The 118,997-nt window shown below is 37.3% G+C and overlaps 6 protein-coding genes and 4 pseudogenes across 6 annotated transcripts; 2 read left to right on the top strand and 8 right to left on the bottom strand.

The window, feature by feature from the left end:
* Positions 1-6,443: 6,443 nt before the first annotated feature.
* Positions 6,444-17,305, bottom strand: LOC113113278 (uncharacterized; annotated as a pseudogene).
* A 3,004-nt stretch (positions 17,306-20,309) lies between these two features.
* On the top strand, positions 20,310-27,548 carry LOC113112925 (sideroflexin-1-like). Its single transcript, XM_026278862.1, has 11 exons — positions 20,310-20,486; positions 21,361-21,536; positions 22,813-22,983; positions 23,562-23,660; positions 24,200-24,275; positions 24,416-24,501; positions 24,593-24,720; positions 24,867-24,916; positions 25,010-25,059; positions 25,144-25,191; positions 25,283-27,548. The coding sequence occupies exons 2-11, from the start codon at positions 21,373-21,375 to the stop codon at positions 25,377-25,379; spliced, it is 969 nt and encodes a 322-aa protein (XP_026134647.1). The 5' UTR covers positions 20,310-20,486; positions 21,361-21,372; the 3' UTR covers positions 25,380-27,548.
* Positions 27,549-28,597: 1,049 nt separating this feature from the next.
* LOC113112926 (redox-regulatory protein FAM213A-like) lies at positions 28,598-32,079 on the bottom strand (annotated as a pseudogene).
* A 6,669-nt stretch (positions 32,080-38,748) lies between these two features.
* On the top strand, positions 38,749-46,526 carry LOC113112927 (S-adenosylmethionine synthase-like). The gene is made up of 9 exons (XM_026278863.1): positions 38,749-39,090; positions 40,319-40,396; positions 40,706-40,828; positions 40,939-41,051; positions 41,138-41,281; positions 41,795-42,013; positions 42,213-42,395; positions 42,529-42,662; positions 45,306-46,526. Exons 1-9 carry the CDS (start codon positions 39,015-39,017, stop codon positions 45,406-45,408), a joined length of 1,173 nt encoding a protein of 390 aa, XP_026134648.1. The 5' UTR covers positions 38,749-39,014; the 3' UTR covers positions 45,409-46,526.
* A 287-nt stretch (positions 46,527-46,813) lies between these two features.
* On the bottom strand, positions 46,814-74,316 carry LOC113112928 (transmembrane protein 150A-like). Its single transcript, XM_026278864.1, has 8 exons — positions 74,044-74,316; positions 73,407-73,607; positions 66,616-66,663; positions 64,339-64,425; positions 62,286-62,353; positions 57,033-57,160; positions 50,168-50,345; positions 46,814-49,298 (listed from the first exon to the last, which is right to left on the bottom strand). The coding sequence occupies exons 2-8, from the start codon at positions 73,469-73,471 to the stop codon at positions 49,054-49,056; spliced, it is 819 nt and encodes a 272-aa protein (XP_026134649.1). The 5' UTR covers positions 73,472-73,607; positions 74,044-74,316; the 3' UTR covers positions 46,814-49,053.
* A 2,044-nt stretch (positions 74,317-76,360) lies between these two features.
* LOC113113279 (tripartite motif-containing protein 16-like protein) lies at positions 76,361-79,696 on the bottom strand (annotated as a pseudogene).
* LOC113112929 (toll-like receptor 4) lies at positions 79,555-83,525 on the bottom strand. The gene is made up of 3 exons (XM_026278865.1): positions 83,425-83,525; positions 82,899-83,065; positions 79,555-82,822 (listed from the first exon to the last, which is right to left on the bottom strand). Exons 1-3 carry the CDS (start codon positions 83,509-83,511, stop codon positions 80,614-80,616), a joined length of 2,463 nt encoding a protein of 820 aa, XP_026134650.1. The 5' UTR covers positions 83,512-83,525; the 3' UTR covers positions 79,555-80,613.
* A 119-nt stretch (positions 83,526-83,644) lies between these two features.
* On the bottom strand, positions 83,645-85,471 carry LOC113112931 (toll-like receptor 4; annotated as a pseudogene).
* Positions 85,472-86,156: 685 nt separating this feature from the next.
* On the bottom strand, positions 86,157-91,427 carry LOC113112930 (zinc finger protein 501-like). The gene is made up of 2 exons (XM_026278866.1): positions 91,259-91,427; positions 86,157-89,493 (listed from the first exon to the last, which is right to left on the bottom strand). Exon 2 carries the CDS (start codon positions 89,385-89,387, stop codon positions 87,828-87,830), a length of 1,560 nt encoding a protein of 519 aa, XP_026134651.1. The 5' UTR covers positions 89,388-89,493; positions 91,259-91,427; the 3' UTR covers positions 86,157-87,827.
* A 4,294-nt stretch (positions 91,428-95,721) lies between these two features.
* Positions 95,722-110,889, bottom strand: LOC113112933 (storkhead-box protein 1-like). The gene is made up of 4 exons (XM_026278867.1): positions 110,418-110,889; positions 98,826-98,978; positions 96,421-98,701; positions 95,722-96,192 (listed from the first exon to the last, which is right to left on the bottom strand). Exons 1-4 carry the CDS (start codon positions 110,728-110,730, stop codon positions 96,045-96,047), a joined length of 2,895 nt encoding a protein of 964 aa, XP_026134652.1. The 5' UTR covers positions 110,731-110,889; the 3' UTR covers positions 95,722-96,044.
* Positions 110,890-118,997: the final 8,108 nt, after the last annotated feature.

Genomic DNA, 118,997 nt, shown 5'->3' on the forward strand with positions numbered 1-118,997 from the left:
GTAATACCACCCACATGAGCAAACACTTCTGTTTGTTTTTCATTTACTCTTTTTGTGAATTATGCCGTTTTGTCACAATGTGCTTTTTCATATTCAAATACAACAAACAAAAGACTAAAGAACAGAACAAGAAAGAAGGAATTTGGATTTTATCATTTGAGGTAAGAATTAGAGTCGAAAGAGCTAACACAATAGAAACGGGCAATATTTAACCTTTTTATTTATAATCACACGATGACTTTTGTAATTAAACAAATTGCAAAAATGCACACTAGATGCTTTTTAAATGCTTTCTTTAAATGCATACAGAGGAAAAAAAAGTTTAGTATATAACACTGATCCTATAATCATCACAAATTTAGATTTTAATTGCACGGTTCAAATGTACAGTTTTAAGGCACAAATATAAAAAATGGTAAGTATAAGCATAAGTTGCCAAAAATAGAAATTCACTTAAAGCACAGGATGTAAAGTGAGACAGGGATCCTCGTTGGTAAAAATCCACCAGACATTCACTAAACCAAACCAGCAATTTAAAAGAAAAACAGACCTGGTCTCAATCCATGCTGTGTCTGTGTGTAATCTCTCTCAGGCGTAACTGTGGAGACTGTAGGATGGATGGGTAGTGTTATGACTTAAATAAGATTATCAGCATGTCATGTCAGTGCATTCTTATAGCTCCAGGCTCAAGCCAACCACAAATAGAAACCCACAATATATTGTGTTTATACAGGGTGTCAGTTCCTTTAACATCGGAAGTGACGAGTCATGACTGTTTTATTAGATTTCATAGAATAGATTCAAATTAGACAAGAGATAGATTCAAAAGCAAATAACTTTCAACAGAAAAGGGAAAAGGTCAGCATCTTTGAATGGCCAATAACACTCTCTGGAAACCCATTTTTTTATTCTTGCTCAGGGGTTTGCCAGTCATGATGGCATGATCAAACCAACAACTGTCTTCCGTTTATACCCTGCCGCACTAAGGCCCGATATACTTCAAGCAAAATTCAAGTACTAACTGGTGTGATGTATATTTCAACAAAACCCAGCCAAAAGTTAGTTTGGAGTTGGAAGGTTTATGAGATGAGTAAAAAATTAGTTCAACACATGAGATTTCAGGATGGAAACATGACAAATGTCTTGAAATAAACCATCTTAATGTCTCGATGTGAGATTGTGACTCCAGGCTGTTAATATTATTAGAGCGATAATGCATCTTGAAGTGGTTATGTGGCCCATGCTGCGCCTATTAATGGAATGGTCTTTCTCAGTTCTCAAGCGAATTAAGAACTACATTCGACTTTTATTGATTCAACGCAAGCTCTTATTGCGATAGAAAACACTGTAATGGTTTCCACTGATTAAGAAATATTTTTGTTTGCTTGGGTGGTAGCTAATGCTAGGCCTATAATATTAATAGGGAAGTGGGGCCCAAAAATTAGTTTTGCCTATGTCACTCAAAACTCATTGACATTCGGTCTGTTTCAGTCAGTTTCTCAGGTTCTTGGGAATTTTGATGATAAACTCCATGGGGTCTTTGGCCTTGTTGCTGAAAGCCCTCCGAATGGCATCCACTGCATGCTGATGTGTAATACCTTGGAGGGACTTTCCGTCTACAGACACCAGCTTGAATCCAGCCTACACACACACACACACACACACACACACACATACACACACATAAAGAGAGATTTCTAGAAAAGTTCAGGTGAAGGACTTGATCATTAATGCAGATGTCTGTTTTCCTGACACATCCCTGAGTATTTCTGGCAGAGCACAGACAGGCATGCACTGTCTGAATGGCAGGAAAAAGCGAATGCTGCAGCCACAAGATGCCAATCGTTTCCTTTGCTCTCCTGTGTATGATCTCATCTGGCCTTCTCCAGACTGTGTGTCAAAGCTCTGCCAGTGGATGACATCAGCTTATTCTACTTCAGAAATTGATGTTTTTTTCTCTCTGATTGTAACCTTTGGCAGACCAGAAGCACAGATGTTTGGGTCTTTCAGGTCAAAAACATGACTAATCCATCAGCTCTCATCTAAACTCATCATCCTATCTCTGACAAAACTAACAGCATAAAGCTCAATTAAATATAAGAGGAAAACAGTCAAATCAGAGTGAGCTGGACCAAATTATGTACACCAGTCTCTAGGTGTACATAAACCAAAAGTTAAATACTCACACAGATGCAGGAGCGTGTCTTTGGAATTATGTCTTTCCTGCCAGGAAAAAAGTACAGAGTACAGCTGAGCTCACAAGTGCACTTTAATTCAAAGTAGACATATTTACCCAGTCAGGATCTCTTACCAGGATGCACCTGTTTAGTCAACTCTCTACACCTATCTGTAGAGTTTGGGGTCTGTTTTCATGCTCTTCATTGGTCAAAACAAACACTGCTGTCCTCTTATAGAGACATTCTATTTCTCTTTTCATTCTAATATAAATTAAACTGGCTTATTTTGGCTTATTATTTTCAGCTTAGAGTGTAATTTCCTGTTTGAAACACGAAAGAATTTTTTTTGAAGAATATCGGTGACAAAAAAATAAAAATCCACATTTCTTAAATGTGGCATTTCCCATATTTTCTTTTGTAATTGACAGAAGAAAGAAAGTCATATAGGTTTGGAATGACGTGAAGGTGAGTAGATGATAACAGAACTTTCACATTTGGATGAACTATCCCAGTTTAAGAGTTAGTTCACCCATAAATGAAACACTGCAGTGATGCTATTAAAACCAGCAGTGTCACTGCAGTGTTGTAAACGCACTCACAACAGACCCAAAAGAGAAGACAATGCTGAATAAAGTCTGATTTTTTTTTATTTTTGGACCAAAATGTATTTTCAATGATTCAACAAATTCCAACTGACCCTCTGATGTCACATGGACTACTTTGATGATGTTTTTATTACCTTTCTGGACATGGACAGTATACCGTGAACAGTTTCAATGGAGGGACAGAGAGCTCTCGGACTAAATCTAAAATATCTTAAACTGTGATCCGAAGATAAACGGAGGTCTTACGGGTTTGGAACGAATTAATTTTCATTTCTTGGTGAACTAACCCTTTAAGCACTGCATTTAGTTCTATATAATGCCCAGTTATATTTCATGTTTAATTTTTCACTCAGAAATGTCACGTTAAGGATATAAAATGGGATGAGGACAGCAATTCACATTGACATTTATGTTATTCTTTCAAGTAGGCTTATAATTTAGCCCACAACTTTACACTGAGACTATTCCAGTCATAGTGAGTGAACCCAAGAGTAGAACACAAGAACTACTTAAGAGCACAGCTTCAAAACATTATACTTAATGCAACACACTTTTTTTGTGTGTCCCTTAATGGTCATTTAAAGACCTAAGATTTGTTTAAGCTGACATCCCCTTACATTAAACAGCACTTACATTAAGGAGACCACAGGGACATCATCAGTCTTTTTTGCATGCCATCCGCCTTTTTGACTAGAAACAAATCACCAAAGCATTTTATGGTTTCATAGGACAAGTGAAGTAATTTATCAGCGGATAGCAGAGTACATCACTGTGTGCGTGAAGAAAAAGAGAGAAGGAGAAAGAAGATGACTCAGAGAAGAGGAGAAATCAATGTGTTTAGTGCTCATATAGCTGAATAGAAACATATTTTCAGATTTTGCACCTTCTGAACTTCAAACCCAAATCCACAAATTTGGGTCAGACAGTGCTTTTCAAAAGTTGCAACTATATTAATTTATTTATTTATATATCTTTTTGCATGAAAAAAATAATAATAATTAGGAATTGTCATCAACCATTACTCTAGCATCTACACAGTAAAAAACACGACCACAAGCATCATCCTACCACCACTCACAACACTTGAGGTGGCCAGTTTTTCATAGACAAAAGCCCCCTGAAATGTTTTCCAGAAAATGTCTAAATATAGTTTAAACTGAAGCCCTCTGTATTTATAAGCTGAAGAATGGCTATCAAAATCAGCACAGCAGACTATAATCAAAATGGAAAAGAGCGTGCTAGACTCTATGGAGCCCCAACACATACACAACACCTGACCGCCGTCTGCCATGTGAGTCAACAACATATGATAAGAGGGATGTGACCGCAGACAATGTGTGACAGAAACATGAGCTCCAAGCTGCTGGAGCATACTTGCCGCTCAGATAATACAGTTATCAGTTAGACAACAGGAAGCATGTCAACAGGGCGCTCCATACTTTCCCTCTTCAGGCATGTTAATCTGCAGAGCTCAGTGAAGATAGCCGCTCTGAAGAGCCCTTTACAGCTTCAGTGTGAGACATCAAGTGAATTGAGTGGAATGTAAATTAGTCGGCCTTTGGTATGAATGGAAAACCCACTAGTCTTTCACTCCATGTCCATGTGGAGGCCAGAGATGAGTGGATGTTCTTGGCAACTGAAGGGTTTTGAGCCTGACACCAGATCTCCTGAGAGTGGCAAGTGTTGTTACATGATAGGCTGTAATAGACAAGGATGTGGCTTCTCTTGAAAACCACAAACAAAAGTGCACATACACACATGGGACTCCAGGGTTTTAACCTTTTATGTGGGGTCACAGAGGTGCTGTTGGTATCGTGCCATCACCTGCTTTGACCTTTAGCCCTTAATCTGGCTCACTTCATACAGGTGCCTGGATATTGTCAAGACACGGTGGCACATGATGTAATTCATCAATGATGAATGAGGTGTGCCATTTAAGCATATAAAAATGCATCTGCACTCAGTGAACGTAACTGAGTGCTTGCTATAATCAAAACAGAAATCAAAAGGCCTACAGCTGTTGCTCATTTCCAGACCCTCATAATAATGATTGGGAGTCAAACACACTAGTCTAACCAGGATGAATCCTACCAGCAATATCCTTATGAATTATTTGCAGCAATGGTATAAAATCTGTTAAAAGAGTTTGTAGGTGATACTTAGTTGCAAGCAGACACTCCTCTTGAGAACATATTCCACTTTGTGTTGTTTGATTTCAGATTCAAAAAGCAAAACTATGTGTCCCTCCTCTAACACCTGATTCAACTCATCAGCCCGTTACAGACAGCAAGACCTAAGTTGGGTGTGTCTAATAAGGGACAGGGAGATATACAAAATTTGCAGGGCTGGGGGTCCTCCAGAACAAGGTTGAAAACCCCTGGTCTTGACTACAACACTGCAGCAAAAACCACGTCTGAGATGTCCTTGAGCAAGGCACTGAACCCCCAACTGCTCCCGGGCGCCGCAGCATAGGTCCAGGTGTGTGCGTGTTCAATGCTGTGTGTGCACTTTGGATGGGTTAAATGCAGAGCATGAATTCTGAGTATGGGTCACCATACTTGGCTGAATGTAACATCACGGTCATCATCATCTTGGTACTTTGGTGTCATACAATGATCGGTGTGCAGCGGCGCTTCAAGTTGAATGAACAAACAAACACCTAACATTGGTTTCATTTTAACATGTATTTTCATTGCTTTGTTCTCACACTCCACGATTGGTTGATTATGTACCATACCTGCATGTTATTGGTTAAACTACTTTGGATGTTTTAGGCAATATGGAAATCCTGGCAAGGACGCGTCCAGGGAAAATGGCTCATATGGTCATCCTAATATTGTTGTAGGCCGTTTACTTGAATGCTGAGAAAACACTGAGCTTTTGATTGTGCCATAAAAGCAACAGATGCTGATTCCAGTCCAGATTAAACATATTAAAGGTGTCACCAGATGTCCACCAGTTGAGCAACTGTCATTAAGACAATAATAATAATAATAATGTAAAATAATAATGTTTAGCTTTCTCCCGGTCCATTATAGACCTTCTTAAATGGGACAGCACTCTATTTCTGCTGGGTTACTTCAGGCACTGGGCAATTCACTGCCATCTTCTGGTGAGGAAAGAAGAAGAACTGAAGGGGAAACTCTTCTTTAATACTACTCTATCAGTACTCTATCAGTACTTCTATAGTCTTTTTCCCAAAAGTTCTTATTTCTTGTTCTGTGAGTGTACACTACATTCTCAGAAAAAAAAAAAAATCTTTTCAAGGGGTACATTTTGATACCTTATTTTACCTCTAAAAGGTGCATATTAGTAACTTAAAGGTACATATTAATTTTGAAATACACATTGATTATTATTGATTTTACACATACCTTTTAAAAAGGTAACCACCCCAGTGACAGCATTTATACATTTATATTTTTGAGAGTGTATGGCATTGTGGTTCCAGAATAAATCGAATGCTCTGCACATCTACTATATTAATAGGCTTTAGTCATAGCATTATACTCAGAAACAGAGATCTGAATAACTCCCTAACCCTTAATATTAGACAATGAAGTAGGAACCTAAACCATGTCTATGGATCAAATTATAATAGAGATATGAGTGTGGTAACTTGGGCTAGAAACCCAGAACACCCTAGCATTGTGGAGGAAAGTGTTGCATAGGCAAGCTGTATTAACATTTCATAAATTTATAATCAAGTTATATTAGTCAGACATAAATGGGATGTCTGTCATTTGAGAAACATTTCCACATAAAGTCGGGACTCAGTGACTCCAAGTAACTCACCAAGGGACTGTTTGGTCTTCGAGATACAAACCTTGGTTAATTCAGATTCTTGCTCTGGTGGGGTTTCTTGGCTGTCTGAGTGTCCATTGACTGGTTCTTTCCAGTCCTGATCTGAGCTGGGCACAAACACCTGGGTCACTGGGGTCCTACTCCGGCGGTGTGCACTCATTACAGTATCCTTTACCTCTTTACCATTCTGGGATTTGTCTGTTTTTATTCTATGTCCATTCCTATAAGGGGATCTCCCTCGCTCTGGGACAGAATCACCCCTGCTGGATAAAGAGTCATGGTGTGATGTCCTGGGGAAACCGTTGTCTCTTCTCTGGGGGGAGCGTGCGATGTGTTCCGTGCCATGAGGAGACTCTGAGTGTGGCCAGCAGGGTGAGCAGGACTCAGTGAATGAAAACGAAGCGAGTCTGTGATGTAAGTGTCCACTGGTACATCCAAGAGAGGTGTGAAAGCTCGAGGAGGAGGAAGTCGTCCGGTCGGTAAACCTGCCAAACGCAGCCGTTCCAGATCTTCAATGAGCTGCTGTCTCTCTCTCCAGATCTTGCACTGGCTGAAGGTGGAATGCACCACGGTAATCTGTGATACAAGAGGATATTAAAACCATTTCTCACACTCTTTTCACACTGAGTTTAACTCCAGGTTATTTTCCATTTAAACCCTGCTTTTATTTTTGATTATTGATTTAGATGCCGTTTGACCAATGTTGGCCTGCAAGAAGGCCTAAAGAGAAAGGTCAAAATAGATAATGCAAAATAGATGGCTGCATTAGGATTGGGGTTCCACGGGATGCCCAATGCAAATTTTGCGATTTTACCTTTGTTGTGGGAGGGACTGGGTGCACAAAAATATACAGTAGTGTGGGTCCCGCTATTCCTAGACTTACATATTTTACAGTCACTGTTATGAACATTGATCATAAACACAGCTAAAAGTCTTCCTACCAGTGGCCATGCTTCACAAAACCTAACAGTTTTAGGTATGAAAAATGTTTCAATACAGCATTTCAGTCAAATGCAATTCTGGCAATATTTCAAGCCTTTAACCTACAGGGAAAATCAACCCATGGCAACAGTTTTTATTTTAGCAATTTAGATATGCAGTTTTTAATGGCCAAAAAAAGAGGACATGTGCGTGAAAAAGGGGACACATGGTCACCCTACCTTATATGAAACCTTCTCCAGAGGAGTGTTTGCACTGGTTTTGCACTGTTATCCCTGCATCACCATACAGAACTTGCGCAGTGTGAAACATTGTGGTTTTACAATATTACGGTTAGATGTTTAGCAACAGTCATCTAATTACATGCCTCATATTTGAGTTAAGAGACAGTTTTGAGTAAGTTTTTTTCTTACCTTTATAGTCTGAAAAGTCCATTCAGGGCAATCTATAGGATTCTGTTTACCCAAGGTTAAAACTGACCCCGGTAAACTATTTCAAGTTTGAAAAGCCGTTTTTTAATTTGGGGCTGCTGGATGTCACCGGACAGTACAAGTCATTACCATTTGATATCATTATTGTACCACAGTACCACTAGACACAGGTGAATTTATAGATGCTATATAATAATACAACTGAGAATTCAGAATCAAAGTATTTCTCATATAAATAGTTTAAAAGCTTAATTAGTTTACATCTCCTTAAATCAGTGCAGATGTTGCGAAACCTCACACACACTTTCCCTTTCATCCAGAAACGTGAGCGACAATCACACATTCATATCCAATGAGTAAGCAGCGGTGTGGTGTTGCATACACACATCTTGCTCAGATTTCAGAGGCCTCTAGCACAGAGAGTTTTGAATTACTCCTCTGTGGACATCACAAAGGAGCTGCATTAAGCCTCAGACCTGCGTGGGTGGATGCTTGAAGGTTAAACAATGCAAGGCGCCTTTCTTGCATTTCAGAAACAACTTCCATTCAAAAGTCAGAGGCACATTGCAGCCCAACAGTGTGGACAATGACAGTGGGCACTGTGCACTCCAAGGTTAGGGGTTAAGAGGTCATGCAGTGTCAGCAGCAGAAAGAAACAGGCAGGCTATAAAGCAAAATAGGGAGATTATCTTTTTTTGGCAGTGATGCATGTTTGGTATCCTTGCTGTTCACAGAGCTCTGTGTCCAAGCACTTTAATAGAGAGGCGAATGGAAGGATAAGATGTGGTAGAAAAAAAGTGTAGAAGCAATAGGGATAACCGCATCCTTACATAATGTGGGGGAGATTCACCAAGAGTGGACTGCAGCTGGAGTCAGTGCTTCAAGAACCACTACGCACAGACGTATTCAAGACATGGGCTTCAGCTGTCGCATTCTTTGAGTCAAGCCACTCTTGAACAACAGACAGCATCAGAAGCGTCTCACTTCAAAAAGGACTGGACTGCTGCTGAGTGGTCCAAAGTTATGTTCTCTGATGAAAGTAAATTTTGCACTTCCTTTGGAAATCAGGGTGCCAGAGTCTGGAAGAAGAGAGGAGAGGCACACAATCCACGTTGCTTGAGGTCCAGTGTAAAGTTTCCACAGTCAGTGATGGTTTGAGGTGCCATGTCTTCTGCTGGTGTTGGTCCACTGTGTTTTCTGAGAAAATCTATGGGGTATTCTGAAGAGGAAGATGCAATATGCCAGACCCAACAATGCAGAAGAGCTGAAGGCCACTATCAGATCAACCTGGGCTCTCATAACACCTGAGCAGTGCCACAGACTGATCGACTCCATGCCACGCCGCATTGCTGCAGTAATTCAGACAAAAGGAGCCCCAACTAAGTATTGAGTGCTGTACATGCTCATACTTTATGTTTATACTTTTCAGTTGGCCAAAATTTCTAAAAACCCTTTCTTTGTATTGGTCTTAAGTAATATTCTAATTTTCTGAGATACTGAATTTGGGATTTTCCTAAGTTGTCATTTATAATCATCAAAATTAAAAGAAATAAACATTTAAAATATATATGTGTGTAATGAATGAATATAATATAAGTTTTACTTTTTGAATGGAATTGGTGAAATAAATCAACTTTTTGATGATATTCTAATTATATGACCAGCACCTGTATTACCAAAAAGTGATGGTAGTGTACAGTAACAAGGGTTTTACAATGAGAGGGATTGTGTGTGTGGATTAAATATCAGCAACAGGAAATTTGTAGTGTGTGTATGTGTGTATACAGTCAGACATTCATTTCAGAATAGGAAATTGTTGGTTTAGAAGAGAGTTTGTGTCTTCTGGTTATATAATTTCCTACAGGGATCAGAAGGATGTTACCTGGTATGGGAGTTATTTGATGGCGACGGGGTGTTCCACCGTGACGAGGAGAACGCAGGATAGGAGACCTTACCGGGGACCCACAAAAATACTTGATAAATAGTTCACATTAACGACACTGGATTCAGATAAAAATCCAGATTTTTCTTATGAATTTCTTTAAAAAAAACTACAGTTTTATTTATTTATTTGTATATGATTTATATCAAGGAAAACCACCAAGTGATCAACATACAGTATAAATGCATTTTTTCAATACTGTTAAAATTATCCCAGGATGCTGTTTGACAGAAGCTCAGCTGAAGTATTGTTGTCATTTTTTTTTCTTTTTTCGGTCACTATATATTTCCCATTCATTTACTTGAGTTGTCTTATTACTCTAAATTATGGAAAACATTAATAATAAAAATTGAGGAGCTATCTAAACATCTGACTGTTAGTGTATACTTTAAAAAACATGGCAGCTAAAATTTAAAAAGCTTTAATTTCAAGTGAAACGTTTTCTTACCATTGTTTTTTTAGTATGTCATAGGCTTGAAGCTCAATGGGCAAAACCATACTGTCAAAACGGCCCGGATCTGTGGGAGGGATGAACATTCTTCATAAAATAAAGTGAATGTTAAATTAAAAAATTCCACGCAAAGTAAAGTAAGTGACTGCATGAGTAGTGCAAACTACATAATGTATGTGACATATATATGTATTTCAGAGGGTGATATTGAACACTCCTTACCTAGGCTTCTCCAAGATGCCCAGCAGGGGGCGCACCAGATCCTCAACCACACGTTCAACTAGAAACTAAAGAAAGGTGAAATAAAAAAGTCATTGACATACAGACAGGTATGGTGTCCCATACTCAGAATTTGTGCTATGCATATAACCCATCCAAAGTGCACACACCCAGAGCAGTGGGCAGCCATTTATGCTGCGGCACCCATGGAGCATTTGGGGGTTCAGAGCCTTGCTCAAGGGAACCTCAGTCGTGATATTGCTGGCCCAAGATTCAAACCCTCAAATTTATGGTTAGGAGTCAAACTCTCTAACCATTAGGCAGAGACCTCCCCCACCATGACTTCCCCAAACAACAGGAGGAGATGCCCTAGTTCATCGATTTATTCCTGATAACTAGACATCAGCACTGGGAGTAGACAGTCTAAATGTCACCAAATTTGTCTAAAGCACAAAAAATTCTTGCAATTTAGAGCTCACAAACTTTCAATAAAGGACAGTACTACACAACTTTGAGGTAAATGAAGTTATATGGTCTGCTAGTACTTCAAGAGCTTAAATATAACTGTAGCATTGCCTACATTTAAAAATTTTTGGTGTAGAAACTATTTTCATTCAGAAATTACTTGTAAATTTCACAAACAATTACAAAGAATCTGTAAGTATGCATTAAATGTGAATCAAACGTTACATTTTAAATGAATTACTCCCTTGTAAAACATGCTCCAGTAATCTTTGTTTTAATTACAGCTATTTTTTTTTCAGTGTACTGTAGAACACAGATGCCTTTTCTAGTTATCCACATAAACATCTGAAAAAACAACAACAAACCTGTACATGTATAAAGTCATAAATGAGACATTTTTCTAACCCAGGAGAATTTTAGATGACTCACCCTTTCACAGTGTCTCATGACAGCCGCTACCTCATCTGCGTTGAGCAGCTTGCAGGCCATATCCTCCAACATGGCCATGGTCTCTCGGCTGGGGATGGGGCTGTGCTCCCTCATTCCAGCACGAGTCTCTCTGGGAGAACTCAACAGGTTAATTATGGGTCGACCCAGCTCTTTACCTGAGGACACAAAACAAGTGAGTTTTCAGAAGAGATTTAAAAACTGATAAAGATGGAGCAGCTCTAAGGGGTGTTGGCAAGCTGTTCCACAATCTAGGGCCCATCACCGAGAAATAGCAGGAGTGTCTAAGATGTGTGTAGGTTTTAGCTCTAACCAGCTTCAACACACTTGCCTAGACGTTTCTAGTGAGTCTGAAGACCTTCCCTGTGTTTGATATTGCCTCTATACTCTGAAACCTTAGTGTACATTATCAAGCTCACTCATTTAATCCCACAATGCACAGCAATAACGAGTGTACAATTAATGCATGCTAAACAGCTAGAGAATACCCATAATGCACTGTGAGAATCACACAGCAAATTAATTGTTGGTGTTTTGCCAGAAGACAAATTTTTCAATGATATTGATATTAACGGAAAACAATTTTAGTGACGTCAGGCATTTCTGGCATTAATTTCATACTAATTACAAAAAATATAAATTTCACACTTAAACACACACCATAAAAGCAATCTTCCCAACAGTACAATAAATCAAATTTGTCAAATTTAACACAGCCTGTCTAAAACATTTTTATCACTCCTTTACTAAAACCCTCATAATATGTCTTAACCTATGATTTAAATACAATGCAAGAGCAAATTAAATAAACTTGGTAAATATTTGATAAGTTGTGGTACCAAATTCTTAATTTGTGGCCATCGTATTTATTTTTCTTCTGCATGTTCTTTTCTTTCTATTTTTGATTTAGGGTGATATACGACCTGGACATGTTTCTGTGAGATTCATCCAAGAAGAATCTATGTTAAGTTGTGATTGAATGTATTTGTTAAAGGCCACAAACTCTCCGGTCATTTATCTCCAGTGTGAGGTATGAAGCCTGGCAAATAAAACAGGATGATATACACTTTGCTGTGTGGATTTTTTGAGCAGACATTTCTCAAGGCATCAGATTCTCCAGTCTGAACCATTAATCTTTCATGGGGACATCCCATGCAGTAATGCTGATGTGTTATGCATTCAACCAAGTTCATTTAAATGTAGAGATGCAATGGCAGCACAACCGCTATATATTTGACAAACAGACGTAGTTTGATTCTTAATTGTCCATTTCTGGTTTTTAATTTCGACAACACATTTTCTATACTAAGTGGAGCTTCCATAACATGGTATGTGTATCAAATAACCAAGTTCCTCATCACTGATCTGGTTGGGCCCCAACACTACAACTGGGTTATGATTTACATCAGTGACACAATGGCCTTGTTCAGCTGTGATTCACAGCCTTTTGAAAGACTGTTTTTATCTCTTTAAACCAGCCTTACTGTACCTGACACAGTGATGTGAATCTGGGATCGGCGGATGGGCTTCCGAGGCTTGCTGAGAGCCACCAGGACTGCCATTTTAAGGGAGTCCAGAGTATTTTTATCCCCAGCAGAGAAGGTCCTTGTCTGAGATTTGGAGGTCCCACTGCGGATCACTGTGTCTTTTAACAGGACAGTTTCACCAACCGTTGGGCTGGTTTCTGTGGTTATGACCCTGCTAGATCTTGATGTGGCATCAGGTTCTGGCGGGTTAGTCTGCATGGCCGTCTCTCTCCGTTCAGAGCTGGGCCGGCGTGAGCGGTCCTCAGTGGAGATACAGACATCCACCATCTCTGAGCCGAATACAGAAGGGAACATGACCATCAAAATCACTGGGTCCACCTTAATACATTCATTTATACAAACAAAATTATTTTTATGTATTAAATCAGATAGAAATAGCTTTTTTTATATAACAAATGCAATTTGTAAAATAAAAACATAACATAACTAATATAGCAACAGACATGGCAGCCAAAAGCCTCATAAATATCAAAGAAAGTCCTGATGTACTTTTTACGTCTGAATGAACAATATATCAATGTCACTAGTGTTAAATACGGAGCAGAAATATATGAGCTTCTGTCCTGAAACCTAAATACTCCTGAATCACCATGATGTTACAAACATGAACAATCCCGGATGATTTATCTGCATGTGAACATTAAGATCTAATCTGTGGCTATTTTCAGACACTGCCATCCATATTAAATGGAAAACAGAGAATCAGAGAGCAATTAAATAAATCTGGCATGACGTAGCCGGTTGGCATTCAGCTTTAATCTGGAGATGGACCGCTCCTGTGCACACCATCAATTTAATAATGAAAATTGTGTTTTTATAAGATATAAGTGCATAAAAAGTGGGTTGCACTAAACAAGCAATCTATCCATTAATACTTAACAGATATGATGATCAATAGTGAGGTTTGCAGGCATCGTTTACATACATTTATTAAGCCAGCTGTACACCGCCAAGCAGGATACCGGCCAGCCTCCTAGGACATTATATTACAAATAACACAATCGCAGAAAAAAATGTTAGAAAAAAATTAATTGTACAAATGAAGTCTAAAAGCTTAAAAATGACTTGACAGGAGGATATGACCTCAATTCTGATGCGCTAGGTGTACACTGACCTCACTGAAGGCTCTCATGAAGTCACAGTTAGTTTGTTACTTCATAAAAACAAAACATCATTAAGCTTGAACATCAAGATGATGGTTGGAGGCAGTCTGAACTGCCTTGCAGGAAAGTAAGTCACTGTGAGACAACATCATTCAGGAGCTGGATTCGAACAGAGTGGAGCACAGTTCAAAAAAATCCCTTTCTCCTTTTGTTTTGATCCTTGTCTGACATTTTCTCACATTGTCATGTCACTCATCACCAATAGAGCTCATACTTAGCACCACAAAGTGGCATCAACAGCTAACAAAACAGGCATTTAGCAGCCCTATATACTAATAGCACAACTGCAGGCTGATATATCCTTGACATGGGGGCAATGAGAAAAGGCCATAAAACGAGGCTTTCTGTTGATTATAACTTGATCCCCAAGGCCTGGTGAATAATCCACACCTGTTGGCTGTTCATCACAGGTGGAACCTGAGCTCTGCCTTAGAAAAGCGAGCAACCAGGAATGTGACGGCTAAATGCCATCTGTCTGCTTTGCTATGCTTTCTCACTTCCAGACAAAATAAGAGGCGGTGTTGTTTAACATGCTGTAGTGGCAATTAATATCCCAAAGCACTTTGGAAATGATTTGTCTTGCTAAACTAAAAACTCAAATTTAAATGTACACACTGATTTTACATTTTGAATTTTGTCATCAACAAATTATTTGTAAAACTGGAGGAGGGGGTCAAATGTCAGGTCTATTGCTAATATTTTGGTTATTCTCACCTTGATAGTTAGCATCACGTGAATGTGACTCTTCAGCACTTCTACTGCATTGCTGTGTGTGATGTCATCAAAACTCACTCCATTGGTTGCCAGAATCCAATCCCCCATTTTAATTCCATTTTGCTCCGCCAGGCCACCAGGGTCCAGCCTCATCACAAAATTAAACAAATCATCACATTAAAAAAGTTCAACAATTGATCACAGAATCTAGCCATGGCAACAGCTGTCATAAAGTTGTCAGACATGGAAATGTATCCCTCAAAATCCCCGGGCATTATGTCTTACTTTGAGACGTAGATGCCCAGGCCAAACTCTTTGCCACCGCGGATGTTGAAGCCCAGGCAATAGTCATCTGAGGTTGTGTAAAGGTGCACTATTCTGTGCAGGGCTCCATCTGAACTGGCCTCTGAAGGTGTGCGACCACTTTCTTCCACTACCATCCTTCGGTGGATCAGATCTACCCTTCATTCATGTTGTTATATTTTACAAGCAATAAACAAGTAATTGACAAATCTGGGGTCAGTAAGATGTTAATTTATTAATTATTTTATTTAGTGAGGATGCATTAAATTATATAAAGTGACAGAATAGACTTTTAAATTAATAAAATTTAAATAAATGTTAATTTTATTTCAAATAAATGCTGTTCTTTAACTTTCTATTGACCAAAGATTTCTGATAAAAACATCATGGTTTCTATAAAATCATAACTGTTTTCAACATTGATCATAAAAAGAACTGTTTCCTGAGCAGCAAATCAGCATATTAGAATAAATTACATTTAAATTACAAATGACGTTTATTTTTTATTTAATTGTTTTATGTCATTTATAATTTAAATGTAATTTATTCCTGTGATGGCAAAGCTGAATTTTCAGCATCTTGTATATATATAGTTATTTTAAATTGTTCAAATAAATGCATCCTTGGTGAGCATAAGAAACTTCTTTCAAAACAATTTAAAAATCTTTTGAACACCAAACTAATTTCTGCACTACAGCTTGGTCAAGCAAAACTGTCCCAATCTTTCATTGGTCAGACAAACAGATAACCAGCCCCAAAACAAACAGAGCCATGTGTTGAATATGACACGGAACAACAGTGTTTCCACTTCATCCTACAAATGGTTTATAATTGTCCAGATTAAGTTAAGATAGGAAATATATTTCACCTTTAAGTAAAAATCCGGTGTTATACACAAGCAGACACAAACTTCCAGGAGGACACAAATATACTTGCTCACTCTACTATCAGTTAATGAATTATTAAAAAAGTTGTGGCCTAATGGTTAGAGAGTTTGACTCCTAACCCTAAGGTTGTGGGTTTGAGCCTCGGGCTGGCAATACCATAACTGAGGTGTCCTCGAGCAAGGCCCTGAACCCCAACTGCTCCCCGGGCACCGCAGCATAAATGATGCCCAATTGCTCCGGGTGTGTGTTCACAGTGTGTATGTGTGTTCACTGCTGTGTGTGTGCACTTTGGATGGGTTAAATGCAGAGCACGATGTATATCACGTCACTTTCACTTATGTAAGAATTTCTTTAAAAAACTAAACATACATTTTTTATTACGTGTTTTTACATATTTTTAAAGGGAAGGGAAGTCAGCCAACAATTATATGGGATTCAGCAACCCCTTCAAAAGCATCACGGGATCCTGTTTGTCATTTCATTATTTGATGACACTGTACTGTTATTGTCCTAGGGAAATTTATAGATATGGATCTGGTTGATAAAGTCAAGAAGATCATTTTCCTGCTATAGTCTGATAACAAATACTATATAGTTTATAAATGTTTTTTTTTAATTATTATTATTTAATCTAAGAAATAAATAAAACACTAAGAACTAAAGTTAACCATTTCATAATACCCAATTTCAACTGTTACTACTTATTTTTTTAAAGTGAAATATTTGCCAATAACCAATACAGTACCATTATATTTTGATCCTTAAATTGAATAAATATACTTTAGAATATATATCAGCCCGATCTCATACAATTCTTTTTTTTTTCAAAGTTAGCAAATTTGTATGAATTTATATCATTTGATTCATCTGACAAATTGCTTTGTTCCTCTTTTGTATGTCTCTTTGGATAAAAGTGTCTGCTAAATGCATGTATTTAAATTCATGAAAACATATAATGTTTCGAAAAAAAGTAAAACACGAAGCATTCATGTTCACCCCTAAACCTAAAGTGACCTAGGCAGATTGTACAAAAATGTACAAATGAGAGTGTACAAAATTATTAATATTCCCCACCAATTTGCCAAAAACCTAAAACAGCACTGAACTGCCAGGAGAATGTGTTGGTTACCTGCATGTAGATCATGTCAAGGTGCAACTATTGTAGAAGACTCACCATCGACAGGTGCATTACTGAGGATGACTCTCCCCATAGAAGAGGAAGATCTCACTCCTCTCTGGCGCTGCTGCTTCTTGAACTGCCCGAGGGCCCTGGCTGGGCACTGGGATGAGCCCCATCCGTCATGTCTTTGTGTGCCGTGTCAAACGAATGAGCCATGGCAAAGTGCCGACATCCCCTCTAACCCTCATCCAGGGCCTGAGCTTCTAAAGGGAAGGAAGGTGGATTGGGAAAACTAGAGGTCTGGTAGGTCAATACCAGTCACAAGGATTACAATGCAGCAGTGGAGCCGGAAGAAGCAGCTATGGATCCAGCTTTATTCATTTTAGATTACAAGCCATATTGTGACTTGATTTCACAAGTGAACTGATCCAAAGGACACCGACATAATTATAATCATTGCATGAAAGAGCTTATAAATACAAATCCAATTATCAAAGAAGTGGAAGAGAAAAATGTATCCTTATGTGCATTGTTCGGAAAAGAGCCTCACAAAAAACAAAGGATGTATAATAGTGCCTCAGGTCTTTTTGTTGAGTTGAAAGTCTGCTGGTTTGAATGATTCATTGCGCTGGAGTCCCTCCTCACTGCCAGTGGAGCTTTGATTGGCAGAAGTCAGTCATTGGTCCTCCCAGACCTCAAAGTCTCAACTTTACCTGCCAGTGATCCAAGACGACAGAGAAAGATCTGTGAGAACCCAGACGCGCAATGACTAATTTCCCATGTGAGGTAAAGTGATATCAGCAATTATTGCTTTCTGCAAAGCTAATGGTTGCACTGTTTCAACAGCAAGAGATACTTAGCAGATGTAATGTGTAAATGTCTACTTTTTAAACCTTTGAATGGAAAAGGGTGTTGCCTCAGCAATGACATTGACATATATTAGATAATTGGTTCAGAAAAAAAAACTACAACTTTTTCTTAATGGATTAATCAAAAGAATTACATTAAATTTAGTTTGTGATTCTTTTATTTTAACTTTCAATTTAATGTTTACATTTAGTTTTGAAAAAAAAAAACATTTCTATGTGACTAAAAGTGTGTTCCATCACATAGAGCATATTTCATGTGTTACCAATACAAGTACCATGTTTATTAATAGTGATAATAAAGAGTCAGTAGATGTGTCCAAGTGACCAGTATGAAAATCTCTTCGCTCAGAAGAAAGCAGTAGAGATTCTCATATGAATGTGATCTGCTGGTTCTGTCTACCAGGATCATAGTTACATAATCTGAAAATAATTGCCAGCACATTGAAATTTCTCATGTAAACAGATAAATTGTAGTTACCAATAAACATTTCTACTGTATTCGTACATGTAAACAAACCAATACAACTATAAAAAAAAACGTATATAATCAATTCTTAGATTATTCCTTTACCCTTAAAATGACGACAGAAACAGGATCCGTTTTCATTAAATAAATTCAATGAATCCAGTACGCGTCATCTTGACCCCTTATGTGTTCGTCAAGTGTTTTGGGTCAGAGAAGAAAATAAACTGGTGTTATCCGGACGTTAGTCTAAACAGGAAGTTGTCGCTGCCTCATCCTCAGCACCTCGGACAGCGCCCAAGCAACAGGTTGCGTAAAGCGCATTGAAACGCTTCAGTTAACAATATAACAAGACAGCATTCTCAGATATGAACTACTGTCTCCCTTCTACAGAATAAATATCCCAGTTTAAATTAATCAGGGCGAGAAGATCTTAAAACTATACAAATATCATCCTCTGTGAGATCCTTAAGGCACAGATGCAATTAACAATTTAGTTTGAAATCACTTGCATAACCAGTAATTTTTTTTTATTCATCCTGAATAAAAGCTAATTCACCTTACTTATTTATCCCACTTAGGCTGCTGTTAATGTTATGTATAAATGCAAGAAAAACTAAATCTTATGAAGTAAAATGCCTTTACCTGTCTCCATGTTGTCGCGCCTGCCTTCACCTGAGGCAAAGGCAATATTAGCCTCCTTTTAAGCCTGACTCTCAATGCATGTGATTGGATTATGTGGAGCAGCTCAGAAGGACACTGCACAAACTTATTTACTCCAGTGGTTGACAATCGTCACTCATATCATAAGAGTATTATATGAACAGTGGTCTTGTGGAAAAAGTCTCACGTTGGTCTGCAGTAAGCGTCCGACGCCATCAAACACTAAATAAAGCGCATTAGCCTACAACAAGATGCAGCATGTTTCGTTTCTCATTTGGGCTTAAATGTCTATCCAGAATAAATGATTGCAATTAGAAGTGAGTGAGAATTTATTTTGATCAAATGGTGAATGTTCATACAGTGGATCCCCTTCGTGACACTTTACTGCCATTCAGTGGTCATTCAACGACGTTTCTTTTCTGTGAATTTGTTTTTTAAGTGTACTAAAATTATAAACCGAATTTGCCACTCAAAATGTATAATTAACAACCTTTACTGTATCTATTGTGCATGTAAATTTCAGCTTTAGTAGTTTTTTCACGATATTAATAGGCTACTCCTTTATTACAAATGCAAATAAAACCAACAATTGTCTATATCATCCCAGATTGCAGCTATATATTTAATTTTGCTCATCTTAAAGGTCAAAAGTGCTAAAAGAGTTTATTTTGATACTATAGGTAAATATTTGATACAACTGAACTAGGTTTTTTTCACATATTGCACCTGTCTGTGATAATCATATATTTTGTAAATATATTTAAAAAGAGAGTTAGCAGAGCTGCCCGCCCTTGTTTACCCAATCAGAAACGTTTTTAGGCGGGATTTTGGAGCAAGTACAGTAGCTAAATCAGTGGATAACTGGCTGGAGTTTCGCAAAATGGCTGATATCGACTTTGAACACATTTAAAACCTTTACTAAAAGCTAAAACCCCCCATTAGAGCAACTCGGGGAGGTCAGTGTGAAAATCACGAATCAAACAGCCAATCATAATGCAGCTCTCATCCAGGCCACGCCCTCAAAACAGCCACCAATCACAGCGCCGCTTTCGTCCACGCCCAGTCTCACGAGCCAACTGTGGATCTGTGTACTCTAAACACCGCCTTTTCGCACAAAAAGTGCCCGTTCATCATTTCAGCCCTCTTCACGCTGATTTTGAAGGCACGACCGGAAGTACGTTCAATCCTGTCATCAAACAGAGGAAGGCAGTCATCACTGAGGTCATCTGCTTCAAGGAGTACCTGCACGCTAACGTTACCTGTGGTGTTTTAGCAAGGTCTGTGTCAGATATTTTACTGAATGACCCTTAAAACACTAATGCACGTTTGTTTGTTTTTATATTGTTGTTGTGTTCATGTACGCGAGATTAAGTTGAAGCTACAGGGTATTTTACCCAGTTGAAGGAGATTTGAGTTTGCTTGTAATTAAATAGTATACTTTATATGTGAAAATAGCACAAACAACTCCGTTTAACAAAGTGACAGATTCGGTCAATTGAAATTAAATGAAAAATGTTGGTATTTTGCATGTCCTTGTTAGTTTACATCGCACCAGCAGAGAAGTTAGCTTTAGCTATAGCAGTAAAATTACGGTTTGTAGTCGCTCGCTTTCCATGGTAACGTTAGATAAACAATACAATTTTCGTTGGTTAATAAACAGTTCAGTTACGTTACATACTGTCTGCAGTAAACAAATATTGCAAACCCAACAGCCCCGGCTAGTTCTTCCTCTTTTTATATGCAATGCTAATCTCACATGTTCATCTGTCAGACATTATTGTTTACAGGCGTGCATTGCAGTTAACAAATTAATAAGCATGAACATAAAGTAAATATGGTTTAACAACGGTTACTTTTAACGATCCCTTTCGTTAAGTTTCTTAGTTTTACTTTCACCTTTAAAACCATTTAAACTATTATGCCACCCTCAGCAATGTTGGCATAGATGCAGTTTAACATTCTTCATGACCGATTTAACATTCTTCATGACAGATTTAACATTCTTCATGACAAGAGATGATCTGAGAGATGATCATTGGTTTTTAAGTCCACCAATTACCTTTGTTTCCACAAATCGGGTTTAAACCGCTACTAAACCATCTTATGTTTTTCAGTCTCGCTATAACCCAGACGTATTTATGATCCCCACAGAAATCAAATAGGATGTCTGGAGATTTGCCTCTGAATATCAACATTAAAGAACCACGATGGGACCAGGGCACGTTTATGGGCCGAGCTCAGCACTTCTTCATGGTGACGGACCCCAGAACCGTGCTGCTGTCCAGTGAGGTTTTAGAGGATGCCAGAGTTACTGTGGAGAACTACAGGTCTGTGATCCCTCTGGACTGTTTTTAATGCTGTATCTGTAAACTTAAGGGGTGGAATACTGTACTTTAATATAATGAAGAAACCACTAGCCATACCAATCACAGCATTGCTGGGAAAGGTTTTAGAGTGTGAAATGTAGAATGTTTATTTTCCTTTCTAAACTGACTTTGAACACTTTGTCTTTAAACACTGTGGCATGGATATTGTTTTCCTTTCTAAAGTACCCACAAGGACAGTTAAACAGACTGTGTGTGTGTGTGTGTGTGTGTGTGTGTGTGTGTGTGTGTTTGATTTTACCACCTCTCACACCCTGTGAAGTCTTATTAATGGCTGTTTTCAAACACTCCCCCATCTCCCATTGGTCAGTCAAACAGATACCAGTCCCACCCCAAATGCCATTGGTCAGTGTTTGCTGGTTGAGACACTCAAACAAAAATAGCAATGTTTTGATAGTGCCACAGAGCTTTTTCAGAGGAATCAACCTACTGGCTTACTTATGTCTGTCCAAATTAAGCTGGCATAGGAAAACTATTTTAAAATCCCAAAATTACACCCTTCACCTAGGGCTGGGTGATATGGCCAAAAACTTGGTATACACACACACACACACACACACACACACACACACACACACACACACACACACACACACACACACACACACACACATATATATATATATATATATATATATATATATATATATATATATATATATATATATATATATATATATATATATATTTATATATATATGTGTGTGTGTATGTCCAATAAAACAATGTTTATATTATTATATTATTATTATTACTTTAATATTATATTAAAGGCAAAGAAAACAAATATGGTGGAAGTAGGCTATGCTATCTGTCTGTGCAAAAAAGGGTCTAAAATCACATTAAATTCTAACATTGATTGTAACATTACAATCTAATAATAAATAAAGCTTTTTAAGGCAGAAGTTCAGTTCATTAAACTAAAAATTTAAGTAACTAAACACAAGAATATAGATTAATTGCATTTCATTTTCAATGACCCAATTACTGCTATATGCTATTATAAAATACACTTTAAAATTGTACATATGACACAATTAATGAGCTCTTATTCTATTTTACTCCATCTGTTTGGTGTGCATACACAATTCAAAATACCACCCATCCTTAACTTCACCTTTAAATACTATTTCAGCTCTCCATGCTGTTGTCAGTTTATCATAGGATCAGTCTATAATGGTTTTGATGAGTTACTGTACTGCTGTGCCCTCCTTTACAGGTTGGGAATCATGAAGCCTGGGCTAACAGAAGATCAACTATGGAGGGCCAAATACATTTATGACTCTGCTTTCCACCCAGACACAGGAGAGAAAATGCTGCTAATTGGACGCATGTCTGCACAAGTGCCCATGAACATGACCATTACGGGTTGCATGCTTACCTTTTACAGGTAAGCACACTCCCAAACTGGATCACTCATTGTTCTGGACACCATATGGCCAGGACGTATATATAGGACCTGAAAATGTCTTATATTAAAGCCAGAAAAGGAAACGGAGTAAATCTTTCCATGGCTTGGGATAAATATCCCCTCTCAGTTCTATGAATATTTCCTAAATGAGTCATGGAAAAGACAGCACTTCTATTGAATCGCTTAGTTTAGAAGTTTGAATCAGGGTTAGGAGGTTTATTTTGTGCTCTCTCAGAACATTGACAGAGTAAAAGAACATTGATTGTTAAAAAAAAAAAATTAAATGTATATATATATATATATATATATATATATATATATATATATAATTTTTAATATATATAATTTTTTTTATTTTATTTTTTACTTGAATCAGTGAGTCATCTGCAAATGAGTCATTTTGAGCAAGACCAACATGTAACTCAAATGACAGCCTTGTTTGGGAGATTCTTATGACTACAGCTTTGTTCATGAAACGGTTTTTAATTAGAAATAGTCTGAAATAGTCAGATTCTTTTTTATTATTATTGAATTTAAGTCTCTCTCATTTTAACCAGGACAACCCCAGCAGTGGTGTTTTGGCAGTGGGTAAACCAGTCCTTCAACGCCATCGTCAACTACACTAACCGCAGCGGAGATGCGCCAATCACAGTGAAGTATGAAGGCTAAGATCACTACTAGAAACAATCTGGATGCATGTTTCTGTATGGAGGTCATCATTTCTTAATGGTGTGGTGTGTTTTGCCCACACTATGTTGGTATATTACACAGTTTAGCTTCCTGAAAGCAGATGCATGAGCCAAATTGCCATGATGATACAAATGTTGGACTCTGTTTCATGGAGCAGAGATGTCAGTGTTTCATGATCACTACACATTCTGAATACAGGCATATTCTGACTGCATGCTCATTTATGTATGTTTCCATTCTGATCATTTATTTATTGACAGTTTATCATCTAGCACCTAATTGTCTGTATACAGGTTATGCAGTGAGGCTTGTATTTTTCTTCAAAATGACACATGCTTTAGGGATGAATACACTACTTCGACATCATAGCTATTTCTAAACCCAAGTCTTGAAAAAGGAGAGTTGTGCATTCTGTAATATCAGTAATTATGAGCTCCATTAGAAATATTAATGGTATTGATCTGCTCAGTAATAAGACATATGTATTTTATTTGAACTTTTGCAGTCAGCTTGGAGCAGCTTATGTTAGTGCTACCACTGGAGCTGTAATAACAGCCCTTGGACTGAAGGCCCTGACCAAGGTCTGTCCTTTCACCAAACTACTCAATATTTATTGTTAATTACAGAGTGACTTTAAGCAAACAAAACATTTTACCATTAAGAAATCGGTTTACTACTCACTATTGTTTTAATGTAATTGTTTTAATGAATGTTTTCTCAGAGCTTGCCAGCTATTATGGGGCGTTTTGTTCCATTTGCTGCAGTGGCAGCTGCAAACTGTATCAACATACCCTTCATGAGACAAAGGTAAGTGAGAAAACTGGTCTTCAACATTTAAATGACTAAAATGAGCATATGTTGGTGTTGAATCATCCATTGAATGAATTTTCTTCTACAGAGAGCTGAAGTGTGGTATTCCTGTCACTGATGCAGAGGGAAACCGTCTCGGAGAATCAAGTAAAGCTGCTCAGCAAGCCATCGTACAGGTGGTGGTGTCTCGTATCGGCATGGCAGTGCCAGCCATGGGTAAGCTTTTCTAGATGTTTTTCATCTAAATATTGGAGTTCCTCTATATTTTGCTAAAAAGTATTCAACCACTAAATATTTTATTCACAGCCAAATAAAGTAGTCAAAATGAATTTTAGAGAATGTTGTGAATTTTCCTCAAACAGCTATTCCTCCAGTCATCATGAATGCCTTAGAAAAGAAGGCCTTCATGAAGGTAAGGAATCCAAATGACAGACTCCTTTCTGAATCTGTGTGATGTGATGGATGTGTTTTAAACTGCTTTGTAAAATTTCTGTTTATTTCTCAGCGGTTCCCGGTGCTCAATGCCCCTGTACAAGTTGGACTTGTTGGACTCTGGTGAGATTTTAAGGCAGTGTTTATTTGCTATACAATGCAATCGTTGTTCAAAACAATGACTGAATCCCTTCTCCATCTTCACAGTCTGGTGTTTGCCACTCCACTGTGCTGTGCTCTGTTCCCACAGAAGAGGTGAGTGCTCCTAATTTAGAAACGCTTTTGCCATGGTTTGCCATGCTGATTTAGGTTGGTGTTGTTCTGTTTTGTTTTTGTCTTTGTGAAGTTCTATGAAGGTGAGCAGCCTGGAGCCGGAGCTTCAAGAGAGGATACGACAAAACAATCCTCACATCACCAGTGTTTATTTTAACAAGGGTCTGTAATCAGGTCTAGGTTGATGCCCTCCACTGCACTGGAGGTTAGTGGGCACAACTTGAAGAGTAGAACATATTTATTGTTGTTTTGCTGTTCTGAGTTATATATTTTTTGTCAGTTATACCCATGTTATCGTACTATCCAAAATGATTATATGTACAGTGAAGGTCAGAACTTGCTGCTGGATTTAGTTTAAGATGCTTGAACGTTAACTGCTGCATTGCTTTACGCCTCCATCTAGTGTTGACTGCACACGCATAGACTTATTTCCCAGTATATTAATTTACAGGTTTGTGGCTCAAACGTCTGACTAACTTCACACTACCATGTGCGTTATTACTAAAGACAGTTACAGAAATTAGGTTTTTTAAACTTTATTCTGCTAGAAGGAGTATTTCCACCTTTCTCCACTCCACTATGTGCCCATTAAGTGCACTTATGCAGTGAATGCAGTGTGCATTCACCTGTATGTATTTACAAAAGAAACCCTAAGATGTGCAAACACTCCTTCATGAGCGCATCAAAATGCTAATTATTGGGACTTTCATGGATATCACTTCCTGTAGGTCACACTTCATTATTTCTGTTTAAGCCTCATAGGCGTGTGGTTTGAATTAGTCACAAATGTCTCCGAGATATTTGGTTGTGTGGATTGTAGTTTGTGTACTGAATGGTCAAAATAATATTTATTGAAATATTTAATACTTATTACCATTTGTGATTGTATGAATAATTTCCCCAAATAGGACAGAATGTGTCTGGGCTAAAAGAAAGAAGCACAACATATGTCAGACTGCAAGAGCAAATTATAAGATCAGAGTTTGCTCATGTTTGATAGATGAAAAATGCTTGTCATGGGGTAATCTATTATGTGTTTATATATATATATATGATGATGATGATGTCAGTCGTAGTATCTGTAGTATATGATATAACGATTATAAGTTCACTAGCCTCTGGTCCTGAAACCTGAGCACATAAGATCAAACTTGTTTTCCCTGACGTATTGTGCTACTGTTATGGTGTGTATTTTTTGTTGTTTGGTTCCTGTTGTTTTTGTGGATTAAGTTAACAAACCTTTACAGTGTTTTTGCCATCAGACTTCAACAACACTGTCGTTATTCACATCATGTCCTCTAAGAGGCAGTAGAGATCTGTTGTTTTCTCCATTGAAGGCAAATCATTTAGCCTAATACCTAAGCACATTGTTATGTAAGCATATCGTTGAAAAAGGAAGCCCAGTTGAAAGCAGTCAGTGACTGATGCTTGCTTTATTTAATGCACAAATTCCCTGTTACTATGATGATAGTACAAAAAAAATGTCTAGATTTGATATAGAAGTGTTGCATATGTTATACGGATATGACTATTTGATTGTGATTTATACAGAACTGTCTGATTTCTTCCGGGAATGTCCTGTTACAAAAAGTGTCACAGACTAGTGTCAAGACTCGTTCTTCTTTTGAAAATGCACAGTGCACCAGCACACAAAGTTCAGTTGGTTGTGTAATGCTCACCAGTGTCACAATGCTTTATAGTGATGCTCAACATAATAAACACAGAATTACAAACTTAAATCGACAGACATTATACTGTCGGTACTGCCATAGCATCCTCAAACCACACTGACCCAGCTTACTGTCTGTAATATCAGCAATACAACAAATTATTTAGCAAAGGTGGCGTTTCAAGATCTTACAGATATTTTATGATTGTAAATTGCACTAGACCACTGACAATGTTTATTGGATGTACCCACAATGTTAAAATTAACAATATTATGATAATGAATGGTCATATATAATTTTCTTTATAATTATAAAATGATTGTTGTCCATCAATTAATCATATATAGATGGTAATAGATTAAATAAAACATTTTGTCACACCAAATGCATTTGGCAATTTACAAAAATCAGACCACGCCAAAGAAAATGAAGAATGACTGCATATATGCTTGATGCTAAGAGCACATCTTAATAAGTCTTCTATAGTGTGGAAAGTGCAGTAAAAGGTGTGATGTAACTTGCATGTAAATGTTGCACCAGGAAGACCCACTTCAGCACAATTATTATGGTTATTATTGGTGCTTGTTTTATTTTTCCAGCATTTTTTATTGTTTTGTTAAATCCTTGTGTATTTGATCTGGTACAGTGTAATAAAGATATTAAACTATGTCTGAGACTATATTTTGTTTGTTAGCATTTGCTATAGAAGAACATCATACTTAGAAAAACCAAGAAAAAAATTGACCTAAGAAAGTCCATTTGAAAGCATAGTAACATTTGCTTAAAATCTACTTACCCTCAGGTCATCCAAGGTGTGGATGAGTTTTATTTATTTTTTGGAACAGATTTGGAGAATTTTAGCATTATATCTTGCTCACTAATGCATCCTTTGCAGTAAATGGGTGCCGTCAGAATGAGAATTGAAGCAGCTGATAAAAACACAAGTACTCCACATGCCTCTAGTCCATCAGTTTGTCTTGTGAAGATAGAAGCTGCGTTTTATAACAAATTAATTGACATTTTTAATTTCAAAAGTTTTTTTCCAGCTGACATACAATCCTTTTCTGAATCAGGAGAGAAATATGCACAGATTAAGCAGCATTTAGGAGCATAGAGTTTTAAACATGTCAGTGGGTTTTGACGTGAGGAGAACAAGGGATGGACTTCCACCAGATTAAAAGATATGGATTATTGATTCATTTTGGCCAGAACCAGTACCTTTAAAGTTAAAACGCCTTGATGATTTTCTTACAAACATAGGTTTTCATTTCACAAGATGTTAATTGATGGACTGGACTATCATGATGCTTTTATCAGCTGCTTCAATTCTCATTCTGAAGGCACCCATTCACTGCAGAGGATCCATTGGTGAACAATTTATTGAAGGGGAGTACATTTTTATTTTTGGATGAAAATTCCTTTAATCAGACATTTTCTGAACTGGATGGCTTGGCTTCCCCAGATGGAACACAGATTTCTAATTAAAGCAAAATGCTATTATTAGGGCCATTTCAAAGTCCTCTGCCTTTAAAATGCAAACGTAATAGTAGGTGAAAAGAGAAAAGCTCTTTGTTGCATGTGCAAATATACTACGAGATTACCGCTGAATGGCTCAGTAGCAAGTTGTGTTGTGGAGAAATACAGTGTATATAACTACAATACATGGAATTTCTCATGTGGATAAACAATACTCAAAAGAATGTCAAATGAAGACAAACTGGATTTTTGGAGATGACATGTTTATTTTTCATTGTCCACCCCTAGCAGAACCTTTAGCTGCTCACTGACCAGACACCAGCAGGTTTAGAAGCATGTGTTTGCATCAAATCTGCTCTTTCAACATGGAGTTTGGAGACAGACTTTCATTAATACACATACAACATAAAAAAAACACCAGTGTGGCAGCAGGCAGCCAAAGGAATGCAGTAAGGTGCAAAACAACATCATAAAACCATTTCTTAAGTGCAAAAACAATATCACTTAATTACACTACATTAGACTTATTTGTACATACCAGAATTAAAATGTACCAGTCAGTACTAACAATTCAGCTTAACCTGAGCTTTTCTCTCTATTCACAGCATTAGCAAGAGATATGTGTGAGGTGGATTGTGACTAAATTTGCACCTGACAAATTTAGACAACATCTAATTTTCTACCAAAATTTTCTTAGCAGCTTCCAAAACAGACCCTATGCTGACTTTATCTCCAAACTCCTTTTCTCTATGCTCTAGAAGAACCCCCTGAAAACAACAAAGAACAGGATGTGTGAGGACAAGCACGTGGCTGAAGCTCTGAAATGCACTACAAAAGCACTCTCTTGGGTGCCATGAAATATCGAAATGATTACCTGTTCACCTGATCCGATGACAAACACTCCTCCCAGGATGAAACCTTCACCGTTCACGTTGCCCTGGTAACCTGACCTCCAAGCCCTTATAAAGTTTTGCCATACTCCCAAGCGAATGAAACCAAGCCCACCCATCTTCCTCTGTTGTGGCCCATAAAAAGCTTGCTGTGCACAAACAGACAGAATAATGAATGGTATGCTCTATTTGGTAATACACATCACGCAGGCTCGACTGAGCTTCTGTTTGCCATATTTGATGTGCTGCTCTATGCATGTGTGTAGTGTCCTTCAGAAGACTTCGATTAAACCACTCAATTCATTTGGGCTACTTTTATTATTTTCTTTATTAATTTTTTGAAATGTCAATGTTTTGGTTTTGGTGGACTTACAGAGGTGGAGGCACAGAAAACTCCTAGGTTTCACTGAAAACATCTTCATTTGTGTTTTGAGGATGAACAAAGGTCTTATGGTTTTGGAATGACACAAGAATGTGTAAATGATGACAGCATTTTCCTTTTGGGCAAACTATCCCTTTAATGCATACTAACCTTTTCATCCAGGAAGATCTCCCCTGCGAAGTGTGGCCTGAAGTCCTGAATCTCTGTTCCTACATTCTCCTTCACAACAGCATACAGAGGGACCCCGAGCTCATCCAGCTGGGGCTTCAGAGAGGACAGCTCAGAGGCCTCCTGTAGATGTTCATGTATTCATCATTTAGACTACTGTGTTTATGCTTTTTGCTACTAGTAGTAGTGTAGTATTCCTGGCTTATTTTTAAGGAATACTTCACCCCAAAATGAAAGTTTGCTGAAAATGTACTCATCCTCGGGCTGCCCAAGAGGTCCATGAGTTTGTTTCTCCATTGGAACATATCTGGAGAAATGTATCATACAGTTCTTACTCTCCAGTGGATCCTCTGCAGTGAATGGGTGCCGTCCATACAGCTGATAAAAACAATTCAATAATCCACAAATGTCTCCAGTGAATCAATTAGCATCTTGTAAAGTAAAAAGCTTTATGTTTGTAATAAAAAAAAATCTATCAATGACATGTTTTTAATGTCACACTTGGCTAACATACGAGTCTCATCTGAATCAGGAGAGAAATATGCACAGATCAAGCACCACTTACAAGCAGAAAAGGATCCAAGACTGTTTGCCAACAAATATGTTGGTTGATTTTGATGTGAGAGGACAATCATGGATGGACTGTTCTTACCGGAAGAAGCATATTCCTTGATAAAAGTTGAAGCATCTTGTTTTTGGGGTTTTTTTTTCTTACAAACACACAGCTTTTCACCTCACAGGACATTAACTGATGGATAAGAGTCTTGTGGATTATTGTAATTTTTTTACCAGCTGGATGGACTCTAATTCTGATGGCACCCATTCACTGAAAAAGATCCATCGATGAGCAAGTGATGTATTGCTACATTTCTATAAATCTGCTCCGAAGCAAACTCATCTACATCTTGGATGGACTGAAAATGCAAAAACTAATTTCGAGGTAAACTATTCCTTTATCACAGAATGTCCTCAGATTCTGTCTGGGCAGTGAATTAGAGCATCTGACTGAACTTTATTATAGACATGATCACTATACCTCTCTGCACAAAAATCATCCAGGTCGCCGGACAGCCATGATCACTGCACCAGATTTCTCCCAGAGAGTTTTCGCTTTTAAAGTCCTCTTATCTGAATGGATGCAGATTAAAAAATATTCAATGAATACAGTGATTCCTTCACCGTTTTGCTTAATCATGATAGCGACTGGTAAAAAAAAATTCAAAAATCCATAAGATCACATCCTCTGTATTTCACTTCATTTCTTACCACTGTTGAAGGTTTTCAGGTCAGCGTTCCCTAGATACTCTAGAGTGACAGGTGCCGGTTCAGTCAGCAAGAAGTCAGTGTTTGCAAGCATTAAGCCAGCAATGGCGGCCCCCACAGCACCAAGACCAAGTGACCACATGCCCATGGCCTCCCTCCAGAGCAAATGATGACACTGCAGTGAAAGTATGGCAGGTTACACAAAACATTATATGTTGTAATATTCTTCTATGTTGTAATAATCTGCTCACACTGAACCCAAAAAAGCATTGAAAGAATTACATTGCATTCAAAGTGTCTGTTTTTTATGCATGTTAGCTGCAATTAAATCCTAATTTGTATTAAATTTATTATACACATATTCTCTTCCCAGAATGCATATTTGATGGTTTCCTGATTAGAAAAGCTGTAATTTACGAAAAGGGGAAACAAAAAAGTGTAAACTGCAAAAGACATTTTTATATAGACACAGGTTAAAATGATATTTAGGTTGACATGACTGCCAATAAACTCTGTTTATCCTAGACACTGTCACTCGTTACTTCACTGAACTCCAGAAACAAAAGCGTTACCAAACTCTGTGTTACATTTGACCTGGAAGTGTATTAAAAAATAATGGGTAAGTTATAACTTATTGCTTGCCGATGTATTCGATAACCCGATGCAAAATCGACTAATTTATTGCTAATTAAACAAAGTTAATAAAAGGATACTCAAGCAAGGCTGAGTCAGCATGGAGATGGCAGAGAGGAGGCTAAAGTACATTAGGTTAACACCTGATAGCTAGCTTGTTTGACTAGCCAGAGAGTTAGGTTGTCATTGCAATGCCAGATACAAGCATTGACAATATAAGACTACATATAAACATTATTATCTGCATTAATGCACAAGGGTTGGAAACAGATAAAACTAATAATACTTACGCCTCAGTTCAGCGACTGTAGTCTGTGTCAGTAGCTACACTCCGATGTGGGACAGACCATAGACAGTTCCGCTGGAGGAGGACTAGCCTATCTAACCTCTTAAAGAGACAGGCAACACAAAAATATACAACGTTGCTGCGCAAAACTTTTACAAATCCTTCACTGTCGTTCATGCCTTTTAATATACAAATTAAAAGCACCGGCTGTAAAAATTATTAAATAAAGGTTATTCATTGTGAGACATTATTATTGATGCAGAAATCCTAACAAGCCTATCCGTCACATACAAGAACTGCAGAAAGTAGATGTTTATTTTTATTTAATGACATAAAAAGTTATTTATGAATGCATCTTAAATGTCTGCAAGCAATGACAAGGTTCAAACATTTTAGTCATGCACTGAACAATTTTATAAATGCAACACTTTGCCAAGAAGTAATCCATCCACCATTAGACAGCATGATTATTGCACAGGTGTGCCTTAGGCTGGCCACAATAAAAGGCCACTCTAAAATGTGCAGTTTTATCACACAGCACAATGCCACAGATGTCGCAAGTTTTGAGAGAGTGTGCAATTGGCGTGCAGGAATGTCCACCAGAGCAGTTGCTCATGAACTGAATGCTTATTTCTCTACCATAAGCCATCTCCAAAGGCATTTCAGAGAATTTGGCAGTACGTCCAACTGACCTAACAACCCCAGACCACGTGTAACCACACCAGCCCAGGACTTCCACATCCAGCATCTTCACCTCCAAGATCGTCTGAGACCAGCCACCTGGACAGCTGCTGCAGCAATCGGTTTGCAAAACCAAAGAATTTCTGCACAAACTGTCAGAAACCGTCTCAGGGAAGCTCATCTGCATGCTTGTCGTCCTCATCAGGGTCTCGACCTGACTGCAGTTTGTCATCGTAACCAACTTGAGTAGGCAAATGCTCACATTCGATGGAGTCTGGCACTTCATGGATGAATCCTGGTTTTCAGTGTACAAGGCAAATGGCAGACAGTGTGTATGGCATCGTGTGGGTGGTTTCCTGATGTCAACACTGTAGATCGAGTGGCCCATGGTGGGAGGTGGGGTTATGGTATGGGTAGGCGTTATGGACAGTGAACACAGGTGCATTTTATTGATGGCATTTTGAGTGCACAGAGATACCATGATGAGATCCTGAGGCCCAATTTTGTCACCCATGATCATTACCTCATGTTGCAGCATGATAATGCACGACCCCATGTTGCATGGATCTGTACACAATTCCTGGAGGCTGAAAATATCCCAGTTCTTGCATGGCCAGCATACTCACTGGACACTCACCCATTGAGCATGTTTGGGATGCCCTGTTTCTGCGTATACGACAGCATGTTGCAGTTCCTGCAAATATCCAGCAACTTCACACAGCCATTGAAGAGGAGTGGACCAAATTTCCACAGGCCACAATCAACAACCTGATCAACTCTATGTGAAGGAGATGTGTTATACTGAGTGAGGCAAATGGTGGTCCCACAATACAATAAAATTGCACATTTTAGAGTGGCCTTTTTTTGGTGCCAGCCTAAGGCACACATGTGCAATAATCATGCTGTCTAATCAGCATCTTGATATGCTACACCTTTGAGGTGGTTGAATTATCTCGGAAAAGCAGAAGTGCTCACTAACACAGATTTTGACAGATTTGTGAAAAGAATTTGATAGAAATAGGCCTTATGTGTACATATAGAAAAAGTCTTAGATCTTTGAGTTCAGCTCATGAAAAATAGGGGCAAAACAAAAGTATCGTGTTTATTATTTTGTTCAGTGTATCACAACATTATATTTTTCAGCATCAAGTCAAAAAGGTAAAAGCAGTTCATCCAGCTGGGGCTTCATAAAGGAGAGCTCAGAGGCCTCGGAAATGACACAATGACATGCAGACTATACGTTTACAACAGACCTAAGAACAGAATGATACTGAAATAAGATTGTTTTTACCTCCTTACACAATAATCATCCAGGCCTTCACACAGCCATGCACTGCACCACACCTCTCCTACTGTGTTTTGCTTCTCGTCTGAAAGAGCTGCTCGAAAAAAAATAATGACATTCTAGACACACACATACACAGGTGTTAAAAGAAGTGCCAGATGAAAATAATAAATGCATATTGAAATTATAAACAATCCATACTGAAATTACAGTCCTCTATTGATCTAACAAAATTATATAAATTATATAAAATGGTTGCGATATGAAGGCAGTTACAGATTTTTATGTTACCAACTCTGGTCTGGTTCAAATCTGCAGACTGCTAATCTATTCATTCCCACATAGACCTCTCACATTTGAAAATGTTAACTGAGGAGATTAACGTGACCAGCTGTTTATAGAACACAGAAATGAACAGCCTGAAACTAAATTACACCTGGAAATTTCACAATCACAAAAACTAATCTTGCTCATAGAAAAAAATGAATAAATGAATAACTGAGAAAAACGTCTTGTTCCAGATTATGCTTGTATTTAAAGTTATTTGGAGAAAGCTTTCGAAAGACATACTGTGTATTTGTTCTCACGATAATTAACAACTCAGACAGAATGCTTCAATGACTTAAAAATATCTACTATATTAATGAGATAAAAAAAAAATTGCACAATTAAAATAATATTAATTAGTTTCTGCATTTTCAGACTGTGCCTTAAGTCATATCAGTGTGTTGGAAAAACATGGAGTTGGTCATGACTCATGAATAATGTTTTTATGATTTAAAATACTGACTTAAAATATGACTTGAAATGAAAATATGACAAAGTGTACTGAAGGTATTGCCTTCACAGTGCATATCTACCAATGGAAAAAGAGTAAAGTATACTACAATATCTATACTGCTGATATAGCACAGTATTGCCCTCTACAGACTAATGTACAGTCCTGTACCGGGAACAGCTAACATTATCTATATAGCATTTACCTTTTTAAATGTTCTGAATACTGATGATCTAGTCATCCAAAGATTTACATCTGTTGATTATTTCATGCACCTGTTATTGCTATATATATATATATATATATATATATATATATATATACACTAATATGTCACTGTGGTCCTGGAGAAGAAGTGTACCAGGAGAAGATGTTTGGCCTTTTTTAATCTTTGTACTCATGATTTATGTAACAACACGGAAATATAAAACAAGGTATTTTTGTAATGTATACAATCATTTTGTCTTCATATATTGAGGCTCTCATAATAATTCCAGCCATAAAGTTATATATTTCCCAAATAAAGTGAACATTACACCTTTCTGAAAATTTAACCCAGATATTTGCAGAATATGTTTGCACTTCATGAGTTTTTGAGCTCTTTCCACTACATTAGCACGTAGCCAATCCCAGGTGTGTTTGCTTACAAGTGTTAAGAACTTGATTATGTAAGATGATACAGTTAGGTTAGTGGATCTGGGCTAGCTCTGTTTTGGTGGTAATAGTTATTTTTAGGGGAGAGGGGCAGAGGCCAGTTGCTTCTGGAATGTGCTGAGATGAATGTTGTCCCAACATCCCACCCTTTCCTGCAGCTGCTGCATTCCAGCCGACCGCCGAGCCAATGTGGGAAACCTCCTTCATTTGTTATAGCAGCAATCGCGGTGGCAGATATTCAAGCTGATTATTACGGTAATGACAATGAAGCAGTAACACAGCACTTAATTGTATTTTTAATAAAAGTAAATGTGGTATAATTCATCTGTGTTCCATGCTTCATGCACAGTGACTTCAGATTTAGTTTGAGGCTCTAAACTGGTGATGAGATGGCAGTGAGTATCGGGGTGGAGACTTTATGTGTTTATTGATCTAATGTGTTCATAATGAAAGTTCATAAATAGATGGCAGAGTTTCAAATCAGAGACTCAGCTTAGGTTTCATACCCAGCACAACTATAAAGTTCACCTAGGTCCTCCTCATTGGAGAACCTTCAAGAGTTTCTGTCTAACCCATATGTCTGGGTTACAGGCCAATCAGCTGCGAGCATGCATACCCCACCTACTAAACGTCCTCATCTCACTTAGCCATTGGCTGATGCACTTCACTCCTCCATGCTTATCAAAAGAGTCTACATTTAAAAAAAGGGGGGGCAGGGTAGGTGACAAGTTGTGTTTATCACCGTACACCAATCAGTATCAGCCACGTACGTTTTGTACCAAGAGAATGGTAACAAAACATAAACAGATGTTTGTCACCTCAACTAACATCAACCTTTCAACCTGTGTACTTCGGCCACAATTACTTTATCATCTTAATACAACTAACATAAAGACATAAAACACATGGATATATCCACATAACGTTTTGTGTACAATGTATTCTATTTCCAAGCACTGAAGGTCAACATAATATTGTGTATTATGCATTATACATTATGTTATTATTGTGTAAGAATTATACATTCTCTCTCTTGCATGAAGCAGAAGCAACAATAACACCTTCCTGATAAAACTAAAATGATGCACCTCATCAACACCAACTGGAAACATATTCTGAAAAAAGAGATTTTTAATGAGTGAACCTGGTCAACAAGAAAAATAAATTTAAAAAAAATAAAAAGAATAAAACAGAAATGCCTTAACATCTCTGAAGAGTTCAGGAACCGACTATCCTATTAAGGTGCACCAGTCAACAAAGCTCTGGATAACAGTCCTCTGTGGGTGAGCGATACAAAAGAAGCCAAATTTGAAGTTTGCCAAAAAGCTCTTTTACAAGCTGTTGTGGTCAAATAACCACAAAACCAGCTTTTTATGTAAAATGTAAAAAAAATTCCAAATACAAACAACGCCCACACTTTAAAATGTCTAAAATTGCAATATGATGATGGCATATGGCATAGAATGGCTATATGTCCTGTTGAAATCAAACAAGAATGGATGGAATACCATTGGAAAATTGTTACCGTCTGCTGAAACTAAAGCGTAGGAGAAAGTTAATCTTTTATCTGGACAATGATCTCAAACACAAGGACAAATAAATGTGACACATGAAAAGAGGTGAATGTCCTACAATTGTCCCCATTTCTGTCTAGTTGAGAAATTGGCTTTTTTTTTTTTTTTTTTTTTTTTTACTGAGTTGTCATCCCACTAAACTTTGAAGGAATGGGTCAAAATCATATCTGAATTCAGTACCTAAAATATTATTATACAGTAGTTTTAGGTACAATGAGAGAACTTGGTTAGAATGCTGAACATCCTCTATAACTAAACATTTGTTAACACTTTTATTTAGGGACCAATTCTCACTATTAACTTTCTTATAAGCATGTGTATTACTAGCTGTTTCTTACTACTTACAAAGCACATATTAATGCCTTATTTACTAATTAATAATAAGCAACACATTAGGATTTTATTTGTACTGGTCTTGAATTCAGCATAATGGATAGATCTGTATTTATTTCCATGTGATTTCACAAAACAGCAATAGCAGTGGATTATTGGACATGAATAGTTATGTCATGTGTGTAGACCAGGAGTGGAGCAGAACACACAGAGTATACAGGGCTAGTGACTATCAGCCGTGAACTTTTAAACCAGCTCATTTTAGATCTGCTTGCATCTATTTAATATTCTGATCCTGTTCGTCAGGTTTGTTTTCTGACAAGATTGTTGAGTTCATCTTTTGTGCCACATGTCTCAGTTCAACAAGAAACTGACCTTTGTCTCGCTTCACTGACTCATTTGTTCACCAATAATTCTCCCCCCAAAATTCAACTGCAATGTGAAAAATAAAATTTCCACACTTTTCACCAACTGCAAAATTATAATATTATAGTACTTATGCTAAACACATCTGTTCAAAGTACAGCTTCAATACTTTTATTCAGCATCTATGCAATCCACTGTCACAGTTCAGCCAGCAGGGTAAAGTTATAGGTCATTCCTATAGATTTTGTTTGTCTTTCTGCTCAAATGTAAAAGCAGAATGTTTAATCCCATGTGAGAGTACAAGTCACCATTATTTATATAATGCTTTATACAAGACAGTAATAACCAAGGAAATAACAGAATCAGTGATGCAGATTTAAGTGAGACAAATTCAAATTCAATGTACACTATTACAATAATCACATTAATTTTGCTAAGTTATGATCCAGTGGGTCTTTATAATTGGACATTTCAACCCTTGGTCACATCCTGGCTTGACCCATAGTGCACCTTTGAAGCTTTGAAAGGGAACATTTAATTGAGAAAATCTGCAAACTACAATTGACAGCAGAAATAGAAATAAGAAGTGGTCATATCAAGATACATAATAATCCAAAACCTTATATTATAAGCACAATCTAAGCATAGACAGTTCAAACAAAGATCAGGACTACATGTCTTGGAACTGACCTTGATTGTTTTTGCAATGCATTTAATACACAACCACAGCAAAATAAAATGTTGCCAAGCACATGTCCTTTGCAAATGAGAGGAGTGCTGTGTCATCCAATCACATCTGCAACTTCACTACACCTCTTCAGATTTTATATTACATGACATAACTTCTCCACAATCTTTGTCATAAATCACCCTCAGGTCTGTTGGTAAAAGCTCCAGCCCTGATACTTGGTGTGATGTGAGGATAATTTCTAGCCTACAAGTGTCCACTGACAACAGAAACCCTCCTAATACTGAGCTGAGCGCACAAGGGGTTAACAGTGTGTTTCTGAAAGTTTAAATCTCCTCCCCCCAAACAACACCCCCTGGAATGGTCTGCCCCACTTGTTCACATGACATGTGTATATGTGTGTATATTTGTGAGTGAGAGAGTGAGTAAAGCTTAGTGTGCATCTCTTCTTTCTGCCATATATAGGGGCAAACTTGCTTTGAGACGAGGTTGTGTGTTATATAGTCTGTGATCTATCTGTACACCTCACTTTCTTTCTATCTTTCTTCAATACCCTTGGGACTATAAGGATTTCTGCACACTTGGCCTGCTTTAACCACAGCTGGAGGACAATTATTAAGCATTTGATAGATTATTTTGTCCTGTTGATTTTGAAGATCTGTTCAGTTGCTGGCAAACATGGAAGGAATGAATGACGTTCATGATGACGGATCTTTCATGTTCACCTCAGAGTCTGTGGGAGAAGGCCATCCAGGTGATTTTCAATCTGAACTTTTAAAATAAACTCTCAAAAATGTGCTTTTTAAGACTTTGTAGGATGTACTACATAACTTTTGTATCCTTTACCTGGGTGCGTGCTTGGAGAAAAACCCTAAAGACATATATACCTATAGACCTATAGACGAATTCACCTGCCTCAACAAGTCACTGGAGCATATAGAAGTGGTGAGCTGGTTAAGCAACAGTATGTATAGAAAAAAGCTGGTTAAGCAACAGTTCAGTGGGGTTCATTCACACTTTCAGTAACAATACTTCCACGGTACCATGTGCTTAGCTGGTATTTCATTGAGTGAAAGTGTAGTAGACAAAAATAGTCAATTAGGGGTCATGACTTTTACAGGGGTGTTAAATTCCTGCCTATCACTTGAAGGCTTTTCTCAGTTGCATATTTACTATGCAATTTATTTTATAATGAACTTACTGATACAAAGAATGATTTGATTATGACACCATCCCATGGCTGTATAATGAGTGTATTAGTGGCACACCTGTATGCCAACAGATTTTGCTTCAGTAGTTATTTCTGTTTCAGGTGGGAACTTGCCAGACCTCAGATTTCTTATCTGCCATATTGCGGTTCTCTCATGTCATGCTGCAAGGCCAAAGTGCTATAGACAGTTTCAGATTCTGCACTCCTGAAATATGTCAAGTCAGTTTGATTTCACATTACGTATTTCAAAACCTTTAAAGAAAACTTGATGAGTTTGAATGACTTTTAATCTAATCCAGTCTTGTTCCTCCTAGAAAAATGTTGCAAACCTGTCTGGTTCACATTAATATCTCACATCAGCACATATTTCAGCAGATCAATCAATAGGCGTATATGTGCAAGATGCAAAAAATCTATTCCATAATGCTCCAGACTGAATAGATTTGCCTTGTTTGTCTTATATTATCAACTGAGATGTTGTTTTTGACAGTGTAGTTTCTGATGTAACTCAACTACACGGTTGCCTCAGCTAGCAGCACAAATATAGACTGAGTGAATGATTCTGAAAGGAGAGGACCATCGGTATTGTCCTCCAACTGCTCAGCTGGGGTTTTGCTTTGTCGGGATATCTATGTCCTAAAGTCTTGCTATAGGACACGCATTTCAATTCTTGAACTGAAACTTTCTGGTGTAATCATTTTAAACGCACACTTGAACCCTAATCTGAAACATTACATAACTTTGTTTTATAATGGTGTGATTTTTTTAATAGATAAAATCTGTGACCAAATCAGTGATGCAGTTCTTGACGCACACTTGAAGCAGGACCCGGATGCTAAAGTGGCCTGTGGTGAGTGAACATTTTTAATCACAAAAAATAATAATAATAATAACCACGTAAAATCCTTCTGTATGAACACAAGTGTTGAAATACTTTCTGAAAAAAACTGAAAGTTTATAGTCCAACAGTTGGTCACTTATCTTGACATTTGTTCAGTTATAGAGTGACCATTTCTTGTACTCTTTCTGTCCCTTACGTTTAAGGGCAATTAAATAGATAACATCTTCATGTCTAAATTTAACCTAGCAATGGATTATACAGTGGCAGCTTCAATTTTTTAAGGGCTGTTTGACTAATTAAGGTTGTTTTAATCATCAGAAACTGTTTGTAAGACTGGTATGGTACTTCTCTGCGGTGAGATCACATCTCGGAGCAACGTTGACTACCAGAAAATTGTCCGTGACACCATTAAACACATTGGTTACGACAACTCTGAAAAAGGTCAGGAGCAATACATTTGTATTTTGATTTTCAGCAAACTGCCTGGTACTATAGATCTATACTAACTCATCCACCATTTTTTCCCACTCTTTGCTCTTTCCTCTGTTCAGGCTTTGACTATAAAACCTGCAATGTGCTGGTGGCTCTCGAGCAGCAGTCTCCTGATATAGCGCAGGGTGTCCACGTTGACAGACATGAGGAAGACATTGGAGCTGGAGACCAGGTCTGAACACAACCAATGTGTAAAAATGTGTTTGAGCACATCATTCATGATAAACATCCTCATTTTGCATTTCCATTGTGTTTTAGGGGCTCATGTTTGGCTATGCCACTGATGAGACGGAGGAGTGCATGCCACTCACTATTGTCCTCGCACACAAACTCAACGCCAAAATGGCCGAGCTGCGGCGGGATGGCACCATCCCATGGCTCCGCCCAGACTCAAAAACTCAGGTCAGCAAAATAAAGATTAAAAACCAAATATGTTTAAAAGAAAAACTAAAAAAAGTCATTTTTGCACACTTGCATTCAAAACTTTTTTCTATTATCGAGTCTTTAAAACCACAATGTGCAGGTTCAAAGCCCCTGACTGACATTGACCATGCTATCTTATCTGACAAGTGTTCATTGAACCAACACATTGGCCAATAGATGTGACGCCTGTTGAGCAAGATAGTGACCATGAGGCGGTCTCTTTTAATGCTTGAGAGAAAATGACCCACAGTATGACATCCAGGGCCCCCGGTCCTTAATTTTCACAGTGGGACAGAGGACACGGCTGTACACCCGTCAATCTCAAGAGCATGCCAGCAACTCAAGCTGGACAGCTTTCAGGAAGCTGAAACCTCTGATCTATTTTAGAGTTCTGCCATTTTCAGACGTACAGAAGGAAATGTCCTTCAAATTCCCTATGTCGAATAAAATGATGACTTCAAACGTTTTCCTATATGATTTCCACAACTCCAGGTCACTGTGCACTACAAACAGGAGAATGGTGCTGTGATACCTTTGCGTGTCCATACAGTGGTCATCTCCGTCCAACATGACGACTACATTTCACTTGAGGAGCAACAGCGTATTCTGAAGGAGAAGGTCATTAAAGCTGTGGTGCCAGCAAAATATATTGACGATAAGACTGTCTACCATCTGCAGCCAAGTGGACGCTTTGTCATCGGAGGGCCTCAGGTGAGCACCTTTAACATCGACACCAAAGAGCACTGGCTCTGACATTGTAGCGGAACATAATGAGCCATGGTGAGCTTCATTAAGATGAAGAGCTGTTTCATGTTTCTTCACAAAATTCTCCCTTTGTTTTTCCTATTGGTTTGGAATGACACGAGGATGACATAATTTTCATTAAACAATAAAACGATCTTCTCTTTAGGGAGATGCTGGTGTTACGGGTAGGAAGATTATAGTGGACACATATGGTGGATGGGGGGCTCATGGTGGTGGGGCCTTCTCTGGAAAGGATTACACCAAGGTGGACCGCTCTGCTGCCTATGCTGCACGCTGGGTGGCCAAGTCTCTGGTGAAGGCCAAACTGTGCAGAAGAGTGTTGGTTCAGGTGAGATGACAGTGTAGACACCTTCAATAACATCTTACAAGTTTAAAAAATGTGAACAATGAATGACGTTGTGTCTTGACAAACAAGTTGATCCACATTTTGACCAATTTTATCTGGTATGGATTAAAACTAGGTGTCTTACGCCATTGGAGTCGCTCACCCTCTCTCAATCTCCCTCTTCACCTATGGCTCATCGGAAAAAACAGAGAAGGAGTTGCTACATATTGTCAACAAGAACTTTGACCTCCGACCAGGTGTCATTGTTAGGTAAACAATTAATAAGATAATATGTTGTTATTATGTTCTTCTACTTTAGGAAGAGAAAACAACCTCTTATGTTTTTCAGCCTTAAAAACCAAATGCTTAATTTCAGTACTTTGTGTGGGTGAGTTAAACTAGAGGGAGACATTATTTACATGGAATTTAGTTTCTGCTATTACATCTGTTCAATAAGTTCCAAGTAATGTTATGGCCATCGAGTAAAATAACATCTAGCCTACTTTTAGTAGATGAAAACAACATTTTAGTCAATGAGTAAGCAAAAAATAAAACCAAATTAACATGTTCTATATTAGTTTAAACATATATTAATATTTAAAAAAATCAGGGAGTGAAAGTTGTCCTCGTGAATGTGCTCTTGAAATAATGAGGACACTATTGTAATACAATACTGTGAATTCTTTACAGGTTAGTCTTTCATTTTGGTTTGTTAAGTGTATTTACAGCATGTCTTACATAACTTCAAGTTCACATGTTTGCACCATTTTGGGAAGATTCAAAGGTGTTCTATTATGAATATGTGTTTGTGTGTGTGTGTGTGTGTGTGCCTGGTATTCCTTAAATTATTGGGACCAAATGTCCACACAAGGATAGTAATACCAGTCATTTTTGACCTTGTGGATACATTTTTTGGTCCCCATGAGGAAAATAGCTTATAAATCACACTAAATTAAGTTTTTGTTTTGTTTTGTTTTTTTGTTTTTTTCTAAAAATGCTAAAAGTTTTCTGTGATGGGGTAGATTTAGGCCTACAGTTTGTACAGCATAAAAACCATTACATCTATGGGAAGTCCCCATAAAACAGTGAGTGTGTTTCCCGGATCCTAAAAATATGTGGCACGAATTAAAAAGAAGAAAGAAATTACACTGATTATAAATGCTATATCATCATATTGATATACAGTCAAAGCCAAAGGTTTTGGCAGTGACATAAATTTAGAGTTTTACAAAGTTTGCTGCTTAAGCTGATGTGGTGTTCATTCACATTTTCCTAGATTATTGTGTAGAGTGATCAGATGAATTTTAAAGAATTGCTTAAAGCTACATTGGCTAGAAAAATGAACACAAAATGATCAGCTAAAATTCATTGACAACTAATATCATCAGCACATGTGAAAGTGTGTATGAGCACCAGTCAGGTGAAATCATTATCATACTAAATAGATTGTAAGTGCAAATTTACGGAGGGAAGAAAGTGTTTCCAATCATTGTGTTCTTGTTAGCAATAGTAATCTCCAAACAAAACATGTGTAGCCATCATATCTTTGCATCAAAATGGCCTCACATAAGAAGTAAATTGATACAAAGAATATTGCATCTGAAAGAACCATTTACCGTATCATCAAGAACTTCAAGGAGAGAAGTTCGACTGCAGTGATGGAGTCTTCAGGATGTCCCAGAGTGTCCAGCGAGTGCCAGGAACATCTCCTCCTGAGGAGTCAGCTACAGAATGGTGTCTCCAGCAGTGCAAAGCTTGCTCAGGGATGGCAGCGGTTGGTGTGAGAGCATCTGCACACACAGTGAGGCCAAGACTTTTGGACAACTGCCTGGTGTCAAGAAGAGCAGCAAAGAAGCCACTTTTCTCCAAGAAAAATGTCAAGGACAGACTGAAATTCTTCCAAAAGTACAAGGATTGGACAGCAGAAGACTGGTTCAAAGTTATTTTCTCTGATGAAGCTCCCTTCCTACTGTTTGGGACATCTGTAAAATCGATTGTTCAGAGAAGAAAAGGTGAATGCTACAATGAGTCCTATGTTGTGCTAACCATGAAGCACAACACATCCTGAGACCATCCATGTGAGGGGTTACTTTTAAACCAAGGGAGTGGGCTCTCTCATATTCTCCCCAAAAACACTGCCATGAATAAAGAAAGGTATCAAAACACCTTTCAAGAGCGACTTCTTCCAGCATAATGGAGCACCATGTCACAAGCCAAGAGTGATAAAGAAGTGGCTTGAAGATCATTACATTGACATTTTGGATCCATGGCCAGTCAACTCCCCAGATCTCAATCCCATAGAGAACCTGTGGTCAGTCCTCAAAACGCAAGTGGACAAGCAGAAGCCCACAAATTGTGTTCAACTCTGAGTTAATAAGCAAGAATGGATAGCCATCAGTCAGGATTTGACCCAGACGCTAATATCCAGCCAGAGCGAATTGCAGAGGTTTTGAAGAACAAGGTTCAACACTAAATATTGACTCATTATATATTTGAGTCAATACATATGATATGATATGCTTATCATTGTTTTTTTCAGTTTACCATAGAAACATGTGTATAAAATAATCTACAAATACTGAAGCAGCAATCTTTGCAAAACACAAAATCTATGACACTGCCAAAACTTTTTGCATGACTGTATGTAAACATGGGATTTCCCAGTTTCTCCTCCAGGGGGAGCATCACTACCATCAATGTTCTCGAAATGGCGGTTCTAATTTGCAATAGCTTTCTCTTTATTCAAATTAAAACATGCTTTATACATAGTACAACATATAGATTATTTAGTATAAATATTTAATAAGTACCGATGTACATAAATTAGGTTGCCTACATTTTATTAAAGGTTCAAGTAGGATTCAGGTGTGGGCTGTTTGGTGAAAAGCTAACTAACTCAATTTCCACTGACAGGGACCTGAACCTGAAGAGACCGATCTACCAGAGCACCGCCTGCTACGGTCATTTTGGCCGATCAGAGTTCCCCTGGGAGATGGCCAAGAGTCTCAAGGTTTAAACCGAGAGGCGTGTGACTCCTACCTTCAGTCATTCAGTCGCTCTTTCCTCCAGCTCTCCTCTCTCAGATGATTTTGGATCTCTTCCCGCATATGCTACATTTCAGATTAGATGAATATGCTGTAAATGTCAAGATTGATAAATTAATAACCGTCTGTCATGAAAGTATCCCTCAACATGTCGATACTTGTGACAACTGATCATTCCTTAAAGCTGAAGTGCGTCCTTTCCCAACTGCCGTTTAACTAATCAACTTTTAAGTAATCAGATTAATTACTTTAAAAAGTGTAAGTACTGTGACTCTGTGGTGCTATCAATGTATTACTCAGTCAGCAGAAACACTGGCGGGAGTTTTGGGCGGGAATATCTGTTTTTCCGATCAAAGGAGGAGGTTTCGGATAAACTGGTGGGATGGGGGAGGGGGATTGCAGTTCTGTTTGGTGCCACTAGTACCTCAGAAATAACACATTTCAGCTTTATACTTTAAATGATTTAAATCACAATTATTATGTGTTTACTACTTTGCAATTTATTTTCCTCAATCATGAGTCGAATAGCTTGGATATTTAATCGGTTTTCATTGTGTGAAGAGTAATAAGCATAATGTGGACCATTGGGAGCTTTAGGTTTTATATGTTTACAACCTGAGAATCGTATTTCTGGCATCATATTTACAGTCTTAAAAGGGTCTAATTTGTGTGCCTTTTTCTTGCATCATTAGAACATTTGCTTTTTATGCTTCATCTGTGGCTGCATTAATCTCATTAATGTTTGATAATGGCGGAGGGATATTATTAGAATTTTGTTGTTTATGTGTACAGATCTTGTGCTGGTCTTACATTAATTGTCATCACTGGAGAGTGAGCATGTGTATGTGTGTTTATGTACTATTTCGGTTTGAACAAAGCCAGATAATGTTGCACACTTGAGATGTGTGTGAAAGCCACTCATTTGTTTTTAGACTTCTGTGAGTTCAACAGAGGCATTAACCCTTAAAAACACTATAAACCATATTACTCATACCGTTTTCTTTCAGATTTTCAACTTTTGTCTATAAGATTAAATTTGAGATCTGACATGTAAATAATTGTGAATAATTAAAGTGTGGAAAATTCTTCATATATGTCTGGAGTCAGATTGGATGTATTTAAACACGATGAATGACTAATTTATTGGTTAATATGCCATCCAGTCATTTCATTATGTGCAAGGATTATGTTTATTCCACATTTTTGTAATAGGTCACCAAAATATGAAGCAAAGCACTTGATAAATCAAACCAGAATAACAAATTCAATGTGTTTAAATAAACTCCAAGGCCATGGTGACCACTAACTGGAAATGTGTGACACAGTCTCCATGACTTAAAGCAAAGTTCATTCACAGAGATAAGAGAAAAGTTAGACTAATGTTTGATTCTGCTTTATTTCCACACATTTTAAGGCAACTTTACAGCACAATTAAACACCCCAAAACTCTTCTCCAATAAGTGATTCAATCTTTGGCTGACACAAAGGCACATGAAGATATTTGTTGTTGAATGATGACAGCATGTTTGCAACAGTACAGCTATTGACCACCAGAGTCCTAGTTTAAGCAAACTTAATAGATAATACATGAAGGAACAAAATGAATTTTAACAGGTTTCTTAAAGGATTAGTCAAAAATGACTTTGAAATGTTTCCCCCCTGTGAAACACAAAATGAGAATATTTGCAAACTTTTGAAGATTCTTTCTGAAGATTCTTTTTTTTTTCTTGTTACTTTAAAATTCACCTCACGGTGATCATGTCTATTAAGCACCAAAAAATCTAAAAAACAAAACAAACATAAAAAAACACTGTGCTAAAATACACCAAATGAGTCTTATGAGCCTCTTTTATGTTGGTCATTGCTGTGTGAATTGTCTGGTATGGAATAAAGCTGCACAACAATTCTTCTAATTTCTTCTTTTGACTTCCACATAGAGTATAACAGATTTGGACTTTGAAACTAAATTAAGTTGAATATTTGGTGAAGTTTTATGTTTGGATGAATTATTTATTTAAACAATACACAAGAAGTACTTCTGAGACAATGGTTTAAACAACAAATTAAACCAATTTATGGGGTTGACAGAGTCCCAGTGATGCAATCGAAGCAAAATACAGCTCTCTGGTTACATGAAGGTAATGTTCTAAACAAGTTACTGAAACAGCTGAATGTTTACTCATATCTGGAGGATCAACACAGTCTGGAACACAGAGAGAAGATATGTGACAGCAAAAGACAGATCTGAATTCCTGAGCGTAGAGAATTAGTAAACTGAAATTACATGAATGATGTTCTCAGGACAGCTCTGGTGGAAGCAAACAGTGAGAAGCATAAATATGGCTCTTATCCTTACAAATTAAATGACAAAACTCCCTTGATAATGAATGAGGAACGATATTCATTTTTTGTCATGCTGGTAGTGTGAAAACATTTGACAAATGTAAACCAAACTGTATCTTTTTTCAAAAGAAACTAAATCAATCATAAATTTGCAGTCCTGCTGCAAGTAATATTGTCTGCAAAAAACAGCTCACAGAGACCTTCTGTACATCTTAAGAACACCTACACTTATCACCCTTTACTTTAAAGGCCAGCTTCATTCATCTTTCATTACTAGACGCTTCCTTGTGACCCCCATAAACCCCCCACTCAACACACGATTCCTTCAGTGACAGAAAGAGGGAAACATATGATCACCCTGACCACAGAACCCTCTTCTCAGTTAAATTTGGTCAAAATGTAAAGCAAAACTCATAGACTCTAACATGGTGCCTGGAATGGCACCAATTACTGGCTACTTAATGTGATAAGTTTATGCACCTGTTTCACGAGAAGTTTTCTCGTTCAGCTTAGTTTTTTACAACCAGCATATTTTTTTTGCATTATATGAAAAAAATACATGCCTTATATATTCAAGGCAACTGAATACATTTCTAATAAATATCTGTATTTGGTTTTTGGTATATAAGGCACATTGGTAATGAAAATCTCCTGAAAATACATTTCTGACAGCATATGGTATTTAAGGCAAAATGAACCACCTTGATCAGTTATCAAACAGTAGTGATATGTGAAAATACAATATTATGTGATTAAACCATCACTGCCTTTGAAAATAAAGATCTCTAAAAAAAAAAAAAAAACATCCTAAAGGCACAGAAAAGAATCACCGTTTTTGGATCCATTTTCTTGCAATGTTTGGAACTGGCACAACAACCATTGTTGGGGCTATGTTAACATTTTTGAGTGTTGCAGAAGGCTTCTGATGCAGCGGTCCCCTGGGTTCACCAATGGACATGTGTAGTTTAGCCAACTAGCAGTCTAGTTCCTTTATCCAAGTTACACAGATACTTAAAAATCCCAGTGAGATCTAATGGAAACTCCAACACATCCAGGCAATTACCTTTGTTTTTCCCAGTGTGGAAGCTGTGCGATTCAAAAGGTCCCCGGAAAGTGAAGAAATCTCTCAAAAATGTGCAAAATATGAGCTGGATTCTTTGCCAAAAGGTAAGCCGGTTGTATGAGAGCCAGGTCCAGTTTCTGTCACTTTCCCTCTGCGGTTGTAGTGTTCTTTTCTAGTGTTGAGAGAGATTGGCAGATACGGGACACTGAGGTTACAGTTTGGACAGGCTCTCAGTCTGGTGCATACTGACCCCAGCAAGAGACTCCATTTTGTGGTTTTGGCTTACAGACTGTAGAGATTGCCCTCGGGCCAGCACCATCATTGTGTCACTAGATATCCCGGCGAATTCAAAAGCGAATGTGCCGTAGAACAGCATAATAATGACACAGAAGACCCACTCGAAAATGGCTGATGCATGTTGCAGGACAAAACTCTCCTGGACAAAAAATGCCCCGCCTGAGGAAAGTTTCATCAAGGAATCATAGTGAACATTGTAAACTCATGATCAGGCCTGTTTGCATTACAGGAAGAACATGCATGAACTCACTGACTGGGAAAGAAAAGAAAAGCAAAAGAGGCTGAAGCCTGAAGGCTTGAACAGGATATTCTGGGAATATGTGAAATCTGAGAATATTGCAACAATAAACCTGACCAATGAAAAAAATAACAACTACATATTACAGCTGTTGAAATTAATCCATTAATGTTTTTTAATGTTTAGCTGTTTAATTCTGTTAACTTCAGCCACAAATCCTTCAACAAATCCAATTGAGAAATAAAAAAGTTATTTACCAAATTTTCTTTGATTGTGTAGTCCAATTAGAAACTAAATGTTACAAATACAATATTAAATGAATAAAGTGTGGCAAAATTGTTATAATATTTATTTTGCTTTGAAGATTTGCAACGAGGTCCCATTACTTGTGCATTTTAATGCATACTGAAAAATCTAAAAATCAGTGTTTAATATTCTTAATAGATTTTTAAAGATATTAAGAGAAGCAATCAGCTGTTTTGATATTGGTTTTGGTCGTTTGGGAAATGGTGGGAGAATTAAAAGAAAAAATAATAATAAAGAGCAAATATTTAAATATATTAATTCTCTCTCTAAATCTACCAAAAAAAAAAAGAGAAAACAAAATAAAGTTAAAGATGAATTTGACTTTTTCTCTATAGCTATTGCATTAATATTGTTATTGTGAATTATTGTTGCTAACATAATCATGTAATTAAAATCTGATATTATAACAGCAATAATCTAAACTGATTTACAACCCTAATACAAATAGACAATATATGAGGATGAGTGATAGTGTAAAGGATACTGAGCACCAAGGCTACACAGGCCAGCAGGGTCATAAAGAGGCGCAAATGACCCACATTATATTCTCCCTGAGTCTTCGCCAGACGGTAGGTCAGCGCAGACTGGAGACAAACAAACAGCAAACCAGTGGGGAAGGCCACCCCTGCTCCAACATAGTGAAGAACCTTGGAGTTATCCACCTGTGAGGAACACAGTGACAGAAAACAGTGAGCACAGATTCACCAATCAAAACTGCAGATACAGTTAACATGTCACATTATGTGGGTGATACATACAGTATGCAAATTCAACAGGTTTTTTCGTACTTTAAACAATGAAAGATGGGTTATAACTGTCAGTACAGTAAGTCTAAGTGAATCTGATCAATTACAAAACCACAGTCCCAAAATTCTTCTAAAGCACATGGGAAACACAACCCAAAAACACAACTTTTATAGATGCAAGCTTAGCTGTGCTCGCCAAAATAGGACTGTGTGGTGTTTTTAAGGTCTGAGCGCTGAAGGCAGAGAAAGGGGAGTTCACAATGCCACATCACACATCACATTCAACACCACCAGCAGCAGCAGAGGGCAGCAGAACAACCACAACGCCACTATAAACCACACCAGACAAGGTCTGAAATACCTGGAAAATGTCAGTAAAAATCCATATCATGCTTTAAAACATGTGATATTATATAAGGAACATACAATATTTTTAAAAGAAGTCTCCTATGCTCACCAAGGCTTCATTTATTTGATCAAAATGATAGTAAAAACAGTGATATTGTGAAATATTATTCCAATTTAAAACAACTGTTTTCTATTGTGAGATATTTTAAAACATAATTTATTCCAGTGATGCCAAAGCTATTTTTAATCAGTCATTACTCCGGTCTTCAGTGCCAAATTATCCTTTAGAAATAATTTTAATAAGTTGATTTGGTGCTCAAGAAACATTTCTTATTCTTATCATCAATGTTGAAAAACGTTTTGATGCATAGTACGTTTGTGTAAAATGTTTTTATTGTAATTTTTTTTTTTAGAAAAATGTAATTTTTGATCAATATAAAGCCTCTGTTAATCCTCTGGTTAAAAGTATTAATCTCTTTCAAAACAAATTATTGCATAGCAATCTATTATACTTCATAAGACAGCATATATATCACTGTCCCTCCATCGATCCCTTTCAATACCTTGATCTGCATTTATTATTTTACCTCTTTTTTTTTTACACACAAACAAAAGCAAAGTGTAAAGTGTTGCAGGAGGAACTTTGGACACCATAAATCAACTCCAGGCTGTCAGTGAACCACTGATTATCTCAGCAAATGATATCCTGTATGTTCCCCTAAGGCTAAGACTTCCCCTTCACTTCAGTGTCTAAATATTGAGCTGATGTTCCCAATCACCTGACTTCTAAAAAAAACCTCCATCTTAGTCTTGTTCTCTCGAACCCACCCTCCTCTCCCTTTCTCATCCATTCAGCCAACCTTAACCCACATTATACTTCTATCAGGTTGTATCAGGGGGTCCTCATTGTCTGGCCTAAATATATGCCAGAGACGTTACCCCCGCCCTGAGTCTCTCTGAGCCATCAATTCTAGATGCCCCGGTCAACCTGACCATCATCCCATTCCCTCGACCCTTTCATCCTCTTTCTACTCTTCCCCAACTCTCTGTTCAATTAACAGTTTCATAGCTTGTTTGTGGCGTGGTCCTAGCTAGTGATTGTGGATTATTTTGAGGTTTTTATCAGCCGTTTAGACTTTCATTCTGATGGCACCCATTCACTGCAGAGGATCCAATTGTGAGCAAGTGATGTAACGTTATATTTTCTCTAAATCTGTTCAGATGAAAAAAAAACTAATCTAGATCTAAGACACAGTAACAGACATACAAGTGCAAGGTATTTTCTCTTAGCAAGAGAAAGGAGCTTCTGTCATATGGACTTGCTTTATGACGTGGTTGAATGCCAGCCTTGTAGGAAAAAAAAAAGAGATTTGTTTCTCTCTCTCTCTTTGTGCACAGTGTTTAAAGTTGCATACAATAGCAAACAGCATAAAATACAATAAGTATGGGTGTCAAATACAAGTCTTAAATTGCACATCACCTGAGTATCTGATCAAAGGTCTTGCAGTTTTTCATAGACTTCAGTTTTTTTGTTTTTTTCTTCAGGGATCCCTCCCTCCATTCTTGGAATGCAGAAGTAAAGATCTACACAGTTTGCTTTGGCAGCCAGTACCTGCTAGACCATCAGGACTAAGACCAAGCGAGACGGTCTATGCACAGAAAACTCAACTACACACACTTCAACATTGAAACGCAAGAAGAGTCCCAATCTTCATTAATTCAGGATGATCTCTCCAGTCCAATTCTGAGCAAGAAACACGCGTTTGGCTGTAGTTAAATGTTTATAGGGGACCACACAAGCATCCACATAAACAAACATTCACACTCATGTCTAAAACATGCACACGTGCTCACAGGATGTCTAGTAGTTCTCAGGAACTCTCAAGGCCCTCTCACACTGAACGTGAACGTTTAGCACGAATGACGCTCTTAAATCTAAAAGGCTGTTCTCTATGGAGCCATTCACACTTCAGAAAAAAAAACAAGAAATTTTGTACAAACTCTGGTCGGTTTTCAGAGTTTGATGAAACACTCGATGAAACGGGCCGTCCAATTAGATTTGAGCATTAAGCAGCTGCTGTTGCACAAATGGGTGAGATTGGTGGCACTGTTTCAAATCAGTTTATATCACATATATCACTAAAGACATTATTAAGAATTGTGAGCTCAAATATATATGTTTTTTTGTACAAATGAAATGTATGCATGGATTAATTGTTCACAAAATCAAAAAGATTCATTTTTAAAACAAATAGGATGTATTTCCTGTTAATGCAGACTTTAAGGTGAAAAATTAGTAGAATTGAATCTCCACATAGATTCAGTTCACTTTTTTCTATTTGATAGGCTACAATATTATTTTACTCAGAAAGTCAGCAGGTGTACCAGGCAGTGTTACAAACAAAATTTGAGTTTTAGTTTCATAATTCAACAAATGTCAAAATAATTAACCGATCTGGAAAAATAATACACCACTAATCATTTGATTTCTCAGAAGAACCCTGAAAAACAGTCAAAACACTTTAGATAATTTGCACAGTCATTTTCACCAAGTTCACCTCGTCACTATTCGATTTGGATGAGCTTAAAACTACATCTGCAAAATCTTTAAGAAAAACTAGACTCATTTGAATAAGGCTTTAGCTTATTAGGAAACACAAGGCAGTGTAGTGCAGCTCTTTCAGCAAGCTCAAACAGGTCTGCTGGAACAGGACAGGAACAGCACACCTGTACCAATCACAACCGAACACACTCCGAGAAGCTTTGTTCTTCCCAATCTACTTCAGGAAAACCACAACACAGCATTCTGAAACCAAAACTAACTATCCAAGACCATCAGTACTATCAGGTTCTATCAAAATTTGGATAGAGAAACAGTACAGCCTGAGTTACATAACATGACTTCCCATTTTCCTGATAATAATGAGAGTCTGTCTGCACCCCTGTCATCCTACACTGCAGCGGTGGATTGCGCCAGAAGGGCAGGCAGGCCTGCTGATGAGGTGCAGATGTGGCGTTTGGGCCACGTGCTCATTCCCGCCTCTCCCGCCTGTCAGATCAAGGGAGCTCTGTACTCCGTACACAAAGCACATGGTACGCCATGACTCATTCATCCATGCTTCCAGTAACCTTCTCTCCATTTCATAGGAGACAGGAAGGATGGAGCAATCCATTTTTATTTCCAAGAAATGCCTAATTTTGTAATTAAATGTTGGTGATAGGACTGGAACAAGTATATCTAGATCTTCATATTAAGAAGTTGAAAATCTAGATACAATTATTACTTTGTCATTATAAAACAATTCAAAACTACCTACTGAAAGGCTGGAGTGAACTGCAATCAAGACAATTGAATTACCTGCAATTAAAGTTTTTTAATGTATTGTGAATGATTCACTGGTGCACATTATTCTAAAACAATTATCCTTTTTGGCCAAAGTCATGAGGACATCTTGGCTTTCAACTTCTTTCCTCCAAGCACCTGGATCCATCAAAAAATTATATTCACTTGGAAATATTTCCCATTAATGAAGTAAATTTTTAAGACACCATGAAGCTGCTTTACAAGAGCAGCGATCTTTCCTCTGTTGACATTTTTCCTACTGAAACTAGAAGCAGGACATTTTGAAGGATTTGTTCCTTATTCCTGATGCTGAAAATTATGAAGGCCTGACTGGAGCATGTGGCAGACAGTGGGCAGGAATGCTCTGTACATGTTTTCATTACACAAACAGCAGAGGAGGAAGGGACTTCTTTTTTTATTTTTGATGGAGGAAACAGCAGAGGGGAATGGAAAGAGGGCTGGCAAATGTGACCTAATGGACTGCAGACTTCACATGTGCCACTCAAACATGAAACTCTCTGCTCACTACACATTACTGCTCTCCAAACAGCACGGGTGGTCCTGTATCACAATGACCTAACGTGAAGCATTAAAGCTATCTTCGCTGCTGTAAGACTGGGTTAGACCAGCTTGAAATTGCCTGATTTTTTATGCTTGAGATGCTGTTCAGATATCATGATCTTCTTTGTGAAGCTGGATGAACTTCACCAAAAAATTATTATTACGTCATCACTTACTCAACCTCATTTAGGTCCAAAACCCATAAGACTTTCGTTAATCCTTAAAATTCACCAAAAAATGATTATTATGTCACCATTTACTCAACCTCATTTAGTTCCAAAACCCATAAGACTTTCATTAATCCTCAAAATGCAAATGTGAAAATTTGCTAAGGAACCTGAGAGATTTATGTCCATCAAGTGCATGCAACCAAAACTTTGATGCACTATCAATTTCATAAATAGGAAACCGATTTGATTTTAGCATTTTGAGCATGTTAAAGGCTAAAACAATTGGTGTAATGCAATGTACTTCTGTGTTTTAAGGTTTAAAATTTGAATGAGGAGTTTTAGAAAAAGCCGTGGATTAGCGTTCACTTTTAGAAAGAATATCTCTTTGGGTTTGAGACTTTAATCTTTGAGACTTTATGGATCTTCAGTATGCACGAACAGCTTTTAACACTCCATAGAGAAAGGAAAACATGAAATCACATCATATGACCCCTTTAAGCTTGAATCAGTGAGGCTCTTGTCCATATGGCAAGTACAGTTGAGCTTTAATTTACCATACTGGATGTGAAGAATAGCCTAATCTTACTGTGTTAACCTAACTGAGACTTTTTATAGCTCTTATATATCATTGCTCTTTTTTGTTGTTTTTGATGCTTCCACTGTCCTCATTTGTAAGTCGCTTTGGATAAAAGTGTCTGCTAAATGAATAAATGTAAATGTAATCTAAATATCATTATATACAGTAACTGTGTCTCTTCAGATGAATTCAGTTAAACCGCCCAATTAGTGTGGATTTCTTTTACGATCTCATGAACATTTTAAACATCAATGTTCTGGTGGAACAGACTTTCAATAGAGGGACAGAAATCCCCCATCTTAATTTGTGTTCCAAAATGAACGAATGGTTTTAGTTCGCCATGAGGATGAGTAAAAGATGAGCTTTTTTTTCGAACTATCCAAATCAGTCCATCCCAGTTAATTTTAGGATGCAACAAACAAATGTTTCAATGGCCAGCTGGCAAGTTAATACAGCCTGATTTAGTGAGAGATGGACAAAAAACAAGTGCTCCTACACATAAGGTTACACATTGCTTTTTATGGGGTAAACAGATCAGTCTCTGGTGCTTATATTATCGGCAGAAAGATTTGCCTCCCCCATTCTGTATCGACCCATAAAAACCTGCGATGCCCCCGTTGGCCGACCTCCCCACATCACTAGAGGTCTGGGAACACGGCCAAACGTCCAAACATTTCAACCTGCAAAAACACTGTGGCCAAGGGCTCACGCCAATTCTTGAATAAAGGTAAAGGATGTTGCTTTCACAGGACTCAGAGGAGCATGTGGTTCTGCATGAGGGCTTATGGAGTCTGGCATTTATCATTCATTTAAACGCTCTGGAGGAGGATCCAAGGTAGAACAGGAGTAAAGTAACTCAAGCACGAATGACAGAGGTATTCTCAAATGCTGATATATACACATGCACACAACTTCTTGCTAAGATACACTTGCAAACACAAACATAAGCATACACAAAGATTGTATGTGAGGTAAAGTTTACCGTGTTCAGCTTCCCCAAGAACCCAGAGTTACATGAACAGTGGATGCAGTTTGTTTTTCCGGGGCAGCAACGGAGTGTATCAAGTGCGTTTGCGTGTTCTGGTCATTTCAGTGACGGCATGCCTACAAGAGCCCGGCTTTTTCCGGAGAGAATTTCCGGAGAAAAGCTGTATTTTTCTTTTATAAATATGATAAAACTTAAGACTTTTTGGATATATGAAGGATGCAGTACTACTCTATATGTACTCAAGATTAACATGAGATTAGGTGAAACTGTGTATGTTATGTACCTTTTAAATTATGTTGAGGCTAAAAAAAAGAAATATATCTTTTAATATAATGTAATATATAATGTCATAGATAAATTATCATTAAATTATAAATTATCATAGTTGTAATTACTATTGTTTAGCCTTTTTTTAGCCTAAAAAAACATATTATATATACATGGTAATACCAGTGTTTCTTCAGGAAGCCACTGTGCATTAGAGCCTGAAGCCTATGAGAGTGTGTTTCCTCTTCTGCTGTCAAATGTTCAACTTGAAGACCCTAAAGAGAAATCTTCCTGTGCTAAAATGGAGCAGTTTTTGGACACAAGTAAGTAAGGTTTATGCAAGCTGTACCTGGAAGTTGCCGACCATTATGAGTCCAGCAGCACAGATCCAGCCGGTGGAGAGACTTGCTGTGTTTAACACACAGTTCTGATGCTTCTCTATCACATGGGCATAGCGAAGCATCACAATCACCATCACTGAGAAAACAAAAAAATATTATTTTATAAAGAAACGCCACAATTAAATTTGCAGAAAAGCACACATTTAAAAGACACTGAATATGTGTGTGTGTGTGTGTGTGTGTGTGTGTATATATATATATATATATTGTATATATGCAGAATTCCTAATGAAAAGCATAGCAGCCTTCAACAATGTGGACTTTTAATTAAAAACAGTTCGTGTCAACCATTTGGATGGTTGACACTAAAACATGCCTTGTCCTAATGTTAAAGCAAACAATTTGCAGAATTCTAACATACAAGATTTCTAAAACATGACATCCAAATATGACTTCCTGTGATACAAAGATAATTTAAGGTAGACAATGTAAGCAGTATAAACAGGGTCCAAAAGTAATACTCAATAAGCACCAAATGAAGGTAAACTTGGCTTTAGTGAATAGTGACATGCTATCCAAAACATCTGGAAAAATCTGGACAAGGAAAAATCTGTCTTGACTTGCCCTCATCTAATGACTTCAACTTCTCATCGGGAAATCTTCCACTGACGTATATGTAGGATATCTATGAAGCATTTCTAATGTTTTCCCTTCAGCTAAGCAGTGACACATACATAAAATATTCATTACAGAAGCCACCAAAATGGCAACAATGAAACAGCGAAGCATCTTAATGTATTTTTGACAGGCACAGTTTCACAGAGAGATTGGTGAGACACAGAGACCAACAGTTTTTTTTTTTTTTTAAATATGCACAGAAATAATACAATTATCATAATGCCAAAAATATATATAAGCCTATGTCAATACATTCTACAAACCACTTGGCCTCTTTACTGTCACAGGAATGTTGAAGCTTATAGAAACTGTTTATTTTAAAATAACATAACTTAAATTTTTTGAAAGAAGTATTCTATGCTCACCAAGGCTGCATTTATTTGATAAAAAAAAATACAGTAAAAAAAATGTTTTCTATTTGAATATTTTAAAATGTAATTTATTCCTGTGATGTCAAAGCTGTATTTTCAGCATCATTCCTCCAGTCTTCAGTGTCACACAATCCTTCAGAAATCATTCTTACATGCTGATTTGCTGCTTATAAAATATTTCTCGACAAATCTTTTGTAACATTATTAGCACTTTTGATAAATTATATGCATCTTACCTAAATTAAACCATAATTTTCTTAAAAAATAAAAAAACTACAACTTGCGTTTAAATTCCAGCTAACCAGTCTTGCGTGTTGCTGGGATATGTTTGTTGCAATAGCCAAAAATACACTTTATAGGTAAAAATATATATATTTTTTTTTTCCAAAAATCATTAGGATATTAAGTAAAGATCATGTTCCATAAAGATATTTTGTAAATTTCCTACTGTAAATATATAAAAACTTAAGTTTTGATTAGTAATATGCATTTCTAAGAACTTCATTTGGACAACTTTAAAGGCGATTTTCTCTTCACTTATGACTGGTTTAGTGGTCCATGGTCACATTTGAAGTACAGGAACAAAGTTACTTGCACTCTTTAGGATGTTTTATCAATTGTTTGTACAAATAAGTCATGACGGCATACAGTATGTCATCTAACTAGGCTACTGTGACCTAACAAATGAGACAGAAGAAGGATAGTATCTTTACTCATTTCCGATCCAGCTGCCCTCAGGCTCACTGAGTCAGACTCACTCTGACAAAACATTATTTCCAGTATTCTTTGGAAAAGAAAAAAAAATGTAAAGGCTAACAATGTGGAAAGATAAGGAGAGAGTGGATAAGAAAGGGACTTCACGGTGAGTTCTCTAACATAAATCAAGCTGGTGCAATCTGCTCAACTGTTTCAATGCTGGGTTAATGCTTAATGAAAACTGAAGGCAGATGTGCCCCCTTCCTCGGCCCAAACTACCTCCTAGCAAACTCCTAGACAACATTAAAACTGGCATGATTACTTATAGTACTGAAACACTGCAGGAAGGACCAGCATGAATTTATGCTAATGCTAATTATGCTAATTAGTGCTGGTCTTGCAAACGGGACCACTATAGCCATGTTTCAAACCAGCATGATGCAAGTCAACCAGCATGGTGAAGCTGGATGATCAAGAAACTCTTGCTGATTAAGCTAGATCAAGAGCTCATTGAGGACCAGCATCCAAAACAAAACATACTGTATGCTGGTGACCTTGTATGCTGGTCTTTTCAGCCTTCTACATATAAGAGGCTATATGTAACTTTTGCAGTAGTAACTAATTTGTAACCAGTAACTACTATGTTCGATGTGTTCGATACAGCAAATGACGAGCATGGAAAATAAACAACATGTCTGCAGGCTGAGGAACTTAACTCTGTTTAATAAAATCCAGCTGAAATGGCAGAACAGCAACAGAACTTGTGGCGGGTAATGGTTGTTAACTGCATTAGACTACACTGTCAGATTCAGCCTTCCTTTCCCAAGCATCTACTGTTGACAATTCCCTCATGAATGGGCCCCCAGTGGAAACGGGCGCAGGAACAATGGGAATTCAGCACAGACAGCTATCTGCCAATGGCTAAATATATCTGTTTACCACTGACCGACTTTAAACTTTAGCTTCTTGTGCTCTGGACAACCCCAGAATCCCATTCTTCTTAATGGGTGTAAAGAAAAGGTCAAAAAAGGTCAAGCTCTTTCCAACTGCCTGTCTGTGTATATGGTTGTGTGTAGGTGTGTTGGTAAGCACTGTTTTCTGGAAATACATTCCATAGGGCGCAAGACAGGGGGCTCAAAAAACACAAGGTGCCCAATGGAAATGGGCAATTACTATTCCTGCAGTTTAACTATCACCACAAAACAAAGCTATGTTTAATTCCAATCAAACTCACTTTACATTTTCAGCCTGAAAATGTGCCTCTCTTGAGCTAGATATATCAGATTCTGAAAAGTCAAAGCGAGTAATACGCCTTGAATGTGTCATTGGTCTGGAGTCAACATTAGGGGTTCATCAGTTTGTAAGAGGTGAAATGTGGCGGAAATACTGTAGCCCAAACACATTAGCGAGATGACACCTGTGCATTAATGGATCATGGGTTTTTACCTTGGTGCAGCATTCCCTCAAGAGAACAAAAAACAGGAGATAAAAGTAAACAGTTGTGTCACAAGGTCTTCGGCAGCCTAAACTAGCTTCGGTCAGTTCCTGCGGTGAACTCCCTCCACCCTGTTTCATATCTGTAGTGCGCTACAGTGCTGAGAGAGGTTTCCTCTATTGCATGCTGAGATCAAAAAGAGCTCTTGAAAGATCAGATTTGGGAACACTGGGCATTATATAAGCCACGAGAAAACAATGCAGCCCTGGGGAACCGCTGGTCACCATTGATAGAATGATCGGGAGATACCTTTTTATTGTGGTGTTTTATAAACTCTTTAGTGTAAACAACTGCATTAAGTTCCTATTTTCCTGGAATGCTGATGCTGTAAATAACGTAGCATTCAAGGTTTTGTTTGATAGTTGTGTTATATAAAACACAATTTCAAAAACTATTCAAAATTCAGCTTTCTTGCTTTGTTGGATGAACAACGGTAATTTCCTTGTGCAAACAGGCAGAGCCCGAATCTCCCAGCAGGAGAATACTCTCAATTATCGTTAGACTGGGTGTGGGATTGAACACAACAATACAGCCCTTCAGCTCTCAGCATGAACACAGGCCCAGGCCCAGATGCTCAGGTCAGAGGTCACACTGAACCAATGATTCTTTACTCTCACAGACCTGCTGTGTAGTTTTGCTGTAACCGACATCATTTGCATATAGCTCTGCTCACACAGGATACAGCTAAATTAATGTCCAGTTAACACCATGTCTTAAAGTCTTAAACAAGTCTTAAAAAATAAGATGTTTTATAATGTGATATAGCTGAAATATCTCAATGTTAGCTATTAAAGTTTGTATTTAAAGGGGATTTCTGTTCTTGCTTATCTGCTTGGCCTCTGGTCATTGTTTTTGCTGTGATGTGATTCAAATTCAGTTCAGATCATTTCTAAAGATGATTCATCCTTCCTCAACAGCAACTTATTTGGTGTCTGATGACAGTGTATGGTAATGTGCAGTGACTGCATTGACTGCTCCGTTTTATAAATCCTTGAATGCACATACCGAGCTTTTATTGAGCTGTGAAATATCAAAGTTGCATGTAAACAACTGCATTTCCGGGCAAGTTTAGAGAATGAGAAGTGTGTATCGTCAGCGTTTAGATGATAATGTCTTCCCCTAAAAATCTGACATGAGTGAAGATAAACGCATCTGTAATGTTGAAGATAGTTGGCCTTGTATAGTTCGTGGTGATATAACACAAAAGCAAACACACTAAGCCTGTGGTTTCCTGAGCTGATTGCTGCCCAGACAGTGAATCATTGTGGTACAGATGGGAATCATTTACCGAGTGAACTGCAGATTGATCCGAAATTCCAAAATCAAAAAAAAGTTCAGAAATGCTGTAAATGAGAGGAAAAGGGAAGTCGATGCTTGAAGGTGAAGTGTGCTATCTGAATCTCCTATTTAGCACAACACAGCAAGTTTTAGAGTGAAGCTTGCTGTTTACTTACAGGTGAATGTGATTTTATAGAGGCTAAGAATTTATCATAAAGCCAATATGTGAAATTAAATGCAAATACAAAATAAATGAATATAATGTATGTACACTGCTGTTCAAAAGTTTGGCCAATAAGTGTTTTTAAAGAAAGTAACATCTTTATTCTGAATTAAGGATGCATTAAACTGATCAAAAGCAAAACATTAATGATGTTACAAAATCCATTTCAAAATAAAATCTTTTGAACTTTCTATTACAAAAAGATTACCATGGTACTTAACAAAAATGTTAGGCAGCTCTTAACTTTAGATTTCAACAGTGATAATAATAAAAGATGTTTCTTGAACAGTGTATCAGCATATAAAAATGATTTCTGAAGGATCATGACTGGAGTAATGATGCTGAAAATTCAGCATATATTCAAATAGAAAACAGCTATTTTAAATTTCAATAAAATGTAAAAAAAATAAATAAATAAATAAATGCAGCCTTGGTGAGCATAAGAGCCTACTTTCTTTTAGAGAAATCGTACCCACATTTAAACTGTAGTGTAAGTGGGAGATGTGCATTGTAAACTCACCCATAAAGGATCCGGTGCTGCAGATGAGGCTGAAGAAGCAGCTCTCCGGAGGAAGTGAGCCACATTTACTGCAGATCAGAACATCAGAGCAGAGGTTAGATGCCCAGGGTTCTCACCACATGAATAAACACACATACATAGATGCACATTCAAAAGAAAAGGGTCCAGAGGGATGAACTCCCATTGGCAGCTGACAAAAACAAGCCTGTTTGGCTCTTGGGAGCACACTGACAGCTGTGGGCTATGGGGATAGAGCTAGAAGAGGGCTTGAGGACCCTTAGCTTTTCCCAAACAGCTGTCACTCTGTATGGGAAATGACAAAAGATAAGCAAAGATAGGGCCTTCACCAAAGAAAAACTAGCACTTCACCATGAAAGGAAATCTTCCTTATAAACATACAGGTAATCATTCCTGAAGGCCATTTCAGCTTTACATAACATATCACTGTGGTATGAAGCCTTTAAAAGGAGATGCAGCTGCAAATAAATGGAGTAAACAAACCTAATTTTACAGCCAATCAGCCGAAGAGTGTTGAGAAAATGACAGGCTACCTACTACATAACGCACTGGATTCAATGCCTTAAAGAATTAGTTCAATCAAAATGTAAATTCTGTTGTCATTAAATCACCCTCATAGGTTTCTAAGCCTGTTTCGTTTTTTCTTAATGTCTCTTCCAAACAAAGACTTTTATAGTGACGACAGTTGTTAAGATTTGTCCATAAAAGCACCATAATAGTCTTAAAAATGATACATTTGACTTCTGAAACCATATGACAGACTTGTGCAAGGAGCACAGATAAATTAAGTCATTATTCACTGAAAATCACATTCAACTTCTCTACAACTTGCCATTGTATGGAAGAAGACCTGGATGAATAGTCTTCAAAACATTGAAAAATTACATAGAAGAAAGTAAATGTTTCGGCCAAGACATAATAAATGTAAACTAACTGTATTCCCAAAAAGCCATGTTCTCCTAATAAAAATTATCTTAACCAAATTCAGCTTTCCAAAACCATGTGATAGGTTCCTGCCAAATGAATCTCTACTGTTTTACATATAGCTTTGCTTTCCATAAATAAATCACTGATGTGTTAAGGTCTATAATGATAAGCTGGAAATGTGTGTCCTGTTCTAAGTGCGAGTGTCTGTTGATCTGACCTTTCACCCACTTCAGACTCAGAGCACCTCTGGGCTGAGAACCGCAGACTATGGTGGCTAGCAGTCAAAATAAACCCTCACACAAACACACACACAAACACACAGACTGCTGGTAGTAGACATGCAGATCACAGACACACCCAAAGACACACATAAATAAGACTTGACACATAACACAAGTTCATACTCCATAACCACACAGCTCTGAAGGCAAAGGAGACAGATGGTCTATTGAAAGTTATTTCAGAATCCACAATATATGCATTTTGTCAGATTTCCCTTTTGATGATAAAATGCTTAGAAGAGTCAAATAAATGAATGTTCAAATCAGTGTTCTTGTACTTTTTGTCAGTTTGGTTTCGTTTTTACCTTAGTAATTAGGGAAATTCCTTTGTGTGGTGTACAGTTGCAGCTCCTCTGAATGTTTTTCTCTCAGCAAGAAAAATATCTTGTAAAGGTGAAATATCTTGTTTTGTCAGGGTGACCCGAAGGTCACATGTTTTTAGATTCTTATTTCTCCCCCTGACCCTATCTCAGTCTTCAGACTGAGGAAAATAGAAACTAAATCTATGCAGAGGAAGGGAAGGGGTCGTGGCATGAAGAATGTGCTGACACAGACCTCTGCCTCAGGTAGAGAGCCAGGCTGAGAGCCACACTTTCCTGGAATAAGGTGCACTTTGGTGTTCAATGACTTTTTTCAAGCAACACAAATTCAATATATTTTTGAGAACTATTAGATAGTTTAGAAACTATTATACCGGATTAGTACAGTTAACCTAAAACTAAAACTAAAACCACCCAAAATATTTCATTGCATGAAATAAAATAACATTTAAACCATTTACTGTTGCCCATTGGCATAGTTTTTTCTTGCAGTTATTTCATACAGACCTTATGAAAGGAACATTGTCCATAGTACAGCACAGGGTTGGTCCTCTCTGCATTGGCAGATCCACCTCACATGAATGGTTATACATCCTGTAAGCAAACAAACGCATAGACCACCATATTAATACACATATGGAGTTAAAACAGAGCCAAAATCAGTCCATCAAGTCTCTGGAGACCACTTTGAGATACTTTGAGTTTTGCTCACTGGCCGTAATTAATAATGAATCATATCAGACAGCTCTGAGTGTACTGACTGGGACAGCTGCATCTGTCTGAACCCTCTAGTCGTGGCTTAATGGTTAGAGAGTTTGACTCTCAACCCTTAGGTTGTGGGTTTGAGTCTCGGGAAAGCAATACCATGACTGAGGGGAGTCTAATATTAGCCGACGGTTAAAAAAATTCTCAGATTTTATTTGTCAGTTATTAGCACAGATATTTTACTCACCGAACACACTAATTGAGCGCTTCAGAGTTTCACTCTCCATCAAGTGATCTGCGCAATTTTTCAGTTCATCTCAATGGATGCACAGTAAAACTGTATTTAACATAAGTTACCGTAAACTCTAGTGTGAAGGTGTACAACTTGCCATCACTTTGTTTCACACACACACAGAGAAAGAGAGAGAGAAAGAGAGAGTTGAAGTGCTACATGTAAACAATATTCTTTGTAGTATTTTCCTGTCAAAATAACGGCGTTCCTTTGGAATTCTTTCTCCAATTCCTTTGGAAAACATTCATGGTAGTTCATTAATCCTTAATGTGTTTTATTCTGTTCTTATTAGTAGAATTCATGTCATTATCATCTTATTTTATTATCAGTATTTTTGTTATTTTTTACAGAAATACAGAATGACCAAAAAAGCACCACCACCAGTCCAGTTCAAATGTTCAGTTCAAATGACTAATAAGCATTTATATCTAATAAATGTTTGTAAAATGTCACAGTTTTTAAAATAACTGAAAGTACACTCTTTCAATTGTTGCGATTCAAGTGCCAAGGTGTCCGTAGAGGGTTGTGTCGGTGAATTTGATTACACGCCGCTGCATTCCTACCGTACGCTGAATAATACGACCAGAGTTACAACTAAATTCCAGTATAAACATGTTTTGAAAGTCGCCATAACTTCGATTCATAATACACTACGGTAGTCAAAAGTACCCGCTTCTTCACCGAACGCTTTCACAGATGCACACAGATACTGAAGTCAGTAGATTTGGCAAGCCTATACTACACCATGCAGAACTCAAAGCAAACAGAACGTGGCTACACATCATTACTAAAGCAAACACATACCACTCTACAGGACTAATGCTCCTCCCTCCAAGAGAAAAAAATTATGAAAGACCACTGTTTTTTCCAGAGTGTAAAAATTACTCAAGAATGCAAAGCACTTTAAAAGGCAAAGGCAGCCTGTGGGCCACATTTCATTCAACAGACTGAATTTGATCTTGTTTGCTCACTAGTTACTGTTATTAAATTAAATGTTTTATTTGCTGTACATATGACACCTAGTCCGAAAGTACAGGTGATTTCAGTGATATTCTGAAACGGTGGGTTTTATTAATCAGTCATACCGCTGCTCACGTTCCCACACACAGATGCCATTATTACTGCTTTAAATAATTAAAGTACAGTAGTATGCCACCTCCCAATGCCCAACAGCAGCTATAACATTTAAGTGACCTAGCCACCGCTATGCTCCATTAGCCAATGTTTGACTAAAGCTCTCATGGTATGAAGTTAACCTACGATTGATGAAATAGACAGGATTTAATTCGTCACTGGCTGACACGTCCTTGAGCTAAATAAAGTCAATGAGTCAGGATTCGGACACTCGTTCAACATCTCATATCAAATACATTATTCATTAGAGCAGAAGAGGTGTAGGAGATACAAAGTCAGGAGGTCTCTCTCTCTGATGTGCACATTTTAAAAAGGTGTTATCAGTAAATTATTAATAACTTCAAAGCTCATACACCAAAATCAGCTTTTTTTTTCAAAAGACGAAAATATGCAGATTTTAGTTACCAACATGGTAATAAACATATAAAAATAATCTAACAAAAAACATATTTTAAAAACTTAAAATAGTTTCTTCAAAAAAAAAAAAGAGTTCTTTTAAAAATATTTCTTAAATTTAATTTTTTTATTATAATGTGTTCAACATTATTTAAAATATTCATTATTCAATATTCATTATTTAAAATATTTAATCACACATATTCAATTTAAATAAATAATAAAAAAGATTCCATAATATATTGATATGTACTCACCAGTTGTACACAGGACAGACATGCTGGTTATACAAGGCCATGGCATACCTGGAAAAATATTAATTATGATATATTAGCCACATAATCAGTTAAAATCAGAGCAAAAGTTTTAAAAGGAGGATTCAAGCTTGTGTTTCATTCCTATTTGCAAGGACAAATTTGTCTCATTTGAAAAGGATTGTGAAAAGTGAATGTTTGGTGTCGCATTAGTAATACTTTACAATAAGGTATCATTTTCTAACATTAGCTAATGCTTTAAATAACGTGATCAAACAATATATTGTACAGCATTTTTTTACCTTTGTAATTAATAGAAACATTCATGTTCAGATTGGTTCACAATGCATTAACTGATGTTAACAAATGCAACTATGGTATTAGTAAATGTTGAGATTAACAAAGATTATTAAAAAGTTAAATAAATCCTTATTGTATTGATAATTGATAATTGTCAACTAATGTAGTTAACTAATTAAAGCTTACTGTTACCATAGCATCTGTACATAATAAACATCATCTAAATAAAATGGACATAAACAATTTAAAATAAAAACATCATGGCCTAAAACAATCTGTCTTTGAATTCAGCCATGATTCTTTCAAAATTTCAAATCAATGTTTCAAGTCAAAAAGACCAAACACCAGCTTACACCACTGATGTCTGAGATTACACAAAGAGACACAGTATATGCCCAATGCTTAAAGGTATGAAACACGTAAAATCATACAAGTCACTTTATCATTATACATGATGCTTATGGACTGCCTGTGTATTCACTGATGAAACCAGAGGTTGATGTCCTTTTGACACGTCTTCTGCCAGCACAGAACCAAAAACCAGAGAGCTCTGGAAATTAAGTCAATATGACCTGAATATCTTCAGCTTACATCGGCATTATGTGTCATTCTTTACACATGCTAACGGTCAACACCCTCCTGATCCAGTCACATCGACCCTCAGGAGATGTCAGTGAACACAGGACCATCAGATAACGGTCAAAGTAAATGTTTGCCTACCAATTTGAACAGAATATCAAGTTTGGACGATATATCAATATATTTTAATAAACGATATGGTATGAGGCAGTAACATTTATATCAATAATCAGCGCATCTGAATAATAGCAGAAGACGCAGAGTGAGCTGCTGCAGGGAAAGTGCATAATCCAGTTTGTCCTAAACATGAGACATGCTTTATTTTAAGGACTTTAAAATAACTTGCAAGATATACTGACACATATAGCTTAAAGTGGTTGCTCTGTCAGATGCTCTGACAGACTCATGTGCTGCTGAAAGTTACTTCCCTGATCGCACACGTGCATCACGGAGATGTCTAACTGATGTGTGCAAGATGTATTTTTCAGTGTTTGCTAATCTGCAAAAAAAAGAATAGCATGTTTCCGATCAGATGTCAAATAGATGTTTAGAAAATGTCTTGAAGATGTTTATGATTTAGAATGTATATAAAACTGACAAACTTAAAGACGTCTATCAGATGTTTGTACACGGCAGATGCTTTCCAGATGAAGCGATCTTTAACAGACATCTTGCAGACATAAGTGTGCTTTCTGATTTGCTCTGTTTAATGCGTTTGAGATGTGCTGATTTCCTCAAAGGACTTACATTTCACAGGTATATTTTCCATCTGTAACTGTTAGAAATTCATGGAAATATTTCCTTTTTCAGGAGCCTTTTGCATGAGATTCTCTGCCAAACTTCAGTGAACGAGTGCCGCCGCAAGCATGCACGCCAAACAGATGGAGCTCAATAGAATAAGAGCTCAATAATTGTGTCATATGTAGAATTTTAATTATTTTAGCAGATAGCAGTAATGGGGTGAGCAAAATATAATGCGATTAATCTGTGCTCATGTTCATTTACTTTTGTTTTTAGTTTGATGAATTGAACTTCTGCTTGAAAAAGCTTTATTTTTGCTTTTACAATGTTAGATTGTAATGTGATTTTAACTCCTTTATTGCATATCAATACCTTTAATATAAACATTGTTCCACTGGACAACATTTGGCAGGATATTAAAATATATATATATATATATATATATATATATATATATATATATATATATATAGAGAGAGAGAGAGAGAGAGAGAGAGAGAGAGAGAGAGAGAAATAGAATTGCATTTCATCCAGCCACAAACACATTTGCATTTGTCCAGCGTGTTCACAAGAGACGGATCACCCGAGCCTTGCTCTACACTTAGCACAACACAGAGAAAAATTACATTTGGTAAGCAAACATTTTGCCATCTGCCCTGGCCAGTGTTGTGAAAAATCACGCAACTTGTTACTTGTTATCACAGAGAGGCCTTCCCCAGAAAATTGTACCACAGTCTGGATACAGAGTAACCCTGCTCCCGCTCAGAAACCCCAGCCCATCTGCTCATCATAAGATTTGGATTCGCTCTCTCTTGTAACATGAGTCGTTAGTGACTTTTTTTGGCTAAACATTACTTCTTCATTTTTGTTCTTTCAAAGGCTTAAAAGGGATAGTACAGACACACAAATTAAATATGTGTAGGGATCAGAATGAGTCTGATACTGATAACGTTAATTTTTTGTTCTAGCTGATAACGATACCTGTATTTGTTTTTTAAAATATTGGGTACAGAGATTAATAATAATAATTATTATTATTATTATAATAAATCATGTTAATTGGGTTAATTTAGCATACAGATATTTCCTTGAGTTATTTCCACACTTAATTATACCAGTTAAAATGTATTGTGTAAGCTTTTGTTACATTCACTGTTCATTTTAATGGCGCATTAGAGCTGCTCCATTCCATTGCTCTATCATATGAGTACATATGTGCGTACTATTTTGATGTCATTTGAGTCAACCGCACTGGGCTGAGTTTCCCAAAAGCTTCGTAAGCCTAAGAAGTTCATTAAAACGATTGTACAACTGATCTTAATATTACGGTCTGTGGATCAAAAGCATCATAACTTAAGTAGCACTTGATCATCGTAGATCTACGAGTGCTCTGGAATAATCGTTAAGCCCTAAGTGCATCTTAAGAAGACAGAAGTAATCGGCAGATTACACCTTTAACTTGATTCAACTTCAATGTGATTATAATATAAGGATTTTATTGTGTTTTATTGTACACTTTATGACTTGTTTTCTTTATTTTTTTATTAATTTATAAATAAGATAATACAAGATTAATACACAATTAAATTAATTGACCGAAAAAAAAAAAAAATAATAAAAGAAGTAATGTAAGAAATGCTTCAAAGACTGGGGGAAAAAAATGTCAATGACTTGCTGAAGTGCACGAAAACCAGCTATGTATTGGACCCGGAAATAACATCTCTCTCTCTCTCTCTCTCGCTCTCTCTATACTGTATATAAAAAATATAGTATATATTATTATGTAAAGTATAATAGTATACACTGTAATATAATATAATATAATATTGTATTGTATTATAGTTATTATATCCAAGTTGTCTGTCTGGAACGCAGCATTAGGTTAACATCAATAATTGATCGTGTACTACAATAAAGAGCCATTCTATAAGGTGACATTTCAGCACTTGAAAAACAGATAGCGACTCCTAAGTAGCACTTAAAGCACAGCTACGTGCTATTGTTTTATGTGCATTTGTGGGAAATGCACGTGAAACAATAACGAATGATCGTAAAATTACCCTAGGAAAATGTTCTTAAGCGCTAAGATAAATGGTTATCGGAAACCAGGCCCTGAACGCAAATTACATGAATTAAAAAACATCATTTTAAAGCATGCTACACATGCGCAGCCTGCACATGTTTGGAATGGTGCACAAAAAGAAGGAAATATATAGCCACAGTCTGCCAGTTTCAGTTAGCTTTAATCTTGTATGCTTGACATTTAAAATAAATGTTGTTTTTAGTGAATGCCCCTATAATTTTTGCTTGTTTTATATTTAGGATTTAGTTTTAGTTTAAGTGCACACTCTCTGACTTTCTCTCTCGCCCTCCTTACCATCAAATAACTTAAGTAACTTGTTCACTGTTTTGCTTGCTTGCAGAACTTTCCAGTGATGTCTGTGAGACTCATCAAGCTCACACATCTGTGCTGCCACACGCTCAATCCACTCAGCTAGCTCTGCTAATCACTCTAATCACTCCATTCTCGTTCTGTTGTCAGTGTTTCTTTTTCTGTACACAGCTCTATTCACATGGCGTGTAGTATCGGCTTTTGGTATCGGGGCATTTTTATGAGTAAGAGTATGAGTACAGGAGCGCAGTATCGGGGCGATACCGATACAAGTATCAGGATTGATGCATTCCTAAATATACAGTATGAATGAATTTCTTTCTTCTGTAAAACCTAAAAGATAAGATTTTAAGAATTTTGAAGAATGGTGATAATTAAACAGTTTTGGTGATAATTAACTTAATAATTGTTTAGACTAAAAACACTGTGACATTTCCCAAATTTTCTTCTTTATGTTATGTTCTGCAGAAGGCGAGTCTCTGAAAAAAAATTTTTTTGGACATATTATAACTCTAAATAAAGACTTAAGCTAAGCTTTGGCAAAATTTGTAACCTTTTTCTAATTTCAAAGTTTTCAAAATAAATTCAGTTTAAAAAGCTACATTATTCTCAATAAAGGCTAAGAAAGAGGTGAGAATGTAAGAAACATGTTTTGATGAGCCCTTTTGAATCTAATTGCTCACATGTTTTTACAAACAACCTTTTAAACAGATGGCAGACTCCACCGGTTTTCATATCCCCTCCATTCAACATCATGTACTCGAGCCATTCACAAGGACACCTTGTGCTGGGCGTCCACAACAGGTATTTGTAAGTGTGAGAAATTAATCAGGTCCAGTCAAACCAAACATGATCTGATTGGAAAATTAGGCTACATCCCCAAACAGAGAGGCACAGTGCTAATATTTCCAAACAGTTTATCACAACTACTGAGGACACAAATGGAGGACTGACAGTTTCAGCTGTTATAACCTTTAAAATATAAAGCTTTTGTTATGAATAAATATTCACAGTGTTGTTTGCATAAACAACGTGTTCAATGTTGCAGGGAACAGCACATATTTGTGGGACTATTCAAGCCTGTGTGACCTTACCATAAACAACAGCCTCAACGTATAGGAATACCGTTCAAGTGGAAACACTGCCTTGGAAACTTACCCTTTCCTAAATGGAAACTTTTTTTTTAACAATGTACCCTGAATCATTTAAACAAACGTTCCACTGGGGTGTAACTGGGGGCTCAGTTTGAGAGCACACCAAACAGTTTCTTTGTGCAGTTTGAACTGTTAGTTGTTGTTGATTTTGGAAACGTTAACTTATTATTTTTATAGATCATAATTAGAGTCTCATTCTCAACTATGAAAACATGCCCATTCTTGCACAGATAATGGAAGAAAAAATCAGAAGAACAGGATACTTGTGGTATTGGGAACTTCTCCCAGACCGTCACTACAGGAGTCACAGAAAGAATAAACCAAACACTCTCTCTCTAGCATAGTAAATGAGAAGGCACTGATGCTGCTCTTAGTTGCTCTTCTCTGTTTTACTCACTCCTTTCCTCACACAGGCTTTATGTAACCACCTCAGTGACTTCAAACTCAAGGCTCTACAGGAGAGGAAGGGGATCTTGAACGCCCCGTAGAAGCATAGCATTTGCAAGCATTCCACAGGAAGGAAGTAGGGACAAGCAATGTGACCGGCATATCACTGCAAATACATAAAACCGCACAAAAGGTATTACACATCCACTTGATCGCAGTCTTCCAAGAACTGTGATTGCACATGTAGTCAAAAACCTGATTTCCATAGAACTTTAAAAAAAAAAAATCACATGCCGGTTCATGCACGGCTCTCTTCCTGAACATCATGGGCTTTCTCAACATTTCTGTGCCATGACAACTTTACTAATAATGAACTCAAAGTCTTCAACATTTTTCAGGGAACATTTATGTATAGCCCACTCCTCAAAGAGAAGGTTCAGGAATTTGAAAACAAATGGTACTGAAAGTGGCAGCACTTCAGATGTTCTGGCTCATGATGTAATACTTGCACAGGTTTGAGGTGTCCCAAATTATTTTACCTAGAGACAGATTTTTTTGTGATAAAGATAGAATCTCTGTGTACTATAAAAAACATTTCAATGCAGGCCAAACCTAAAACTATGATATATTTCCATAAAATTAACTGGCTTCATATTGTGCATGTATCCAGCTAACATGGAACGCTCTCTCAAAGTTATGAACAAATGTTCTTCCAGTAACATTAATAGAATATTTCTTTTAAAAAAATTAAGAATGTTCCCAAAACATTATTTATACATCATTCATGGAACTTTTTACCTGAAAGTTAGATTATTTTTTATGTTAAAATGTTTGTTTCAAATTGTTTCAGAGAACATTAAAAAATAACGTTTCCATAATGTTAGCAAAAAAATGTTCGCTTAACATTTGCAAAACAAAAACCAAAAGATTCTAACATTTTTTTACAAACTTGACATTTTAAATGTTAAGAAAGTTCAGAAATAATGTTTTTTATATGCCTTAATGGGAATGTTAGTAAAACATCCTTTTTTTGTTAGATGGGTACTGGTTACATCGCACTATTAAAACAATCTGTAACAAATAAAAGCTACATCTATTTATTCTATACCATAAAGCTATGTAATCTTAAATCAAAGCATACATGACATCTGCACGTTTTATCCATAATGAGTATGGATCCGGAGCATGATCCATTTCCAAAGCCTGATCGTTTGATATGATAAAACATAAAATGGACTTACACAACCCATATTCCAGTGATGGTCAGAGCTGGGAGGCTGACAGGTAATATCATCCACAGAGACATCTCCAGCACACGGTCCTCTCCTGCTCCCTTCAAAAAATCCACTTCTTTCTCCTTCGCCAGCCTGTCTCCCTCTGCTCGTCAATGTGCATTTATACTTGTTGCATGACCCCAAACTGGTTTATCTTAAAGATCATATCTGCAATGCAAAATAAATCATCTTTTCAATGACAAAAACATGATAAACGGTTCCCTAGACTGTTACCTGGCATTTGGACATTTGATATTGTACTATTGCACGATGCATACCTACCTGTTAGCACACACATTTTTACACTTTTATACTCTTATTTACATATGCATTATTATATAGACTACTATATAAGTTTATATCTTTGCTTCAGTGTATGCTCTTCTCTGGACCTGCAGAAACAACAGAAGATTTCGATGCCTGGAATAACTGCTGCATGTCTAGCGGGTGCGCATTTGAATGAATAAACTTGCCTGTGATTGAAAACCGTAGCATGTAGAAGTACATCCTTTTGGTAACAAGGCAAAACGGCTGATTGAAGTTGCAGTTTAACGTAAATGTAAGAGCCGTGTGTTTAGTGTAGAGTGTGGACACTGTGTCTCACCTTCCCTCTGTGACAGGGGACAGTAGAAGAGTCTCCCAGCTTTGTTATTAGACCCTCAGACAGAGCTCAGGCTGTTCAGGAGCGGACTGCATCAATCACCAGTAACCGCTACAGGTTTAGCGTTGTTCCTCAATCATCCAAAACACAGCGGCTATGTAAGGTCCTTCGTTTTCGGAGTTTTCGACAGATTTGCAGAGCCTCGCTTCTCTCAGATGTCCAGCTCTGTCTGTCTCAGTGTCCCTGTCCCGCCGTGTGGACTGAGCGCGCACTTAAAACAGTCCAGCTGTTCGCAGAGCTCCGCCTCCCAACACAACACACACACACACACACACACACATCCTGATTCACTGAACAAATTGTTTTGTAATTTTGAAGTGAAACGATGTACAAAAACCACTAGAGATAAATTGTAAAAAAGATAAAAAGCATTTAATTTACATTAAACATCTATATTAGGCTACATTCAATGTGGTTTTATAGAGAAGTAGTAGTTTTATGAGTAGCCTAAAACTTCAAATCATGTTTTTATACAGTCGCACGTGATGCAGTAAAAAAGACGTTCCCAAAATATTTTATTTAAATAGATTTCGTAATATGTGTATTGTCTATATATAAGGTGTTTTACGTTGGATTTTATATTGTTATTTTTTTTAGATTTTTTATTATAGATATAACATCTCAATCAGGGTTAATCATGATCCTTGCTAAGGCCTAGATGTACTGTACTTGAAGCAGACTAATTCATTACATTTAATATGTACAGTCTTTGTTTGATGGAGAAGCCTTTGTACATTATGTGGGATATGTAGCTTGAAGTGATAATTTGATGTTATGTCATGAGTCATAATTGCTGATAATTGATTTGGCTGTTCTTAATTATCATCTGTGATAATACACATCCCTTTCAGCCATCTTCAGATGTGATTCATGTTACTTAATGTTAACTAAAATTCAACTTTCCACTCAAATTGTTATGCTAATAATATAATATGTAATAATAATTTAAAAAAAACTAATCGACATTAAAGGAATAGGAACGAATGCAAAATGTAAGTGTTTAGACTTTAACCAGTGTCTTAAATAATAATGATCAACTGTTTGTCATCTTGTTATCTTCAAGTCAGAAACTGCTTATTTTCCTTTCAATCTTAACACCAGACGTTTTCTGTTTAAAAGGAAACTGTTGACCAGCTGATGTCTTGAAAAACTGTGCAATGAGTGCAATGCTTTAGGCCTCAGACATCATTGCATCACAGCTGAGCAACTTCTATAGTAAACCATTACAAGTGACAGAATAGGTTAGCTAAACAGTCTTGTTGAATGAACATATTATTATCATTATTATATGTATGTCTTATCTATGAAAGCTGCAACTTGTACTTAATAATGTGTTTGTACATCCTGATGTTTTGTTCTGCTTGATATGCTGTGCATGATGTAATACTTATATTAGAGTTTTAATGCATTCTGATAGGAGTTGCCCTCTGATTAGATGTGCTACTTATGTTGATATGTTCAATGCATTACTCATCTTGTCTAAAAAGCTTTTTTTTTTTTTTTTTTTTTTTTATCAGACAAGCATCACAGCTATCATCCTACTGCAAGGTTGGTCAGATTTTCAGAATAGCTGTTACCAAAACATAATCTGCCCACACAACAGTCTATAAAAACAAACCTCAACTAAGTATGGTCAGTTTCTATTTCACGATACACGATTTCACAGCTGTACTATGCAGAGACAGTACCTCAATCCACTGCTGCATACTAGCAATCCTAATCAGTGTTTACACTGCTGCGTGTTTCATCTTTCTTTGTTCTTTTGATGTTCTGACGTAACCAGCTGAAGCTATGTGCAATTGAAGAAAATAATATTCATGGATAAGAGCACATGGTCAAAAGAAGGAGTGATGTATGAGTCAGTGAATGTAGATACTGATTGTGAAAAGTTTGTCTCATTTAAGCAAATTTCTTAAGCCTGACATGATGACTTAGTCATATCGGTTAAACATTTTAAGATGGGTTAATGCCAAATAAACCACAATACACAAGAGTTGCTTACCTCGGTTTTATTAAGAAAAAAAAATTATTACAAATCTCTTACCTTCAATAAAATTGTAATGGCTCCGTCTAGTGGATGTCTTTTGAATAAAAAAGAAGGCCGTTAAAAAGAGTAATGTATTTTGATTCTTATTTTATTGTGTAAAATAGCATACCAAAATATATCCGATGGGGGCCAGTGTTGGTCTATAGAGTGCTTTAAACCAAGTAAATAAAATCAATGAGGTGAAAAAAAATCTGGTTTTTACTATTTTTAAGATCACCCACTGATGATAGAGAAACATTGATGGTTAAATGATATAGGCCCATACATCAGATTGAGTGTCTGTGGTTCATAGTTTGGGTGATGCCCAAAGAGGGAAGGAAAGTAATTCCTGTTCCCACTGAGTTTACTCAAATGATAACTAAGATAAAATAAATATGGAAGAACCACATTCTGCTCAAAGCAGTACTTTATATTTACAGTAGTCCCGTATCCCCAGACTCCAAAGCAAGGGTAAAGGGGCTCAATAAATTTAGCTTGAACCTTGTGCAAGAGCTTCATTGTGTCAGACACACTGTAAAATGCCACTGTTCCAGCCTCGTGATCTACATACACCCCTATCCTGGAAGAACGGGACAGGAATAGTTATTCTTTTGCAGTTATGTACGAAAGAGTACTTGGATTCAGAGCAGTACAAACTCCAAGACATGTCATTCCCCCCAAAGCTGCCAGCGTGGTCGTTTCCTTTCCTCTGAATCCCCCTGTAAGTCACAGCGATGTCAGTTTCTGTGCCACTCCAGTCCTCTTCCCAGTAGTAGCGACCGCCGGCCAGCCCCTCTTTACACAACACCTGCTGCCAGTATTCGAAGCGTTTGGGATGCTCCGGGTACGACTTTGCCTCGTTGTTCATCTGCACCACTGTGTTTCTGTCTGACAGGTGCAGGTGCAGGTTTGGGTGGGCTGCTGAAGGATCCATTGAGATCTGACAGGAATCTAGATTGAAAAGTGGTGTTGTTAAATTAATCAACATTAAATATATATAAATTTATAACATGACTGTCTCACTGTTGATTATATTGATTTAAACTTACATTCTAAGAACTCCTCCCTTTTTGCAGGATCCAGAGTCTGGAGAATTTTAACCCCCTTTCACTACAGATGAAGAAGATGTATGTGTAAACATATTACACAAAATACACACAACCGTTCAAGAGTTTGGGGTCCGTAAGGTTTATTTAAAAAATAAATTAACACTTTTATTGAGCAATGATACATGATATTGATCAAAAAAGACAGTAAAGACATTTATAATGTTACAAAAGATTTTTATTTCAAACAAATGCAGTCCTTTTGAACTTCTTATTGTTCTAATAATCAAATAATTAAAAAAGTGTATAATTGTTTCCACAAAATATGAACTGTTAATAATTAATAGTTTTCAACACTGATAATAATAAGAAATGGTTTTGAACAGCAAATCAGCATATTCGAATGATTTCTAAAAGATCTGAAGACTGATACTCAAACAAATTCAGCTTTGGCATCACAGGACAAAATGTAATTTTAAAATATAATAAAATAGAAAACAGTCCTATTAAATTCTAGTAATATTTCGCATTATTATTATTTTTATTTATGTAATTGTAATAGAGTTTTGAGCACCTGCAGAAGAGATTTTGTCCAGTTCTTTTTTGCTTATGTCTTCTAATTGCACTTTCAGGTCAAAGATGGCTTTCTTTGCATTGTCAAAAGTGTGATGAGGGGCTAATGTCACATTTGACAAGTCTTCATATCCAGAAGGAGCAGAAAGAGACTGCCAGCTCTAGGGGAGAATAAGCAGATATGTTATTTTATCTGTAGGAAACTGTTTAGTGAAAATGCAAATGCTTTTTGGGCCACAGCGCTTTTTTAACAATACCTGTAAGAAATGGATATGATCGTCGGATTGGGACAGCTGCTCCAGGTCATTGTGTTTCTTTCTCAGTAATGTAATGTCCTCCTCCAGCCTGGCCAGGTGTCCTTCGGCACGTGTCAGCAGAAGAGCTGCCTGGGCTCGGATCATCTCCTTCACTTCTCCATGACTCCTCTCCAGTGCCTTCAGCAGTTCAGAGGAAATACACTCATTTTCATCCAGTACATTCTGAGATGAATGCTGCAATGAGAAAAATAGCATGGATGAGATAGGGACTATTATCCAGATTTTTCTTTTACCAGTCAAATGCTACCTCACATTTAAGAGATGGAACAGATCAAATGCACCATTCTAACATTTAATAAACTGGTAAGCAAGAAACAGCACAGTGAGCTAATTTAACACGTGTAGTGATGCCATAGCCAAGAACCTTTTGGGATTCCCTAAAGAACCTTTTAGTGGACAGTTCTTAAAAGCATGTTAATCATCTAAAGAGCCTTTTTTTAAATCTCATGACTTAACAATTTTGCAGTATTCAACATTCAGTTAATTAATAAACCTATTCGTGTTTAATTCATGTTTATTCATGATAGTTGATGTTTAAATGTTAAGGACTGGTGCAGGGATTCCCAAAGGTTTTTTTGTTTTTGTTTTTGTTTTTGTTTTTGTTTTTGCTTTTTGTTTTGTTTTTGTTTTTGTTTTTTGTTGTTGTTTTTAAACAGAACCCCTTTTTACCAAAAATGTTAGTTGAGGAATCACCTGAGATTATGAGGTAGTGTTTCAATAATTGAACAACACAGTTGCGTCAACACATTTGTTCACAGTTCTCGATGTTGGTTAATAGTCAAAAGACATGCAGGTAAACAAATCGAATAGTTCTTACTTTTCTTTTTTTTTAAGTACATTTTCTATTTTGGTTGTTTTTATATTCAAATTAAATTTTTATGATTTAATTCATTATTAGCTGTTCATTAATTAATTAAGAGTCGCTGCATTTCCTCACAAACCCCACTTACCCTGACCTAATGCATTAATTTATTACAACAAATAAACCTTAGTGTAGCATCAGTTTATTAAACGTGAGCAATTAAGTAACAGATATGAACAGAAAATTCTAAAATCCTCACATTTAGGGAGGCCACTGCCTGCCTGAGATCTTGCCATTTCTTTATTCTTTCCTCAGTTTTCTGCTGTGATGCCGCAAGTTTAGCCCCAAGCTGTTTCTGTTGAAAAAATAAATTCACATTGTTGAGACATTGATCGGTTGATTTAGATCATGATTTAGTTGCACTGAGTTTGAATTTTCTCTTGGCTGATAAGCTCACCTGTTTTTCTGTCCTTTCAGCAGCTGCTGAAACAATATCATGTTTTTCGTGTTTCTCCATGATACACAGTTGTATTTCATGAGAGCTGGATACTCATAATGAGCCTGGAGTTGTGTCTCACAAAAGGAGGTTAAGCACATAAGACACGACTTCGCTGCCTTGTTCTTCTTAGCCGGACAGAAATCACACAGCACTTCTCTAGCTGTTCTGACTGCTGGAGCAGCTGTATCTTCCAGACCGCCGGGGTTTCTCCAGAGTGCTGTAACGGCTTTGGTTTGCTGTACTGTTTCCAGACGTGTTTAAACTCTCTTGGCATTATCCAAAGACAAGCGGTAAAATGTAGCAGTTTCAATGAAACTGTACTGACACATCCATTAAATAGAGAAATGTGAAGCATGTGTGAAAAAACAGTTTACCAGGTTAGGGTAACACCTCCTGAATACACAAGTGATAGCTGATGTCAGAACAAAGAGAAAAGCAAATGTGTGAATTTTGTAACGTAAACATTGCAAACATTGATGGTGAACCATAAGGGGAAGTAAAGGTCTGCGGTTTCAGCTGTACTTTTTTTTAATGATGTCAGTTTCAAAAAAGTTAATGCTTTGTAAGTAAATTGTTTTGCACAACTCAGAGGAAGTTTCATTTATACAGAATTCAAGCATCCAGGTCTAAAATATGTAACAGGTGAGGTGAAAATCAAAGTAAATTCCTCCCATTATTCTTTAAGTATCATCATATCATCAATATAATGTGCATGACACCTGAAAGCCAAAAAAGGGAAAATAATAAATTAATAAATATTGTTTGACATTTCATATGAGCTATTTCATATCTTTATAATTCATATGAGCTATGATCTATTTTCAGAGACAGAGAGCTGTGAAACTCCTAATGCATAATCAAGTGAAAAAGAGCAAACTACACTCCAAAGGTTGAAAACTCAGCTACAGAGCCATCAAGCACTAAACCAGGAACTTTTCCACTGCTATTTATAGAATACTACTTAATAAATCCACACATCAATGTTTCCAGTAATACTTTTATGAGAAGTTTGAATATAATTTATTTGACCACAAAAAAACAATAGTGTTTAATATACAGTAGTTTTGTTGATACTGTATTCTCACTTATTCATGTGTACATGCAACTTTCACTTCTCACCTTTCTTTCAAGAGAGTTGCTTACCAAGAACAGCTGAATGCAATAAGTCCACTTTACATTATTTGTTTAAATTGAAGTAACAGCTGATTTGATTTCACATTACACATATTCACAGTACATATTTGCTTAGATCAATGATCTAAAATGGCTTTCCTGAGGCGTATCCAGAATCTCATTTTACTCAAAGGGTCTCTGCTCCATTTTAGATATGTGTTCTTTTTCAGATGCTTATGAAGTCCAAACACTTTCTTAGTCTTCGTCTCTTCCACATCTTCCAGAATGATGATGATGATGTTGGCATTGCGCTCCATCATAAAGCGAGACTGAGCTAATTCAAACTCAAAGCGACACCAGGCACTATCAATGAAGTGTTGAGACACGACCACAATGATTTTTCGACTGCCCATTATCCCTTCATCGATAATGTTGGAGGCGATGGACTTCCCCGCTTGAAAGTCGCGCATATGAAGGCAAAGCTGAATCGGTGGAACACCGTTCTCCAGATTCTCCATCAGTTCATTCATGACCCAGACTTCATCATAGCTGGAGAAAATCACAAATGCGTCATAGGAACATTCTTGCTGTCCGGGTGATCTGTAGCCTCTCAGTAAAATACAGCAATACTGAAGATAAAACTGAAACCTGTAAACCAAGAGTGATAAAAGAACTACTACTATAACAAAACATACCGATAAAACAATTGTGAGTCTTTTCTTGTGCACACAGCTGTCAATGTCAAAGTCTGTCGCTCTAAAATCTGAGCTTGGTGAAAAGGTTTTGCAGAAAATATTTTTCGGTTGCTTCAAAATGTTCTGATTTTGGGTAATCCATGAAATAAAATCTGTCTGGGAGCAGGAGCAATCAATGGGGTTAAAGGACAGATCAAACTCTAAAAGGTTTGTGGGCAAATTTTGGAGAACATGAAGTGGGATGCTAGCAATGCTGTTTTTATCGACATAAAGTGATGTAAGGGGATTTAGTTCTGGTTGGGCCAGAAAATCCAAAATCATTAACTTGTTTCGACTCAAATATAAATGCTGTATTTTCTGTGTGCCAGTAAAAGTTCTTCTGGAGATTTCTTCAATGCCACAGTGTGAGATATCAAGAACCTCCAGGCCTGTTAGATTTTGTAAGAGATAAGTCAATGCATCTCCACGAAAACTGTTTCCCGCAATTTTAAGCACAGTCAGATTGTTCATGTTCTGAAAAAAAATTTGTCTTGTGAAAGTAATACTTGTGTAAGAAATATCCAGATACTTTAAATTTTTCAGACCATGTAAAAATCCAAAGTAAAAAACTAGGATTAGTTTTGTACGGTGGAGGTCCAATACTTCAAGCAAGTCTAATCCAGAAAATGGCTTATCAATCATCCCTATCTCCGAGTTTTGACTAAGGTTCATGTAACGAATATTTGGTGTCCTATGAAAAAATTGGGAACAGCAGTCCTTCATAATCAAAAAGTTTCCACTCAAATCTACAAACTGAAGAAGAGGCAAATCCTTGATACCATTAAAGGTCATGGGTATATTATTCTTCACCACTAATTTTTCTAAGCTAGGTATGTGTGAAATATATGGTACAACAGATAGTGAAGTGTGGCCTAAATACAGCTCCTTAAGACGGTGAAATTGAGTATTGTCCATGGTTTTGAAATATCCTCTTTTCACTGTGATTTTTGTTGCATTGATCATACAGCGGAACAAGTGTATTTCAGAGTCAGAGCATTCTTTCAGAACAAAATATATTTCATTGAAATTAACTGAGCAAAGACCATCAAGGTAACTCGCATCTGACACCTTGACTTTCCATTGCATTCTGTAACTACCAATAAACAACTTATCCACACTAAGACCAGCAAGAGCTTCTAAACACTCCTTTTGTGCATCTAATGAAACAAATGCAGATTGTATGTGAAACTCCTTGAGATAAATGCCTTGGAAAGCTCCGGGTTCGATGTGTAATAATGGATTCCTAGAGAGAATCAAAGTCATGTTTCTGCCGATCTCTCGCAGCACAGCAGTGTCATCAGATTTGATGATGGATATATTATTGGCATGTAGATCAAGTAAACTGAAGTTTTTAAAGGTGCTCATGAATGAAGGTAGAGACAGAGACTGGATGTTATTTGTCCCGACTCTAAGCTCCCGCAGCTCGGTTAGATTATTTATTTGAAGCTGTAAAGATGAGAGACCAACATCCACAAGAAATAGTTTTTGTAGGTTATTTACAGAATCCAAGCATCCATGTCCAAAGTATGTAATAGGGTTTCCTGTGAGAATCAAAGTAATCAAATTCTTCACATTGTAGAAAGTATCATTTTCAATGTGCTTGATGTGGCATCTGAAAGGCAAAATGAAAAGAAAATGTAAAACATGTTTTAATTGTAACACATAATGATTCATGATTGTTTATTTACCTTGTGAGATCCAAGACTTCTAAATTCAACAATACAGGAAATACACACTTATGCAAAGAGCTCAAGAAATTGAAACTGAAATCCAGAGAAGTCACGGTGAAGGGAAGAGTGCTGGGAATTTGAGTCAAATTCTTCCCAGAACATGAGTACTCCCTATTCTTTATTATCTAGAAATAAAAGAAAGACACAGGAAATTACCATTTTTTAATTTTTACTTCAACTTACATTTGGTCTTTTATTTTTATAACTTTGTGTTCAGAGACCAAGGCCTTTTTGCTTTACTAATAGAAATATAATATAATACAATATTTCGTTTTTTGGTACATTGAAGAAATTAATATTTCAAGAGAACGAGTCAAATCTATACCAAAGTTCTGAAGTCCTGCATGTTTATAACACTTTAGCTCACTAGAATAATATCAGTAACACTACTGCAAAATACTACTCAACTAATTATTGGGCCCACATAAACTGAACATAATTAAAACCAAATAAAACATATAAATATGAACTAGGTTGTTCTTACCGTGGTACATTCCTGTCCTTGTCCAGCATTCACCAGAATCAAGATTAAGCATAGGAAAATCATCCTTCCCCCAAATGTCACGATCATTATTAGAAATGAACTTGCGTGTGATCTGGAAAACTTGATGTGACAAAGAACAAACTGTTAGACAGGAGATTCTAGATCCTACAGCAAACCAAGACGTTTTCTATCATTAGATCTTGAATATTAATTCAATTCCCACATCAGTGAGTGTGAAGCCCTTTCAATTGATATCACATTTGACATAAATCTGATTATTCTCTGTTGTCTTAGTATTGCATGTTTGCAAACATCTCTCACTTCTAGTTTTGTTTCAAAAAGGGAAGTTATTAATTTCCAACGTGCATTTCCATGATGTACTGAAAGTTCTTTATTTGTAGTTTTTAAAAGAAGCTCAGACATGGGAAAATGGTTTAACGCAACATAAAATGTAATAATTCTTCTTTAAAACTGTGGTTGAAAATGAGGCTCAAGTTTATCTATTTAAAACATATACAGTATATTATTGGTTTGTGGCAATAATAGCTTTCCTGAGGCGTATCCAGAATCTCATTTTACTCAAAGTGTCTCTGCTCCATTTTAGATATGTGTTCTTTTTCAGATGCTTATGAAGTCCAAACACTTTCTTAGTCTTTCTCTCTTCCACATCTTCCAGAATGATGATGATGGATCAAGGTGCTCCAGAAAAGTAAGATTATTAAATAAATATCTTGCTACATCAGCCTGAAAAGTATTGCCGGCCATTTTAAGATTACTCAGACCGTAAAAGAAACATATGTTAACAAAGTTAATACTTGAATAAGAAACATCCAAATACCTCAAAAGTGAGAGGTATCCCATACCTACAACCCTTGTATGATGGAAATCTATAATCTCAAGGGAATCAAGTCCATCAATTGGTCCTACAGAAAGACCAAATTGTAGATTTAGACTCAAATTTATTTACCTCAATTCAGGGGTCCCAGAAAAAAAATGTGCAGCATGATGTTGATGTAAATTGGTTTGAACTCAGATCCACGTACTGAAGCTTAGGCATGTCTATGAAGTCTGAAATTTGGGTTGTAACCCTGTCTGTAAATACTAGTTGTTCTAAAGTATGGAGAAGTGAAAGTTGCTTAACTGGCACATTATCCAATTGATTGGAAATCAAATAAAGCTCCTTGATTTCATGAAATGGCACATTCACTATTTCACCAATTATCCCACCCTTCACAGCTACAACTATGGCGTTTATCATACAGTGAAATATATTAACTGGCACATCATGCCTTTCTTTCATGTAATAATATACCTCATGAACATTAATAAAGCAAAGACCATCTAAATAGCTTGCATCTGATGACATAATCTTGTAATCACATCTGTACTTTCCAAACATTAGCCTTTTCACATTAAGACCATATAGAGATTTTAGACCAGCTTTCTGAGCAGCAGAAGAAACAAAAGCTCCGGGTTCAATGCATAACGGATTCAAAGAGAGAATCAAAGTCATGTTTCTGTCGATCTCTCGCAACAATGAGTTATTGGCATGTAGATCAAGTAAACTGAAGTCTTTAAAGGTGCCCATGAATGGAGGCAGAGACATAGACTGGATGTTATTTGTCCCGACTCTAAGCTCCTGCAGCTCGGTTAGATTATTCATCTGAAGCTGTAAAGTTGAGAGACCAACATCCACAAGAAATAGTTTTTGTAGGTTATGTAAAGAACTCAAGCATCCAGATCCAAAGTATGTTTTCCACTGATGATCAAAAATACTTCACATTGTAGAAAGTATTTTCAATGTGCTTGATGTAGCATCTGAAAATGAATACATACACTAATTTATAAAGCAGCACATTACACAACATACTTAGATGGCAACAAAATTGCTTACCTTGACAGATCAAGGACTCACCAAAAAAGACAAAACTGGGAAAACACTGTAAGTGTTTTAAAACATCAAAACTGAAATCAGAGTTTGAATGGAGGAAAGAATACTGGGTGGTATATAGCTGAGGTTTCTTCCCATGTGTTAGTACAGATTCTCAGTAATCTTCAGTTAAAATAAAATAAAAAAAAAAAAACTTCCACACTCGCAAAAATTAACAATACTAAGACATACATTTACATGGTTTTAAACAATGAGGATTTTCAGCTGAAAATACATAAGTAATCTTGAATAAGTAATTCATTTCCAAAACCATTAAAAAGACTTCGATCATGAATTGCTGAAACTTGACATCTCTAGTAAACATGATCACCAACAACATAGGAAACGTGTTTACTGACTGCTCAGGACTTTGAAAAAAAATCTACAAGACTTAATGTAAAAAGCAAATTCACTATACCGGTTCAGAAAATATCTATACATGTAATCTCAATCACTAGAAACAAAACCGGTTTAAACCTAAAAGCAAGGCACACAGAAGAATGATGAACACACCAGCAGATGGCATCGCACACACATCTAACACAAGGTCACTTCAGCCACAAACTTGTATTTCCTGTTTACTTTGCTACAAGGATAACCTTACCAAGAAGGACTCTTTTAGTATGATCTGACCTTCAGATTTTAACAACAATCCTACAAATTAAATGTAAAATATTGAGTCACCAATAATGTATCCTCCTTAATGACAGGATAAATACCCTTTAAATAATGTTAATACACTACATAAAGCAAACCTTGATGGAAGCAGACAGGTTCTATAAAAACACTTGAAAAAACACTGTTGATAGTCAACAACTTTTATTTATCCATATATGTGAGCCACTCAAAGATGGGGACAGTTAGGACAAGAATTGACTACTATAGAGGGCATTCAACATATGGATCAATGAAATTGTAACTTTCTTTAGCCTCTATTCTACAAAGAGGCTTGTTGACAGACAAGTAAAATAAAAGATAGAAGTAACAGTGTAAACATTCACATACAGAGAAGCAAAAAAAAAAAAATCAAATTAAAACATTGATTAGTATGTAAATAAACAAGGGAGCAGGAGCCAAAACCTTTTTTTTTTCTATTACAGCTCAGCATATATTTCTACATGGCATGCAATAAGGCACCTAACTAACACAATGAATAAACCTATGCTAAGTGATGAAGCACAATTGTTTTTCAAAGGAAAAGAAAGAATAGTTCCGATACAACGTTCACTCCCATAAAAACAGTATTCCATTCATTTACCTTTCATTTACCCAAACCTTATTAAAAAAATACATCCGTTTGTAAAAAGATATTCTCCATACACAGAACTGTAAATAGAAAGCACAAACCCATGGAATTAAGGGGGGAGGGAAACAAAAATCAAACAAACTTCAAAAAAAAAGAAAAGCAAGCTATATTTTGCATTTGCATTAAAGTATACACAATCTATTATTATTATTATTATTATTATTAAATGTTGATACTCTGCTAAATGTACCCAGAATACAACTAAATGCTATACAGTGCTGTCTGACTTGAGCAAATCTTCAATGCGCGCGCAGTCAGTCATTGGTAACATTGGTGGGTAGCAGGGAGAAGCACTGAAGACATTTAGGGGAATACTTAGGCTGTACCAAGTCCACTTGTTTTAACAAAATCAGCAGTACAATTCAGAGGAGCTGAAACTGACAACATGAAAGATGACTTTTCTTGCCCCTCACTTTTGTGCTGCTCTCGAGTGAACTTCCAGCGGTCGGTCAAGTTAATAATATGCCGTTTTATGTTGCAAATTCTGTTGGTTTGTAGCATAAATGGTTTATAATTAATATAGCCTTTCTATACGACAACTTGTTCAAAACTGGTCTCATCCCCTGAAAGCACCATACCACTTCACCTACAAGAGATGGATAAGACTAACTGGACCATACATGAGACAAGCTCTCAATTTTTTTTTTTTTTTCAGAAAAGAACAGCACACTACTCAACTATACAGCTATATAAAAGAAAATCAACATATATTTACACATGATATCAGTTTCTCAACCCATTAATGATACAGAGATTGGGAAAAGATACAAAGTAGGGGAGTGAATAGTTGTCTATTGGGCCTATTTGCAGAAATCATCTACCTTTCAAAACCGACTTGTGCCAGGTTTCAATAAACTTCAAGCTTAGAGTACAAGTCAGTGGTGAAGGAAGTTTTGTCTATGGTTTTAATCATACACCACGTTCCAGAATTAATGTACGCATCTAGTCATGTGAACATCACACAGGGGATTTCAGTGTCAATCATACCAAATTGAAATTCATTGCTATTAAAAAGCCAAAGGAATTGACTTGACAAGTTGGCTCAGAGCACATCCACTCAAGACTTTCTGGATTTTCTTGCATCTTTTGCCAAACCCTCTAACATTACAAGCTGGCCTGAATCATGGAATGAATGGTAGTGCACCACTTATGGGAGAGAAAACAGGCTTACTGATCAATATGAATTCTGTGATGTCTAGACAGAGAAGACGAATGATTGAAACCCTTTCCACACTGAGCGCACCTATACGGTTTCTCACTCTGAAGGATTCTCTGTTTCAAGATGGTAGTGTGGGGGAATCCCTTTCCTGTTGCAATAGCACTGTATGTTGACTTATCCTCCAAATGAACCCTTTGGTGCCGTGCGAGAGAGGAGGGATGATTGAACCTCTTCCCGCACTGAGCACAGGTGTAGGACTTCCCATCGGAATGAGTCCTCTGATGCCTGGATAGTGACGACGAATGATTGAAGCTCTTTTCACAATGGTTGCAGCTGTATGGTTTTTCACCTGTGTGCATTCCCCTCTTTACCGTCGTATCGAAGGGGAAATCCTTATCAGCCTGGGCAAACATCTTAGCCTCCAGGTGGACCTTGTGGTGTCGTGACAAGGAGGAGGAATGGTTGAAACCCTTGTCGCACTGAGAACATCGATAGGGCTTCCCACCCTGATGGACCAGCTGATGCTTCTTGAGGTGGCGTTTCCTGACGAAGCTCTTCCGACACTGGGTGCACTTGTAGGGCTTCTCCCCTGAGTGGATTCTCTGATGCTCTCTCAACGTAGCTGCTGCCACAAAACACTTCCCACACTGGGTGCATATGTGTGGCTTCTCACCAGCATGAGTCTTCTGGTGCTGCTTGAGATTAGAAGCCGTCGTAAAGCCTTTCCCACACTGAAGACAGGTGAACGGCTTGTCGTGGGCATGCAGCTCTTGATGTTTTTTCAAATGCCGTCTGCGCACAAAGCTTTTTCGGCATTGGGTGCATTTGTAGGGTTTGTCATCCGAATGCATTTTCATGTGTTCCCGGAGAGTGATGGCAGCAGCGAAGCTTTTGCCACACTCCGAGCATCTGTGTGGCTTTTCAGGAGAGTGCATCATCTGGTGGGGTTTCAAGTTGAATGCACCAACCATCTCAAGACCAGTGTTATAACTTATCTCTTTCATGTGAATCCTCATGTGACTTCTTAGGCTGGCTTCAACAGCGAAGCTCTCACCACAGTGGACGCAAATGTAGGGGTGAGTGGCTTTGTGGATTTCAAAGTGTTCATGCAGATCAGACATGCAGCCAAAAATCTCCCCACACTCACTGCATTGCAGGCCATGGGCTTCATGGATGATAACTCCATTCTCTGACTCCACTGTAAGCTCCCCTCCGTGGTCTGACTCCACCTTTACGATGTGTTCTCCACCATCTATCTCCGTCTTCAACAGCACCTCACCGAGCAAATGCTCATTGCCTTTGATTTCTGCGCTGCTGAAGTACTGATGATGATCGTGGTGTATTTCAGATTTAATGTAGTCATGGTCCGTCTCTGTTACCACATCCACACAGGTCACTGCCCCTAAATCACCATGTATAGCCTCTAGGTCAAGTCTTTTATCCTCCTGAGTCATAATCTCAGTTTCCGCTCCATAATGCAAGTCAACGACTTGCGTATGGGCAATGACACACTCAGATCCCAATGTATCGAGACCTGGTGTGTCACAGTCAGTCTCTGACTCGGCCATCAGGACGCACTCCAGCCTGACGACTTCCGTCTTCCCGGTTAAGTGAAACTTAGCGTTGTTCAACAAGCCCCGCTTTCCAGCAACTTGAAGGGTTGATCAGTCCGCCCTGTTGGAAGACAGCAAACATTTAACTTTTATATTGAATTTACTGCCTGAAAAAAAAAATGCGGAAAACAAGTTGTGGTCTTAAATAATTACATACATTTCTGCCACACAGCTTCAACTTAATGAACAATTGGCAAATAATATACTATATACTCTTCAAAATATATACATATACTCTTCTGATCACTTGTTTGCCTAAGGAAGACTTTATGGTCAAAACTTTGTGATTTTAATAAACTCTGACTTGGAGAGCAGTAGTAGCAGTGTGCCAAATTTAGTTTATTGACAGTGAAGTGCTCTATGTGATTGAGCACCTGCCTAAAGTTTTTGGATGTGCACATATTACCCTCTCTCTTTACATAAATACAACAATCAATATCCTTTTAAGGTAATAAAGTGGGCTGTAGACCAACAGAACTGGAACCTGGGCTATGTAACGCTACACCACTACTTGCTATACATTTTATGGTTAAAAACTGTAAACCAAAAATTAGGCATCTCTATAAACAATCATAAAGCTAGTTAGCAGAAATACCACTGGCTACAAATTGGCTAAGGTTAGCATATAGAGAGTTTATATTTGGCTAACTTGACAGGCTAGGTATATAAATATATATATATATATATATATATGAATCTACTGAGTAGACATTTACATTTCTCAAACAAAGTGATCAACAATGAAACCCTTTAAACATGCCATAAACTTAGAATCAACTAAAACCCATGTTTACCACTTTCACATAACCTCCATACAGCTGGTTTGACACTGCTGGCTAGGATAGCTGGCTAAATAGCTGCTAGTTAGCTTCCTTGAGCATGTATTATCAGCTAACTTGCTGGCTAACTAGCACTACAGCTAGAACATAAAATAATACTGAATTGGAAAGCTGACAGGCCGCCTTGAGTTCTTAAATTTAATCGTAATTTCTCAGTCATACATTCACGTCTTGGTCGAGATCAAGTCACGCAGACACAGATTCTGCAGCTTCGAGGAAACACAAGGAGGGCATCTTGTGCGCCAGAGACTGGAAACAGCTAACTAGCTGTAAGATGGCCGCCGCGACTAGCTTCCGCCCTTCATAAAGCACGAAGAGACAACACACGACGCGAGCGAATGCAAATAAAGTGGGTCACGTTAGTTTACTAGTTGTATTGCTCGCTGGGAAGCGGTGTTGTCATAGCTCTTAAAAGTCAAGATATCAAGACATACACAAGTCGGACTGCTCAAGTTAAAGGCTAATCACAGATGTACGCTCTTCGCGAAAGCCCGGGAAAGGCGGCCCTTTCTTACATAACGCGAATTGTTGTTTCGTGGCGTCGAATTAAAAGCTAAATAACATGCTATCAGCGTCTTATGTGGCTATATGTTATTCTGAAATCCTCCTAATAATCTGCACAGCTCTGCGATGAGCTGTGCTTATGCTATAATCCTAGCCCGTTTTTAGCTACACGAAACAAACATGGCCTGTCTTCCTGCTAAGCTTCGTGCTAGCGGAACACTAGCGTTAGCTGCCCCCGCCGCCATTGCTACACAACACACCCGAACAATCACTCTGATCGCCGCGAGCACATAACATGAATCAATAAACAGCATACGCCACAACCAAATTACATAACTTCAATGTAATAACAACCATGTATCAAATATAGCACGCTAGTTAGCCAGCTAATTTAACTAGCAACGGTCATCTAAAAACCCTGACGCACATAACGTTACACATTAGGCGTTCAAATATTAACGTATTTTTTTAAACATTTCCGACCTCTTGGCCCTTTAATGGCTCTTTCGCGAAATGCACGGCGTAGTCTGCGGCCTGAAGATCTTCGTTGTGTTGCGTCTGTAAGTTACTGCCTGGTTGCGGCTCGCTCTCTCTCTCTCTGTACGTACCCACGTAGCGGGACGGCACCGCGGATCATCGGGCGCCAACTATTGTTGGAGCGCATGAGCACAAAAAAACAATGCTGTGACGAAACAAGCTCTTGACCGCCCCCTCTCGTCCTGGCGGAACGAACTATTGGCCTTCAGACCCCAAAGCAATTATAAAATCTGAAACACTACAGTATGGCTCAGTTTGTTATTGCATGTAATATCATGGGCTCACAATGAACACTACCTTTATAGATTTTATTAAACATGGCTAATGTTAATTTCGACATCCACCAATATATTGAAACATTTCAAACTGTGTAAACTAACATGAATGTATTATGAACTGACATAATAATACATTAATCTAGATTGGATTGGATTAGATTAGATTCAACTTTATTGTCATTGCACATGCAAGGTTAGCAGTTAGCATCTAACCAGAAGTGCAATAAGCAGTAAGAGTATACAAGGTCTACAATATGTACAATAAATCTACAGATAAGGCAGTATTATGGACATAATTTACAGATTTTACCAGCCCAAAAGAAATGAAAGCTTGCCAGCAGTGTGCAAGCACAGTTCTTGATCTGTTCAACCTGCTCAAAATGATCTATCAGTAGTTCAAACTGTGATCTTTGAAATTGTATGGGTCATTATCATAGATCATCTGACAGGATTTTTTTATCTTGTCATGCTGAAAATACTATCAGGATGTCCTGGCATATCTTGTGAAGGAGGAGTAAGCGTTAACCCTAATATTAAAAGGATGTGTGAATATGCTGTGGCCATCCTGAGAAAACATGGCTTCCTCAAAAGAGATTGTGTTCCCTGTGATCAGGAAGCAGTGTGCCCTTTCCCTTACAAACATTGCTTGTTGACAATTTCTGAGGGAAAGGGTTAAGACAAATATTGTTGGTATGTTTTGAAAAAAAAAAAAAAAAAAAAAGATCTTTCTTTAAAACTATTATAAGTTATTTGTCAATTTAAAATTCTAGTGCCAAGAACCTGGCTTCATTATGCAGATTTAATGTCACTGACCTCAGAAATTACAGTGTTATTAGCTTGTTCTGGCTTTTATTTCAATTTCAATTTCAATTTATTTATAAAGCACTACTTATTTAACTAAACACAACTACTGTTGACCAGTGTGCCGTACAAAGTAACCAACCGCACACAGAATTAAAAACAAAGACAAGGATAACAAATAAAACTGTAACACACAGGGCAGAGCAATGCAAATCATGAATAATAAGTCAAATCAAATAAAGATGTTTTTAACCTGGATTTAAAAATGGACAGTGTAGGGGCAGTTCTGATTTCTGTAGGAAGACTATTCTAAAGTCTCGGAGCAACTACGGTGAATGCTCAATCACTCCTAGACTTGAGTCTGGTTCTAGGAACCACTAACAACCTTAAGTTGGAAAACCTGAGATCTCTTGCAGGTTGGTGGACTATCAACAGGTCCAAGAGGTAAGAAGGTGCTCAACTATCTAAAGACTTAAAAACTGATAAGAGCACTTTAAAATTAATCCTGTAGCGCACAGGTAACCAATGTAACGACTGCAGGAGAGGAGTGATATGCTCATGCTTTCGAATTCCCGTCACCGTCAGGACTCTGGCAGCCGCATTTTGAACCATCTGAAGGCGGTTTAAGGAGGACTGTCTGATCCCCAAATAAAGAAAGTTACAATAATCAAGCCTTGTGGTGATAAAAGCATGGATTACTCTTTAAAAATTAGTAAAAGAAAGAAAGGACTTCATTTTTAACAGGGTTCGCAACTGATAAAAGCTTGACTTCACAACTTGATTGACTTGTTTATCGGGGTTTAAGGCGGTTTCCAACGCCACACCCAGTTTTCACGTATGGCTTTATACAAGGTCCCAGAACACCAAGATTTAGATTTGGTATACCGTATCCAAAGAGGTAAACACCACAATATATACAGGAATATATACTGTCTTTCTGTGTCATCTGCGTAACAATGAGCTTATACCATACTTCTCAAAGATAGAACTGAGGAGAAGCATATACAAGGAAAATAACATGGTAGCTAGAGTCGAGCCTTGAGGGACCCCACAAGTCAAAGGCTGAGAAAGTTATGTTTGTAAGATAAGACTGGAACCAATTTAAAGCTGAACCTCTAATGCCCACTACCTGTTCTAAATTGGCCAGAAGAAAATTGTGATCTACAGTATCGAAAGCAGTGCTCAAGTCTAAAAGCACCAGAGCTACAGAATCTCCAGAGTCAGTTGCTAAAAGTATATCATTGAACACTTTTAAAAGAGCCGTCTCAGTGGAGTGAACTTTTCTAAAGCCTGATTGGAATGCACAACATTTTTTGTAATCAACCAAGAAACTTTGTAGTGGATGAAAAAACACTTTCTCTATAATTTTTTGCTAAAAATGGAAGGTTGGAAATAGGTCTAAAATTTGATGCATCAGAGGAGTCTAAATTAAGCCTCTTAAATCTGGGTTGTACCGAGGCATGTTTTAAATAGTCTGGAACAACTCCTAACTCAAAGCATTTATTGATAAAATTTAAAAGTGTCGGACCCATTACACTGAAGACTTGTTTAAATAACCATGAGGGAATTATATCTAAAGGTGAACCAGAAGGTTTGAGTTGATTAATAATGTCATTTAAAAAAGAAAGGGAAATAGGAGTAAACTTACTAAAGACACCTGTATATTTTAAATGGCCTGCAGGATCACCAGCATCTGGTTTGATGGTTTGTCTGATCTCAGATATCTTATTAATAAAAAACTGTCTGAACTGCTCACATAGCTACCGACTCTGTAGGATACACACAGACAACAGGTTTAAACACAGCATTAATAGTATTAAAAAGGGTTGATTTTTATCTATAAAAGCTGAAAAATAGTCTGATTTGGCCACTCTCACTGCCTTCTGATACTTAATAAGGGAATCATTTAACATTTCATAAGAAATCTGTAGTTTGCCCTTTTTTCATTTCCTCTCAGCCCTTCTACAAGCCTGTATAAATGTCTGAGAAGTATTATTCAATGAAGGCTCAAGAGTTAACTGGATGTTTAGTCCTCAGTGGAGTCATTGGAGTCTGTACTGTACAGACATAATTAGAATTCATAAGGGCTGAGCTCAGATGAAATAAGAGCAGTGGAATGGTAAAACTCCTCAAAGAGTGAAGAAAAAGAAGCAGAGGTTGCAGCATTGATCCTCTGCGTCCGGTGAGCTGATTCGTGAGGTTTTATAGCATTCAATGACGTGATGTGTTGAATAAAGATCACGTATCTCAGTATCACCTAAAGAGAACCCATGAGACATTATAAGATCGAGTGTGTCCATTAATATGAGTAGGTCCTTTAACACGCTGCACTAAATCGAAGGCTTCTGTTAAGCTGATAAAGTATTTAGTATTGAGGGCAGCATATGTGAATGTTAAAATCCCCAGTAATTAAAAATCTATCAAAATTGGGGATAACTCCCCCCAGAAATCTGTTAAAGATGTATGAACACAGGAAGGCTTTAGCCATTGTTCTCTGCCGGTGAGGCTGAATGAAACATGACTTAGTCGGCCATCTTTCAACACCTGTCATTCAGCAACCCCATCTGCTGAGCTCTTGCCTGAACCTGTAGAGCCTCTCCCCTCCGGCCTCTGGTTAAAAGTGCTGGAATCAAACTCTGTGTGGCTTAGAAATTAATCTAAAATAGATGGGAGTTTTTTTTCAGTACCATATAATGTTTGTGTTTCACACTTCTTACAGCAGCTATGGCTACCTCTACTTGCTTTTGTCAGTTTGAATGTTGGATTAACTGCAGGCCAGTCGTGAATTTTTCATTACCATCAATGGCAGCGGTAAAGTTATGCTTTTGTTGTAATAAGTAAACAAAGCAAACAAGTGACATTTTGATGAATGCAGTGTTTTTATTTCAATTCAATTTTACTGGAGGCCAATCTCTTCATTCATTGAGGTACAGATGAATAATTTCAAACTAATGTGAGGTTTGTAGACTTCAATAACCGTATGTGTGCTTCAGGCTTACCTCAGTTTATTAGTTTTTTTTTTAGATTATCATATTCAGCTAACACACTCCTGTATGCTTTGGGTGATATGAGTTACATATTAAGCTTAAAATGTATTCTTAAACATTGCTTGATCTAGAAAATACATTAAATGAAGTAGTTGGGGAATGTTATTTTTCATGTCAATACAAAAACGTATGTCTATAGCACACATGCTTTTATTTCTATTGCTAACAGATTTATTCAGATGTTGTCGCAAGGCTGTCTGTCTGTTCTCCTGCAAAATGTAATTCAGTTTTGGACCTCTTTGAATGTTGTGCTGTATATCTAACAACAAGAAATAAAAGCAAATAGAATGACACCATTTATCAACACTTTATTTCTGCAAATTACCTAACATTTGTACATAGATAATAGAGGTTTATTCCTGGTAATGTAAAAAGATTCTCTCTAAACAACAAAGGATCCTTGTACAAAATTAAAATTAAAAATAAAAAACATTATTAATTAGTTCAAATGTAAAACTGTAATGAATTAAGTATATAAACACACTACCTACATTCAGTTCTTAGTTTTTCTTTCATGAGGGGTAGGGGAGTATATTTACATTTGTGGAATTTTATAAATTTTTTACATGATAACTATACTCAGATGCTGAGCTACATTTTAATCGGCTAAACATTCATAACAGGTGTAAGTTTGAGTAATGAACTCTGAGGTTGAATGCCACTGGAGTGGAGCTTTTCAAGGTTCTGCAGGAAACCACGATGCTTCAGTCCTTTAAGTATTGCGGAGTCACTACAAGTTACACTCATATGTGTCCTGCAAATAATCAATGAAAAAGTAACATTTTTAATCTTGGATAAAATCCAAGTATGTATATCCAAATATTCCTGTTTAAATACCATCAAGCATGAACCCTTGAGCTGTACTTAGTGCTTCAATTTGACTGCAGTATAAATATTTAAGTAGATCTTTCAGTTGCAGCAACATTAAATGACTACGTTTATGGATCAAATGCATATCTCAGATGAATGACCTCAGACTAACCTTGGAGAGTCAATCCCACTATCAGCAGTGTAACTCTGAATCTCTGTGGTTTCTCCTGCACAGGCTTCTCTAGGATCGTTTAGGCTTGCACTGACGTTACCACTATCCTTGTTTGTTCTCTGGTCTTTTAATTCTGGGTGACAGATCCAGTGGTTAGATTTGCCAGCTTCTGCTTCATCTGCAGATTTATGTATGGTCTCAGAATCGGACTCTACTTCGCTGGCCTGACAGTAGTCAAAAATGCTGCTTTCCAGGGTTTCGGTATGTTCATCATCTGCCAAACTGGACTCTTGTAGTCTTTTCCTCAGACTCTGTACTTCTTGTTTGGGGCTAGCACCTTTCTGAAGGATCTGGTGATCAGAAGGCTGCCACCTGTATTCATGCGACCTGTATGTGGTTCTGGTGGGTTTGTGATAAGTACGTTCCTGAATGAAATGTCCATCCCAGCCACCATCTGCACAGACAGGCTCATTGCAATGAGCTGTGCCAGTCTGTGGTATATCACGGTCAGGAACGCATTCCTCGTTCAGATAGACAGAGCTACAACCATTCTCATCCTCCACTGACTTTTGATAGATGCGATATTCATCATCTGTATACACTTCACTCTCAGTCTGGCTTGTGTTTCTGTCCAATGTTTGACCATCTGACAGCTTATGGCTAGTACTATTGCCAACCTGCTGGTGTGAGCACAGCAGATCAGGACGGTGATGAGACTCTTCTTTACTGTTCAGTAGATGTAGGGAAAGTCTATGTTTAATTGTAGGTTTAGGCCACGAGAGGGGTGCATCTGTTGTATCACAATGTGTAGCACGATCTACAATGTTCTTTTGGTCATGAATATGTCTTAAGGCTCCATCCTGACGTTTAATTTCTCTTACTCTGCCATTTCTGATCTCCCTGCTTCGGACTTTATTCTCTCTCAGTCTAATTTTGTCCTCTATCCTCAATGTGCTGCTCTCAGGGTACGCAGAGCTGTAATCTCCACAAAGCTCTTGAATCGGTTGAACATCCAGGGTGGAGTCTACAGTTGGTGCACTTTCATTGAGCTGTTTGCAGGGTGCATCCTTCAGTGTGTGAGATTTCTCCACACTGTCAACAATTGCTTTAGCCCGGTGAGGATCCCAAGACTTTGACCTGTGACTTGGTCTTTCCCGGCGTCCGGAAATTGGAATCTTGACCTCTCTCCTCTTTTGTTCTTTATGGTTGGTGTTTGTTTCCACGTTTGTTCCTGGCATTCCCAGAAATGGGTTGTCTATCCGTTTCTTGTAGACACATTTCAGATTCAGAATGGTATTTTCTTCCTGATTGTTAGGTTCATCCAAAGCAAACTCTGTTCTGAGGTGTGGAAGAATTTCATCATCTGCCTCTAAATCTTCAGCACATTGCGAGGTTTTACTCTTTTCCCTTTGTTTCTCTTTGGATGAAGGTCCTCTTCTCCTGCTGCGAGTAGCTCTAGGAGCTGATTTCTTCCCCACAGGCTTTGAGGTATGATGCCTCTGCTTAGATAGAAGAGCTTCAGTGGAAATGCCCTTGTCCACAGCTTTCTCCATTGTTGTCTCCGCTTTCTCCTCAAGCTTCTTCATAAGAACTGTGTGTTTTACTAGATTGTCCACAGTCAGATCTGGGTTGATCCGTTTGATGATGGCGTGTTCTAGATCCCTGGGGAGGTTGTTCAAGTCATCCTCGTCCCTGACAGGCCATTCCTCTGGTGGGAATTGTCCAGAGAATGTGGCATATTCTTTCTTCAGCTTGTTCTCCTTCTTCCCTGTGTTTCGTCGGAAGAGGTTAAGGCCAAATTTGCGTCCAGCTTTCTCCTTGTCCTTACGGCTTGTGTTGGTGGATTTGCTTATCTCACTAGCCTGGCAGTCTGCTGTGGTAGACGTGGACTGGTGCTGAATAGAAGGTTTGTGTTCTTTGGGGCACTTGAGGCTTTTTCCAGTGCACTCACTGATGCTGATGGATGGATGGTCTTGGGCAGATGGAGGTACAATGGATGGAGGGGTGAAGCAGCTGCAGGACTTACAGTGGGCCATGACAGGGACCTCAGTAGAGGTGTCCATGCAGCTCTCGTTGCTCACCAGGTACGTGATTGGAGGAGGTGATGGCAGGTCATTGTCACCAGAACTCCACCAATTCCTCTCTTTCACCATGTTGTTGGTGATAAAGTATGTTTGAGGGGTGACTACAAAATAGCCCTCGCCAGTGTGATAGATCTTCCTCTCCTTAATAAGAGCTCCCAGAGCACTGTACAGGATGTCTTGAGTGGGAATAGTCATCCCTGAAACAAATATTATTGATGTCAACATAGCTGTTTCATAATGAATATGAATTAAAATATAAGTGTAATAAGTTAGTGTACAGGTAAGCACATTACAGTTAAATGCAGCATAATAATGTGTTACCTGGGTGTGCTTTCATCATGTGATTGATCAATGCTTCCTGATTTACAACCACATGGGCAGCATTCATGTCTGATATGACAGAGCACAGTATTTCAGACAGTGGAATGAACTGTGACTGGGAAATTGGTGACATCTGCACAGGAGATAGATCACCTGTGAAAAAATTATGAACATGGAACATGGTCAGTTGAAAAAGTACTTTACCATACACACAAAAAATCTGAACATTTACATCAAATAAAGTGTCTACATTGTGTCTACAAGTAGGCTAGTATCGATAAGACATTAAAGGTCCCCTTCTTCGTGATTCCATGTTTTAAACTTTAGTTAGTGTGTAATGTTGTTGTTAGAGTATAAATAATATCTGTAAAATTCTAAAGCTCAAAGTGCCAAGCGAGATATTTTATTGAACAAAATTCGCCTACAAAAAAACGACCCGTTTGGACTGCATCCCTCTAGTTCCTGCAGTAATGACGTCACTAAAAGGTTTTATTGACTTAATGAATTCACAAAAAGGGGGCGTGGCCTTGTTGCACTCCGACGGAGAAGGAGGAAGAGCTGCGTTTGTATTTGTCGTCATGTCGTTGAAACGTTGTTATTTTCATCTCGGAGTCCAATCACCTTTGTTTGGGCTTCCTAGGTACGCTGTACTTGGATATTAATGGTTACAATTTATGTTTAACTCGGTTCCCGAAAATTATAATCCACATGTAAAACTATGTGCAGCACATTTTGCTGAGGACAACTTCCTCAATCTCAAACAGTTTAATGCCGGATTCGCACAAAGATTATTCTTGAAAGATGGAGCAGTTCCCTCTTTGTCTGGAGAAGGCGTTGTTTATGGACCACAACCGGTAAGTGTATTTTATTATTCAAGTTGGTGCTTTTTAACAGTTTCTGTAACTTATTACACAAAGGGCAACGCTGTTTAGCTTTGTTAACTAGATGTTAGGGCTGTGCAAAAAACGAATGCGATTTTCATGCACATCTCGTCAGTAAAAACGCTCCTGTGATTATGAGTACATCTCCAGCACATGCTCCTGCCCACTGCTTCTCAAAACTAGTCCAATCGTGTTTCCAGGAGGGCAGCCTGTGCTCAGATGGTGTCAAATCACAACACAGGAACCGCTGGCCCAATCAGAACTCGTTTACGTATTTCTGAAGGAGGGACTTTATAGAACAAGGAAGTCATCTGCCCGTTTTTATGACAGTGAAAACAGAGGTATACAGATAGGTGAATAGTGTGAAAAATACTGTTTTTTTACATGCGAACCATGAACACATGTTATATTGCACACTTTAAACACAATCAAAGCTTCAAAAAAGCGCAAAAAACGGGACCTTTAATACTCGCTGATTGTGTAAAAATTGTGGAGCAAACTAGACCTAAGTTGTTAAGAATTCATGTCAAAGCTGTTTATTTCATTGTACACATCTAATGCATTTTCAAACTTTTCTGTTTTAACCACTAATAAAAAAAGAGGTATCTTCACTTATCTGTGATCACGGATGGAGCCAAAGGCTTGATCATTAACTAGGGATGACTACATTAAATGTTGAACCTTTGCCATGACTGACTTTCCATTCTGTTGTTGATTAATTAACCAAAGCCCAGGTAAAACTCACTCCCACCACAGAGTTCATCAGTAACTAAAGGGTCTAACTTACTCAAACCTGCAAATGTTGTTGGTTGATTCATATAAATACAGCTTTTCATATTTTGCCATAACACATTTAGTGTAGTAAGAACGTATATGTGAGAAAATATCACATATAGTGAGTGAGTGATAGTTCAATCCTTCATGTGTGTATTTATATATTTATTTTTTTATCTTATATCTACCGCCAGAGGCCTTTTTACATGTGCTTCTTTTTACTTTCTGCAAGCATTAATTGAAACATTTGTGACCCTCACATACTTTGACAACTTATTCCCATTGTCTGGTGGCTATAGGATTCCTATATACACAATTTAAAAAAGAAATACAATCAAAATCAAGTTTGTAAAACATCAAATCTTCTTTTATTTTCAGGAAAGAGGTTTAAATGTAGGAACAATATGCCCTAGGTTGTCCTTGAGATGTATATAATTGTTTAGATGCTTTAAATGCAAGAACAGTGCTAGAAAATTTTACAATAAACAAAACTTCTTAGGAGTATGTGTGTTCAAATAGTCTTTTCAGAGAGAAAGCGGGAAATGTTTTGCACAACAATTGAGAGTTCCAGATTCAACTGAGCCGACGTGGGCATGTGGTTGTTACTAAGGACACATTTACTCTTAATTCCTCTCTCCAGGGAAACACTCTGGAGCTCATTGTCTCATGAAGCGGTTCTGACAACATTATGACTTTTGTCACAGGAATACTTCACCAGATACCATGGCAGCCATGTCCCACTGCAAACAGCAGCAAGGAAGAAGTAGAAAGAAGTAGTTCAGAGGGCCAGTTTGTTCTGATTATTGTGCAGATGATTTTGGATAATTATATATGACCCTATATATGTAAAATCAATATTAAAATTTTTTTTAAAATGAAAATGAAAAGTCATGTGATCTGTGCACAAGACCCACAATAATGAAATTTCTTCATCCCTTATTATTTAATAATGCTGTATTATTTTTATTTTATTATATTGCAGTGGGAAACCTATAAAATTTATCTCATACGATTACACATAAATGGTTTTGACAATAAACTTCAAATGTGAAAGAGTCATATTTGGTCAAGTTGTTGGGACTGAGTTTATAAACTCTTTCAGTAAAATACCAATAATTGCATTTTTATATTTTTATTTTACAATTACAATTTTTTATTACAAATTTTACATACAAAAACTCAAATTATAATTATAGCAGACAGGTTAACCAAACAATTTGATTATTGTTCGAGATTCCTGTGGGCATCAGACTTCACAGAACGTAACCACAGAGGTAATTAACATGCAAGTGCTCTGATGATTCATGCAACACACATAAACACCACAAATAAGGTGTTCTTTAGTGCCCATGTGCTTGTACTAATAAATACAAGATCTGAATGTGGTAAGGTTCATTCCTTGTCACAGCTGTAATCATTAATTACATTAACCTCTCTGTACTACGTTAAGTCGATGAAACAACAAAAAATACACAGTGGACTGAAGTGAAAGAAGGTGGGGGGAAAGTAAATTAAAGGTAACTTAATAATGCCACACAAGTTGTTAAACTCCCTATAGGCAACTTCCTGCGTCTGAGGAATTCTGTGCTCCATGGGTGGCTGAAATCACATGCTTTTCTAGGTGTCATACATTAAAAGTGCTCAAATGCCAAATTCATTCTTTTTTTTTTTTTTTAAGTCTGCTATACAAACATGCTTTTTACAAAACCATCTCAATACTAAAGAATGCTCTGCATTAAATAGAGGTCATCTGTGGTTACGGCCCAAGAAATGGGTAACATATGGTGGAAACAATATATTACAAGTTTTGAAAGCCCAATTATTTGGACATTTTTGTGGCCTTTACTCAGCGATAAAAATGTTTGAATGACCTTAGAGAGTCAAGAGGTCACCAATCTCATAAATTGGCATTTTTTTAAGACATTCAAGTTCATGGTTCAAGGAAACTGCAGAGAGAGCGGATGCTAAAAACTTTTTTGACTTTAGTAGACTGCTCAATGTAAATGGGTATATGTTAGATTTTTCAAATTGAAACTTTGACTTTTAAAAGCAATTTGTAAAGAGAAACATGCACATCCACGCACCACATTGTCTTTCAGATTTCCAGACATGCCCCACAGCCACTTAAAAGTTATGAGGTACTTAAAAGACCATGCCCCAGCCTCCTAGAATCCTTTAAAACGCACCACAGCAACCTGAAACACGATCTTCTCTATCATAACATCTCTTCAACTCTTTTACAACCAAAAAGAGGTCAAAGACATGCAAAAAAAGATTGATGGATCTATGCCTCAGACACATAACAGTTTCTGTGGAGATGGTTCAGTTCCCCTTGATGCTAGTCACCGGCTCTAATGCTGGGATGCTCTATTAACACCAAAAACAATAAAGTCAATGAGTCATATGTTGTCCTTAAGTCCACTATTCAGTACAGTATTTGTGTCCTCATCCATGCACACATTCAATTCAGCCTTTGCTTGGTCACAGTTTTTACTATGAAGGTTTTAAAAGGCTTTGCTTGCCATGTCACAAGGAAAAAGACTCAAAAATCCAAAGAGGCCCTAAACATTTATCCCTTTCAGCCACTTAACAAATATTCTTTATAATTAACACACCTCTCACAGAATGTGTCTGGTGTAGTTTTGAAATGAAACACCTGTCTTAAATGTAAACCATGTCCAATGTTCCAAGGGAAAATTTCTTCTGAAATTTTTAATTCTTCTAAAAAACAAAAAAAGTTCTACCAATCCACCCACACAGGCATGATGCATGAACTCTTGATGATTTGCTGGACTGATTAAAAAGCCATTTTACAATGTTGACATTCTTCATGATACTCTGTGGACTCATGTTCTCATTAACAGAAGAAACTCCTTTATGCTGATAACAATGCTGATGAAAGTTTCTACGTTTATGCAGTCATTTTGAACAAATGGTATGTGATTACTTTATCAACATATAGCCGTTTCAATGATTGACACTGACAAACTTACAAAGTACTGTGAAAACGAGTGACTAAACCAATATTTTGACTTTGTGAGGAATCGCAGTCCCTCATATAAACATGTTCTGAATGCCCTAATAGCCTGCTGTTCTGTATTGGAGGGAATAATGTTTTGTATAAGCTGTATCAGGTCTCCTGAAAGGAGGTCATTATCAATTGGTAACATCTCTCAGGTTTCAAGGCAAAAGACTAGAAACCCTTTTGAAGTTGATGCAAATAGGCCATGTTACCTGCCACAGGAAAAGTAGATGTTCTTAGACCTTTCGTCTATACAGCAGGAGTAACAATACAGCATGAAAAGTGATTGGAATAACAATGTCTATACTACCATTCAAAATTTTAGAGGTCAGTACGATTTTTTAAAAACTGAACAGTTTTATTGCGCAACCCGCAACGATGCATTAAATTGATCAAAAGTGGCAGTAAAGACATTTATCATGTTAAATAAGATTTATATTTCTAATGAATGCTGTGCTTTTGAACTTTGTATTCATCAGAGAATCTAGGGAAAACATTAATCATGGTTTCACAAAAATATTACATTGAAAATAATAATATTAAATGTTTCTTGAGCTCCAAATAAGGATATTAGAATTATTTCTGAAGGATCATGTGACCCTTCATCATGGATTCATCACGGTTAAAAATTCAGCTTTGCCATTACATGAATAAATGAAAAATGAAAATATTACTGTATTTTTGATTAAACAATTGCAACCTTGGTGAGTTTAAGAGATTTATTTCAAAACCATTAAGAAAAAAAAAAGACCACAAACTTTTAAACAGTGTATATTCCCTCAAAAGCATGCACATTTGTGATTAAATCAAATTTATACTGAAGTATGAACACATAATAATATATAATACATCAAGTAAAATTAAATGCTAAATCTACTGCCAAATAAGTCATCCTGGTGGTTTGTGTCTACTATAAACTCTTGCTTATTCCTCAAGGAATGTCCAGGATTCATTTCCATAATTATCTTGAAGAGATCATGTATTTTGTCAAAGTTTTACTTCTAGAAGTTAAAGGAGCCACAGTTTAGAACATTCTTACTCTACTAATCAAGTTCCATGTTGGTCATTTCCACCAGATCAGAACCATTTCCTCCGACCATGGCTGAGCTTGTTAACTTTACATTTGGAGGCCTTGCACATATAGTGAAGCTATACTCTAAGCTGCAAACTGCTTAATTGAAAAAAGTTTTGTTACAACCTCTTGATTTAAGTAAAGAGGAGCACAGAAATAGATTAGACATGTCAGGTCTACTCAATAATAAACCATTCATTTTTGGAAAGGAAATCCATTATTTAATGAGAAGAATGGCCATATGAGGAAAGACCTTTCCTCTATTTAAAAACACATTAGCTGCAATACTTCACAGTAGGAGAACAGGATAATCTTTTCTTTTGTTTTTGTACTGGCCTAGCTCTCCACCTGGCTGTGAACTACATAAATATGTCATCCAGCTCAGATTTCATCAAGGATTCACTTCCTGTGTAATGGAAAAAGGATGCTGCAAGCAAATATATTGGATATAAGATGATGCCTTCCTAAATTCCATTTCAGCTATATTCAAGGACACAAGAGGAAATATCTCCGGATCATGCACAAAAAACCCACAGACAGGCACATATACATGCCAACACACGCTCACATGTCTTCAAAATAAAGAGTGAGTTCTCAAGATGAAAATGAGAAGCCTTGTGCGTTGTTTGGACAGCATTTGGATGGACAGCTTGATATTTTGGATGATGAGATAATGGAGAAGAAAGGATGCATTTGTGAAATGTATAAATGTGAAATTAATCTCAGCAGACAGAGGCACAGGTTTAGGACAAGAGTGTCCTGTCAGGGTTGTTTAACTACACTGACGGATAAAGGATAGACAATTTTAATGTGTGAAAAATGAAGAACAAATACACATGGCTGCTCATGACTTTGGTTTAAGAATGTGGTTATCTTGAAAAACATTCCATTGGTTGTTTTTTTAGAAACCTGATCCAGACCCAACTTTATTTTCCAAAACTGGGCATGTACACGTGCATGTGCATGCTACTAATTTATTACTTATAATAGTTTTCTGTGTATAAATACATACACATATTATTCTTTTTATATAAAAACATTTAAATAAATGTTTTTCCAGATATTTATCCTGGAGTATCTGCTTGTGGTGATACCATATGCCACTTTTACAAGTCTTTCCTTGCGTAAGCAAATTACTTTCTTGCTTTTATTCAGTTTATTCAGCTTCAAGTGAAAGAAAGATATTTCATGGAAATAAGAAAGCTTTTGTTTTTTTACAGACACATGTTGGCTGAACTGTGCCTCCTCTGTTTACGGTGCACACCTGGAAGTGTTGTGGTCAGCAATGACATCTTAGAAAAAAGCACTAGGGAGCAATGACCTCTGGTGCCTTGTTAACCAGGAGGACAGCCTTCAATGCATGAGAACCACAGGGTGTTGACCTCAGGATAAAAGATTCCAGCACGATGCCATGTCATGGCTAATGAGCTGAGATCTGAGAGATGTAGTCTACACTGCATAAACCTCCAATTAATCAGTTTAATTTGGCAGAGGCACATACCAAATATATGTTCACAGTTAGGTTTGAAGATATCATAAATGTGCACTAACAAACATGGTCCATAAGCTGATAAAAACTTAAAGGAGAGGTCTAATGGTATTTCATGCATTCTGACTTACACGGTTAAAGAGTTGGATTCTTGTGCTAAACATGGCCAAAATTTCAAAAAACGAGTTGGACATATGACAGAGTAGTATATCTGTGCTAAATAAACTCATTCAGTGTTTGTATACGTTTCGGAAAGTTTTTTTTTTTTTGTGAGTATGGCCTTGTATGACATCATAAAGGGTGGAATTCCTTGTATGGGCACTTCTCCCAAAGAGTGTGTGCAAGTCAACCAGAGCGAGAGTGAGAGCAGCCCATCAATGTGCCTCATTCAAGTTACGTAAGGCGTCGGCAGCGCTGCACAGGACTTGACTTTTGAGTTTTATTTGTAATAATAAGTTACAATACATCTGAATTACACATCTTTGTCAAGGATAACAAAAAGTAACAAGACTTATTTCCATTGTGGTCCTTGCTTAAAGGGTTATTTCGCCCAATTTGCAAAATTATGTCATTAATAACTCACCCTCATGTTGTTTCAAACCCATGAGACCTCCGTTTATCTTTGGAACACAGTTTAAGATATTTTAGATTTATTCCGAGAGCTCTCAGTCCCTCCATTGAAGCTGTGTGTACGGTATACTGTCCAGGTAATAAAAACATCTTCAAAGTAGTCCATGTGACATCAGAGGGTCAGTTAGAATTTTTTGAAGCATCGAAAATACATTTCGGTCCAAAAATAGCAAAAACTACAACTTTATTCAGCATTGTCTTCTCTTCCGTGTCTGTTGTGAGACAGTTCAAAACAAAGCAGTCTGGATATCCGGTTCGCGAACGAATCATTCGATGTAACCGGATCTTCTTGAACTGTATCTTCATACAATTTCATAAATAAGTAGGCTATAATATGCAGCACCACAGACATATCACGCTGTGTGAACGCGTTCATGTGATTGGCTTATAAGTAAACAATCCCCCACGTGGGGTGCATTCTTGTGATTGGCTAAAACAAGGGAGATATCTGATTGGTTGCAGATCATTCCCTGTTTAAAAAAAAGGCATTTGTGTGTCGAGCCAGGTCAAGGGAGTCTCAAAATTCACACACAAATGCAGTGAAGTTCACAGACCGCAAGCAGTTTGTAAATCAAGATATATGTGTGTGTGCATCAGAAATACATTTCTGAATCTTGTCGTGTGCATTTGTGAATCTTGAGTGCATTTGTAAATGTTGTTTGCATTTCTGAATTGTGTGTGTATTTCTGAATTTTGTGTGCATTTCTGAATTTTGTATGCATTTGTGAATCTTCTGTGCTTTTTAAATTTTGTGTGTGCATTTGTGAATTTTGTGTGCATTTGTGTATCCTGTGTGTATTTATGAATCATGTGTGTGCATGTATGAATCCTATGTGTGCATATGTGAATATATTGTGTGCATTTATCTTTATTGAGACTCTTTTGGCTCCATATATTTGTGCTCAACCTAACTGAACACCTCATGTGAACATAGCATTGATGTCATAACTCTCTGAGTATGACGGCATGATCCAAAGCTCCTCAATAATGCAGAGACTTCAGCCTCTCCAAGCACCTCAGATTTCAACAGACAGGCGAACAAGGGTGAGGCAGCCTTGAATTTCTTGTTTCATTCATTCAAATGCTTTTTACAGTCATCATCCTAATCCTCTTTAGTGAAGTGCACATTATTCCTTTGCCTCCTATTTTAATCTGCTTCCCTGATCAATGATGCGTGAAGAATTCTTTGTATATCAAGGCAACGGGCCAGAAACTGAGCCATTTCTGCACATTTAAATATGTGCTGTCAACTTTCTTGAAGCTTCAACAATTAAGCTGATAGTTTGCCAAAAAAAAGACAACTGTTTTATTTCTGTGGAACATGCCATTTTTAACCCCCCACCCCCCAAGAAACCCCCGTCATTTTATAGTGATCAGAGGCTGTCAAAAAAGACAAAAGCATCAAAAATAAAATAAAGTAAAAAAAAAAAAAAAACTATAAGATTATTACAAAAGAAGTTATCCTTGTTTAAAACTAATAGGCTAAGTCATATATATATTGGTATAAATCAATATTAATGTATGTATTAAGTTTTGGAGAACACACAAAAGACAGAGGCCGAAAGAGCTGAAAAGGTCAGTGAGCAAAAGCCTAAAAAAAAAGCACAGCAGACCTCAGTGAACAATCCGTCCTTTCACTGAATGTATACTGATAATCAAGAGGACAGAGAGGGAAGCAAGCTCATTCATCATCCCATCTGCTGATGGCCAATCACAGTCACTAACCGTTTCCTGCTGAATAAATACAGGCCTAGAAAAACACTGTAAGCCAGGGTTCTTCAAATCTTGTACTAGAGGGCCAATGCGCTGCAGAGTTCAGCTCAACCCTGATCAAACTCACCTAACTGTGATTTTCTAATGTACTGTAATGTAATGTAATGTTAGAGTTAGAGCTAAACTATGCAGGAAAATGGATATCGTGGGCCAGATTTGAGGATCCTTGCTTTATTCAAATACTGAAAGTGTCTTCTAAAATTGTAAAAAAAAAAAAAAAAAAACTCTTAAGAGGTGTTATTGCTCAATTACCTTCATAACTTATTTACAGTTATATATAATTTCTATACTTTCATTAAACCATACCTAAATGCCAACACAATGTCCTGGTGCTGTCTCCAGACAACAATAAAAAGACCATGGTACCACCCTGAGAATGAAACAAGGGACATCTGCTCCTGTTGTCAAGCTATAAACCTGTCTGGTGGACACACTGGTCAGGACATAACTCAACACTATGTGCTCTGGTGAATGGGTAATAAATTACAAGAGACACTGGGCCTATGTCATTGCCGCGGATAACCTGACCTGAGGTCTTAACATATTTTATATGCGTGAGAGTGTTCTTCCAATTTCCGAAAGAAAATGAAACAATTGCTGTGGGTTTCCACTCCCTCTATACTCCCACTCCCATTATTGTGTGCCCCAGGTGCATTCTATACCCACTGTGTTAACATGCACCTTCATCGCTTGTGACATCAAGAGCAAATGGCGGTCCTTACAGTCTTCTTCGTGTTTGTAGTGGGCAAACCAGATGCCTCCCAGAAGCAGAAGTCCACACTGTCGCCTCAACATGTGACCAACAAAATCTATTTAATTCCCAATCAAACCACAAATATAACCAACATAAACATTTTTTGTACCAAATCTAGATGCCCCATTTTCTTGGTATATGATCACTTATGCTGAAACAGAGCAGTGAGAACTGAGTCAGAGGGGGAGAGCTCCTCAGAAACATATTTCCTGTCATCTGGAAATAATGCACTTATGTTGCATGCACACAGTTATGCCTAAAGCATGTTGAGGTCTCATGGGGAAGTGCTGGTCAGGTTAGGTTAAGGCTACCTTCTACAGCGAACGGAAATTGTGTGGTTTTCTATTATAGCTGGGGAAAAACAATCTGGGGACCTTTATAATAAGAGAGACAGACATTCATGAGGACAGTGGAGTATGTGGATCCTTATACAGAGCCGCTGGGGAAAATATCCATGTAAACCTCTGAAGGTTATATTATGATTTTCTAATGAAATCTGTCAGTGTAAGTAATGATCTGTGAGGCAATAAAAAGGAGACATCATTTAAAAATCTAGTTTAAAACATATTCCAAGTTCTAAGAAATTCATGTTGGTTTCATATATTTCTGAGGACATTTAAATAATTTTCTAAAAGGACTTTGACTCTAAAAATGTCAAATGGTGTATCTATCATGTAAAACATACTCATATATTTTCTGTGCTTTTCAGTGCAACTTAGTAATTTTCTTCAAAAAAACGTTTTCAAATAAGTTAAACGATTTATGCATATGGATACATTTTCTCGGAAGTTACTCCATTTGACTTTACCAAAACATGCTTTTTTTTCTCTTTCTCTTTTCTTTATGTTGAACTTGGATTAGACATAGTTTTTAATTTTTTTTAAACAGGCTACTGTATTCGAATAGAAATGTTGACAGCCTATTTTAAAACAAAGACTCACTATTTACCTTAGAAATAATTAATAAATATAATGACTCCTTGTTTCAACATCCAAAAAGTGTTCTTTACAAACTTTACAATGCCACTTTCGTCAACAAAATACTAAACAGACAAAACGCCAAGCCTTCCTCAGATTTCGCTCTCTTCTGTAGCGCAGTCGTTCTGATAAAGTTCAGTTAAATCTGCAGAGCTCTGGAACGATCACCATTAATGAATCTTATAGTACCCCTGTAAACAGCTAGATGCTGATCACCTACCCACAGATCTGATGGTGTATCCTCGGGGAGACCTCAGCGCCCTGCGCATCCACGCTTCCCTCAACACCTCCAAGTTATTGGCATTGCCCTGGACGAGAAGCACGCAGTTCTCCAGCCATCCCTGGAAGGAAACTTCAGACACCGCTTTCACGAGTCTGTTATTCCAGAAGCTTCGCGAGTTTTGCGATTTAAAGTCCGCAAACACATCCTGTCCGCTGGTGCTGCTCGCGCTGTGTTTGCTGTCCTCTTCCCGACAGAGAACAACAGCGAGCGACGCGGCTGACAGCTGGACAGAGCGGTGCTGTACAGACATTTCTGTCTTCAAATCAATCTCATTCTACGTGTAGTTTTTGGAATAATATCTCATTATTCGGTTTGCCTAAACCAACGGCTGTGATGTGTCACATTTCTGGAGAGCAGGACTCCGCCCCGTGTGTCTCTCGACTCTGAGTACTTCGGTGTGTGTCTGGATCCCAAGGCAACCGCAGCTTCTGACGGACTGACGCAGACGCAGCCAACCAATCAAAACGCTTCTTTAATTATCTGGGCGTGTCCGAGTCTGGACTGCCATTGAAAGAATCTACAGGTAGTCAACAAACCGTGGCGGGAAACTAGGTGGTTAATGGGGCGATTCGTTCAAAGATTGTATTTTTTGTTATTAAACTATAACATCAAGTAAGTGTGACGATCAATAATTTTGCCGCATTTAGCCGCATTATTCTACTCCTAGAGACACCTTACATTTCGCAGTGGAGCAATTTTTTTTTTTTTGTTCAAGTGAATATTTCAAAGCAGTTTGTCTTACATATTTGGTAACACAAAATTAGTGCTGTCAAACGATTAATCGAGATTAATTGCATCCAAAATAAAAGTTTTTGTTTACATATGTGTTTTTGCTGTGTTTATTATGAATGTGTTATTGTGTGTGTGTGTGTGTGTGTGTGTGTGTGTGTGTGTGTATATATATATATATATATATATATATATATATATATCTTAAATATATACATGAATATGTGTGTATTTATATATGTAACTACTGTATATATCATAAATATACACAGCACGCACACATATGTAAAAAACTTATTTTGGATACGATTAATCACGATTAATCGTTTGACAGCACTATTTAACTATTGGCCAATTTCCGCAATTATTGGCCAAAGAAGTCAATGTATCGACCCAGTACGTGCATTGATTTGGTGATTTGGGCAATAAATATTGTAATTTATACAATTTATGAATTTATGACATTTAAAATGTGAAAAGCAATAATAGTTTTACAACTTGTTACTGAACATTTGCGAAGCTATTTGGGATTTTAGTTGGGAAGACAGATTTCATTATAATTTAAGAGGTTTTTGAACTGTTTCAAACCCTCTGCCAGAGAAAACACCCTTTTGCGCAAGTGGATTGCTGACTCAAAACCATGTACACTCTTAAAAATAAATGTTCTAAAAGTTGGTTTTCGTGGCGATGCCATAAGGGCAATATTTGTTCCCCAAACAACCCTTCAGTGAACAGTTCTCAAAAAAAATTTTTATCTTAGTGTGACAAACATTTTAATAATCTGAAGAACCTTTTTCTGCTATAAAGCTGCTTTTGTGCATTTGAAAGGATCCATGGGTGTAAGGGTTCTTCATGGAACCACCAATGCCAGTAATGGCAGTTTAATAGTGTACTTATATATAGTTCTTTTGACAACTTCCTCATGTGACTAGTCTCTCCCATATCACACTATCATCAGCAATGTGTAAGAGTGTAAGAAGCATGAATATCAAGACTAAAATTTCACAAACTATCATAAGGCAGCGATTATCTATAGGCATACCGCTGTTTTGAAATCTGTACAAATAAAAATATCCAAAATCCTTTGCCTAGATTAAACTCAAGCTTTGTCTTGTGTATTAGACTGAATTCAAACTTGAACGTCTGGCATATGACAGACGGATCAAAAGGTGGCTGAAATGTATGTATGACCATAGGGCAAGATCTAGCTGTGGAACAGGATATTGTGTTTCCTCAATGTATGTAAAGAATACATTCCCTCTTCCCACCATAAATCATGTTAAAGGTAGACGTGCATGACCGCACACTCTTTGGAAGATTGCCATACAACGCATTTAAAGACCCCTGCCAGTCCTCATGTCCAATGAATAAGACCTTGTGTCTTCATACATCTGTGTTTTTACCATGAGTCAAAGCATCTGTTCTGACCACAACCACATCAGGATTGGTCATTTTCTTTCTGTATATCCAGTTTTTCCAAGGCCAGTTCGATTCAAAGCTTTTATGCTCTGGCAAAGAATTCAACAGAACCATCAGCTTGCTGTTTTTAGAGAAAGCATATACTTCATACTCCATTAGGGTTTATTCAGAGCCAAAACGGTGTATATTTAATATATATTCCAAACACCCAGAGGTTTTAAAATTCTGTCTTCACAGATGTTCTCTTTATCTTTTCAGAAGGATTTTAGTTTTCAGTAAAGTTAAGATGTCCACGGGGGAATGAAATGGGTATATTACCACTAGAGCTAATGGACTGGTGAGTATTGTTGGTCTATTATTTGAAATGCATTTAAAACACACACACACACACATTTTAATATCTTGTTTAGTGTAGCTTATAGTTCCAAGTAAGAACATTTTTAAATTGTAAAAATAAAGTTCTTAGAGACTTTGACAGTGATTTTTCTTTTTCAGACTGAAACCTGACTCCTTCATTATGAGCGCACATGTACCCTCCTGCAGTAAACCGGATCAAAGACACACTTCACTGCTTCCTGTTAAAACTTTATGGTGTGAGCTGATGTACAAAAGGCAGTTAAGAATACCATTAGACGTCAGAGAAAAATCAATGTGGAGTGCTTCATCAAAATGAGGTTTTGACTGAGCAATTTTGTGTGTTAGATTTTCTTTGTTATGAAAAAAACAACAACAGGGAAGAGATAAAACACTGCTTATAAATATTGAAAGCATCCATATGACACACTCATACTATATAGAAATTAAATAAAACACACTTTACAGTTTTACAGAAATATGTTTATGACCCAGTGTCACAAATAGAGTTTGCAGCTCCTAACCAAACTTGCACTGTTTTGGGCCTCACTTTATTAAACCTGGCTAAAGGCCATTCCTATATGTGTTGCATCTCCATTAGCCATCTCCATTGTCTTGGTGCATTAGCATCCTGTTATGCAAAATTCTGTTGTGATTTTATTACAATATTTTATCATGGGTCAAGTTAAACTTAGCTCAAAGATGCCACAGATCTATGTGTTGTCAGATACAGCAGTCCAGTGCTACACAAAATTCTTCCCAACTGTGAGAAGCTGTTATACAAACATACACCTGAACATAGTGATGTTCACAGTAGAGTGAGAGTTTGAACTCAAGCGCTAGAGTAATTGCAGGGTGTACAGCAAGACGGGAACACACACACAGGCTCCACTGCAGGTGCACTTATTATATATGTCTGTTATTAGGGGTTTACATAGTGTATTGAATGATTGGAATGATCAAAAAGTTCTCATATCATCTAAGATTTCTGTGCCATATCATCTGCCACCTCATAACTAGTGTCCTGTCATTGACTTCCATTTGCTTTAATGAAGATTTTTTTTCTAAAAATCACTGCTGCAAAAAGCAATCAGCCTTTCAAATGCCTTGTAAAAACCAACTTCAAAGGTAGCATGCATTAGAGGTTAGTTAGGTGAATGCTGGCATGTTAAAAGACTCCTGCTGCTTCCAGTGACCCTGCACCAGGGCGACTACATCCATGCAGGAACTGCCTCCGCTGGAATTGAGTGCATGCTTTTCACATCAATGAGGGCGATATCCGGGTCAGTGCGGTGTAGTATTACACTTAAATGCACAGACGTCTTATTCAAATATTATGAGTGCGCTCCAAATGCATTTAAATGTATTTAGACAAGGTAGATATCAATATACTGTGTTTTGCATCAAATCTAAGCTTACAATCATACATTAAAAGTTTTGGGTCAGTAATGATTCTATTAAAATGAACTTCTATTCAGTGAGAACACATTAAACTGATCAAAAGTGTCAGTGAAGACATTTATAATGTTTCTAAAGATATCTGTTTCTTTTCATCTAACAATCCTGAAAACACTGCATCACAGTTTCCACAAAAGTATTAAGCAGGGCAAATATTTCCAACATTTATAACAATGATTATCAAGTGTTTCTTGAACATTACATCAACATATTAGGATCATTTCTGAAGGAATCATGTGACACTGGAGACTGGAATAATGACTGCTGAAAATTGGGCTTTTCCTTCATAGGAAAAAATTACATTTTAAAATATATTAAAATAGAAAAAGTTTAAGATATAATAAAATTCCACAGTATTATAGTTTTTACTGTTTTTTGATCAAATAACTAGCCTTGGTGAACACAAGAGACTTCTGGTAGTGTACATCTGCTGGGATGTATATCTATATTGGTGACATTGGGTTTATATTGCACAGAACGGCTTCCTTTAGACTGAGAAATGGTCAGTGACACTCAAAAATCAGCCCAGCAACTAGCAGGAAAGAGTGTTTTCCTGCGTTTGTTTCCATTGTTGCCTGGTTTAGAGACTGAAACATGCATGCCGGAAAAGTTATTGTAAATAACGCATACTTTGGTATTGGTTCCACAAAGTATGTTTAATACAGTCTACTGCATCTCCTTACTATATAATGGCATCAGACCAAGTGAAATCTAAAACATACAATTATGAAAATGAAGGACTGTTAACTAATACACGAACACGCAAGGTACCTCAAAGCCCATGTCAGCCATGTAGACAACACAGGGGTGTGTTCTCAAACAGCCAGTCAAACACAACCACACAGGTTTCTCACACTGTAACCCAATATCCCTTTGCTTTAGAGCCAGGAAAAAGGATAATTTTCTCAACAACTGCTTCACTTTGCCTGTCCGTGCAGACATTACTGGGTTGTCCAGCTAACTAGGAACTGCATACAAGCATCTCTCAAATACTGGAGGGCCTGGCGGCTGATATAATGCCCCTGACGTAGATGCCCTTCAGTGGTCAAAAGACTTAAAGCATCACGTAAGAGGGTGGTTTTTATGTTTGTTTGGCTGTTATGTGGAAGATCAAGTGAATGAATAAGGAGAATTAGATCCCTGTTTAAAGGTGGGTAGTGCAAAGTATGAGAATGGTGCATGAGAATGGTTCATACCACGTCAGAAATATGAAAAATACAAGATCTTATTACTTGTATCTATATATTTCTCGGTCGCTGTGATTTTCCCAAGTCAAATCTTTCCCACAGATTGCATCAGTGTTCCCCGTATCGCTTTATTAGTCCTCCTCACGCTTCACTCAAAAACCAAACATGTGAACGTTGTAGTCTGATTTCTGAATTAATTACTTTTATAAGTCATTTTTGAATGAATTATTCAAAAAGGCATGCGAGCTTCAAGATTTCCCGGTGATCAAAATATATAAATATAAATAATATAAAAAAACTAATTTCATATTGACCCCAAACAGTGTTGTATATGTCAGCAAAAACTATGCATAGACTTCCTACTTCAGAATTTCTGAGGCCACAAAGTCAATTCTATTTCCAAGAAGTCAAGCAAATAATAATGAACACAGAGAAGCACAACATGTTATGAAAAGCTATCACACAGTCTCCAGAGACCACATGCCATTGTCATGATAATTACACCTTAGCACAAGTGACTTGTTGAAGGCGGTGAGACTTTGTGCAGCAGGAGCAATGAAAAGAGTGATAGTGTGAGGAGGAGAAAAGGGGCTCGGACAAAGTGTGGGGTCTTCTGAAACAAAGCTGTGTGCGAAAAACAGGGGGAGGGGACGGCGAATGTCAGTACAGACACACACAACTCAGACAGAGCTGAGGGGATGATGGGTCTGACCCCAGACAAAGGCGAAACATTAGCCTCTATATGCCACACAGGAATGGCAGACAACAGGAGCCTTCCAGAAACAAAAGGAGAAATGGTGAAACATCGAACGATCAACACCTCCACTGATCGTTTAAATACACAGGACAACAGTAGCTGTAAGAAAGTTACAGTGTTGTCCTGAAATCAGGAAGATGAGAAGGCCTCCCTGTTTAGAGAGGTGGTTGTTAGATGAGGGGAGTGTCGTAACATGATCTCTCCTCTAATGCTGCTATAACAGATGCAACCAAACTCTCCACCCAGAAAAGAAAAGAAAAAGCACCGCAGCTTGAATTCAAATAAGCTGATTGTTCATGGGTCATGTGTGAGAGTGTTGCCCAGCCCTCTGAAGGAAAGAGAAGCTGATTGTCCCTTAGCTCTCTAGAGTGAGAGTGTTACCCAGACTGGAGGGGCACAAAGGCCCTCTGTTTTAGGGAAGGAGTGGGTTTACCTGCGCCGGCTCTGATTTCACAACACCGCCTGCTTCTCCTGGTGCAGCTGGCCTGCCGAGTGACACTGGGCCAGATACAGTGTCTTTTCAATGTTGCAGTGCAATGTGGAAATCACATGAGAGGTGGATGCTAAACCTGTGTGTCTGGTGCTCGTGTTCTAATGGGTTTTAAAACCAGATGTCATGCAGTGTGAGATTTAAGATCTGGTTGGTTGTTAAAGTGTGTGTAGACGGGCCCTCTGCTGAGAATTTCACTAAAATATTGTTTGTAATTATTGTATTATCTTTAACTCATGCTCAAGATATAGATGAGTGTGTTCTTTTTCACTGGAACAGATTTGGAGGGGTTCAGCATTACATCACTTGTATACCAATGGATCCTCTGGAGTGAATGGGTGCCGTCAGAACGAGAGTCCAAACAGATGGTCTATTAAGACGTCTTGAACTCCAAACCATTGGTTCTGGCTAAAATAGGCTCTATCCATATGATTGCTTTCTCTAATGAAAAAGTATTGTCTGAATCAGGAGAGAAATATGCATCAATCAAGTACCATTTACAACTGAAAACAGTCCAAAACATTTCTAAACCCGATTTATCGGTGGGTTTTGATGTGAGAGGACAACAGGGGATTTTTTCACCGGAGGAAGTGTTATTATGCATTATAGACCGGTGTTCTTGCCAGAGGAAACTGTTTAAAGATAAAACATACTAATGTATTTCTTTCTTACAAACATGCAGCTTTTCACTTCACACTGTTGTTTAATGAGGGATTAGAGTTGTGTGGATTATTGTGATGCTTTTATCAACTGTTTGAACTCTCATTCTGACGGCACCCATTCACTGCAGAGAATCCACTGGTGTGTAAGTGATGTAATGCTAAATAAAAATAAAAAAAATTGGGGGGAAATTTTTGCATGAACTATTCCTTTAATGTACAGTCACATCTGTGAATTTTCATGGGCGAAATCCAGCCATTTCATGTAAGGGGGCTATGGATTTCCCCCTGCAGATTTAGCAAAAGGATCAAGATTTTCAAGTGAATTATCAGCGCTGACCAACAGAAAACTACTTGGTTTGAAAGTCACTTCTGAATAAATGTTTTTATTTTTCGGTCTGCAAAGTAGTGTTTCAAATACAGCATCATGACTGACAAGAGACAATGGACCTTTTTTGTCTGCAAAATTTTACCAAAATATCGCTAATGTGACCATACCTTTAGACTAGTCTCAAATTAACATGTTATGATGTGCTGGATCTTATCATTCTTATTCAGTAGATATTTGTGGGCATTACGATCTGCATACTGAAAAAAAAAGCTTTCTGAATTTAGTATTTTTTCCATGCAATTACATTGTTTAGAGCTTAAGTAAGCAAAAATTTAATTCTTAAAATTACATTTTAATTTATGCAATACATGTTTAAAATTTCCATAAACGGTTTTTTCCATTTAACACAATGTTATCTATACATTGTAGCTAATTTGCATATTAATGTGCTGTTGGGACAGCATGTTGAAAAAAGAAGTGTATTAATGGGAGTAATAAATGTGAGGTCTCAGAGAAATTCACTAAAATATAACAACCTCTACAGAGACAAGAACTCCATAACTGTGTCTCAGGAGAATATGACTAAACACTTTGGACCTGCAGGAAAATGTCTTTGACTACACTGATTCCTGGCCATTGTGGCCCACACTTTGGTGATGTAATGCCACATAAACTCTTACAGTTAAAGTCCACTGAGGTTGTTTGACCGTTGCACTTAGGTCTTTTAAATTAAAAAATAATATCATCTTTTCACATCTATCAAATAAGATAAGCAGATTGCCACTGTCTTTTAAGGTAAAAGACTACTAGAAAACCACTTCTACTACAGCGCTGATAGAAATATGGTAACACTTTAGTATAGGGTCCAATTCTCACTAATAACTAGTTGCTTATTAGCTATTATTAACATATTGGCAGTTTATTAGTGCTTATAAAGTATATATAATGCATGGCCTCCATAATCCTACCCAATACCCTACAGTTTACAACTAACTTATAAACTAATAATAAGCAGCAAATTAGGAGTTAATTAAGGCAAAAGTCATAGTTAATTGTTAGATCATGGGTGAGAATTTGACCTTAAAATAAAGTGTGACCAGATATGCATTAAATGCAATGCATTTCACCCTATT

The sequence above is a fragment of the Carassius auratus genome, chromosome 13 (assembly GCF_003368295.1).
Source record: "Carassius auratus strain Wakin chromosome 13, ASM336829v1, whole genome shotgun sequence".
Classification (NCBI taxonomy): Eukaryota; Metazoa; Chordata; class Actinopteri; order Cypriniformes; family Cyprinidae; genus Carassius; species Carassius auratus.

Excerpts from the sequence above, each read along its gene's own strand:
- LOC113112928 (XM_026278864.1), bottom strand. The coding sequence starts at position 73,471 with ATGTCTCTGTGGATGATATTACCTGTCAGCCTCCCAGCTCTGACCATC. Across the intron at positions 62,354-64,338 it reads GACAATGTTCCTTTCATAAG|TAAATGTGGCTCACTTCCTC; the intron begins GTCTGTATGAAA and ends TCTGATCTGCAG. Across the intron at positions 50,346-57,032 it reads TAATGGTCGGCAACTTCCAG|GTGGATAACTCCAAGGTTCT; the intron begins GTACAGCTTGCA and ends TGTTCCTCACAG.
- LOC113112933 (XM_026278867.1), bottom strand. The coding sequence starts at position 110,730 with ATGTCTGTACAGCACCGCTCTGTCCAGCTGTCAGCCGCGTCGCTCGCT. Across the intron at positions 98,702-98,825 it reads CATGATGAAAGCACACCCAG|GGATGACTATTCCCACTCAA; the intron begins GTAACACATTAT and ends TATTTGTTTCAG. Across the intron at positions 96,193-96,420 it reads AGTGGGATTGACTCTCCAAG|GACACATATGAGTGTAACTT; the intron begins GTTAGTCTGAGG and ends GATTATTTGCAG.
- LOC113112925 (XM_026278862.1), top strand. The coding sequence starts at position 21,373 with ATGTCTGGAGATTTGCCTCTGAATATCAACATTAAAGAACCACGATGG. Across the intron at positions 23,661-24,199 it reads GATGCGCCAATCACAGTGAA|TCAGCTTGGAGCAGCTTATG; the intron begins GTATGAAGGCTA and ends GAACTTTTGCAG. Across the intron at positions 24,502-24,592 it reads ATACCCTTCATGAGACAAAG|AGAGCTGAAGTGTGGTATTC; the intron begins GTAAGTGAGAAA and ends TTTCTTCTACAG.
- LOC113112927 (XM_026278863.1), top strand. The coding sequence starts at position 39,015 with ATGGAAGGAATGAATGACGTTCATGATGACGGATCTTTCATGTTCACC. Across the intron at positions 39,091-40,318 it reads TGTGGGAGAAGGCCATCCAG|ATAAAATCTGTGACCAAATC; the intron begins GTGATTTTCAAT and ends TTTTTTTAATAG. Across the intron at positions 41,282-41,794 it reads GCCCAGACTCAAAAACTCAG|GTCACTGTGCACTACAAACA; the intron begins GTCAGCAAAATA and ends CCACAACTCCAG.
- LOC113112930 (XM_026278866.1), bottom strand. The coding sequence starts at position 89,387 with ATGGCCGAGTCAGAGACTGACTGTGACACACCAGGTCTCGATACATTG.
- LOC113112929 (XM_026278865.1), bottom strand. The coding sequence starts at position 83,511 with ATGATCGTGACATTTGGGGGAAGGATGATTTTCCTATGCTTAATCTTG. Across the intron at positions 83,066-83,424 it reads AAGGACAGGAATGTACCACG|ATAATAAAGAATAGGGAGTA; the intron begins GTAAGAACAACC and ends TTTTATTTCTAG. Across the intron at positions 82,823-82,898 it reads GAAGTCTTGGATCTCACAAG|ATGCCACATCAAGCACATTG; the intron begins GTAAATAAACAA and ends TTTGCCTTTCAG.